General features: G+C 44.9%; 11 protein-coding genes, 2 long non-coding RNA genes and 2 pseudogenes across 19 annotated transcripts; 10 read left to right on the top strand and 5 right to left on the bottom strand.

Annotated features, from left to right (window-relative positions):
• Positions 1-3707: 3707 nt before the first annotated feature.
• LOC147967175 (uncharacterized protein At2g24330-like) lies at positions 3708-5113 on the bottom strand. Of its 2 annotated transcripts, none has more exons than XM_087527514.1 (4): positions 4794-5113; positions 4519-4672; positions 4306-4409; positions 3708-4076 (listed from the first exon to the last, which is right to left on the bottom strand). In XM_087527514.1, exons 1-4 carry the CDS (start codon positions 5016-5018, stop codon positions 3957-3959), a joined length of 603 nt encoding a protein of 200 aa, XP_087383640.1. In that variant the 5' UTR covers positions 5019-5113; the 3' UTR covers positions 3708-3956. The 2 variants fall into 2 exon arrangements, with proteins under 2 accessions (XP_087383640.1, XP_087383639.1); XM_087527513.1 differs by having other exon boundaries at positions 4297-4409; positions 4794-5097.
• Positions 5114-6753: 1640 nt separating this feature from the next.
• LOC125528793 (eukaryotic initiation factor 4A-III homolog B) lies at positions 6754-11522 on the bottom strand. The gene is made up of 8 exons (XM_048693230.2): positions 11127-11522; positions 10371-10611; positions 10205-10285; positions 8362-8469; positions 8167-8286; positions 7618-7785; positions 7418-7504; positions 6754-7142 (listed from the first exon to the last, which is right to left on the bottom strand). The coding sequence occupies exons 1-8, from the start codon at positions 11447-11449 to the stop codon at positions 7029-7031; spliced, it is 1242 nt and encodes a 413-aa protein (XP_048549187.1). The 5' UTR covers positions 11450-11522; the 3' UTR covers positions 6754-7028.
• Positions 11523-28152: 16630 nt separating this feature from the next.
• On the top strand, positions 28153-30655 carry LOC147967174 (eukaryotic initiation factor 4A-III homolog B-like; annotated as a pseudogene). Its single transcript, XR_015609324.1, has 6 exons — positions 28153-28494; positions 29036-29143; positions 29220-29339; positions 29671-29846; positions 29941-30027; positions 30349-30655. The product of XR_015609324.1 is annotated as a eukaryotic initiation factor 4A-III homolog B-like (transcript).
• Positions 30656-31080: 425 nt separating this feature from the next.
• On the top strand, positions 31081-31861 carry LOC147967173 (uncharacterized; annotated as a pseudogene).
• A 32245-nt stretch (positions 31862-64106) lies between these two features.
• Positions 64107-65285, top strand: LOC147967172 (putative F-box protein At1g47730). The gene has a single exon (XM_087531063.1). It carries the CDS (start codon positions 64107-64109, stop codon positions 65283-65285), a length of 1179 nt encoding a protein of 392 aa, XP_087387189.1.
• An 18944-nt stretch (positions 65286-84229) lies between these two features.
• Positions 84230-85881, bottom strand: LOC147967171 (uncharacterized). Its single transcript, XR_015607904.1, has 4 exons — positions 85812-85881; positions 85485-85573; positions 84927-85233; positions 84230-84620 (listed from the first exon to the last, which is right to left on the bottom strand). It is a non-coding gene; the product is annotated as an uncharacterized LOC147967171 (long non-coding RNA).
• A 29-nt stretch (positions 85882-85910) lies between these two features.
• LOC147967170 (uncharacterized) lies at positions 85911-88614 on the bottom strand. Its single transcript, XR_015607903.1, has 3 exons — positions 88186-88614; positions 87987-88080; positions 85911-87522 (listed from the first exon to the last, which is right to left on the bottom strand). It is a non-coding gene; the product is annotated as an uncharacterized LOC147967170 (long non-coding RNA).
• Positions 88615-91614: 3000 nt separating this feature from the next.
• On the top strand, positions 91615-92781 carry LOC147967169 (putative F-box protein At1g47790). Its single transcript, XM_087531062.1, has 3 exons — positions 91615-92158; positions 92270-92418; positions 92542-92781. The coding sequence occupies exons 1-3, from the start codon at positions 91615-91617 to the stop codon at positions 92779-92781; spliced, it is 933 nt and encodes a 310-aa protein (XP_087387188.1).
• Positions 92782-95699: 2918 nt separating this feature from the next.
• On the top strand, positions 95700-103984 carry LOC125515663 (uncharacterized). Of its 2 annotated transcripts, none has more exons than XM_087529312.1 (6): positions 95700-96032; positions 96571-96712; positions 96982-97163; positions 97286-102641; positions 103008-103090; positions 103223-103984. In XM_087529312.1, exons 1-6 carry the CDS (start codon positions 95817-95819, stop codon positions 103379-103381), a joined length of 6138 nt encoding a protein of 2045 aa, XP_087385438.1. In that variant the 5' UTR covers positions 95700-95816; the 3' UTR covers positions 103382-103984. The 2 variants fall into 2 exon arrangements, with proteins under 2 accessions (XP_087385438.1, XP_087385439.1); XM_087529313.1 differs by having other exon boundaries at positions 103008-103142.
• A 1221-nt stretch (positions 103985-105205) lies between these two features.
• LOC125515665 (two-component response regulator ORR3) lies at positions 105206-107214 on the top strand. Of its 3 annotated transcripts, none has more exons than XM_048681181.2 (3): positions 105206-105342; positions 106503-106643; positions 106737-107214. In XM_048681181.2, the coding sequence occupies exons 2-3, from the start codon at positions 106541-106543 to the stop codon at positions 107036-107038; spliced, it is 405 nt and encodes a 134-aa protein (XP_048537138.1). In that variant the 5' UTR covers positions 105206-105342; positions 106503-106540; the 3' UTR covers positions 107039-107214. The 3 variants fall into 3 exon arrangements, with proteins under 3 accessions (XP_048537138.1, XP_048537140.1, XP_087385440.1); XM_048681183.2 differs by lacking the exon at positions 105206-105342 and adding an exon at positions 106145-106317; XM_087529314.1 differs by lacking the exon at positions 105206-105342 and having other exon boundaries at positions 106364-106643.
• Positions 107215-108645: 1431 nt separating this feature from the next.
• Positions 108646-114143, top strand: LOC125515664 (putative cytosolic oligopeptidase A). The gene is made up of 17 exons (XM_048681180.2): positions 108646-109035; positions 109121-109288; positions 109649-109772; positions 109968-110044; positions 110410-110553; positions 110644-110874; positions 110960-111050; positions 111375-111496; positions 111730-111837; positions 111906-112151; positions 112298-112443; positions 112526-112643; positions 113125-113284; positions 113368-113399; positions 113493-113558; positions 113767-113838; positions 113936-114143. The coding sequence occupies exons 1-17, from the start codon at positions 108661-108663 to the stop codon at positions 114014-114016; spliced, it is 2361 nt and encodes a 786-aa protein (XP_048537137.2). The 5' UTR covers positions 108646-108660; the 3' UTR covers positions 114017-114143.
• Positions 114144-114844: 701 nt separating this feature from the next.
• LOC147967168 (putative F-box/kelch-repeat protein At1g13200) lies at positions 114845-115582 on the top strand. Its single transcript, XM_087531061.1, has one exon. The coding sequence runs from the start codon at positions 114845-114847 to the stop codon at positions 115580-115582; it is 738 nt and encodes a 245-aa protein (XP_087387187.1).
• An 807-nt stretch (positions 115583-116389) lies between these two features.
• Positions 116390-118300, top strand: LOC147967167 (DNA repair and recombination protein RAD54-like). Of its 2 annotated transcripts, XM_087527512.1 has the most exons (5): positions 116390-116700; positions 116803-116957; positions 117144-117194; positions 117359-117433; positions 117536-118300. In XM_087527512.1, the coding sequence occupies exons 1-5, from the start codon at positions 116523-116525 to the stop codon at positions 117623-117625; spliced, it is 549 nt and encodes a 182-aa protein (XP_087383638.1). In that variant the 5' UTR covers positions 116390-116522; the 3' UTR covers positions 117626-118300. The 2 variants fall into 2 exon arrangements, with proteins under 2 accessions (XP_087383638.1, XP_087383637.1); XM_087527511.1 differs by having other exon boundaries at positions 117359-118300.
• A 7897-nt stretch (positions 118301-126197) lies between these two features.
• LOC147967166 (uncharacterized) lies at positions 126198-128352 on the bottom strand. The gene is made up of 2 exons (XM_087531060.1): positions 126443-128352; positions 126198-126264 (listed from the first exon to the last, which is right to left on the bottom strand). Exons 1-2 carry the CDS (start codon positions 128350-128352, stop codon positions 126198-126200), a joined length of 1977 nt encoding a protein of 658 aa, XP_087387186.1.
• An 8584-nt stretch (positions 128353-136936) lies between these two features.
• Positions 136937-137906, top strand: LOC125513810 (uncharacterized). The gene has a single exon (XM_048679018.2). It carries the CDS (start codon positions 136946-136948, stop codon positions 137588-137590), a length of 645 nt encoding a protein of 214 aa, XP_048534975.2. The 5' UTR covers positions 136937-136945; the 3' UTR covers positions 137591-137906.
• Positions 137907-141680: the final 3774 nt, after the last annotated feature.

Raw genomic sequence — 141680 nt, 5'->3', positions numbered from 1 at the left:
ATCAGTAAACTACAATAGTGAATATCTCTGCACGAACCATCTGATGACACCACATGAACGAGAAAGTTCTTCAACAGCAACGCCTCTAAAAAGCATGCGATGCTCAACCGCCGCCATCACCGGATCCAATCACCTAAGGACAGAATCTAGGTTTCACCATGAAGAACCAATCTAAGCATATCCAAGTAATGCCTTCAACAAGATAGCGCCGTAAAAACATCGCCATTATCAGGTATAACCAACTTGGTTCACACCTAGGCTTTCACCCCGGAGCTCAAGACTGGGTGCTCAAGTAGCACTGCCATCGACGCCGGCCATGTGTTGTCGCCACCACTTTTTCTCGATCACAGCAGTTACATGCGATGCGATGTGTAATCGCAGCCGCTGCACAACCTCCTCTTTGCATCAAGCCGTCGTCCATATTTTGCATTTCATCGCCAAAGCCAACCTCCAGGTCTAGAGAGAGACACACTCACAAAAACCTTTCGGTGGCCCCTGCAATTCACAACGAGGTCACCAACGCGCTACATAGACCCACCAAAACCGCCGCCTCCTTTCGATGTGCGACCATGGTGATCGCCGTCAACGCGTCAGCCTGCCGCCACCCACCGCGAGGGCTTTGGTCAACGAACACAGGCAGCGACGAGGAGAGGATGCATGGAGGAGAGGGCGCTGGGGGCGTCGGCGTGCAGGCGTCGCTCGAGTCGCGAAGAGCAACACAGGGCCGAACCATTTTCTTCGGGTGTCACACAGTGCAAGGGGACGGCGAAGATTCTGCTAGCCCGATGCACTGAAGTGCAAAGCTAGCCTTCACGTCCGCACACTCCGCCATCACGGATCTGGAGCGCAGGCACCACACGTCCGGACAAGTAGCACTGCACAAGCCGAGGATCGCCACCGCCATCCTCTGCCGTGCAGGCCAGCGCAACTCACAGCAGACCTGAAGAACAACCGTCACACATGCTCGCAGCACCGCGCCCAAGCACCCATGACCATGCCGATAATGAAGCGGACAGCCGGAGCCGTCCATGTCAGATCTGATCACCAACGCCGTTGTGCCGCCGCTGCTGTCCACAAAAAAAAAGGTTTTGCAAGCTGTTTTAGCTTACAAAACGATCTTATATTATGAGACGGAGGAAGCAAAACATATCTCGTGTTTGTGTCAGGTTAATCGAATCTAAAACAGCATAGAAGATTTTGCCATGACATAAGACGAGGGCCAATTAAATCTCACCTCAAAGAAATATCCCGCGTGAATGAACTGAGCACCTATGCAAGAGTATCATTCTTATCGCGAACAACGTGGTACAACACAGGATATTGTTTTGGAGGTTGGCATTACATAGCCAGATGTCCTCACATAAACGAATTTCCGACCCGTCTTTAATAGCAAAAGATCCAGAGCGGAAAAAATGTTTCTTCGCCGCCATTAGACCAGACTAAAAATGTGAGTCACTAGGTTTCCAATAGGCCTGAGACACAGTCTTTTGGCCTACATACTTGTTGCACGGGAGGGTTTGCCAAATGTCATCCTCAATAAGTAGTTTGAACAACAATTTACTAAATACCAATGCCACCTTGGTCTTTTTGCTTACAAACCACACTCCATTTGACCAGTTTGTACCTTTTCTTTTGACTGTCTCCTTACCAAAAGAATCTGGATCTAAAATAATCCAGCCTTTGCAAGAGGGGGTTGGAAAAGGAAGCATATAGAGAACCATATTTGTGAGGACAGAATTGATCAAGACCAACCGTCGTCCAACAGAAAGCAACTTTCCTTTACAGCTGCTCAATCGTTCCTCTAAGTGCTCCTCACCATGTTTCCACTCCGCAATAGTGAGACGCTGATAATGTATCAGAATTCCCAAATATTTAATCAGGAATTGGCCTTGTGCACACCCAAAGAGGTCAGCATAATCAGCCGCCTTCTCATGGGCTTCTCCCAAGCAGAACAATTCACTTTTATGGAAGTTGATTTTAAGGCCCGACATTTGCTCAAGCGCTGAAAGCAAAAGTTTCAAGTTTCGAGCCTTATCCAGGTCATGTTCTATAAAAGGAATCATATCATCAGCATATTGCACAATAGAGTCCACCATCCACAAGGTATGACACTACACCTGCAATTTGCAATCTGGTTGTCCTACTTGGCGCGATCAATTAGGATAGCCACCATGTCAGCAACAATGTTAAATAACATTGAAGACATGGGGTTACCCTGACGTAGACCTTTTTTTGTCTGAAATAATGGCCTGCGGCAGAAGTTTTGGATCCACCAGCGCCATTTATCAGATAACCCTTTCATTCTCATAGCCTATTGAAGGAAAGACGAGTTGACCTTGTTATTGGCCTTTTCAAAGTCAATCTTAAAAATTACTCCACTCATGTTTTTCTGGTGCATCTCAGGAACAGTCTCATGTAGGATTACTACTCCGTCGGGTATATTTCTGCCTTGCACGAAAGTCCTTTGAGATGGTCGGACGACATGGTCAGCAACTGTGTTGAACCTATTAGTAGTCACTTTGGTGAAAATCTTGAAGCTGGCATTAAGGAGGCATATGGGTCTATATTGTTGGATCCGCTCAGCCTGCTTAATTTTCGGCAACAAAATGATCTCGCCAAAGTTAAGCCCGAATAGGTCAAGTTACCCGGCATGAAGACAATTGAACAATTCCAAAAGGTCAATCTTGATGACCTCCCAGAAATTCTAACAGAATTCTGTGGGGAAGCGATTCGGGCCTAGAGCTTTGTTATGTTTAATTTGGAACACCGCAAATCTCACCTCCTCTTCAGAGAAAGGTGCCTTGAGGATATTGTTCTCTTCTGTCGTGACTTGTGAAATGTCATCTATTTGGGCTTTGTCAATGTGAAACTACCTTCTTCCGATGCCGACCATTGGTGACGAGTTGGAAATAACGTGTATTATTGTCTCCCTTTAAGATGAAGTTGGCTTTAGATCTTTGGTAATATTTGATTTCCTCTTTTCACAAAAGACGTGCAACTTTCTCATTGGATTGATTTACTTTCCCATTGGATTGATTTTTCAACTCAATCTCTTATTGCGACAAGATGCGAGTCTCTGCGATTTTGTCGAGGTCGTCAATAATAGTGGATAGGCTTTGCTTTTTTTGTACATTTCATTGGTGTTTTTCGCCCATTCAGAGAGGTGTTGCCTTATGGCTCTTATTTTAAAGTTATATCTCTGAATAGGTGTACGACCTATAGTGGGCCTCTTCAAAGAAAGGTGTCATGAGGATATCGTTTGACTCTATGAGACCATACATTCTTGATTATGTCCTCAAAGTCTTCCCAGTGCAACGATCCCAGTTCAAATTTGAAAGGGCGGCCAGTAGTTGGGCTCGTGGAGTTAGAATCAAGAATAATAGGCACATGATACTATAATTCCTCGATACGCTCTAGGGCCGGTATGAGGGGAAACCCCTGTGAATCACCAGTCAGTTTTAGGAATCGACCTATGATGGCTAGGCTGCATAACCGCATGCCTAGCTAACCACTGAGATAAACCCTCTCTGGTTCATATTATATGCGTACATTTGTGCTGTGGTTGTGGTTATGATGGGCACGTTCTGGCATGCCAAGATCTCAGGACAGACATGCATCCAAGCTAGCAGCATGATGTGATGGTGTGCCATGCCAGCAATTGTACATATATGCCAGCCCACAAAGGCTGGCTCACAGCACAACCCGAATTGAATCGCAAAAAAGTGTCCCAATTCAAAAGCCCAAGGGTACAACCAAGCAACCAACCAATGTGTCTGCACGTACGTGTATAAATATGCCTGAAGCCACACTTTTTTTTTCACGTATTATGCTAGTAATCCGCAGGCCTTACTATGCTGGTAGTGCCACTAGGCTAGTGAAGACAAATGTTGCACGCATGATCGATGATGTCGTCGTCCCCGCCATGGATGATGCGGAGAAGGTGGATGGAGGTGGAGTCAGTCGTCTCCGATGTGGAAGCTCAGCCGCGAGTGGCTCCGCTTGATCCTCCCGGCGGCGGCGGCAGTGACCGGCTGGTCGGAAGTAGCAGCAGCAGCAGCAGCATCTGGATCGTACTTCTGCATCCATCCATGGCGATGAGCACAGCACGTTAATTGATCAGGCAGAAGAAAATCTAATAGCATCAGATGCAGTATTAAACTGCATCATGACTCATGATGATGGGCATCAGATCACAGCATGTGTGTACACTAGTAGTATATGGTGACTGATTTGGTGTATGTATGTATGTATATGAATGAGTGTGTGTATGCAGGAGAGGAGAGAAGCAGGACGTACAGTGGAGACCTCGATGAGCTTCTGCATGTTGTGGTGGCTGCCTCTGAACTGCCCGATCTTGGCCTTGCGCTCCGCCACCAGCGCCCTCAGCCGCTGCTCGTCCCGCGCCTCGACTGCCATATGCAGAATTTGATCAATCAAACAGAAATGATTGACCATCGATCTCGGAGATGCTTGATCTTAATTTCTTTCCGGTGCTTGATTGATACTGTATGAACTTACACATGTTGTGGAGCCTGGCGAACGCGGCCAAGACGACGGCGGCCGAGGCCGGCACGGCGAGCAGAGGAGGCGCAAGCAGGAGCAGCAGCTTCCTGCTCCAGCCGGCCACGCGCCGCCGCCTCGCCGTCCAGTAAGCATGCACCAACGCCACCACCTGACCAGCATGCCGAAATGGTGAATAAATGTACAGGGGGTGATCAGATCAGGTGAGATGACGGCTGATGGGAGCAACGACGGATGAAAGAGTTAGCGGACGATGAAGATAGGTGATGGACCTCGATGGCGAGGGAGGCGACGGCGATGCCGCGCCGGACGCCGCAGGCACCGGCGTGGCGCCTGCTAATGCGGGCACGGACGGCTGCCTCCTCGTCGGCGACGGCGCGCAGCCGACGCTCGACCGCGGCCGGGTCCCCGGCGGGATCGCCGAGCTTCCACCACACTCCCGAGAAGCTGCCCGCGCGGGCCAGCCGCTTCGCCGCCGGCGCCTCCGCATCCGCCATCGGTGGAGCTCGCCTCACGAGGGTCTGCTAATCAGGCGTCAACTAGTTCAACTGTTTTTCATACCTATAAATAACTGGAACGGAGTGGAGGAGTTGTGCGCCCATGTCAACAAAATCCACCGACCACTCTAGCAAAATAAATAAAACTCTCAACGTTGAAATGGCAGAATCGTATAATATCCTATTGTATTTTCAAGCAGAGAAACGCCAGCTAATTTAATTTTATTAGAATAGAATTTTCGAGCGGTGGATAAGATCGCCAGCCACAATCATTGATTGATCAACGAGCACGTCGCCAGCCAACTATGACCTGTTTTTTTCCTAACACGGTACCTAGGTTTTGAGTGCATGGTTAACAGTGCAGCTGGCTGTATGATGTTGTCATGTCATCTACAGGTAAATTTATTGTCGGCAAGTACAATAGTTAGATTAAAAAGGTGCTACTTTACTACTACATAGCCCATCATCTACACTCAGATAATGCCTAGGAGTATATGTTGCATTTGGCTCTTATTCAGTAGCCGGCTCCTCTTCTCTCCCTTTTTATGCCAGCAAAAAATAAATTATTTTAATTCTTATAGGATGCTTGCACAGGGGCGGAGCCAGGGGGACGAGCAGGGGCCTCCCCCCCCCCCCCCCCAACGATCAACAAATTTAGTAACAGCGACGAGTAATTGCCAACGAGATTAGATCAATATATGTACTAGCCCCCCCCCCCCCTCTCCCTCCCTATACTCGAATCCTGACTCCGCCACTGTGCTCTCATAACCTTATTGTGGTTGCTCTAAGTGTAAGAGCACCTCCAACGGAGCGACCCAAACGGACACGAATTTTGTCCACTTTTCGTCCGTTTGGGTCAGCCTAACTAACACTTTTTTCCACTTTTTGTTTTGCGTCGGCATGTTCTCCCAATGCAGGCATACCCATGTCGAGCGGACGTAGCATTTCTTTTAAACAATTGAAGCTGTCAGGGCTTCGCCAGTCGAGACGAAGGGCACCTGCACGCCTATGCCTGCGAGGACGAGCGTCGCCGCGGAGGAGCTCCTGCGCAGGTCCGTCCGCCGGTCGTCTAGGTGGTGGTGGGGCCGGCGACGGACGCGGCCGCCACGGCCGAGGTGCTGCGGGGCCGACACCCACCTCGGCACGAATCCAGCCCGCGGCCGGATGAGCGACCAGGGGCGGCGATGGCCGGGCGCGCCACCAGGGGCGGCGGCCGGGCACGCGACCAGGGTGGGCGGCGATGGGGAGCGGTTAGGCGTAGGGGGTAGCTGGAGAGAGAGATGGTGGGCCAGTAGATAAACTAAAAGAGAGGTGGGTGGGTGAGAGGTTGGCTAGGCCCGGACAAAGGCAAATGAGACGGGCACAGGAAACATCCGCAAATCTGGGATCGAAATGTGTCTGAGCGAATATAAAATGAGAATGGGTCTCTATGTTGGGCCGACGTTTTTGTTCGTTTTGGTCCAAACGAACACGAGCGGACGAATTGGGTCGGCGAACCATGTTCTGCACGTCGTTTGATTGGCTACATCAAGCAGAGTGTAAATTGCAAATTAGTCCGCCAGAGCCTGGTTTGCTTGATGCAGCCTACCAACCGCGTCACTAGTACTTGTTCTGAACATGATAATTTTTCAAGATTTTATTTAGAACAGAGGTGCAGATATAGATGGCAGCAAACACAGCAACATTCCCAACATCCAAATCAAATGGGATTTAGCAAGTCACACAAATCGAGGCATTAACCAAAACACTGAAACAAAATCTAATAATATCAAAATCGAAATGAACAGAGTGTTTGTCTGTCATGGCGGCGTCCAAATCAGAAGATAGTGGAACAACAAAAGAGTGTTTTACATGAGCTAGTCAATCCAAGAAAGAATATATACACTTCCCATGTTCCCAAAGCAACAAAAGAAATCTCAAGTTACAGCACCAGAAATACAGCCAAGCATCGCAACCAAATCCCCACACGCACCGAGACAAAGAGAGGGAGGGATCGATCCGGTCCAAAGCTCAGATAAGATCAGCGACGTTCATGGGCATCTCGTCGATCTGCGTGCTGTAGTACTGCTCGATGTCCCGAAGGATACGGATGTCGTCCTTGCGCACAAAGTTGATCGCCACACCCTGCAGTCATGGCACACGGAAAATTTTCATGCAAGTCAAGAGTAGGCAGCATTTGGGATGCAGAGAATAAACATTTTGTTACGATTAGTCAAGCCTTGCATATTCACTTCCGACAAGAGCTTTTAAACAAAAGTGTTGAATCACTGAATTTACTCCAATTGTTTTCTTTACTGAGACAGCATTATCTTTTAATTGTTTTTAGCAACACAGAAACTATAACCAAGATTCTCTAGTCTAAACTAACTTGAGTTATGAAGCAGGAGTGAGAACTTTACCTTGCGCCCGAAACGCCCAGAGCGACCAATACGATGGATGTAAAGCTCACGGTTGTTTGGGAGATCGTAATTAATGACAAGAGAGACCTGAAACAAATCCAAACAGATTCAAGTCAGTAATCAAAGATGAGCATCATCATGCAACAGCGTGCTTGAAGCTAACCAACAAGTGAAAGCTAAAACTGGCAAACAAGACTTGCCTGCTGGACATCCAGCCCTCGAGCCCAAACATCGGTCGTGATCAGAACACGGGTCATGCCTCCCCTGAACTCACTCATGATCGCATCCCTTTCCTTCTGAGGCATGTCACCGTGCATAGCTGACACCGTGAAGTTGTTGGTGCGCATCCTTTCAGTAAGCCAATCCACCTGGCCAAAAGACAACTATCGCTTTAGCAAGCTGTGAACCATCAATTATGGCAATTGGACATAATTGACAAAGCTGCACATGGTTTTATAATACTTCTCAAGTCAAAGCACATCACTACAATTTAATAGTGTAACCGATAGCAAACCCAAAACATAGTGATAGACTTAAATTCTAGCACTGATCAACACAGAACAGGAGAAAATGATCAACTTGTAGATTCAGCGACAAAGTGATATGCATATGCCATGTCCATAAGGATAAACAAGAAAATTGGTGTCGACAAATGCTAACTGGAGTAGAGCAGAGTACTTCAAATAACAGCAATTCACCAGGGGCAATCATATGAATAACAAGAATCATTCAACTGAGCTACGCATTACCTTTCTCTTAGTGTTGCAGAAAATGACAGCTTGGGTGATTGTAAGTGTATCATAAAGATCGCACAGTGTATCAAACTTCCATTCCTCTTTCTCAACAGCAACAAAGAATTGTTTGATGCCCTGCAAACATGACATGGAAAAGGTAAGTGCCAAATAAGATAACACACAGTAAACAAAACAAGTGGCAGTATTTACCTCTAGGGTCAACTCATCACGTTTTACAAGGATCCTGACTGGATCAGTCATGAACTTGCTAGTTATCTCCAAGATGTCATGGGGCAGAGTTGCAGAGATCAAAACAACCTGTGTGGTACAAGAATACACAATTTGAAAAGCATGAGATCTCTGTCATGGAGATCAACTATTTCTAGTCATCAGACTCGTGCTCATGTTAATATTAATTCGAAAAGGCTAATTTTCCCATTACATTTCACTGCTTGAGGAAATGTTCACCTGATGTAATACTGATGAATAATAGAAGGAAACGCAAAACAGAGGAGCACCCCAATCTGTCCCCATATATCTCTAACTCCTATAAAAAGCACATTTGATGATGTTTCATGTGGCTATTTCTAGAGCTCTCCTATCCATTACTGTTTGGCAAGGTTCTATTCTATTTATTTATATTGTCTATAGCTATATGCTGCATTGACATTGAGCACTAAACGGTTAGATAATCATGCAATTAAACAACCCAATGATAGATAATTAACCTTTATTTGACAAGCTTTAAACATGCATATAGTGTGATCTTTACATCTACTCAAAACATTATTCCAAAAGCCTAGGATGATCAAGTCACATAAAAAGGGCCTAGGCATAATTAACACTTCCTTTGGGCCAGCAGGTACCCTTTCACTTCTCTGTGTTTTCTCTAACTTGGTTTGCTTGCTCTGTTAAGTGCTGAATGTGTGCTTGGCTGCTTGCAGCTTGCACTGATCAGAGAGGAATGGCAGAAAGGGGGCAGCAACAGTGGATAGGCTAAGCCTAGGACTTGGAGTTTGTAAGTTGATACCATGGTATTAGATATCCTGCTGCTAGAATAGCTTATTAAAATGCTTTGGGCTGACCTACATGTCTATAGTTATATTAGTGGGCAACCATCATATCTGCAGAGTAATGTTGTTGGAAGTTATGGACATTTGTGTTGTTTGCCTGATGAGGTCCCAAGAGAGGAATTGTTGTATAGGTTTCAGATAAGGGAGAAACACAGACAACAGTGAAATCCCTGAATTAAGTAAATTAATTATCAGAGTTAGGGCTCTATTCTGTGCAGAAACAAACTTAACTAGTTCTTTCATTTCCTCGCGAGTTTCCGTATACTGTCTGCATGTAGTAACAGAAGTAACACCTTCAGTTGCCTCGTCAGCATGGATTAGTTTTTTGATTGTGATTGTGATTGAAGTGTATGCCTTGATCTTTACTGGATGATGCAGTTCCGTGCCCTTGGTCCATTATTGTCCTTATTATTTCACGGGCGAGCAACTGTTAGGTATATGGCAATAGCTCAATTAAAAGTAGAGGTCTACTGTTTTTGCAAAGAAGATTTCACCATAATATTGCCACCATGGTAGAGGGTAGAAGAGGAGTGTAAAAGACAGAGGTAAAAAAGATGCATGGAGGACGTAACTAGAGGCTAGAGATAAAAAAAGATGCATGGAGGACGTAACTAGAGGCTAGAGATAAAAAGGGGCATTTATAAGAATCCAACAGGTGCGTGGTTGATGACTCACAAAATATAATGAATTTTAATAACATGTTTCTATACATGTTTTATCTTCCTTAGCTTTCTTTTTAGGAAATTTTATCTTTCGTAGCAACGCACGGGCAGCTAACTAGTAACAATGACATGCATTGCTAGCTACAGCAAGATGATTACAGTCGAAAACGGTGCAAGATATTTGTGTTTCTCAATGAAAAAATCAAGACAGAAAGGTGATATATAGAGAGAAAAATTAAAGTCAGGTGACAACTTGAATTATGCAGTGAAAAGCCTGAAGACTGATAAATTACACAGATAAGTAGTTCAAAGACGGACCTGAAGTTCTGGGGGAAGATATCTGTAGACATCATATATCTGATCCTTGAAACCTCTGCTCAACATCTCATCGGCTTCGTCCTGTTATGAAATCAACCATGTTAGAATCGTTGAACTTGGCCAAATTTATTTTAAAAGAAATGCAGTATGACAAGAGCAAACTAACCAGGACTAGGAGCTTGATGGCTCTTGTGCGAAGGGTCCTTCTCTTGATCATGTCACATACTCTGCCCGGGGTGCCTGAAACAACATGCACTCCAGACTCGAGCTTCCTAATATCCTCGCCGATACTTTTGCCACCAACACAGGCATGCACAGAGACGCTCATGAAGTTACCAACAGCCTGCATCACCCTCTCTGTTTGCGTCGCAAGTTCCCTAGTTGGCGACAGTATCAGCGCCTGCACCCTACAGAATCGAATATCGACTTCAGCTTCACTCTTTCAGAGCAAGTGGCGTGTAAACAGTATCGTGACAGGCAGTAAAACTGACAAGGCACAAGGTCAACAGAGTGTAAATTGTATAGCCCATTCGCAGGGGGTGATACAATGCATTGGTTTTAGTAACAGGTTCCACAAATCTATTTTGGATCGAGTGCATATGCATCATGGAAAGCTGGTGCATAAAAGGGTTAAATGACAGTAAACAGGCAGTTGGACTCTAATGTTTGAACAGATTCCACAAACCTAGGCCGAAATCACACATCCCGCCGCAAAATCGAGAGCACGACACGAATGAATCCACGCGGGCGCTAATGAGACCAGCTCTATCAGCGGGGCATGGCAGTCCAAGACGAGCATCAGCTAAATACAAACCCTAAAATCTAGCGAGTCCTTGGCCGACCAATCGGCCAAGCAAGCAAGCAATCCGACAATCCGGCGACGGTGGCAGAGGGAGGGGAGGGGAGGGGATGGGCGACTTACTCGTGGACGTTGGTCTCGATGACCTGGCAGACGGAGAGGGAGATCATGGAGGTCTTGCCGGTGCCGGACTGGGCCTGCGCGATGACGTCGCGGCCGGTGATGATGGGGATGACGGCCCGCTGCTGGATGGCGGAGGGCTTCTCGAAGCCGTAGCCGTAGATGCCGCGGAGCAGGTCCTCGCGGATCCCCATGGCGTCGAAGCTGCCGACCACCTCCACCCCCGCCGAGGTCTCGAAGGTCAGGTTCTCGTCGTCCATCGGCCGGCCGCCGCCGCCCGGCCCGCGCCTCGTCGACGTCGTCGCGCCGCCCGCCGCCGCCGCCATCGGAGAAGCTGCGAAACCCTAGCTGGATGTGGGGGTTGGAGACGTGGGGAGCAGCAGCAGCAGACAGAGACGCGGACGGGGAGAGGAGACTCTTTTGCCTTTTGCGCGTGGCGTCGCGTGGCGTGGGTACCTGGCAGGCCGGCCCGCGATGCGAGGTCGGTGGATCGGGGGTGTTTTCTCGGCCGTGCGTGGGCCGCTCTCGGGCCTGATAGAGATACAGAAAGAAAAAAAAACGATTCATGAGGCGGGCGCCCCCTGTGTCTTGCTTTATTATAGCGAGACTTACCGCTCAAAAAAAATTATAGCTAGACTTTTTTTTTAGATTTGCCAGCGCTTTATTGATCAACGTGGATGTTTAAGGAAATACAACAAGGGTCATCCGGAGTAATAATCCACAAGTGGGCCAAGCAAAATTGAGTGTTTGGCAAGTAAATAAATGAGCTTCCGAATTCGAAGCTCTACCTTCAAGAGTAACTAAGCGGCGATCTAACTTACTAGCCCTAGTAGTGAATTCCTTAACGATGGCCTCATAAGTGTCTCCTCTTCCCTCCCAAGATGTCATTCGCCACTGTCTTGGAGTCACCTGCAATAACAATCTTTGAGATTGAGACATCTTTAGCTAGAGATAAAGCCTCATGGCAAGCTAGATTTTGCAACGTTGATGGGTCTGTGGTACAGGGCAGCAGAATAGGGCGATTCCTATATGACGCGCGCGAGTGTCAAGCTCTCGCCGCTTCGCTGAAGCAAAGAAACCGATCGACACGATATGGGCCGGCCCATTTGGAGCGAGGAACTGGTTTTGTGAAACTTCCAGAAGGTCCCCTGAACCGGGTTTTTTCTGTTTTGTTTTCTTTCACAGGGTTTTTCGGTTTTCTTCATTACTTTTAGTAAATGTTTTCTTTTTTCTTCTTTTTTAACCCCCTTTTTTTTCTTTTTTTCTACTTTTTGTGTTTCTTTTTTCTTCTTCTTTTTTGTTTTCCATAAATTCAAAATATCCAAAATATGTTCAGGTTTTTTGAAATTCGTTTGAATTTTCAGAAAATGTTTTTTGAAATTCCAAATTTTGGTCATGTTTTCGAATTTTGTTCATGTTTCAAAAATAGTTTTGAATTCCAAATTTTTGTTCACCGTATTGAAGAAAAGTGTTCACCATACATTGAAAAAATGTTCAGTGTGTATAAACAAATGTTCATCATATATAGAAATTTTGTTCAGCATGCATTCAAAAAAAGTTCAGCATATTTAAAAAAATGTTCAGTGTGTATTTGAATAATGTTCACCCTATACTAAGAAAATGTTAAATGTGTATGCTAAATTCGCTTTCTAAACATTGTTTGCAGTACAAAAAAAGTATTCAGATTTCAAAAGTTTGTTCAATTTTTGAAAAACATAGTTTATGTTTAAAAGAACAAGAATATTCGAAATTGGCGTGAGATTTTTGGACATTGTTCGCATATTTAAGATTTTCATTTTTTCCAAGAATTAATGGAAAATGTTGAAAAACCCCGGATCTACCAATTGGATTGGTACTTAAAAACAAACGCCGTTTTTAGGATGTACACAATTAGTATCCCAGCTGGCCAGCTTCGTTTGCAGGCAGGGCCGACCCATTCGTGCGTCAGCTTTAGCGAAACCACCTTGTTTTGACGCACACGAGCATCGAGCAGGGGCACCCACAGAATAGATGATGAACCCCAGTATCATCAGCTCGAGATGTCGTGAACCCTCGCGTGAAGCGGAGCGCCAGATAGACCGGCCCAGCCGCACGGGAGGTCATAGCCTCAGGCTTTTTTTTCTTATTTTATTTCACATTTTTCTATCAAAAATGTAAAAAGTGTATGGAAAAAAAGTAGACATAAAAAAATATAAGATTTCAAATAATTTTTAATCATGTATTTAAAAAAAGGTTTAACGTGTGTATAAAAATGTTTCTAATGTATATGAAAAATGTTGAATGTGCACTTAAAATCAAGAAAAAAGGAAAAAAAGGAAACAAAGAAATAAGAAGAAAAAAAGAAGATAATCGAGAAAGAAACAAAAAAATGAAGAAAAAAAGAAAGAAAACAAAAGTGAAAACCGAGACAAAGTTGGAAAAATTATAGCAAGTTTTATGTGACTGCTACGGGCTGAGCAAGAACCATTTTTACCTACGCATCAAAACAACAACGATATTTCGTCAAGTATGTGTTGTTTTAACCTTCTCAAGGACCGAGCGTAGCCACACTTGATTCAATTAAAGTTGGAGAAACTGACACCCGCCAGCTACCTGTGTGCGAAGCACGTCGGTAGAACCAGTCTCGCGTAAGTGTACGCGTAATGTCGGTCCGGGCCGCTTCATCCAACAATACCGCCGAATCAAAGTATGACTTGTATCGTCCACAACTCACTTGTGTTCTACTCGTGCATATAACATCTATGCATAAACCCGGCTCGGATGCCACAGTTGGGGAACGTAGTAATTTCAAAAAAAATTCCTACGCACACGCAAGATCATGATGATGCATAGCAACGAGAGGGGAGAGTGTTGTCCACATGCCCTCTTAGACCGAAAGCGGAAGCGTTATGACAACGCGGTTGATGTAGTCGTACGTCTTCACGATCCGACCGATTCAAGTACCGAATGCACGGCACCTCCGAGTTCAGCACACGTTCAGCTCAATGACGTCCCTCGAACTCACGATCCAGCAGAGCTTCGAGAGAGAGTTCCGTCAGCACGATGGCGTGATGACGGTGATGATGATGCTACAGGCGCAGGGCTTCGCCTAAGCACTGCTACGATATGACCGAGGTGAATTATGGTGGAGGGGGCACCGCACACGGCTAAAAAATCAACTGATCAACTTGTGTCTATGGGGTGCTCCCCTTCCCCGTATATAAAGGAGTGGAGGAGGGGGAGGGGCCGGCCCTCCTAGGCGCACCCCAAGGGGAGTCCTACTCCCACCGGGAGTAGGACTCCAACCCATCCAAGAGTAGGAGTAGGAGAGAGGGAAGGAGGAGAGAGGGGGAAGAAAAGGGGGGGCGCCGCCCCCCTCCTTGTCCAATTTGGACTAGAGGGGGAGGGGGCGCGCGGCCTGCCCTGGCCGCCCCTCCTCTTCTCCACTAAGGCCCAATAGGCCCATTAGACTCCCTGGGGGGTTACGGTAACCCCCCGGTACTCCGGTATTTGTCTGAACTTGTCCGGAACCCTTCCGAAGTCCAAACATAGTCATCCAATATATCGATCTTTATGTCTCGACCATTTCGAGACTCATCGTCATGTCCGTGATCATATTCGGGACTCCGAACTACCTTCGGTACATCAAAACACATAAACTCATATTACCGGTCGTCACCGAACGTTAAGCGTGCGAACCCTACGGGTTCGAGAACTATGTAGACATGACCGAGACTCGTCTCCGGTCAATAACCAATAGCGGAACATGGATGCTCATATTGGCTCCTACATGTTCTACGAAGATCTTTATCGGTCAAACTACATAACAACATACGTTGTTCCCTTTGTCATTGATATGTTACTTGCCCGAGATTAGATCATCGGTATCTCAATACCTAGTTCAATCTCATTACTGTCAAGTCTCTTTACTCGTTCCGTAATACATCATCCCGCAACTAACTCATTAGTTGCATTGCTTGCAAGGCTTATAATGATGTGCATTACCGAGAGGGCCCAAAGATACCTCTCCGACAATCGGAGTGACAAATCCTAATCTCGATCTATGCCAACTCAACAAGTACAATCGGAGACACCTGTAGAGCACCTTTATAATCACCCAATTACGTTGTGACATTTGGTAGCACACAAAGTGTTCCTTCGGTATTCGGGAGTTGCATAATCTTATAGTCATGAAGAAAGCAATAGCAATATACTAAACGATCGAATGCTAAGCTAACGGAATGAGTCAAGTCAATCACATCATTCTCTAATGATGTGATCCCGTGAATCAAATGACAACTCATGTCTATGGTTAGGAAACTTAACCATCTTTAATTCAACAAGCTAGTCAAGTAGAGGCATACTAGTGACACTCTGTTTGTCTACATATTCACACATATACTAAGTTTGTGGTTAATACAATTCTAGCATGAATAATAAAAATTTATCATGATATAAGGAAATATAAATAACAACTTTATTATTGCCTTTAGGGCATATTTCCTTCAGTGACTGTCCCATGATGAATATCATCCAACAAGTCACCGATCCAATGCCTACGAATTTATCTTATATTTTTCTTGCTAAGTTAGTACTGCTATTATCGCTGTTACACTTGCTACAAAATTATTGCTATCACTATTATCATTGCTGTTACTTGAATTGACAACTCAACTGCTAATACTTTCAAATATTCTTTGGCTCTCCTTATGTCGAATCTATAAATTTGGGTTGAATACTCTACCTTTGAAAACTGTTGTGATCTCCTATACTTGTGGGTTATCACGTGGGTATCTAACGGGCCGGGCCGCGATGCGAGGTCGATGGATCGGTTCTTTTTGTGGACTGTGCGTGGGCCGCTCTCTGTCCTGAGAGAGAGAAAGAAAAAAAACGATTCGTCTAGCAGGCGCCCCTAGCAGGAATCCGTATTTGGCGCTACAGACGCCCGTTACAGTGCAATCTGCAAACGGGCGCCTGCAGTAGTCCGAGCTGGGCCGGCCCATTCTACCTTTTTCTTTTCTGAAAAGGATAAAAAAAGCAGCGCGACCCAGATTCGAACTCAAGACTACTCAATAGAAAGCAAATCGAAGTAACCACTGCGACACCACCATGAGTCATGCAATCTCTCTTCTTTCCACCATTTTATTCCTTTCTATTCGCGAAGCTTTCCTTTTTTCTTTTCTTAAATGCGTGAGTATTTTTTTAAAGAAAGTTTCAAATTCGTCGGACGTTTTTTTTCTAATTCTATTTTTTCGCATTTAGTGAACTCTTTTTCAAATTCGATGAACTTTTTTTGAATTCGATGAAATTTTGTTCAAAGTCGATGAACTTTTTTCAAATTCGGTGAATTTGTTTCCAAACCCGGTGAACTTTTTTTCAAATCTGGTGAACTTTTTTCAAATCCGGTGAACTTTTTTAAATCCGGTGAACTTTTTTCAAAATTGATGAACTTTTGTTTCAAATTTGATGAACTTTTTTACGAAATCGATGAAAACATTTTTCAAAATCACAATGTTTTTTCCAATCGATTCAAAAAAAATTAAGTGGTACAATATATGAATAAAATAGCGCTGCAGCCTAGTTATTATGTTTTCGCCTCTGCTACTAAGAAACAACGACAAGTAGCTCGTATGGCTTGTGGCACCTGTATGACAAAACGATGTGATAAGTTTGACTTCGTCAGGAGCGCGAAGCGCCGTATAGGAGCTCCCGCCCCTAGCCGGAGTGGGAAAATATCTGGTTAAACCACTATTGCAATATTTGCTAAACCATTTGTTTTAGAGATGTCTAGCATAGATATGTATAAACAATATAATTTAAAAAAGTATCAAAAAATAAATTATTTATAAAGTAAAAATTGAATTCAGCCTAACACATGAGTATATTTCAATCATAAACATTACAAATATTTAATAAAATAAAAACACAAATTATATTTAACCTTTTTATGTGGTTAAGTATGCCAAATAAGTAATGAAAAATTATACTCTTAACTCTATAGTATGGTAAGTATAAAATATGCATAGATCAAGTGGAAATGGTGACTTAAAATAAAATAAAATCAGAGCTAAGCAGTCTAACTAATCATGTACTGCAATCAGTGTTTTGTTACCTCGATCAGATGCTTTACTTTAAGTCACCAATTAATCATCAGTAGAGACGTGGGGAGCAGCACACGAGCATTCTTCAGAGAAGTGGGGAGACGTGGGGAGAGAGACGGAGGGGGAGACTCTTTTGCTTGCGTGGGGGTTGCGTCGCGGGTCATGAGTGGGCTGCTCTCGTGACAGAAAAATAACAATTCGTGTGGGGTTTCGACCCCGGCGGTGGGAGGGAGGCGTGGACAAAGGCTGCAACTTATCCAAATCTGACGAATATATAAGAAAAACTAAACAAGATGCATGTGCGCTTCCATGATTGGGACCATCGGGTCCTTAAGAAGTCGAAGAAGCGGTTAAGGAAAGCTCACAGAGAGCTTGAAAGAGTTATGGTTGAGCCTATAAATGATGCTAATGATGAAAAGAGAAATAAATTGGTCGAGTTAATTGTGTATTTGTTAGAACTTGAAGAGACTAGTAAGCGTGCACGTGTAACACACGTATAATCAGAGGAAAATACGAGATACCATACAAATCACTATCTAACAATAGCACACATACAAAAAGTTGGACCATCTCAAGGTTTTCTTCTAGCTCTGCACCAATACTTTTTACTGAAAAAGAATCATACACGCCTACCTACGTATTGTATGACATAGCCATAAATCTGTCTTAAAATGATACCATGAATCTAGTGAATCCACAATGAATCTTTCAACTGAACTAAATCCACGACAAGAATTATGGGACGGAGGAAGTAATATTTTTACATGCTTTGGGATTGTGAAATGGAATAACGATAAGTTAATCTTAAGGCCCATAAAAATATAAGAACAAAAATTACCTACAATATATAGTAAGACAACAGTCAACTAAATTTTGATTGTAGAACTGTAGGATGTTGGTTTATTACCAATAAAATTCATTGTTGATTAGTAGGTCAAGTTCCCTCTGAAGGATAACAATAATGGCGGCATGATCTTGAGGAGCATCAACATGATTGCAGTGTACCTAATGCTCAACCCCTGAATCTTCCTTGAACTATTGCCAACGATTCAGTTTATCCACATGCACCGTGAAACTCAATCAACTGAACAAAAGCTATAATGTAAACAAATTAATGTAACATTTTCTAAGTATGTCCTCTTATTTAGCATACTAAATTTTCCTTTGTCTAAAAGAACAATTTCATACACAATATGTACACAAAAGGAAAAACCAAAAAACTCCAGTTCATGACAAGTATTTAGCATACTAAAATTTTCCTTTCTCTAAAAGAACAATTTCATACACAATATGTACACAAAAGGAAAACCAAAAATCTACATAAATGCGCCAACTTCACAGGAGCAGTGCAACGCGCCAGTGCGGCCAGCGTGAATCTGCGAAACCCTTCAGTTTAGTCGGCTGGCACCACGGTCTCGGTGGTCGCAACTAGACTGATAAATTTCCGTCAAGGCACAGCATGGTATTTCGCTGTCGAATGGAGATGCAGTAAGGTTTCTTTGTCGGCTGGCACCGTATTAGCAAACGGTTGCAATAAAGAACTTAAATACTTTAAGCCTATGGAATGGACTTTCTCTGTAGTCTCGTATCACTTATTTGGTGCATGTGCTCTTGTCTAGCATCATTTTCAATTTACGGCATGCATTCTGTGGCATGGACACTTGCTACAGATGGCCATTAACTATTTGTGGCATGGTTGCGCCGCAGTCCATATATTCTAGGAAACTTGTAGCATGGACTTTTGCCCAAGTTTCTCGTTCATTCACCGGTAGCATGGTTTCACAGCAATGCACCATAATTACTCCATTTGTGGCATGGTTTGGCTACAATATACCTTATCATGCTTGTGGCAAGGTTTCTCTATGGCACACCTTCATTTTTGTGGCATGGTTTCGCCACAATCAATATTTTATGGGTAACTTGTGGCGCGGACTTTCACCCAAGTTTCTCGTTCAGTCATCAGTAGCATGGTTTCGCTGCAGTTTTGTTTTTCTTGTGGCATGGTTTCGCTACGCCAGTATTACTTCATCTGTGGCATGGTTTTGTCGCAGGATACATATTTGCATTGTGGCATGGTTTCGCTGCACTACACCACTATTACCCCATCTTCGGCATGGACTTTCGCCGTAGTGATCCATTTCTTTTCGATTGGACCTTCAACACATTTTCCCTCTCCCCTTCTTTTTCCTATACACCTGCGAAGAGTATTCCTTGGTTAAAGGGAGGGCTGCAATTAATATTTGCGCCATGAATCAAAAACGAGATTAATTGCTAATGCATGATGATCATGACAATGATTAAGAAGTCTGAGGCGCCAGTTTAATAGGCGACCGGTTTAAAATTTCACCAAGTCGAGTACGCCCTGCTTTGCGTGCATACTCCACTTGGTGGGGGGCATTTGTTTGACGAGATTTTATCACTTATTTACCTGGCCCGCATGTCATATAGAAAATATAAATAATAATATGAAGCACTAGTTTATACGTTCAAGAGCACAAGTGAATGTGCCGTACGTGCATTTTCTTCTCTCTCTCAAATACATGTGCTAATTTCCTTGGCTTAATTAGGTGGGCTTGACATCATGATACAGCCCATGCCCTGATGGATGGATGCATGGCCGGAGGGACACTATTTATCAATCTTTTATATAGCATTACTAAAATAGATTGATGGTGCAACCAAAGGATCAACCCGTACGTACAGTACCTACCAAACGTACGCATGCATGGCCGAACGGCCTGATGGATATTTGCCTGTGAGTTAGTTAGCAGTGCATACTTATCTAGCAAATGGATTGGTATGTGCAGCTCACCATGCAAACCTGATAAGCAAGCCGCTGCGCATGAATCGGCCGCTCGCCAACAGCCTGCGGCGGCGCGCTCGGGATCTCCCTCGCTCATCCACTAACCTACACTAGTAGAAAAGGGGGCTTTGGTTCAGGCCGGGTCAGCCCATTAGTCTCGGTTCAGTCCAGAACCGGGACATTGGTCCCGGTTCGTGAGCCCAGGGGACTGGCCGGGTCACGTGGGCCATTGGTCCCGGTTCATCTAGACTTTTTGGTCCCGGTTGGTGGGATGAACCGGGACCAATTGGCCTCGCTCCTGGCCCACAACCATTGGTCCCGATTCGTGCCTCAAACCGGGACTAAAAATTAGACCTTTAGTCTCGGTTTAAGGCATGAACCGGGACTAATGGGGTTGAGACCTTTAGTCCCGGTTCGTGCCACAAACCGGTACTAAAGGTCCCATTTTCAAACTCTACCCCCCTGCATCGCCTTTTCAGTTTTAAAAAAATAAAAGAAAATGATGGAAATGTCAAAAAAATAAAAGAAAATAAGTTTCCCATGTGATATGTAGTCTAGTTGTTGGGAATAACTTTTGCATACTAACTCGGATGAAAAAGTTTTTTATATGAAAAATCATCTACTCGAAAAGTTACATCCGTTAAACATTTTCAAAATCCTCAAAAACCTAATAGAAAAAAAGTTACGGGGCTTTTAAGATCTAGAGTGAAAAAAATCGAAAAAGATTCAAACAGTGGGCAAACTGTGGTCAAACAATGGTCAAACTAATTATTCTAGAATATTAGTGTTACTAAATAATTATTTTAGTTATTTCAATTTTGGTCAAATCTGGTCAAACTGTGGTCAAACAATGGTCAAACTAATTATTCAAGAAATATTAGTGTTACTAAATAATTATTGTTTTTTAAAACAATAGTTTCAAAATAAAACTATGAAATGTGTCACTTCATGCTCAAGCAAAATTCCTGAAGGTTAATAGGATTGACATTTTAGTATTGTCAGGAAAACAACAAGTGCAGACTTGGAGCGAGGGAGAATAGAACCCGGAAGTTAAGCGTGCTCAGGCTGGGGGAGTGGAAGGATGGGTGACCGTTCAGGAAGTTAGATGATTTGGAATGATGAGGGGTGATTAGAGGATAAATTGAGAAGTGATGGGGGGTGGTGATTACAGACTAGAGGTTAAAATAATTCAGAAATTTGAAAATCAAAAAAAAAATTCAAAAACAATTTTCAAAAAAAAAATTCAAAAATAAAATCATAAAATTTCCTTTAGTCCCGGTTGGTATTACCAACCGGGACTAAAGGTGGAGCTCCATGTGGCCGCGCCCTTTAGTCCCGGTTCTGGATTGAACCGGGACTAGGTTCTGGATTGAACCGGGACTAAAGGAAGAGACATTAGTACCGACATTTTAGTCCCGGTTCCAGAACCGGGACTAAAGGCCCTAATGAACCGGGACTGAAGGCCCTTTTTCTATTAGTGCTAGCTCCTATCTATAAAAGGATATCATCCGAGTGATTAGAGGATAAATTGAGAAGTGATGAGGGGTGGTGATTACAGACTAGAGGTTAAAATAATTCAGAAATTTGAAAATCAAAAAAAAATTCAAAAACAATTTTCAAAAAAAAAAATCAAAAATAAAATCATAAAATTTCCTTTAGTCCCGGTTGGTGTTACCAACCGGGACTAAAGGTGGAGCTCCACGTGGCCGCGCCCTTTAGTCCCAGTTCTGGATTGAACCGGAACTAAAGGAAGAGACATTAGTACCGACATTTTAGTCCCGGTTCCAGAACCGGGACTAAAGGCCCTAATGAACCGGGACTGAAGGCCCTTTTTCTATTAGTGCTAGCTCCTATCTATAAAAGGATATCATCCGATCTCTCGCGAGGGGAGGCGCACACAGATGGGCTGGCCGCCAGGCCGCTCTCACGCACGTGGCTGCCGGCGGCGGGCTACACACCGAAGAGGGACACAGGCACACAGCCACACACGCGGCCGTCAGGCTGCTCACGCGCACACACGCATGCGTAGACGCCGCCGCCCTGCACATCCCCGCACGGCCAGAGAGGGGAGAACGACAACGCCACGCCGCAAGGCGGCTCAGGCGGACACGCGCACAGCCGGCCGCTCAAGCAGAGGCCGCCGTCAGGCTACACCCACTGAGGAAGACGGAGGCCATGCGGCCACGCCCAGCAGAATTTCATCCCTATAGCCCCATGCGTGCTGATCCTTTCTTCCAATACCTCCATACAAATATTTCCTTAAGATCTATGGAGGTCATTTCTACTACATGGTGCTCAAGGTGATATGGTAAGATTGGTAAGAATGAATATATTGTTGTTTATTTGATCTATACAGGTCTTTTCCCTCGCTACCGACGTACAGGTCATGGCGTCTTGTGAGTGGAGACGAACAGGTCTTGCAAGAGGATGTCATGAGATTATGAGCACAATGAGCAACCTCGGGTAATCAAGATGAGGTTTATGTTTGTTATATACAGGTACAAGGAGCAGGCAGAAGCCGCCGGGAAGCACGCATGGAGAGGCCGCCGAAAGTCTGGCCCTTGCCCGTGGTGAAGATTGAATCGCTGATCTGAAAATAAACAGGTACAAATCACACGGTGAACAGAGTCCATAGAAGACAAAAAGGCCAACAAGTGCCATCAAGGAAGGAAAGGTGAACAGGGATCCGATTTATTGTGAAGTCTCAATAGCACACTCATGATCATGTGGCGATCGAGTGATGCATGGAGAAGTAATTCCATGTTTTAGATGGATCCGATCTATGACGAGGTGCCGCATATATTGGAATGCCCAGGATCATAGGCGTATAGGTTTGGCACCACGTTCTCAAAGGAGACGGTATGGCGGAACCGGAGCTCGCTGATAACGCAGCCCGAGACTCACTTCACCCTTCGTGGTGTACAGATTTTCGTCTGAATCATAGTTTGCGACGATGCATTCAAAGACCGGTTCCATTCTTCGAGAGGCGCACCCACCATGGCGGACAGGTCCTTGGTGTATAGGTCTGTAGCGTCGCCGGCGTACATGTCACCCTTTGGCGTAGCACCGGCACAAGGCGACGTGGCCTCCACAACGCCACCTTTCCATGGCCTCGTGAGGCGCCCCCCCTTTGTCTGGGCAGACCGCCGAATACTCGGCGTCGAGCCAAGACGAGGTGCCAACCACCCCGGCCACGCCCATGTGAGCGCGCGTTAGTTTTTACACTGACGCCGGTCTCCTCAAACTATTGCTCCCGCAAGGCGCACCCACCATGGCGGACAGGTCCTTGGCGTATAGGCCCATGGCGTCGCCGGCGTACAGGTCGCCCTTTGGCGTAGCACCAGCCCAAGGAGACGTGGCCTCTACAACGCCACCTTTCCACGGCCTCGTGAGGCGGGCCCCCTTTGTCTTGGTAGACCGCTGAATACTCGGCGTCGAGCCAAGACGAGGTGCCAACCACCCCGGCCACGCCCATGTGAGCGCGCGTTAGTTTTTACACTGACGCCGGTATCCCCAAATCATTACACCCGCAAGGTGTACCCCCTTGCACACCCCGATGAAGTAACCGGCCGCCGAGAAGTCTAAGCCGAGCGCGACCCATGCCACCCCGACAACAAATACTCCAACGCTGCCAAGACCGACGAGGCACGACGGTCTGAGGTCTACATTGACGAGCTCGCATTGTCGTCATCTTCAAGCAACACCGCCACACGGCGACACCCGAATCTACTCCGACTTCTACATCAACATACTCCCCAAACCCCGTCCAAGCTCTGACGAGGCGAAGCCACTTCACCGACATGTCTTCTTCCGATGATGCTATCCATATCTTGCCGGGCACCGACGAGGCGAAGGCAAGACACACCGTGTCTGACACCGACGAGGCGGACACCACCAGGCCGGGCACCGACGAGGCGAAGGCCGACCATCTGTCTAAGCTGACGAGGCCAGACATCTTCATCATCGGACATTGACAAGCCAGATGGATGTGACTAAGCATCGCCGGAGCGACGGACGTACCGCTCCACTCTTCTATTCCACCACATCATCACCATCATCTACACCGAGCACTTGGAGAAGACGAGACTTGAAGACGACGGCCATTGCAGCAGCTTAATCAGAGGTGGTCCGTGGCTCCGGCTCGCGGACGTAATTAATCGGGAGCCTTCCGAGGCCCCGTGAATCAGAACCTCACAATAGCCGAAGTCATATTGGCCGAGCTAGCAGGCCATTGAGTGCTTATGTAAAGGGATCATGTGATTTGTTTTCCCCCATGAGAGATTAATAAAGTACAAGTTTCCCTATGTTTTCTTTGTGTACTCAGTACACTGGCACACCTGCATATTTATTTTCACTGGCGCGTAGAAAGATAATAACACTATAACCATCGATGTTTGTTATTATTTTCATGTCAAACAATAAGATTCAGCCCGGCCCGATTAGGTGTCTATATGGGCCGAGCCCAACAATTCAGCTCATTTAGTTTTTTCCATGTTAATTCTGGTCGGCTTCATGGGCCACGCCCTACAATTCGGACTTTTAATTTTCTGGGCCATGGCCCTTTTGCAAACCATTTCATTAGGCCTTTTTGTTCAGGTTTTCCAGAAATGCACAATGTTCCAGTCCACTATTATCTGGGTTGTAGCCTTTTTAGAGCCCATATATTATTTGGTCCAATAGAACATTTGGTCTTTTTATTCACTGATTTCCAGTTTACACATTTGAACAGCAAACACTCAATAATTCTCTCAATTAAATGATTAAATTCAGAAATCATTCATCCAAATACACACAACAGCACATACAAGTCTGCACGTCCAACATCAACTAAAACAAGCAAAAACAGATACACAAGCACATACAAGTGTGCTTACAAGCAAAAACAGATACACAAGCACCAAAACATGGTGCAACATCAACTAAAGTTGTGGTGCACATCTCCATGCCTCTTCTGATCTTCCATCATAGCAGCAGCAACCTGAACGACAATAGATCACCAAAAAGAAACATTATTAAATGTTTAGAAACAAGGCCATCAACATGAGGCGGTAATCCAACTTAACACTTTGTCAACATATTTTATATATGCAAATAACTAAGCTTATACTCTATAAGTTTATGATCCACATGCAATGTGAAATTGAATTGCCAAATATAGTGTTTGAGCAGTCACGGGCTCACAGAGAAGCTATAGCTACAGAAGTAGAATATGACCAGTTAATATATTGCAGAGAAGGTTTTTGTGCATCAGCACTGAATCAAATAACATATTCTCAACAATTTAGACATATCGTTTCAAGTTGTTGCAACATCAGCTTGAGGCTGCTTGTCTATCCTCATTCTGCTGGTTGATGATCATTTATAAATTTGTAGTGAACTGATCCTAGCCCTAAGACATACAAGATACATCCTTCACACACAAAAAAGATATACGAGATACAACATGTTCCTATTTGCAAAGCCTACCAAGAACAGATCCTAGGCCTACGACATACTAGTTCTTACATGTCTTTGCTCCTAACAGTAGCAACAAAATTCTTAGCAATTGAACGACAGTAAGCACCACATATTCACTTCATCAAGAGATAAGCACCAAAAATCATCCTCAACAAAGAACTAATTTGCTGAAAAACACATGTCTTACTTACTAAACATCTAGATGCACCACATCCACATGAGCCTCCAAATGTCCGGCTCGCTGGAGGGGAAGACGAGGTTGAAGGAAAGGGCGCCGCCGGCAAGCATGGAGGCGTATGCCTGGACCCCAAAGATTGTGTACAAATGGACCAAACTACAGTTTCAGTAAAACTATAAGAACACATAGTAAAACTACAAAAACTACAGTTTCAGTAAAACTATAAATTAGTTTAGATTGTGAGAGCATACATGGAAAGTCAGCACCATCAGCAGTAACCATTAGCAAAAGAAAATGAATTATGTCGATGCTGGAAAGAACATCACTGGAGTAGTTTTAATTGAAAAAATCTACAGAATACTCTAGTAATTAGAGTACACAGCCAAGATGCTTGAAAGAACATCACACACGCAGGACAAACTACTCATTCTCTGCACTACAGGTAGGAAAAACTACAGGAGTATACAGCTACTCCTACAGGAGTACTATGGGTAAGACAACTACAGGAGTAAGATGTTGATCATGCTGCAAAGAACATAACTACTCCAGGTACTACATGAGTACAGGAAAGAACACTACATGCACCAAAAAATACATCCATCTCGCTTACAGTATTACAGGAAAGAAAACTAAAGCGAGCTCACAAGCCTCACATACAGTAAGTCTTGCCTGTCACAACCAAATTACAGGAAAAATGCATCCATCTCACTTAAATCTCAGCATCAATGCAGCAACAATACAAAGAGCTAGTATCAAGAAGAGCACAAATGGTCTAGGAGCCGACCTTCCAAAGGAGCAGCATGCTGCTGCTTTGCTTCCCCATATAGGACGCTCTCCTAAGATAGCAACCCAAAAAACAAAAAAACATGATTAGGGAGCTGGTACATAAGAAAAGGAATTAATGCACGAATGACATATACAACTAAAAAACAGGATATGAAATATTATTAGAACTGCACATTAGATGGCTACAAGATAACTTTTGCTTCATATAAAGTAACTAGAATTAGCACCCATAAACTAGAATTTACTAATGTGTTTGTCACACTACCAAAATTCAAGACAAACCATGACAGGGAGACGAGTGAATTGCAGCAGAGGAGGCATCTAATTTGACTACCACAATCATTGAGTGAAAGCAAAGATCAAAGAATTCAGAAATTTCTGAAATGAATGCAAGCTAGTTTGCAGATGACACAGCAGGTCTGCAGTCCCTAATTAGATTAGATATTCCGACTCATGAGCCACATGCACAGACACTTACTAGAACCTGCTTATGCTTAAACTAGAAATAGAACAAAGGAAAACCGAACCTATCTATTCAACAGAGAGACATAGCATGAGAGGAGCACCTATGTCAAGGAAAACTGAACCCTGGGCATCATTTTAACTTACAAACTGCATCACCAAATAAAACTACCAGGTTAGTGACAACCTTAAAATGGAATCAGGCAGTCTTACGTTTTGAGCCACTTGTAAGATCAATTCCAGTTTTCTTTAACTCGGATGTGAAAGCAAAAAAACTTGCCAAAATTAGCAAGGATTCCTCTGCCTAACTAGATTTAGCACGAACAAAATGTTCCTCCGGTAAACGGGAGTTGCATAATCTCATAGTCATAGGAACATGTATAAGTCATGAAGAAAGCAATAGCAGAATACTAAACGATCGTGTGCTAAGCTAACGGAATGGGTCAAGTCAATCACATCATTCTCCTAATGATGTGATCTCATTAATCAAATGACAACACTTTGTCTATGGTTAGGAAACTTAACCATCTCTGATCAATGAGCTAGTCAAGTAGAGGCATACTAGTGACATACTGTTTGTCTATGTATTCACACATGTATTATGTTTCCTGTTAATACAATTCTAGCATGAATAATAAACATTTATCATGATATAAGGAAATAAATAATAACTTTATTATTACCTCTAGGGCATATTTCCTTCAACAAGTGCAACACATGTATATTTGTTCTCATCTACGTTGATGATACCATTGTTACAAGCTCCTCTGATGAAGCTATCACAGGACTTTTGAAGGATCTCAGTACAGAGTTTGCTCTTAAGGATCTTGGAGACTTGCACTATTTCCTAGGGATAGAAGTGAGGAAACATGAGGATGGACTTCACCTCTCTCAGGAAAAGTATGCTATGGATTTAGTAAAAAAGGTTGGCTTACAAGGGTGTAAACCCTCGCCTACTCCATTATCCAGCTCAGAAAAACTGTCTCTCACAGAAGGGCAAGCCTTGAGTCAAGAAGACAACACTAAATACAGGAGTCTTGTAGGTGCACTTCAATATCTTACACTTACAAGACCTGATATTTCCTTTGCTGTTAACAAAGTCTGTCAGTTTCTTCATGCACCCACCACTGTTCACTGGACAACTACTAAACGCATAGTCAGAACATCAAGAACACTCTTAGCATTGGTCTTAACTTCAGCAAGTCATCATCCACACTAGTCAGTGCCTTCTCAGATTCGGATTGGGCAGGTTGCCTAGATGACATGAGGTCTACTGGTGGCTTTGCAGTGTTCTTTGGTCCTAATCTGATTTCATGGTGTGCAAGGAAGCAGGCTACTGTTTCTCGATCCAGTACTGAGGCTGAGTATAAGGCATTGGCAAATGCTACTGCTGAGATCATATGGGTGCAATCTATTCTGAAGGAGCTAGGTATTAAAAGTGCTCAAGCTCCCTGCCTTTGGTGTGATAACTTGGGTGCCACTTATTTATCTGCTAATCCAGTTTTTCATGCCAGAACAAAACACATTGAAATTGATTTCCACTTTGTGAGAGAGCGAGTAGCTCAAAAGCTACTTCAGATTCGGTTTGTGCATTCCAGGGATCAGGTTGCAGATGGATTTACTAAGGCATTACCCACCAAAAGCTTTGAAGATTTCAAGCATAATCTCAACTTGATGAAGTTGTGATTAAGGGGGAGTGTTAAACCCAATATGTTGTGTAGCGTGACAGCCTAGGAGAGGATATAAACTTGTGCGGCATAGTTAGGTAGTTAGATGAGATAACTCAACTATGTAACCATATATTCTTATCTATATCTTTATTCTCCCTCAAGTTGTAATCTCCAACTGTATGCGCTATCCAGGAGGTGCGCCCCTGCCTATAAACATGCAATGCGTCCCCTCTCGTTGAGGTAAGACGCTTTCACCTAACGCACAACTCGCTCATCTGTTTTGTGTTTCCTTTATTATTCTTCAGCACTACATCAGTTGAACATTTGTAACATCCCTCAAGCAGAGAAATGTAATAGGAATATTAGCCCTTTTGCATTAATATTAACATGAGCTCCGAGTCTGATGACTAGAAATAGTTGGAACTCCGTGACAGAGATCTCATACTTTTCTATGTGTCTATTATTGTACCACGCAGGTTGTTTTGATCTCTGCAACTCTGCCCCATGACATCTTGGAGATAACTAGCAAGTTCATGACTGATCCAGTCAGGATCCTTGTAAAACATGATGAGTTGACCCTAGAGGTAAATACTGCCACTTGTTTTGCTTTATTGTATGTTATCTTATTTGGCACTTGCATTTTCCACGTCATGTTTGTAGGGCATCAAACAATTCTTTGTTGCTATTGAGAAAGAGGAATGGAAGTTTGATACACTATGTGATCTTTATGATACACTTACCATCACCCAAGCTGTCATTTTCTGCAACACTAAGAGAAATGTAATGTGTACCTCCGTTGAATGATTCTCGTTGTTCATATGATTACCCCTGGTGAATTGCTGTTATTTGAAGTACTCTGCTCTACTCCAATTAGCATTTGTCGACACCAATCTCTTGTTTGTCCTTATGGACATTGCATATGCATATCACTTTGTTGCTGAATCTGCGTGTTGTTCCTTCTATGCTGTTCCGTGCTGATCAGTGCTAAAATTGAAGTCTGTCTATGTTTTTTGTTTGCTATTAAATTATAGCGATGTGCTTCTTTGACTTGAGAAGTATTATAAAATTGATGGTTCACAGCTTGCTAAAGCGATAGTTCTATTTTGTCCAGGTGGATTGGCTTACTGAAAGGATGCGCACCAACAACTTCACGGTGTCAGCTATGCACGGTGACATGCCTCAGAAGGAAAGGGATGCGATCATGAGTGAGTTTAGGGTGGCACGACCCGTGTTCTGATCACAACCGATGTTTGGGCTCGAGGGCTGGATGTCCAGCAGACAAGTCTTGTTTGCTTTCACTTCTTGGTTACCTTTAAGCACGCCGTTGCATGATGATGCTCATCTTTGATTACTCACTTGAGTCTGTTTGGATTTGTTTCAGGTCTCTCTTGTCATTAATTACGATCTCGCGAACAACCGTGAGCTTTACATCCATCGTATTGGTCGCTCTGGGCGTTTTGGGCGCAAGGTAAAGTTCACACTCCTGCTTCATAGCTTAGTCATTCCTCTTTTGTGGCTGCCTCTCTTGTACCTACCAGTTGTTAGTTTAGGCTAGAGAATTTTGGTTATAGTTTCTGTGTTGCTAAAAACAATTAAAAATATAATGCTGTCTCAGTAAAGAAAACAATTGAAGTAATTTTGGTGATTCAACACTTTTTTGGTTTTAAAACTCTTGTGGAAAGTGAATATGCAAGGATTGACTAATCCCAACTAAATGTTTGTTCTTTGCATCCCAAATGCTGCCTACTCTTGATTTGCATGAATTTTTTTGTGTGTGCCGTGACGGCAGGGTGTGGCGATCAACTTTGTGCGCAAGGACGACATCCGTATCCTTCGGGACATCGAGCAGTACTATAGCACGCAGATCGACGAGATGCCCATGAACGTCGCCGATCTTATCTGAGCTCTGGACTGGATCGATACCTCCCTCTCTCTTTGTCTCGGTGCGTGTGGGGATTTGGTTGCGATGTTTGGCTGTATTTCTGGTGCTGTAACTTGAGATTTCTTTTGTTGCTTTGGGAACATGGGAAGTGTATATATTCTTTCACGGATTGACCAGCTCATGTAAAACACTCTTTTGTTGTTCGGCTATCTTCTGATTTGGACGCCATGACAGACAAAACACTCTGTTCATTTCGATTTTGATATTATTAGATTTTGTTTCAGTACTTGGTGAATGCCACGAATTCTTTGACTTGCTAAATCACGTTTGATTTGGATGTTTATAATGTTGCGGTGTTTGCTGCCATCTATATCTGCATCTCTTTTCTAAAGAAAATCTTGAAAAATTGTACTCGTTTGATTTGGATGTTTATAATGTTGGGGTGTATGCGTGTATATATGAGAGCGCTTGCGTAAAAGAAGTTGAGACATTTATTTATTTTGCTGCAGTGGTCGGTGGACTTTGTTGACATGGGCGCACAACTCCATTCCGTTCCAGTTATGAAGTAGGAGTATAAAAAACACCAGCTTGAACTAGTTGACGCCTGATCAACAGACCCTCGTGAGGCGAGCTGGACCGATGGCGGATGCGGAGGCTCCGACGGCGAAGCGGCTGGCCCGCGCGGGCAGCTTCTCGGGCGTGTGGTGGAAGCTCGGCGACCCCGCGGGGGACCCGGCCGCGGTGGAGCGCCGGCTGCGGGCCGTAGCCGACGAGGAGGCCGCCGTCCGTGCCCGCATTAGCAGGCGCCACGCGGGCGCCCGCGGCGTCCGGCGCGGCATCGCCCTAGCCTCCCTCGCCATCGAGGTCCGCGCGCCCGTCACCTTCTTCATCTGCTAACTTGTTCATCCATCCGTTGCTCCCATCAGCCGGCGATCGATCTCAATGGCCGATCGGCTCCTGTAAATAAATCCAGGCAGCAAGAAGAACATATATACTTAGCTAGCTTTGATGGATCCATTCTTCTGAGCATGATTGAGCAGGTTTAGGCAGTTGCATGCTGGCCTGACGCTGACGGTCTGCTGAACATTTGATAGGTGGTGGCGTTGGTGCACGCCTACTGGACGGCGAGGCGGCGGCGCGTGGCCGGGTGGAGCAAGAAGCTGCTGCTCCTGCTTGTGCCTCCTCTGCTCGCCGTGCCCGCCTCGGCCACCGGCGTCTTGGCCGCGTTCGCCAGGCTGCACAAAATGTGTAAGTACATACAGTATCAATCAAGCACCGTAAAGAAATTAAGATCACAAGCATGCTACTTCCGACCAGCCGGTCACTGCCGCCGCCGCCGGGAGGATCAAGCGGAGCCACTCGCGGCTGAGCTTCCACATCGGAGACGACTGACTCAACCTCCATCCACCTTCTCTGCATCATCCATCCATGGCGACGACAACGACATCACATCGTGCGTGGAACATTTGTCTTCACCGTCCGTCAGTACTGTAAATTTAATGGCACTACCATCATAGTAAGGCATGCTACGTGAAAAAAAAAGTGTGGCTTCAGGCATATTTATACACGTACGTGCAGACACATTGGTTGGTTGCTTGGTTGTACCCTTGGGCTTTTGAATTGGGACACTTTTTTGCGATTCAATTCGGGTTGTGCTGTGAGCCAGCCTTTGCGGGCTGGCATATACGTACATTGCTGGGCTGGCATGTCACACCATCATCATGTTACTAGCTTGGATGCATGTCTCTCTGAGATCTTGGCGTGCCAGAACGTGCCCATAACCACAGCAGAAATGTTGGCACATAATTAATACTTCCTCGGTTCCTAAATATAAGGTCTTTCTAAATATTTCAATATGAACTACATACAGATATATTGAAATATCTAAAAAGACTTATACTCGCTCCATTCCCTTATACAAGACCACTATGAAAAATACATTTTGCATCTATATAAGGCCACCAACAGTAATCAGAGGCCAAAATTAATGATGTTTCCTTGCACTACCAACCTGTTTAATACTTGCATGCATGTAGTCATAATAACACTCAGCTACTTCCTTCACACTTCTTCCTTGCATGCATGTGGCATATTAATGATCCCGGTTAACAAAAATAAAAGCTGGTTTGTAAAACAGTCAATAACTTTTACTTTGATACCTATAATATGAGTTTGTGGCCTTGTATAAGGGAATGGAGGGAGTATTTAGGAATGGAGGGAGTATTTAGGAACGGAGGGACTATGTGGCCTTGTATAAGGGAATGTAGGGAGTATTTAGGAACGGAGGGAGTATGAACCAGCCGGCTGATCAAGGCCGACTCGACTTGGTTTCCCCTGCCGGAAATTATTCCGGTAATCGCAATGAATGAAATGAAGAAGAACAAAAAAAATGGCACTCTTTATTCTTAGAAATGCTGGAGTGATAAAAACCATGCCCAAAATTATCTTCTCACGTCACCTTGCAACATCGCCTACTTAATTTTAATACTTTACAACTCCTGGAATCTTTGAATCTACATTCAACACTCAGCCAAATTTGGACAAAAAAAACTTTGGGAACACCCGTTCATCATGTACCTGCATTTTTTTACTGTCAAATCAATATCGAACGGCCACCAACCGATTCATCTTCTTCCTTCCAACGTCGCCCTCCAACCTAGCACTAATCACCGGCCTTCACCCCCGCGGTTGGTGGCACTCCCGCGACCTCTTCGCTGCCCCGCCATCCCCACCATGGAATTCCAGCAACGGCGACGAACCCCTCACCCGTAACCCGCACCGATCAACCTGCTCCTTTGCCTCCGTCTGTGATGCTACAACTCACTTGTTCTCCTCAGAGCACATGATTTTTTCCAGGAAGAATCGTATGGTTCCTTTTTTTACTTCTTTCAATAAGCATGCATATGCTTTTTATTTTTTAGAACTACATGATATTTCGCAAGTTCAGAACTTTTGAATTAAGCGTCTTCAAGCATACGGGATTCGTAAATTCGACGAAAAAGGAACTCACTGAGAGTGGGGATTTGGAGATCAAATTTTCTATTGGGGCATACATTTCCTATGCCACTTTAGCTATATGTAAGTCGCCTGAATTTTAAATTTGGGCCAGTCGATTTTTTGGTCGTTGATTCTTGTTCTGGGATGTGCGCTGCGTTTTTTTTGGGACTGTTTTGTGAGCTGGCTTGGGTTGTTTTTATTTTGACTGACCAAATATTTGGGCCAGTCTTTTTGCTACTGGGCTGAAGCCCATTACATGTAGTGCCCAACCCATCCCTCTTTAGCTTTGTTTGTTTCTTCTGTTTTTCTGTTTTATGCATTCTCCTTTTGTTATTTTTTTTCTTTATTAGTTGGTATTTTTCTTTTTTAGGTATTTCTAGGAGGTTGGATGACGGCAAATGTATACACACAAATACTATATAATATATGAGAAAACTACATTTTTATTTGATTGTTGTTTGCATACTACAGAAGTGGAATTTTAGTGCAAAGTTGTGTGCAGGTTTTTTTATTATCTTTATTATTATACAAATTGCACTAATACATTGTTCCGTATAAAAATTCAATATTTTGATTTTGATTCAATTGTTATTTTTCTTCTTTAAGGGTGATATCAATGCCATTAATTCATTTCTTCTTAGTACACTTTTTTTTGCAAAAAATTCACTATTATATGCTTACTCTTGCATATTTTTGAAAAGCGCCATTTTGCGTATATCTTGTGCAAATTTTCCCAAACATTTTTTTTACATATTGTCTTCATTTTCTTTCTTAATAAAGGGTAATACCAATGCTGCAAATTCACTTTTCCTTAGGAGACCTCATTATTTTTATTTTGTTTTATTTCATTTGGTTTCTTCTTAATGGGCAATACCAATACCATTAATTCATTTTTCCATATAAAACTTCATTATTTTAATTATGCTTTTGTTATTATTCTAGTTTTCTTTTTTAATGGTAATACCAGTGCCACTAATTTATTCCTTCTTATGAAATCTTTTTTTGTGAAAATTCCACTATCATATGCTTATTCTTGCATATTATTGAAAAGCGCAATTTCCGTGTCTATTATGTGCAAAAATTTCATGTTTGATTTTTTACAACTTATTTCTTATTAATGGGTAATACCAATGCTACTAGTTCATATTCTTTAGACAACTTCATTATTTTGTTTTTGTTTTTGTTTTATTTCTTTTTTTTCTTAGCCGATCCCTTCCTATGCATTCTATGGATGTTAGCAAAGTTTTGTGCTTGCACTATATTTACTGAGATGAAAAAGGTAGTGAGTGAGCGTGTGTGTGTGTGCGCGCGCTTAGCTATTTTTATGTGATAGGGATTCTTTTTTGTTTTAGTTTATCTTCTCTGGCCTAATATTTTCAGCTTTTACTAATTGCGGAGGTTTTAGTGGCACTATATAAACATATGACTGTACCTCGAATGAAAATAACTACTTCCAAATAGACTAAGAAATAGTCTCTCAGTAAATACAAATAAAGATATGCAGTGCCTTGATTTGAGAAGTAACGGTTTCGAAATTGGCTGAGAAATAGTCTCTGAATAAATATAATATATAAAGATATGACTAACTAAGAATAGTCTCTTAATAAATATAAAAATAAAGACATGATTGTGTCTTGATTGAGAAATAACTTTTTTGGATTGATTGAGAAATAGTGTAGATAATACTATATTCAAGGTACCATATGAGCAACACATCATGCCTCTATAGAAAACCAACGAACGAAAGGAGCTCTTAGCTGCAAAGTAGCACACCAGAACAACACAAGAAGGAAAGAAATACACAAATTACCGGCCTTTTCTCCTCATGGCACCCATCAACCTGAGGAACACGAGGAGGAGCATGTCCATTTTTTTCCTGGTCCTTATTATGATGTCTGCTTCTACATTGCCATCCTGCCATGCAAGAGGTAAGTATATACATGCATCAATCAGTATCCAAAATGGTTAACCTACTAGAAATATATTTTGATTGAATTCCTAATGCTACAATGGATTTGCATCTACAGTTGGGGAGCCAACATGCGAGGATCTGCAACAAGGATGCTCTGTACCTGATTGCATGGACTTATGCAACAAAAAGCACCTTGGTACCCATACCTTCTATTGCAACAACATTGGCTAGTGTTGCTGCAAACGTCTATAGTTTCACCATACACGATCATTTTGGTTAAGGCTCTGTGAAGTGAAGCAACTCTCAGTCGTGCTCCTACATGCAATCCTCATGAATAAGCTCCTTGCATGTATCGTGTCAATCTGATTTAACTCAAACCGAATAAAGTGTTCCCTAAAAAACACAAAGTGGCATCTGCCGCCTGTCTTTCTTGTATGCTTGATTTTTCATTCCCACCCTATGGTTTTAGAGTATGAATAACCACCACTACCGCTAGATTTCATTCAATGTGGCAAAACTGGTCAACTATATTGCGGCCAAGGTAGCCAATTAGGAGCGTTTTGCTACCTTTGGACCCCAAGAAATCCCATCATATCACTGAACTCCATAAAACATTTTGTCGGTCGGGATAAGCCAAATGAGATTTGAACATTAATCTGAAACATTTTCTAGTCAACAAGGGATTCAGAAGCTGAAATGATCACATATTGTTTTACCATTTACATGTGGGGTCCTACTCTATGGTAGTTGATTTGGGGAAAGAATAAGAGGGAGAGATACTCCATGTGGGGTCCCGCTCTATTCATAGTTTTTTTGCCGGGTCAATCTATTCGTAGAGGGAGAGATACTGCATGTGTGTTACTTTTATTCTTGGCAATTGCTAGGAACCACTGCTTTTGTTACTATCCTGCAATCACAACTTTGTTCACTTCATCGCTTTTGCTACTAATAAATTATGTCATGCAATAACTTATTTTAGCAGTGGTTGAATTGACAACTCAATGGCTAAAGATTATAAATATTCTTTGACTCCCCTTGTGTCAAAATCAATAAATTTGGGTTGTGATACTTTCCTCGAAGGCTGTTGCGATACCCTAGACTTGTGGGTTATCAAGACTATTTTCTAGCTCCGTTGCGGGGAAACATAACTCTATTTATAAGTTCACTTGTAGAGTTACTGTATGCCGCACTTATTATCCAGCATGGGGAAACAACATGACCCCATATCGAAGAGTGTTCCATCCACTACAAGGAGAGGTACGGACTTAGGGCCAGTTTAGTTTGCTTCCACATCTAGTGACCCCTGGCCTGACACGTCCCTGAAACTTGCCTGATAGTTGTTTGGATGGTGCCCTGAAAGAATGCATGGTAGCCTGCTGGCCTGGCCTTTTACTGGCCGCATGATTAGCCTGGCTCAAATAAAAAAGTCAAATAAAACAAAATACTTATCCAAGGCAGGTTGACCAGCCTGGCCCAGGCAACCCTTTTTGTGTGCCTGACTCTGCTTCCTGTACCAAATGAACTGATTAGCTGCACTATGTTAGGTACTGTCACATCTTAATCGTATAACAATTTCCTTAGGCCGGATACTGAAACCAAACACCATCTTTGCATATATGCCTGGCCAGGCAAAAACTAGCAGATTTCCAAGCTGCTCCCAAGCTCCAACTTTTCCCAGGCATGATACCCAGGGCATGAACCAAACTAGCCCTTATGCACTAAAGCTACTCTATATTCACCTATGGCCTTGAGTCAAGTGGTGACACCATTACCATAACCACCATCGCAGTCACATACTTCACACTCTAATATGTAACAAATAGTTGATTCTTCTTCTATTACCAATGAAATTTTGTATGCTTCTAGCATGCTTGATAGTTATGTTGCACTTGGATATTTTTTATGCTCATATTGCTAAGGCTAAATCAAAAAATGCTGAGAATCTTGAAACTTCACCTGTCACACCTACTAAAAGATTCAAATTTGTTCTACCCACTTCACTTGTCGAAATTGATGAAGAATTCACCAGGGAACTTATTTATTATGATGATGAAGGTGGATAGATGGTCTGGACTGGGATATTTAAGAACAAACAATCGAATATACCTTTATAATTGATACAAAGTTTGGTACTTCTCCTATATCATTACTGCAAGAATACCCAGCACTAGCGGCACTAAATGCCCATCAGTGACGGGTGAGGCTCTCATGAACGACTGCCACTGACCTTCCGCAACTGCTAATAGGTCAGTAGCGGTGGGCAGGGTGACCGCGCCACTACTAACTAGTTTTCCGATTGCGGGTAGCAAGTAGTGCTAGCCACTGACATGGTCATTCAGGTCAAAACAGAATTGGTGCCACGCGGCTCTTCCTGGCAGCATTTATACACGTGACTTCTAAAAAGTAAATTGACATAGTTATATAATTCTTAACATAAGTGAACTAGGCCTTATCCATTGAGAAATGAAATGACAAAGCTCCATATTTGTTCCACTTAACAAACAAAACATCAATGTATCACATCCATCTTACAAACTAATTTACTACCACTTCATCGACTTACATATTCATGTCTTCGACCTTATTTCCAAATGAGGTCAAAGAAAATCATCATCTGCAAGTCGTTGCGGCCATTGTTCCTTATCGTGGTTCGCACAAGTGTGTCAACCCATAGTCTCTTTCATGTCAATAACTCCTCACATCCGACCTCATAGAAGGATGCACTCGTCTCTTTTCATCTTGTACTGAACGGTTAGACATATCGCCATAGGATGCACTCATAGATAATTTGTAAGATCCCCATGATTAGAAGCAAAAAAGAGCAAACAATGTTAGACATCTCGCCATATAGTGTTATGAACCAAAAAGAGAGGAAATAATTCAAAACATACTATATTGTGTTTGACGATGTTGGTCTTAGTCAAACGATGCACAAAGGGCACCCCCCCCATGTAGTCCTGAGTGGGTGATAGGACCTTGAAGAGATTGTTGGTCTCATCCTTAGTAAGCCTCTTCACACTTTAAGAGAAAATTGCAGAATCGAATGGATAGTCATCCTCATCTTGGCTGCAAAACTAGACAGTCCTTAACCTGGGGACCTCTCCTTTCAAGTAAAAGCCTATATACCCTCCCCCAATGAGCCTATTCTTTAAATGAATGTCTTCCATCCATCATTGCATAGGAGGGTCCTATCTTGTTCTTTACACACTTCACCTTGGAATGATCGCTCTTATCGTCCTCAATGATCATAGTGTCACATGTTGCATCGTTGAAGTCCACCCTCACATTGCATAGGATACACTATGCAACAATCAAGAAAAATGTAGTAAATAAATAATGGTAAAGACAGTAAAAGTACACAAATGGTTAAAGTTGAACGGTAAAGTAAAAGATTTTTACCACTGGTTGTTTGAATCCCTCTGAGGGAGTCCTGGATTAGGGGGTGTTCGGGTAGCCGGACTATACCTTCAGCCGGACTCCAGGACTATGAAGATACAAGATTGAAGACTATGTCCCATGTCCGGATGGGACTTTCCTTGGCGTGGAAGGCAAGCTTGGCGATGCGGATATTCAAGATCTCCTACCATTGTAACTGACTCTATGTAACCCTAACCCTATCCGGTGTCTATAAACCGGAGGGTTGTAGTCCGTAGGCAATCAACTCCATATACAACAATCATACCATAGGCTAGCTTCTAGGGTTTAGCCTCCTTGATCTCGTGGTAGATCTACTCTTGTACTACCCATATCATCAATATTAATCAAGCAGGACGTAGGGTTTTACCTCCATCGAGAGGGCCCGAACCTGGGTAAAACATCGTGTTCCCTGTCTCCTGTTACCATCCGGCCTAGACGCACAGTTCGGGACCCCCTACCCGAGATCCGCCGATTTTGACACCGGCATTGGTGCTTTCATTGAGAGTTCCTTTGTGTCGTCGCCTTTAGACCCGATGGCTCCTTTGATCATCAACAACGATGAGGTCCAGGGTGAGACTTTTCTCCCCGGACAGATCTTCGTCTTTGGCGGCTTCGCTCTGCGGGCCAATTCGCTCGGCCATCTGGAGCAGATCGAAAGCTACGCCCCTGGCCATCAAGTCAGGTTTGGAAGCCTAAACTACATGGCTGACATCCGCGGAGACTTGATCTTCGACGGGTTCGAGCCACGGCCAAGCGCGCCACACTATCTCGAGGGGCATGATCTAGCTCTGCCTCCGGACAGTGTCCTGGAGGCCGCACACGCATCAGTTCCGACTCCTAACTCGGAGCCTATTGCGCCAATCGAGGATGAGCGGTTGGACATCACCACGGGGGCTTCGATCTCAAAGGCGATCGAGCCGAACGCAAGCCCCGCACTCTGCATGGTCCGTGACTCCGAGGATGCGGACTCCTCTCCAGACTCCGAACCCCCCGCGCCCCTGCCAATCGAATCCGATTGGGCATCGATAATGGAGTTCACCGCCGCAGACATCTTTCAGCACTCGCCTTTTGGCATCATCCTGAATTCTCTTAAGTCTTTCTCTTTATCAGGAGAGCCCTGGCCGGATTACGGTCAGCGAGGATGGGATACGGACGATGAAGAAATTCAAAGCCCACCCACCACCCACTTTGTAGCCACTGTCGATGATTTAACCGACATGCTTGACTTTGGCTCCGAAGACATCGACGGTATGGACGACGATGTAGGAGACGAACAGGAATCAGCACCTGTAGGGCATTGGAAGGCCACCTCTGTTGGGGAACGTAGCAATAATTCAAAATTTTCCTACGTGTCACCAAGATCAATCTGTGGAGTCAACTAGCAATGAGGGAGGAGTGGATCTACATACCCTTGTAGATCGCGCGCGGAAGCATTCAAGAGAACGGGGTTGATGGAGTCGTACTCGTCGTGATCCAAATCACCGATGATCCTAGCGCCGAACGGACGGCACCTCCGCGTTCAACACACGTACGGAGCAGCGACGTCTCCTCCTTCTTGATCCAGCAAGGGGGAAGGAGAGGTTGATGGAGATCCAGTAGCACGACGGCGTGGTGGTGGAAGTAGCGGGATTCCAACAGGGCTTCGCCAAGCGCTGCGGGAGGAGAGAAGTACTTGGGAGAGGGGAGAGGGCTGCACCAGGACATTGGTATGGCGGCCCTCCCACCCCCACATATATATAGGGGCAAGGGAGAGGGGGGGGGGGGAGGCGCAGCCTTGGCCCTTCCTCCAAGGAAGGGTGCGGCTAGGAGGAGTCCCTCCTCCCCAAGGCACCTCGGAGGTGCCTTCCCCTTTTAGGACTCTTCCTTTCCTTATGCCTTGGCGCATGGGCCTCTTGGGGATGGTGCCCTTGGCCCATATAGGCCAAGGTGCACACCCCTACAGCCCATGTTCCCCCCCCCGGGGCAGGTGGCCCCACCCGGTGGACCCCCGGGACCCTTCCGGTGGTCCCGGTACAATACCGGTGACCCCGAAACTTGTCCGGCGACCAAAACAGGACTTCCCATATATAAATCTTTACCTCCGGACCATTCCGGAACTCCTCGTGACGTCCGGGATCTCATCCGGGACTCCGAACAACATTCGGTAACCACATACCAGCTTCCTTTATAACCCTAGCGTCATCGAACCTTAAGTGTGTAGACCCTACGGGTTCGGGAGACATGCAGACATGATCGAGACATTCTCCGGTCAATAACCAACAGCGGGATCTGGATACCCATTTTGGCTCCCACATGTTCCACGATGATCTCATCGGATGAACCACGATGTCAAGGACTTAATCAATCCCGTATACAATTCCCTTTGTCTATCGATACGATACTTGCCCGAGATTCGATCGTCGGTATCCCGATACCTTGTTCAATCTCGTTACCGGCAAGTCTCTTTACTCGTTCCGTAACACATCATCCCGTGATCAACTCCTTGGTCACATTGTGCACATTATGATGATGTCCTACCGAGTGGGCCCAGAGATACCTCTCCGCTTACACGGAGTGACAAATCCCAGTCTCGATTCGTGCCAACCCAACAGACACTTTCGGAGATACCCGTAGTGTACCTTTATAGCCACCCAGTTACGTTGTGACGTTTGGCACACCCAAAGCACTCCTACGGTATCCGGGAGTTGCACAATCTCATGGTCTAAGGAAAAGATACTTGACATTAGAAAAGCTTTAGCATACGAACTACACGATCTAGTGCTATGCTTAGAATTGGGTCTTGTCCATCACATCATTCTCCTAATGATGTGATCCCGTTATCAACAACATCCAATGTCCATGGTCAGGAAACCGTAACCATTTATTGATCAACGAGCTAGTCAACTAGAGGCTTACTAGGGACATGGTGTTGTCTATGTATCCACACATGTATCTGAGTTTCCTATCAATACAATTCTAGCATGGATAATAAACGATTATCATGAACAAGGAAATATAATAATAATCAATTTATTATTGCCTCTAGGGCATATTTCCAACAGTCTCCCACTTGCACTAGAGTCAATAATCTAGTTCACATCGATATGTGATTAACACTCAAGGTCACATCCCCATGTGACTAACACCCAAAGAGTTTACTAGAGTCAATAATCTAGTTCACATTTACCATGTGATTAAGACTCGATGAGTTCTGGGTTTGATCATGTTATGCTTGTGAGAGAGGTTATAGTCAACGGGTCTGAACCTTTCAGATCCGTGTGTGCTTTACAAATCTCTATGTCATCTCCTAGATGCAGCTACCACGTTCTATTTGGAGCTATTCCAAATAACTGTTGTACTATACGAATCCAGTTTACTACTCAGAATAATCTGGATTAGTGTCAAAGTTTGCATCGGCGCAACCCTTTACGACGAACTCTTTTACCACCTCCATAATCGAGAAAATTCCTTAGTCCACTAGTTACTAAGGATAACTTTGACCGCTGTCCTGTGATCCATTCTTGGATCACTCTTGTACCCCTTGACCGACCCATGGCAAGGCACACTTCAGGTGCGGTACACAGCATAGCATACTGTAGAGCCTACGTCTTAAGCATAGGGGACGACCTTCGTCCTTTCTCTCTATTCTGCCATGGTCGAGCTTTAAGTCTCAACTTCATACCTTACAACTCAGGCAAGAACTCCTTCTTTGACTGATCCATCTTGAACACCTTCAAGATCATGTCAAGGTATGTGCTCATTTGAAAGTTCCATTAAGCGTTTTGATCTATCCTTATAGATCTTGATGCTCAATGCTCAAGCAGCTTAATCCAAGCTTTCCATTGAAAACACTTTCCAAATAACCCTATATGCTTTCCAGAAATTCTACGTCATTTCTGATCAACAATATGTCAACAACATATACTCATCAGAAATTCTATAGTGCTCCCACTCACTTCTTCGGAAATACAAGTTTCTCATAAACTTTGTATACACCCAAAATCTTTGATCATCTCATCAAAGCATACATTCCAACTCCGAGATGCTTACTCCAATCCTCAGAAGGATAGCTGGAGCTTTGCATACTTATTAGCATCTTTCAGGATTGACAAAACCTTCCGGTTGTATCACATACAACCTTTCCTCAAGAAAAATCGTCGAGGAAACAATGTTTTGACATCCTATCTGCAAGATTTCATAAATAACGCAGTAATCACTAATATAATTCCAACAGACTCTTAGCATCGCTACGAGTGAGAAAGTCTCACCGTAGTCAACTCCTTGAACTTGTCGGAAAACATCTTAACGACAAGTCGAGCTTTCTTAATGGTGATACTTACCATCATTGTCCGTCTTCCTTTTAAAATCCATCTGTACTCAACAGCCTTACGACCATCGAGCTGTTCCGCCAAAGTCTACACTTTGTTTTCATACATGGATCCTCTCTCGGATTTTATGGCCTCAAGCCATTTATCGGAATCCGGGCCCACCATCGCTTCTCCATGGCTCGTAGGTTCATTGTTGTCTAGCAACATGACTTCCAAGACAGGATTACGTACCACTCTGAAGTAGTACGCATCCTTGTCATCCTACGAGGTTTGGGAGTGACTTGATCCGAAGTCTCATGATCAATATCATAAGCTTCCACTTCAATTGGTGTAGGTGCCACATGAACAACTCTTTGTGCCCTGCTATACACTATTTGAAGTGACGGTTCAATAACCTCATCAAGTCTCCACCATCCTCCCACTCAATTCCTTCGAGAGAAGCTTTTTCTCGAGAAAGGACCCGATTCTAGAAACAATCCCTTATTGCTTTCGGATCTGAGACAGGAGGTATACCCAACTGTTTTGGGTGTCCTATGAAGATGCATTTATCCGCTTTGGGTTCGAGCTTATCAGCCTGAAACTTTTTCACATAAGCGTCGCAGCCCCACACTTTTAAGAAATGACAGCTTAGGTTTCTCTAAACCATAGTTCATACGGTGTCATCTCATCGGAATTACGTGGTGCCCTATTTAAAGTGAATGTGGTTGTCTCTAATGCCTAACCCATGAACTATCGTGGTAATTCGATAAGAGACATCATGGTATGCATCATATCCAATAGGGTGCAGTTATGATGTACGGACACACCATCACACTATGGTGTTCCAGGCTGTATTAGTTGTGAAATGATTTCCACAATGTCTTAATTCTGTGCCAAACTCGTAATTCAGATATTCATCTCTATGATCATATCATAGATATTTTATCCTCTTGTCACGACGATCTTTCAACTTCACCCTGAAATTACTTGAACCTTTCAATAATTCAGACTCGTGATTCATCAAGTAAATATACTCAACATCTACTCAAATCATCTGTGAAGAACATAATGATATCCATTATACGCCTCAGCACTCATTGGACTGCACACATCAAAATGTGTTACTTCCAACGAGTTGCTATCTTGTTCCGTCTTACTAAAACGAGGCTTTCAGTCATCTTGCCCATGTGGTATGATTTGCATGTCTCAAGTGATTCAAGATCAAGTGAGTCCAAACGGTCCATTTGCATGGAGTTTCTTCATGCATATACACCAATAGACATGGTTCGCATGTCTCAAACTTTTCAAAACGAGTGAGCCCAAAGATCCATCAATATGGAGCTTCTTCATGCGTTTTATACCGATATGACTTAAGTGGCAGTGCCACAAGTAGGTGGTACTATCATTACTATCTTTTGGCATGAACATGTGTATCACTACGATCGAGATTCAATAAACTATTTATTTTAGGTGCTAGACCATTGAAGGTATTATTCAAATACACAGAGTAACTATTATTCTCCTTAAATGAATAACCGTATTGCGATAGACATAATCCAATCACATCTATGCTCAACGCAAACACCAAATAACAATTATTTAGGTTTAACACCAGTCTCGATGGTAGAGGGAGCGTGCGATGCTTGATCATATCAACATTGGAAACACTTCCAACACATATCGTCAGCTCACCTTTAGCTAGTCTCCGTTTATTCCATAGCTTTTATTTAGAGTTACTAACACTTAGCAACCAAACCGGTATCTAATACCCTGGTGCTACTAGGAGTACTAGTAAAGTACACATCAACACAATGTATATCCAATATACTTCTATCGACCTTGCCAGCCTTCTTATCTACCAAGTATCTAGGGTAATTCTGCTCCAGTGGTTGTTCCCCTTATTACAGAAGCACTTAGTCTCGGGTTTGGGTTCAACCTTGGGTTTCTTCACTAGAGCAGCAGCTGAATTGCCGTTTCATGAAGTATCCCTTCTTGCCCTTGCCCTTCTTGAAACTAGTGGTTTCACCAACCATCAACAATTGATGCTCCTTCTTGATTTCTACTTTGGTGTCAAACATCGCGAATATCTCAAGGATCATCATATATGTCCCTGATATATTATAGTTCATCACGAAGCTCTAGCAGCTTGGTGGTAATGACTTCGGAGAAACATCACTATCTTATCTGGAAGATCAACTCCCACTCGATTCAAATGATTGTTGTACTCAGACAATCTGAGCACAAGCTCAACAATTGAGCTTTTCTCCCTTAGTTTGCAGGCTAAGAAAATCGTCGGAGGTCTTATACCTCTTGACGTGGGCACGAGCCTGAAATCCCAATTTCAGCCCTCGAAGCATCTCATATGTTTCGCGACGTTTCAAAACGTCTTCGGTGCCTCAACTCTAAACCGTTTAGCATTACGCACTGAACTATCATGTAGTCATCAAAACGTGTATGTCAGATGTTCGCAACATCCACAGACGACGTTCGAGGTTCAGCACACTGAGCGGTGCATTAAGGACACAAGCCTTCTATGAAGCAATGAGGACAATCCTCAGTTTATGGACCTAGTCCGCTTAATTGCTACTATTAACTTTCAACTAATTTTTCTCTAGGAACATATCTAAACAGTAGAACAGAAGCGCGAGCTACAACATAATTTGCAAAGACCTTTTGACTATGTTCAGGATAATTAAGTTCATCTTATGAACTCCCACTCAGATAGACATCCCTCTAGTTATCTAAGTGATTACATGATCCGAGTCAACTGGGCCGTGTCCGATCATCACGTGAGATGGACTAGTCAACATCGGTGAACATCTTCATGTTGATCGTATCTACCATACGACTCATGCTCGACCTTTTGGTCTTCTGTGTTCCGAGGCCATGTCTGTACATGCTAGGCTCGTCAAGTCAACCTAAGTGTTTGCATGTGTAAATCTGTCTTACACCCGTTGTATGTGAACGTTGGAATCTATCACACCCGATCATCACGTGGTGCTTAGAAACGAACGAACTGTCGCAACGGTGCACAGTTAGGGGGAACACTTTCTTGAAATTTTAATGAGGGATCATCTTATTTACTACCGTCGTTCTAAGCAAATAAGATGTATAAACATGATAAACATCACATGCAATCAAATAGTGACATGATATGGCCAATATCATATTGCTCCTTTTGATCTCCATCTTGGGGCTCCATGATCATCATCGTCACCGGCATGACACCATGATCTCCATCATCGTGTCTCCATGAAGTTGCCTCGCCAACTATTACTTCTACTACTACAGCTAACGGTTAGCAATAAAGTAAAGTAATTACATGACGTTTATGTTGACACGCAGGTCATAAATAAATTAAGACAACTCCTATGGCTCCTGCCGGTTGTCATACTCATCGACATGCAAGTCGTGATTCCTATTACAAGAACATGATCAATCTCATACATCACATATATCATTCATCACATCCTTTTGGCCATATCACATCACATAGCATACCCTGCAAAAACAAGTTAGACGTCCTCTAATTGTTGTTTGCATGTTTTACGTGGCTGCTATGGGTTTCTAGCAAGAACGTTTCTTACCTACGCAAAGACCACAACATGATATGCCAATTGCTATTTACCATTCATAAGGACCCTTTTCATCGAATCCGATCCGACTAAAGTGGGAGAGACAGACACCCGCCAGCCACCTTATGCAACTAGTGCATGTTTGTCGGTGGAACCGGTCTCACGTAAGCGTACGTGTAAGGTTGGTCCGGGCCGCTTCATCCCACAATGCCGCCGAATCAAGATAAGACTAGTAACGGCAAGCATATTGAACAAAATCAACGCCCACAACTACTTTGTGTTCTACTCGTGCATAGAATCTACGCAATAGACCTAGCTCATGATGCCATTGTTGGGGAACGTGGCAATAATTCAAAATTTTCCTACGTGTCACCAAGACCAATCTATGGAGTCAACTAGCAACGAGGGAGTAGTGGATCTACATACCCTTGTAGATCGTGCGCGGAAGCATTCAAGAGAACGGGGTTGATGGAGTCGTACTCGTCGTGATCCAAATCACCGATGATCCTAGCGCCGAACGGACGGCACCTCCGCGTTCAACACACGTACGGAGCAGCGACGTCTCCTCCTTCTTGATCCAGCAAGGGGGAAGGAGAGGTTGATGGAGATCCAGCAGCACGACGGCGTGGTGGTGGAAGTAGCGGGATTCCAACAGGGCTTCGCCAAGCGCTGCGGGAGGAGAGAAGTACTTGGGAGAGGGGAGAGGGCTGCACCAGAACATTGGTATGGCTGCCCTCCCACCCCCCACATATATATAGGGGCAAGGGAGAGGGGGGAGGCGCAGCCTTGGCCCTTCCTCCAAGGAAGGGTGCGGCTAGGAGGAGTCCCTCCTCCCCAAGGCACCTCGGAGGTGCCTTCCCCTTTTAGGACTCTTCCTTTCCTTATGCCTTGGCGCATGGGCCTCTTGGGGCTGGTGCCGTTGGCCCATATAGGCCAAGGTGCACACCCCTACAGCCCATGTGGCCCCCCGGGGCAGGTGGCCCCACCCGGTGGACCCCTGGGACCCTTCCGGTGGTCCCGGTACAATACCGGTGACCCCGAAACTTGTCCGATGACCAAAACAGGACTTCCCATATATAAAGCTTTACCTCCGGACCATTCCGGAACTCCTCGTGACGTCCGGGATCTCATCCGGGACTCCGAACAACATTCGGTAACCACATACAAGCTTCCTTTATAACCCTAGCGTCATCGAACCTTAAGTGTGTAGACCCTACGGGTTCGGGAGACATGCAGACATGATCGAGACATTCTCCGGTCAATAACCAACAACGGGATCTGGATACCCATGTTGGCTCCCACATGTTCCACGATGATCTCATCGGATGAACCACGATGTCAAGGACTTAATCAATCCCGTATACAATTCCCTTTGTCTATCGATACGATACTTGCCCGAGATTCGATCGTCGGTATCCCGATACCTTGTTCAATCTCGTTACCGGCAAGTCTCTTTACTCGTTCCGTAACACATCATCCCGTGATCAACTCCTTGGTCACATTGTGCACATTATGATGATGTCCTACCGAGTGGGCCCAGAGATACCTCTCCGCTTACACGGAGTGACAAATCCCAGTCTCGATTCGTGCCAACCCAACAGACACTTTCGGAGATACCCGTAGTGTACCTTTATAGCCACCCAGTTACGTTGTGACATTTGGCACACCCAAAGCACTCCTACGGTATCCGGGAGTTGCACAATCTCATGGTCTAAGGAAAAGATACTTGACATTAGAAAAGCTTTAGCATACGAACTACACGATCTAGTGCTATGCTTAGGATTGGGTCTTGTCCATCACATCATTCTCCTAATGATGTGATCCCGTTATCAATGACATCCAATGTCCATGGTCAGGAAAACGTAACCATCTATTGATCAACGAGCTAGTCAACTAGAGGCTTACTAGGGACATGGTGTTGTCTATGTATCCACACATGTATCTGAATTTCCTATCAATACAATTCTAGCATGGATAATAAACGATTATCATGAATAAGGAAATATAATAATAATCAATTTATTATTGCCTCTAGGGCATATTTCCAACAACCTCGTCATATGACATACATATGGTGGATACTCCAAAAGATGGAGATGGCGATGGAACAGTGGGGGATGACACCCCCAAGAAACAGCCAAAGCGCCGACGTCAGCGGTGCCGCTCTAAATCCCACCAAAGCAAAAACGGTGATTCCGGCACGGGAGATAATACTACCCCGGATAGCGCCGAAGAACACCCACCTCAGCAAGATTCGGCACTGGAAGATGGAGAAGCCAGCCCTCATGAGAGAGCGGCAGACCAAGAGGTCGAGGATGATAACTATATGCCTCCCTCTGAAGACGAGGCAAGCCTCGATGACGACGAATTCGTCATACCATCAGACCCCGATGAACAAGAGTGTTTTAAACGCAGGCTTTTAGCCACGGCAAGCAGCCTCAAGAAAAAGCAGCAGCAGCTTAGAGCTGCCCAAGATTTGCTAGCTGACAGATGGACTGAAGTCCTTGCGGTCGAAGAGTATGAACTCGAACGCCCCCCAAGAGTTACCCAAAGCGCAGGCCGCTACCCCGATCAGAGGAGGAAGCACCTACATCACCAGCGCATGACATGGCAGACCGGCCACCTCGCGGCCGCGGCAGAGAGGCCTCTCGGCCCTCCACCCAAGCCATGCCCCGACGCCGCTCAACTAAGGCACGGGAAAATGCGCCAGACCTGCGAGACGTACTGGAGGATAAGGCAAGACAAACAAGATCAATCTACGAATCGCGCAGGCGCCCTACGGCACGTGACGATGATCTTCACTCCGGATACAACAAATCCGGCCGGGCCGAACACAATAGACATAGCTCTTCCGAGCTGCGTCGTGATATAGCCCAGTACAGAGGCGCCGCACACCCGCTATGCTTCACGAATGAAGTAATGGATCATAAAATCCCAGAGGGTTTCAAACCCGTAAACATCAAATCATACGATGGCACAACAGACCCGGCGGTATGGATCGAGGATTATCTCCTTCACATCCACATGGCACGCGGCGATGATCTACACGCCATCAAATACCTCCCGCTCAAACTTAAAGGACCGGCCCGGCATTGGCTTAACAGCTTGCCAGCAGACTCAATCGGTTCTTGGGAGGACCTGGAAGCCGCATTCCTCGACAATTTCCAGGGCACTTACGTGCGACCACCGGATGCCGACGACTTAAGCCACATAATTCAGCAGCCAGAGGAATCGGCCAGACAATTCTGGACACGGTTCCTAACAAAGAAAAACCAGATAGTCGACTGTCCGGACGCAGAGGCCCTAGCAGCCTTCAAGCATAACATCCGGGACGAGTGGCTTGCCCAGCACCTAGGACAGGAAAAGCCAAAATCTATGCCAGCCCTCACGACACTCATGACCCGCTTTTGCACGGGAGAAGACAGCTGGCTAGCTCGCAGTAACAACTTATGAAAGAACCCTGGTAATTCGGATACCAAGGACAAAAGTGGCAGGACACGTCGGAATAAGCAAAAACGCCGCTTTGGCAGCGATAGCAATGAAGACACGGCAGTCAATGCCGGATTCAAAGGCTATAAATCCGGTCAGCGGAAAAAGCCATTCAAAAAGAATACTCAGGGCCCGTCCAGTTTGGACCGAATACTCGATCGCTTGTGCCATATACATGGCACCCCCGAAAAGCCAGCCAATCACACTAACAGGGATTGTTGGGTGTTCAAGCAGGCAGGAAAGTTAAGGGCCGAAAACAGAGACAAGGGGCTGCACAGCGACGACGAGGAGGAGCCCAAGCCGCCGAACAACAATGGACAGAAGGGCTTTCCCCCACAAGTGTGGATGGTGAACATGATATACGCAACCCACATTCCCAAGCGGGAGCGAAAGCGTGCGCTACGGGACGTATATGCGATGGAGCCAGTCGCCCCAAAGTTCAACCCATGGTCCTCCTGCCCGATCACTTTTGATCGAAGGGACCATCCCACTAGCATCCGTCATGGCGGCTTCGCCGCATTGGTTCTCGACCCAATCATCGACGGATTTCATCTCACAAGAGTCCTCATGGACGGCGGCAGTAGCCTGAACCTGCTTTATCAGGATATAGTGCGGAAAATGGGCATAGATCCCTCAAGGATTAAGCCCACAAAAACGACCTTTAAAGGCATTATACCAGGTGTAGAAGCCAACTGTACAGGCTCAGTAACACTTGACGTGGTCTTCGGATCCCGGACAATTTCCGAAGCAAAGAGTTAATCTTCGATATAATCCCGTTTCGCAGTGGCCATCACGCCCTGCTCGGACGAACCGCATTCGCGAAGTTCAATGCGGTGCCGCACTACGCATATCTCAAGCTCAAGATGCCAGGCCCTCGAGGAGTCATTACGGTCAACGGAAACACCGAACGCTCCCTCCGTACGGAGGAGCACACGGCGGCTCTCGCAGCGGAAGTACAAAGTAGCCTTCTTAGGCAATTCTCCAGTCCGGCCGTTAAAAAGCCAGACACTGCCAAGCGCGCCCGGAGTAACCGACAGCAGGACCGCCTGGCACACTTTGAACAAGCGTAGCAATACGGCCCCAACCCCAGCTCTCGCGACATAGCGAAACCAGTACCTCGCGTACATAACTACGCCCTTGAAATACCATGGGCACAGGGGAAGGGGCACAATAACGGCATGCCCAAAATATGGCTTAAAACGTACTAGGGGCTGCCGGATTCTTTTTTTTTTAGTTTTTTCTTACTTTCAGGACTCCATACTTCGGACAACCTATGCGGCAATTCGACTGCCGCACAAACGATGCAAGCTCCAGGGAGGCAGACAAGCCATGCCGCATTATGGAACTCCCAGGTGGTCTCTGTTACGAGCAGTATACCTGTTTTAAATACAATTCCGCGGCCTGCCCCTGGTCAGGACATACTAAATAGTCCAATATCTTTTGCTTACCGCACTATTTGTATCGTTCGGCTTTGATAAATAGCCTCTCTATAAACAATGCATAGCTCTCTGTCTATTTTTTGCATTATCATCTTTTCATATATATGTTTATGACATGTTGCACCCGTACACTGTGGTACGGCAAAATACGCCAGGGGCTTTAGTACCCATAAATATGGCGTGAGAAGTCCGTACACTTTTACAAGTGCGGCACCCCGAACTTATAGCACTATATGCATCGGCTCCGAATCATGATTTGGGTCAATAGTTGGGTTTGCCCGGCTCCTATGTTTTGGTGCCTTACGTTCCGCTATATCGGCTAAGGTAGCACTAGGAGAACCACTGCGATTGTGCCCCGGTTGAGCTGGGTTAAGCACCTCAGTGGAGAAAGCTAAAACTGACTGTCATGATGTGGCGAGAGACCGGTCGCTGTTTGAGAGATTTTTCGAGTCCCTAAAGGCTTATGCCGCTTCGAGCGAGGAGCTGGCTTTGTCCGGCCAAGGCGTGGATAGCGCCCCGAACTCGGTCTTCCGAACTAGGGGCTTCGCCGAAATTTAAAATTATAGAGTTCTATGGCTAAGTGAGAGTGTTCAAGCATTATAGTCCGATTGCCTGGTTCGTTGTGCTGAGCGCCTCCCTCGAAGGACCCAACTATGGAAAAATAGCGCTCATGTTTATCCCGAACACCCCGGCACTAGTGGCAAGGGGGCAGAAGCCGACGACTGGCCATCTCTCAATTTTTTGATAAACGGCCGCACAGAAAGTAATATTTTAAATTCAACAAGCATTGCTTGGCGCATATGAACAAGTTTTCAACGCATAGGATAAACACGAGCGAGTTCATTCAAAAATTACATCCTTGGTACATTCATCCGCCACAAGGCGGGCACCCGCAAGAACATCCTTATAGTAGTTCTCGGGCTTGCGATGCTCCTTCCCCGGCGGCGGCCCGTCCCTCACAAGCTTCTCACCGTCCAGCTTACCCCAGTGCACCTTTCCACGGGCAAGGGCCCTACGGGCACCTTCGATGCAGACGGAGCGCTTGATGACCTCGAGCCTTGGACATGCCTCCACCAGTCGCAGCACAAGCCCGAAGTAGCTCCCAGGCAGGGCCTCTCCGGGCCACAGCCGAACTATGAAGCCCTTCATGGCCTGTTCGGCCGCCTTGTGGAGCTCGACCAGCTGTTTTAGCTGGTCGCTCAAGGGCACAGGGTGTCCGGCCTCAGCATACTGAGACCAGAACACCTTCTCCGTCGAGCTGCCCTCTTCGGCTCGGTAGAATGCGGCGGCGTCGGATACGCTGCGGGGAAGATCTGCGAATGCCCCTGGAGAGCTTCGGATTCGGGTAAGTAACAAGTACTTTACTTTTATACTTCTGCTTTGCATAAAGAATGCCTTACCCGCCGCTATCTTTTTCATCTCCTCCAACTCTTGGAGGGCCTTTTGGGCTTCGGCCTTGGCAGACTTGGCAGTCTCAAGGGCCGCCGCGAGCTCGGACGCTTGCGTCTTGGACTCAAGCTCCAAACTCTCATGTTTTTTCATGAGAGCCTGAAGCTCCTGCTGCACCTCGCCGACCTGGGCCTCAAGTTTCTCTCGCTCGGTGAACTCCGCGGTCGTTTTCTTTTCGGCCTCGGACAGCGCCTGCTTGAGGGTCGCCACCTCAGTCCTGGCCCCTACAATAAGCAGTACAATCCTATTATTTTTTGCAATCACGTCTTTATATAGGCACTTTTTCTGTAAGGTATTTCTTACCTTCTTTCTCCTCGAGATGCCGTTTGGCAAGGCCGAGCTCTTGCTCGGTCCGCTCGAGGCCCTGTTTCAGGGCACCCACCTCCGCAGTCAGTGCGGCGGTGGCTAGCAGCGAAGCCTGCATACGCATATTGACTCTTTGTTGTTAGACTCCTGCGAAATTTAATAGATCCTCTATTCGGCTTTTCTTTCCGAATGCCAAACAGAGCATCAGGGGCTACTGTCTATGCGGTTATATTTTTACATATTTTTTACTTACCTCGAAGCCTGTTAGAAGGCTAGCGCAAGCTTCACTCAGTCCGCTCTTGGCGGACTAAACCTTCTGGATCACCGTACTCATAATAGTACGGTGCTCCTCGTCGATGGAGGCGCCGTCAAGCACCTCCAGCAGATTGTCCGGCACCTCCGGTTGGACGGAGGCTGCCGGCTCAGAAGGCTTACTCCTCTTGGAAGGAGTTCACCTACCGCGATCTGGAATTGTTGTAGATTTCGGTGCGGTGTCCGGCTCAAAGCCGGACTTGGAGCCCTGGGGGGTCTTGTCCCCTTTACTCATGGGGTCCGGGAGGTCACCTTGTGGCCCCTCCAGGACCACCTCCTCCTGTCCCGGAGCTCGTCGCGACGCCACTTCGGCGTCGTCTGCAGTGCGGGGGGAGACAGCGGGCGGAACTGAGTTCACGTCCGATGAATTCAGGGAACCGCTCGACGACTCGTCGAGTCCGGCCCGGGGCGGACTGCATAATTACATTCGACATTAGGGAAAGTTGTGCAACAAAGGAACATCATGAGTTACTCTGATATCCGAACTTACGATTTCGTCGGACGCTTGGCCCTGTCTGGCCACTCCTCTTCGCCCTCTTCGGTGTCGGGGGCGTAGTCCGGCGGAGGGGTCTTCCTTTTCCTAGACCCCTCGGCCTCCCCCGTTGGGGCGGCCATCCTCTTCTCTCCTCCCTCCGCTGGGGGGGGGAGAGTTTTCTTCTTCCTCCTCCTCATTTTCATGGGAGGAGGGCGTCTCGGACTCATCAGATGACGAGTCCGACACTACCACGTTGCGGGCACTCTTTCGAGTCCCTGTGGTCTTCTTGTTCTTGGCCTTCTTCTCCGGCACCACATAAGGCGCCGGAGCCAACAGCTTCACTAGTAAAGCTGGAGCTGGGTCTTCGGGCAGCGGAGCCAGACAGTTAATCAGTCCGGACATCGCCCGCCAAGCCTGTCAAAGGTAAGGGAGTTTAGATCCCGCATAGAGTCAAACTATGAAAAAAGCTTAACATCCTGTAAAAGGTGTAGATGGCTTACCTCGCTAGCGTGACGCTGCGAGCTGTATCCGCGGTCCTCGGAAGCGGATGTGGGAGCCTCGGCGCCCTTGAATAGCATCTTCCAGGCATCTTCGTATGTCGTGTCGAAGAGCCTGCTGAGGGTTTGATGCTGCGCCGGGTCGAACTCCCACAGATTAAAATCCCGTTGTTGGCACGGGAGGATCCGGCGGACGAGCATAACCTGGATTACATTAACAAGCCGGATTGGCTTGTTCACCAGGGGCTGGATGCATGTTTGCAATCCGGTCACCTCTTTTTCGTCACCCCACGACAGGCCCGTCTCTTTCCAGGACACAAGCCGCGTGGGGGGTCCGGATCGGAACTCGGGGGCTGCGGTCCATTTCGGATCGCGGATCGGTGATGTAAAACCACCCGGATTGCCATCCCTTTAGGGTCTCCACAAAAGAGCCATCGAACCATAGGACGTTGGCCATCTTGCCCGCCATGGCGCCTCCGCACTCCGCCTGGCTGCCGCGCACCACCTTGGGCTTAACGTTGAAGGTCTTGAGCCAGAGGCCGAAATGGGGGCGGACGCGGAGAAAAGCCTCACACACGACGATAAACGCCGAGATGTTGAGGATGAAGTTCGGGGCCAGATCATGGAAATCCAGGCCGTAGTAGAACATGAGCCCCCGGACAAATGGGTGAAGTGGAAAACCCAGTCCGCGGAGGAAGTGGGGGAGAAACACTACCCTCTCATGGGGCCTTGGGGTGGGGAGAAGCTGCCCCTTTTCGGGAAACCGGTGTGAGATGTCCTTGGACAGGTATCCGGCCTTCCTTAGCTTTTTGACTTGGCCCTCCGTGGTGGAGGAGACCATCCACTTGCCTCCCGCTCTGGACATTGCTGGAGAAGGTTGAGGTGGGAATTGCGGGCTTGGGCGCTGGAGCTCGAGTCCGCAGGAGATGGATAGGCAAAGGATGAAGAAGGCGTAGGTAAAAAGGTGGATCCTTATCCCCTTATATGGGCGGATGCGATTGTGCGTCCCCACCAGCCTAGTAAAACTCGCTTGCCTTCCAAGCGCCGTGATAAGTGGCACGATTGGGTTACCCATGTCTGTATTGATGAGAATCCCAAAAAAGGGGGGTACACGATCTCTGCTTTGTCAGCAAATTTGATTTGTGTTAATATTATTCTCTCTATGGTAATATGTGGAAGCTTATTTTGCAGAGCCGGACACTATTTTTGGTGTTTACAATCTTCTGTGAAGGACTTGGAGGAGGAACCCGCCTTGCAATGCCGAAGACAATTTGCGCGCCGGACTCGTCGTCATTGAAGCCTGGTTCAGGGGCTACTGAGGGAGTCCTGGATTAGGGGGTGTTCGGGTAGCCGGACTATACCTTCAGCCGGACTCCAGGACTATGAAGATACAAGATTGAAGACTACGTCCCGTGTCCGGATGGGACTTTCCTTGGCGTGGAAGGCAAGCTTGGCGATGCGGATATTCAAGATTTCCTACCATTGTAACCGACTCTATGTAACCCTAACCCTATCCGGTGTCTATATAAACCGGAGGGTTGTAGTCTGTAGGCAATCAACTCCATATACAACAATCATACCATAGGCTAGCTTCTAGGGTTTAGCCTCCTTGATCTCGTGGTAGATCTACTCTTGTACTACCCATATCATCAATATTAATCAAGCAGGACGTGAGGTTTTACCTCCATCGAGAGGGCCCGAACCTGGGTAAAACATCGTGTTCCCTCTCTCCTGTTACCATCCGGCCTAGACGCAGAGTTCGGGACCCCCTACCTGAGATCCGCCGGTTTTGACACCGACACCCTCCTTCAAGAAGAGCACAAATTGCACTGCAGATAGCTTGATTTGGACGTTTTCCTCCTCGGCCCGTGTGGCATCGACGCGACAAGAGGTGGAGGTTCGACATGACAAGACGTTTTGGCGGTTCAATTGGATGATTAAATACCGGCGATGTCGGGGACGTGTGGCTCAATGAATTGGCCGTTGCAGACGACCACAACGTCAAACACCTCCTCTACCTCATTGCCAACACCGGCGAGCTTCCTCGAGCAGTATGAGACACTGCATCCAGCCGTGCCCATGTCATAGCCGTGCCCGTGTCATCGATGCTGCGGCGAATGCTGACCACCTCCGTTTGGAGCTGGACCAGTTTCTCCACCAGATAATGACTAACCTTCGACGAAATCAAAACAAAAAAATGCACAATTCCTACGCTATGCCTTCAAGAAGGAATCGCCGTACATGTCGTCTATAGTACTAATCCTGCTAGTACCTTCTTATTGTTACTAATTATGATTGTCAGTACTAACCGATTACGCGTTGCATTTTAGGTTTTGTTCTTAGCGAAGCATCTCACTTTTTTAAACCTTTAGATCTCAAAGCATTTTTTTGAAATGACGTATTTTATTTTTTGAAATAATGCATCTTAATTACGTGGAGCACAAACAGTGGCAGGAACCCCTATATCTCGCGTTCAGCGTGAGGACAGGAACCCTCACAGAACGGGAGACCGAGATGGCCTAGCCCAGGAGCGCAGGAAGCCACAACCTCCTTTTTTTCTGTTTTTTTTACATTTTCTGTTTTTGTGTTTTGCTTTATTTTTTACTTATTTATAACTAAAATAATTCTAAGTACATATATATTACAAAAAAATCTATAAAACATTTGAAAAATGTTGACCAATCATTTAAAAATGTTAAATGTGTATAGAGAAAAATGTATTAAAATTGTTTATAAATATTTGATCATGTATTTAATAATGTAAATCAAGCATTTGGAAACAATGTTGAACAAGTATTTGAAGAATTTAAATGTGTATAGCAATTTTTTTTTGACCAAATATGAAAAAACGGTGAATTTTTTTATCATGTATATACAAATGTTAATCAAGCATTTGAAAAAAAGGTTGAACAAGTATTTGGAAAATGTGGATCAACCATTTGAAAAATGTTAAATGTGTATAGAAAAATGTTGATCATGTATTAAAAAGATGATATTTTTTTATCATATATATTAAACTATTAATCAAGCACTTGAAGAAAAAGTTGAACAAGCATTTGGAAAATGTTGATCAAGCATTGAACAATGTTAAATGTGTATATAAAAGAATTGACCTGGTAATAGAAAATGGTGAGATTTTTTGATTATTTATATAAAAAATGTTAATCAAGCATTTGATAAATGTTAGTCAGCATTTGGAACGTTAAAAATGTATAGAAAAATGTTGACTATCTGTTGAAAAAAAAGTTAATATTGCATTTATGAAATGTTAATCAAGCATTTGAAAAAAAAATGTTGACCATGTATTAGAAAATTTTAATCTTGTATTTTAAAAATGATAATCAAGCATTTGGAAAAGTTTAAAAGTGTGTATGGAAACAATGTTGACCATGCATTCAAAAAATGTTAATCAGTCATTTTAAAATGTTAATAATGTCAATATAAAAAATGGTGTCCTTGTTTTGTTAAAAAATGTATTACAAAAAGATTAAACGTGTATTAAAAATGTCGTTGACATATACAAAAAATGTGGAATGAAAACCAAAAGAAGCAAAGAAAATCCAAAATATGAAAACCGAAAAAGAAGCAAAATAAACCAAAGAAAGTAGAAAAGAAAAATAAAATCGAAGAAACAAATGCAGGAATAATGAAAAGAGAACGAAAACAAAACAAAAAACCTGAGAAGAAAAAAGAAGACAAAACAAAAATAAGCATTGAAAACCAATAAAGAAGCAAAAATACAAAGAATAAAACAAGGAAAATGAGTAAGGAAAAAAAGCCCGATAAAAAAATGAACGAAGCAAAAGAAAAAGATTGATTAGAAATAAGAAAAGCAAACAAAAAAATATGGAAAAGAAAAAAAACCCTGGAGAAAACCGAATAAAAAGAAGAAGAGAAAAGTGTAAAAACAGGAGATAGAAATGAACCGGTGTGAAGCTGGCTCTTTTTTCTTCTAGTAAGTCACGCACTACCTATTTTATACCAACTCGATGTTGGCACAGTGGCTAGGAGTGCCTCAAAGAAACGGGCCGACATGATACTGTAGTCCCTTGTTGCGAGAGATTCATCTGTATCGCTTAATGTGAGACATAGCTCTCACGCAAACACCGATTTTACACACTACTCGATTAAGTTGTTTCTACTTTTCTTTTTCTTATTAATATTGCGTATGACTAATGTCATAGGCTGGGAAATAAAAATGCACACTCACCCCTTAAAAAACCATACATGTGTAAAATCAGTGTGATTTATATTTGATCAATGTAACATCGGCCGTAACATTTTTCAGGTTGTCCTTTACCAAAAAATATGCGCTAACGGGCCGACATGATACTGTAGTCCCTAACTGCAAGAGATTCATCCATATCGCTTAATGCGAGACATAGCTCTCGCACAAACACCGAACCAGTCTACTCGATTAAGTTGTTTCTAGTTTTCTTTTTCTTAATAATATTGCGGATGACTAATGTCATGGGCTGGGAAATAAAAATGCACTCACCCCTTAAAAAACCATACATGTATAAAATCAGTGTGATTTATATTTGATCAATGTAGCATTGGCTGTAACGTTTTTCAGGTTGTCCTTTACCCAAAAATATGCGCTAATGGGCCGACATGATACTGTAGTCCCTCCTGCAAAGATTCATCCATATCGCTTAATGCGAGACATAGCTCTCGCGCAAACACCGAACCAGTCTACTCGATTAAGTTGTTTCTAGTTTTCCTTTTCTTAATAATATTGCGGATGACTAATGTCATAGGCTGGGAAATAAAAATGCACACCCACGCCTTAAAAAACCATGCATGTGTAAAATCAGTGTGATTTATATTTGATCAATGTAACATTGGCCGTAGCGTTTTTCGAGGTTGTCCTTTACCCAAAAAATATGCGCTAACGGGCCGACATGATACTGTAGTCCCTCGCTGCGAGAGATTCATCCGTATCGCTTAATGCGAGACATAGCTCTCGCGCAAACAATGAACCAGTCTACTCGATTAAGTTGTTTCTAGTTTTCTTTTTCTTAATAATATCGCGGATGACTAATGTCATAGGCTAGGAAATAAAAATGCACACTCACCCCTTAAAAAACTATACATGTGTAAAATCAGTGTGATTTATATTTGATCAATGTAACATCGGCCGTAACATTTTTCGAGGTTGTCCTTTACCATAGACAAGATTAATAACACATGAGGTGTATGATATAAAAATTGTATAATTAGAAAATCCTCAGTTAAGGCAACATCATAGACATATTAGACCCTATTATATTTATAGGAGGGAGTAGATAATAGCTAGGTTGACTAAACCTACAAACACATAAATAACTACATAATGGGGACTAGAACGAGGTCCCTATACCCCTAAATTCTTGTTGAAGCTACATCAAACTTGTTGTTGTTTCCCCACCATAGGTCTTGTGGGCAATGGCCAATCTTCTATATCTAAATAGCTAGCCCCCACTAACATATTTCTCTTAACATGCAAGCATGCCACATCATCAAGCAACATGCATGGCAAAAGGCCCACCACAACATGCATTCATGCACATGAAAATGTCCACCTCAACATGCAAACATATATTAGATATTTTACAATACATTAATCAAACACAATAAAGCATAGGATTTGCAATTTTAGTTTTTGTAGTATCACTATTCATGTTCCATAGAAATCACATATCATCGAAATGTATTGCAAATATTCCCGCAACAACGTGCGGGGTATCATCTAGTATTGAGAAATTCATCCACCAAAATACATCCAAAAAATCTGTAGAGGTTTAAGACCACATGGTATGTGTGGTAAGCAACTTCATATTTAAAGTGATGAAATTGAGCTATGACGCTTTGCGTGGTGAATTAGATAATACATGTAACAGAAATATATGAAGAAAAAAAAAGGCTTGTCGAATGGCTACAATAGTAGATTGCTGGTTGGCTACCCTGCCAAGCTTATCGGGGGTGGGACCAGATTGGCCTACGCAAGCATCGATCAGTCTCACGTTGTTGTTGTACTACCTCCGAGGCCTCCACACAAGAGATGGAGAATGTACGATGACCAATCCATCTCATAAAGCACACGGTGGTTGAACATGCACCATTGGCAACTGTCGAATTCTGGACACCCGCACCTAATGCAGAGCTCTCCCGGGTACCAATCCATGATACCCTCTCTTCCGCTGATCTGCTCTAGCTCCTGGCTCTCGAGGTCAAGAGAGAACAAGCCGTCACGACGATAGATGAGAAGTGCACCTCTGCTCTCTGCGAAGCCGAAGACCCTGCATGGTTCATGTGCGGTAAGCTTGCGGCTCATCCAGCAATCAAGGCCATGATCGTCGCCTTGCTTGGTCCAAAGCTCCAGCGTGCTGCCGTAGTCTATTTTGTTAACGAACGAGAGTTTTCCCCCGCCGGCGATGCATAGGAACGGCGGTTGCTCTAGCTGCCAAGGAGAGTTGACTGGTACTGCTATGGGTATCTTGGTGAGGGACACACGCGTCGCGTCGGCACTCACGTCGAGGGTGTAGAAGCTTGTCTGGTCCCTGTATAGCCAGTGCACGGTGCCATGGCTGTCCACGACGCCGGTTGGTGGCCCTGATGCGGTGAGCCCTCCCACGACTTCTGGACACTCCATGGGCGCGCTCCAGGCCCCAATAGCGGAGGAGTAGGAGTAGGCATACGCGAGCCAACCGTTAGAGCAGACGGTGGTGAAAAGCACACGAAAAATCGGCACCGGTCCCGCGAGAAGCGCGTACCCTCTCACATCTCTCCCCAGGCGGTCGTGTGCCAGGCCGGCGGCAGGCGGCGGGAGGAGGTGTACGTTGCCGGTGAGAGGTTGGCACACCGCCAAGTCAAGCGGCCTGTGCAAGAGGCGTGCGAGGAGGAGCCCGCGGTGTGACGCGAGGGGCTTGGCGTAGTTGAAGAGCCCATCAACGTTGGGGATGAAGGAGGAGGTACAACCCGGCCTAAGACGCCGCGATGACGCGTGAAGCCTCCCAAACTGCGGCGGGCAGTCAGATTTCTTCTCTCGGGCCTCCGACGCACACACGAGAGAGACATTCTGGTAAAAAGCCCCGAGGACGAAGGTGGCATGTCGCGCGTTCTCCTTCTTCGGCAGGAGTTCGGCTCGTCGGAGGATGGCCCGATCGTTGCCGAGAACACGGAGCCAACGTGTGCAGGTGGCGGCGCAGCGGAGGAGGTCCACGGGGTCCGGCAGGCGCGTGAAGATGTCGAGGAGGAGCTCGTCCGGGATTGCCTCTGCGGTAGGGCACGCGTTGGCGTTGGCCATCGATGTAGGGCTTGTTGAATTTCCCCAAGGATCGATCACATTAAAGTAGGCAAACACACGCGCTTATAAATACTTATAGCCAAGGGTGTCTCGTGTACCCTCTAATTCTTCTCTTTATTTCCTTTCAATTTTCTCGATGGTACAATGTGGCACAACGTATTAGACATGGCACAAGCAGCCGACCCAAGCCGAACTCCTAGGCATACACGGACATGACTTTAAATTCAAGCCGGACTCTGTTACTTCTTTTCTAACCTATAATCACGTCCGATCTCAAAAAAAAAAAACTATAATCACGGCCAAATCGATCGCTACTTAGGGCATGTACAATGGTTGATAAGACAGTCTTATCTTAAATCTTGCATGTAATTTAGAGATGGCAAAAATGTATGTCTACAATGGGTTATATCTTAGCCTTATCTTCAATAAATAGAAATTCTTTAAAACATGGTGAGACAAATTGTGCTAAGAGATCATCTCTTGTCTTATCTTAAATAAGAGAAGATAAAACTTTTCTTATGAATTCTCTCTCCTCCACCTCATCATTTATCCTATATGGCACTCCTAAGATAGCACCATTGTACATGCCCTAAGCCCAATATATGGCTCAAAAATGTTACACTTACGTAATATCCTATGTACTGTTATGTAACTTCACTAACTACTGCTATGTAACTTCACTAATTTCAGCTGGGTGGGGCCCTCCCCTAATTTCCTCCAATAGAAAAAAGCCACCTAAGCTATTAGGTTAGTTTACGTATGATAGTGCGCGACCAAGCCATGTATTACGTGCATGCTAGCCTAATAAACCTAGCGTAATTAGACTTAGAACTCAACCAACTAGCTAAACTATCATGGACACCTACTTATAAGCTACTAAAGAATCAAGATTATACTCCCTCCGTCCCATAATATAATAGCATTTTTGACATTAGTATAGTGTCAAAAGCGCTCTTATATTATGGAACAGAGGGAGTACCTAAAAGGGCTCGATGGGTCTCTCGTGGTTTGCCAAGGCGGTTCATTATGACCAACACATATCACATATGAAAGGATAGCGCGATCGCCCTGTTTGCTACTACAAAGTTGCGAGTTGTGACTAGTGGTGGAGCTAGACGAAACTTGCCTGGAGGTGAACTCTGCCCTGGTCCTGAGATGTTAGTGGTACCATCCCACGAAAATTCCACAAGTCTAGTTTAAGTAGTTATGAAATAAACTAAGACGCCACTTTTTCTCTCATGGTATGGTTTCTCCTTCCCTCTCCATGACAGCGGCATTGCGCCTTCTTCCCCAAATTCCCCCCCCCCCCCCCTCCCCCTCCTCATGACGTTATTGTTAGGGCTGACTTTTAGGGACGATCTGGCATCATTTCTCGGCCTTGTTGACCTCAACAGGTAATAGGGTTATGGGAAAAAGTGTCTGGTCGTCTCAGGCTAGGTTTTTTAAAATGGCACATGAGGGATGTTGTTTGAAGGCACCAAGGAAGGACTATCAGCGAAGACTAAGGACCTGGGCCTCACAGAGGACGATCTGGACGATGTAGTCTATGAAAGCACCTCCACCAGCCAAGGTAACACGACAGATGGCCATATAAAGGGTTAGTATTGATCGAGAGTATAGCTAGTTCTGGTTCTTAAAGAATATCCGTATAGGTAAATATATTTTTATAGAAACATTGAATTTTCTATCGATTTAGGCTACAAACTAAATGTAAGTGTGGCAAGCAAGTTTCTTCGATTGTCTGCTCATTGCTCACAGTCATTCGTCAATGCAGCAAATTAGGCAGACCATTGTTAAGTCTGGCCAGTAGGTCAGTTGTTGACTTGGGTTTGGTCCGATATTCGATAGTAATTCGGAATGTTAGAGAGGTGTTTGGGAAAACTTTGCGCTCAAACACCTTTTATGTATTCAAGTTATTTGTTTTTAAATTAGTTCTTTCATTTCAATTTTTTTCCAAAAATAACTAAAATTTCCATTGTTTGAAAGAACAAAAATTCCAGACGCTGGATATTGGTGTCCTAGTCTAGACGCTGGTTCAATCGGAAGCTTTATCCGAGTATGTTTAGACGTGGTTGTTTCGAGTAGGTTTCGGTTGGTCCAACCTGGTCATATATACACCAGAAGAAAACTACGTACGTACATACCGATTCTGCTTGCCTTCCCTCCATAAAAGGTGACATCACCAACGTCGATCGTGACTAACTCAGCGAGAGGCAGCAAGTAATGGCGGTTTTGCCCGACGATATCCTCACCGAGGTCTTCTCCTACCTGCCGGCCAAGTCGGTCCGCTGCTTTCGGAGCCTGTCGCGTTCTTGGCGCGCCACCCTCTCGTCGGCGTCCTTCCTCGATCTCCATCGCCGGCGAGCCAACAGGCCGGGTCAGCTCAAGGTCTTCTTCAGCCCTACCGACAAGATGTGGGACCAAGATGGACCATCGTCGTACTTCTACACCTCGCAACCCGGTGGCGTACCTGCGACCAAGCTCACGCCCCACAGGTTCCGCTGGCCGGCTCCGCTCACCAGGCCCCTCCATGGCCTCGTCCTTGTCCGCTGCGCCATCACCGGCTACCACGTCTACAACCCTTCTACGGGTGAAGCCCTGGCTCTCCCGGACACCGCTCCGCCATTGAAGATGGGTAACTATGTACCATTCTACGTCAAGGACATCGCGTACGGCCTTGGTTACTGCTCGGTGACCGGCAAGTACAAGGTAGTACGCATATTCAGCGGCCCTCGCGCCCCGACCCGCTGCGAGGTTCTTGTCCTCGGCGGTCGGCCGTACTGGAATTGTCTTGCCCAATTGCGGGCCGGGTGGATCGTGGATGAGAAGAATCCGGGCGTCTTCCTCAACGGGCGTTTGCACTTCCTTTGCCATGATGGTCGCATCCTCTCTTTTGATGTTAGCAGCGAGACCTTTGGCGCACTCGAGCCACCACCACCGAATCCGAATCCGAATCCGAATCCGCCGGTGCATGCTTCGGCCAGAATGACCGAACTAGACGGATGCCTGTGCGTCTCCTACGCAAATATCCATCAAGGCCTATACCATATATGGGTGCTAAGGGATTACGCGAAACCACAACGGCGGTGGGAGCAGCTTTGTCGCATTGATCCGATGGCTTGGACAGAATCTAACCGGAAGCAGCTGCAGTCCTCCTGGATGGCTCCACTTGGCACGTACGATGGAGAGAATGGGCAGAGGAGGATCATGTTGGATGCGGGTGCTTGCAAGGTGTTTGCTGTGAACATACCTAACGGTGATGCACTGGAGATCCTATTCAGCCCGGTCGAGGAAGAGGCAATTGCTGGCAGCTTTGTTAACTACGGTGAGCCTAGGTTGGGACTACTCGAGGAGAGCCTCGTGCCTCCTTTTCCTTTTGAACAATGGCTGTGCACAATTTAGGATACGGTTACCCAAGTGAATTAATTCCCCCGATCATCCTTTTCCTTTTTTGCTTGTTGTGCCTCTTGTATCTTTTGTAAATACAGACAGTTTCTTTTCCCTTGGCAATTTTAGTTGAGTTTAATTACCCCGGGTGATGTCATCTACCTTTTCATTGAAAGTGACATCGTCGACTTTCTTTTGATGGTGTGGTAAAATCTATTCCTGAGATATATATTGCAATACAACTTATCACTTATTTATCAATTTATATGAGACATACTAGCAAAAGGGGCCGTGTGTTGCAACGGGATAAAATTGCATTGGGCACTCATAATCCAATCACTGCGAATTCTCAAAAAACAATAAGTGTGGCCTAAAACATAATGATGATTTGATTTATGACCCATGTCAAATATCTATAACATGAAAAAGAATTTTTCTTTGAAGTTCTTTGTAAAAAGTCTTAACGTAAGCGTGATTTCAACAAAAGAAAAGTCTTAACATATGCGTTGTTGGACTTGTGGGGCATGCGGCGTGGCTCTCTCCTCCTTTGAGGATTGGGGCTTTCATTGCAATTTCTTGATTTTACAAATGTTGCGCTTTTAAGGCCGCTTTTTGTAAGCATCTTTTAGGTCTCCACTCTTTTTTCATTCATCGATCGAGGGTATTTCATTATACCTATAGCCGACCATCTCTTTCCATATGCCACTTTTGCATGTCTTCTTCATGTGTGTGCGTCTTTCTTCATCATATGTACTGCAGGAAATTTCTGCATCATGTTAATTAGCCGACCATATATACATCTCTTCCTCCGCGTTATCCCTCTCTTGCCGGGCCAGAGCCTTCCTCTTTCCTTATTATCTCGTTAATTATCCAACCATATATAGGTTTGTCCTTCCACCAATTCCTCTTTAATTCCTCTTTATTTGGATATAAACCGGACCAACGGCTCACTTTTCTTTATCTATTCCTGAGATGCCTCATTGAAACCCTGGAGCCTCAAAGACATATATAAATAAGGGGGGCTGCTACGCGTCGGCCTCGCGGTCGTTGGATGTGGCACAATCTAGTGGCTTAAAGTCTTCCTCTGCTTCACAATAGAGATCTTGTTGCAAAAATATTTGCAACAGAAGTTATGTTGTGGAATTCTTTTACAACATATGTTGTGTTGCGGTTTTTTGTTGTTGCAAAATAGGTTCTGTTGTGGGATTTTTCTACAACAGTGTTCTTGTTACAGTTTTTTTTGCAACACAGGTTCTGTTGTAGAGTTTTTTTTGCAATAGAGCTGGTGTTGCAAAAGCTTGTCTAAATTATAGCCGTTGTTCACTAATGTAGTTTGCAACACAGCTGTTGTGGCAAGAGAGGGTAAAGGGGCACGTGGTAGGCAAGGGAAATAATGAACATGCGACCGTGCCTGAGGACATGTGGATCAAGGGCCATCCAACGGCTGCGCGGGCGGGGGGACTTTCCGCGTGATCAGTCGGCGGAGCATTAGCATTTTCCATAAATAAGACAGATTTAATGTAAGTTTTCGAGGTGGTATTATTTAATGATTTAATCAATCTTCTATGTAAATAAGAGGACTTTTGTAGCTCAGTTGGCTGTGTCCTCGAGACAGAGAGGGTGTTTGTTTCCAGGGACTTATTGATCTAGGGACTTAAATAAGTCCCTATAAGTCCCATCTAAACCAAACAGGAGGGACTTACAGGGACTTAAAGTAGGCATTTGGGACTTATGAAATAAGACTCTCAAGGAGGGACTTATAGGGACTTATAGTTGTAATATGGTCTTATAGAGACTTATAAGTCCCAGGAACCAAACAGGTAGAGACTTTTTTAGGGATTTGGGACTTATAAGTTAGGACTAAAAAAATCTTAGGACTTATGAACCAAACAGGGCTGGAGTGTCTGATCCTTAGCTCGAACCCTCGCATCGCATGTCTACTTTTTTAACTAAAAAGTTAGGACCAGACCCGGCCCATATGGTGATTGACGGTTCGGCCCAGTGTACCGAGGGAGGAAGCTCTCTAGTCTAGAAAATTACATGAATAGTATCACCTCGGATATAGAAAATAATATGGGCGAAGTGAAGAACGATGGAGGGACGAAAAACGAACGAAATTATGGTGATAAGAAACAATAGCCGCTTTATTTTTAGATATAGATATTGATATATATTTAACCAGTGTATTTGTGAGACTTGGTTAGCAGACGCAAGGATTTATAGGGAAACTAACAGTAATACATAATATGAGAGTTACCGATTGGAATCTCGATAAGGTGGCTTCAGGATATACAGGACAATCTAAGGGATCCGAACTCTAGACAGACATACATTGAAAGGCACCCATATTCTACCAATGAGCACTAATACTTTAGAAAAAAAACGTCTACTTCTGGGAAATGTTTAGAAACGGCCGCCGCTGCTACAGGTCATGCCCGTGCGGGAGTTGCCGGTGTGCTGCCTGCCATCTGATCTTGTTGGAGTAAATTGCAGAAAACCACTAGTTTGAAGGTTAGGTTTGCGAAAAACACTATAATATTTTTTTTGCAGAAAACACTACGTCTTTAGTAATCTTTTTGCAAAAATCACTGATCGACGGATCTGGCTCTATTAAGCGTGTTTATGATAGATGGGGCCCGCTTTCTGCTTACGTGGCGTAACTTTTTGTGCCAGGTGGGTTTTAATCTAAAATTACAAACTAGACCCTCAAATTTTACACAGCCACCCCCAAATAAAAAAATAAAAAACGCAATTGACCTCCAACTAAGATCGGCCGGTCATCTGTGTCCATCCCATCGAACCTCCCAATCGATGTGGGGCATAGTTCATCTTCATCTGCTCTGGCCACCTCGGCGACACCTCTGAGCACGGTTCCCTGCCTCCATCTGGACCATCTCCCACCTTCCCTTCTCCTTCCCAAGAAGGCCACGGTGATGGGCGACCACTTAGCGCTGCTTTCGCGCAGGTGTGGTCAGGGTGGTTGAGGGAGTCCTGGATTAGGGGGTGTTCGGATACCGGATTATACCTTCAGCCGGACTCCTGGACTATGAAGATACAAGATTAAAGACTTCGTCCCGTGTCCGGAAGGGACTTTCCTTGGTGTGGAAGGCAAGCTTGGCGATACGGATATGCAGATCTCCTACCATTGTAACCGACTTTGTGTAACTCTAACCCTCTCCGGTGTCTATATAAACCGGAGGGTTTTAGTCCGTAGGACAACATACACAACAACAATCATACCATAGGCTAGCTTCTAGGGTTTAGCCTCTCTGATCTCGTGGTAGATCTACTCTTGTACTACCCATATCATCAATATTAATCAAGCAGGACGTAGGGTTTTACCTCCATCGAGAGGGCCCGAACCTGGGTAAAACTTCGTGTCCCTTGCCTTCTGTTACCATCCGGCCTAGACGCACAGTTCGGGACCACCTACCCGAGATCCGCCGGTTTTGACACCGACATTGGTGCTTTCATTGAGAGTTCCTCTGTGTCATCGCCGTCAGGCTCGATGGCTCCTACGATCATCAATAGCGATGCAGTCCAGGGTGAGACCTTTCTCCCCGGACAGATCTTCGTCTTCGGCGGCTTCGCACTACGGGCCAATTCACTTGGCCATCTGGAGCAGATCGAAAGCTACACCCCTGACCGTTAGGTCAGATTTGGAAGTTTAAACTACATAGCTGACATCCGCGGGGACTTGATCTTCGACGGATTCGAGCCACTACCGAGCGCGCCGCACTGTCACGACGAGCATGATCTAGCTCTGCCGCCGAACAGTGCCCTGGAGGCCGCACCCGCATCGGCTTCGACCTTTAATTCGGAGCCAACTGCGCCGATCGAGGATGGGTGGTTGGACGCCGCCTCGGGGGCTGCGATCCCAACGACGATCGAGCCGAACACCAGCCCCGCACTCCGCGAGACTCATGACTCCAAGGAGCCGTACTCCTCTCCGGACTCCGAACCCTCCGCGCCCTTGCCGATCGAATCCGATTGGGCGCCGATTATGGAGTTTACTGCTGCGGACATCTTTCAGCACTCGCCTTTCGGTGATATTCTGAAGACACTGAAGTCTCTCTCTTTATTAATAGAGCCCTGGCCGGACTACGGTCGGCAAGGTTGGGGTACGGATGATGAAGAAATTCAAAACCCACCCACCACCCACTTTGTAGCCACTGTCGACGATTTAACCGACATGCTCGACTTCGACTCCGAAGACATCGACGGCATGGACGCCGATGAAGGAGACAATGAAGAACCAGCGCCCATTGGGCCCCGGAGCGCCACCTTGTCATATGACGTATACATGGTGGACGCACCAAAAGATGACGACAAGGAGCGGAAGGACGCACCGAAGGCCTGTTCTCTCGAAAAGCAGTCAAAGCGGCGACGCAAGCGCCTCCTCAAATCCCGCCTCGACAGAAATAGCGATCACACAGACCCGGCGCTGGAGCAGGGCGAACCGCTGCCGAACAACGGCAATCCGGATAACCAAACCGAACAAACAAATCCTATCAAGGATAATGGTCCGGACGACATAACGCCGGACAGGCACCCGGAGCAGCAGAATGCCCGTAAAAGGCTTGTTGCCACCGCAAGGAGTCTGAAAAAGCAGAAGCAAAGACTCAAGGCTGCACAAGACACACTCCAAATCAGATGGAGTAAAATACTCAACACAACAGCGATGTACGGCGACAATCGCCCCTCCAAGAGCTACGCAAAGCGGAAGCTGCTATCTGAATTCGATGAGGAGGCTTCAGACCCCCCACAACCAAATATCAAAATAGCCACCTGGTCGGATAGACGACCCCTCTATCAACACAGAGCAGCATACAACGCCACTCACAATACAACACGCGACCCATGCGAGGGCTCGCACCCAAAGGACGGCGCAACAAGATCCATCTATGGACCACGCAAGCGCCCCCCAGCATACAATGCAACACAACAAACATCCGAACAACGTGATACACCCAGCTACAGGGGTGCCGCACACCCCCTATGTTTCACCGATGAGGTGCTGGACCATGAATTTTCAGAGGGATTCAAACCCGTAAACATAGAGACATACGACGGAACAACATACCCAGGGGTCTGGATTGAGGACTACATCCTTCACATCCATATGGCTCGAGGAGATGATCTCCATGCCATCAAGTACTTGAAGGAAATATGCCCTAGAGGCAATAATAAAGTTATTATTTATTTCCTTATATCATGATAAAAGTTTATTATTCATGCTAGAATTGTATTAACCGGAAACAAAGTACATGTGTGAATACATAGACAAACAGAGTGTCACTAGTATGCCTCTACTTGACTAGCTCGTTAATCAAAGATGGTTATGTTTCCTAACCATGGACAAATAGTTGTCATTTGATTAACGGGATCACATCATTAGTTGAATGATCTGATTGACATGACCCATTCCATTAGCTTAGCACCCGATCGTTTAGTATGTTGCTATTGCTTTCTTCATGACTTATACATGTTCCTATAACTATGAGATTATGCAACTCCCGTTTGCCGGAGGAACACTTTGTGTGCTACCAAACATCACAACGTAACTGGGTGATTATAAAGGAGCTCTACAGGTGTCTCCAAAGGTACATGTTGGGTTGGCGTATTTCAAGATTAGGATTTGTCACTCCGATTGTCGGAGAGGTATCTCTGGGCCCTCTCGGTAATGCACATCACTGAAGTCTTGCAAGCATTGCAATTAATGAGTTAGTTGCGGGATGATGTATTATGGAACGAGTAAAGAGACTTGCCGGTAACGAGATTGAACTAGGTATTGGATACCGACGATCGAATCTCGGGCAAGTAACATACCGATGACAAAGGGAACAACGTATATTGTTATGCGGTCTGACCGATAAAGATGTTCGTAGAATATGTAGGAGCCAATATGGGCATCTAGGTCCCGCTATTGGTTATTGACCGGAGACATGTCTCGGTCATGTCCACATTGTTCTCGAACCCGTAGGGTCCGCACGCTTAAGGTTTCGATGACAGTTATATTATGAGTTTATGAGTTTTGATGTACCGAAGGAGTTCGGAGTCCCGGATGAGATCGGGGACATGACGAGGAGTCTCGAAATGTTTGAGACGTAAAGATCGATATATTGGACGACTATATTCGGACATCGGAAAGATTCCGAGTGATTCGGGTATTTTTCGGAGTACCGGGGAGTTACGAGAATACGGGGAAGAGTATTGGGCCTTAATGGGCTTTAGTGGGAAGGAGCCAGGAGGTGGCGCGCGCCCCTCCCAAGCCCAGTCCGAATTGGACAAGGGGTTTGGGGCGCGGCCCCCCTCTCCCTTCCTTCTCCACTTCCCTCCTTTCCCCCCTTCTCCTAGTTGGACTAGGAAAGAAGGAGTCCTACTCCCGGTGGGAGTAGGACTCCCCTTGGCGCGCCCTTCTCCTAGGGCCAGCCTCCCCCTCCCTTGCTCCTTTATATACGGGGGCAGGGGGGCACCCTAGAGACACAAGTTGATCCACGTGATCATATTCATAGCCGTGTGCGGTGCCCCCTTCCACCATAGTCCTCGATAATATTGTAGCAGTGCTTAGACGAAGCCTTGTGACGGTAGTACATCAAGATCGTCACCACGCCGTCGTGCTGACGGAACTCTTCCCCGACACTTTGCTGGATCGGAGTCCGGGGATCGTCATCGAGCTGAACGTGTGCTAGAACTCGAAGGTGCCGTAGTTTCGGTGTTTGATCGGTCGGGCTGTGGAGACGTACGACTACATTAACCAAGTTAACGCTTCCGTTGTCGATCTACAAGGGTACGTAGATCACACTCTCCCCCTCTCGTTGCTATGCATCACCATGATCTTGCGTGTGCGTAGGAAATTTTTAAAATTACTACGAAACCCTACAGTGGTATCAGAGCCTAGGTTTTATGTGTTGATGTTATATGCACGAGTAGAACACAAGTGAGTTGTGGGCGATATAAGTCATACTGCTTACCAGCATGTCATACTTTGGTTCGACGGTATTGTTGGACGAAGCGGCCCGGACCAACATTACGCCTACGCTTACGCGAGACCGGTTCTCCCGACGTGCTTTGCACAAAGGTGGCTAGCGGGTGACAGTTTCTCCAACTTTAGTTGAACCGAGTGTGGCTACGTCCGGTCCTTGCGAAGGTTAAAACAGCACCAACTTGACAAACTATCGTTGTGGTTTTGATGCGTAGGTAAGATTGGTTCTTGCTTAAGCCCGTAGCAACCACGTAAAACTTGCAACAACAAAGTAGAGGACGTCTAACTTGTTTTTGCAGGGCATGTTGTGATGTGATATGGTCAAGACATGATGCTAAATTTTATTGTATGAGATGATCATGTTTTGTAACCGAGTTATCGGCAACTGGCAGGAGCCATATGGTTGTCGCTTTATTGTATGCAATGCAATCGCGCTGTAATGCTTTACTTTATCACTAAGCGGTAGCGATAGTCGTGGAAGCATAAGATTGGCGAGACAACAACGATGCTACGATGGAGATCAAGGTGTCGTGCCGGTGACGATGGTGATCACGACGGTGCTTCGGAGATGGAGATCACAAGCACACGATGATGATGGCCATATCATATCACTTATATTGATTGCATGTGATGTTTATCTTTTATGCATCTTATCTTGCTTTGATTGACGGTAGCATTATAAGATGATCTCTCACTAATTATCAAGAAGTGATTTCCTGAGTATGCACCGTTGCGAAAGTTCTTCGTGCTGAGACACCACGTGATGATCGGGTGTGATAGGCTCTACTTTCAAATACAACGGGTGCAAAACAGTTGCACACACGGAATACTCAGGTTATACTTGACGAGCCAAGCATATACAGATATGGCCTCGGAACACGGAGACCGAAAGGTCGAGCGTGAATCATATAGTAGATATGATCAACATAGCGATGTTCACCAATGAAACTACTCCATCTCACGTGATGATCGGACATGGTTTAGTTGATTTGGATCACGTAATCACTTAGAGGATTAGAGGGATGTCTATCTAAGTGGGAGTGCTTAAGTAATATGATTAAATTGAACTTAAATTTATCATGAACTTAGTCCTGGTAGTATTTTGCAAATTATGTTATAGATCAATAGCTCGCGTTGTTGCTTCCCTGTGTTTATTTTGATATGTTCCTAGAGAAAATTGTGTTGAAAGATGTTAGTAGCAATGATGCGGATTGGATCCGTGATCTGAGGTTTATCCTCATTGCTGCACAGAAGAATTATGTCTTTGATGCACCGCTAGGTGACAGACCTATTGCAGGAACAGATGCAGATGTTATGAACGTTTGGCTAGCTCAATATGATGACTACTTGATAGTTTAGTGCACCATACTTAAATGGCTTAGAATCGGGACTTCAAAGACGTTTTGAACATCATGGACCATATGAGATGTTCCAGGAGTTGAAGTTAATATTTCAAGCAAATACCCGAGTTGAGAGATATGAAGTCTCCAACAAGTTCTATAGCTAAAAGATGGAGGAGAATCGCTCAACTAGTGAGCATGTGCCCAGATTGTCTGAGTACTACAATCGCTTGAATCAAGTGGGAGTTAATCTTCTAGATAAGATAGTGATTGACAGAATTCTCTAGTCACCATCACCAAGTTAGTAGAACTTCGTGATGAACTATGATATGCAAGGGATAACGGAAACGATTCCCAAGCTCTTCGTAATGCGGAAATTGACGAAGGTAGAAATCAAGAAAAACATCAAATATTGATGGTAGACAAGACCACTAGTTTCAAGAAAAGGGCAGAAGGAAGAAGGGGAACTTCAAGAAGAACAGCAAGCAAGTTGCTGCTCAAGTGAAGAAGCCCAAGTCTGGTCCTAAGCCTGAGACTAAGTGTTTCTACTGCAAAGGGACTGGTCACTGGAAGCGGAACTACCCCAAGTGATTGGCAGATAAGAAGGATGGCAAAGTGAACATAAGTATATTTGATATACATGTTATTGATGTGTACTTTACTAGTGTTTATAGCAACCCCTCAGTATTTGATACTAGTTCAGTTGCTAAGATTAGTAACTCGAAACGGGAGTTGTAGAATAAACAGAGACTAGTTAAGGGTGAAGTGACGATGTGTGTTGGAAGTGGTTCCAAGATTGATATGATCATCATCGCACACTCCCTATACTTTCGAGATTAGTGTTGAACCTGAATAAGTGTTATTTGGTGTTTACGTTGAGCATGAATATGATATGATCATGTTTATTGCAATACGGATATTCATTTAAGTAAGAGAATAAATTGTTGTTCTGTTTACATGAATAAAACCCTATATGATTACACACCCAATGAAAATAGTTCGTTGGATCTCGATCGTAGTGATACACATAATCATAATATTGAAACCAAAAGATGCAAAGTTAATAATGATAGTGCAACTTAGTTGTATCACTGCCGTTTAGGTCATATTGGTGTAAAGCGCAAGAAGAAACTCCATGCTGATGGGATTTTGGAATCACTTGATTATGAATCACTTGATGCTTGCGAACCATGCCTCATGGGCAAGATGACTAAGACTCCGTTCTCCGGAGCGAGCAACTGACTTATTGGAAATAATACATACTGATGTATGCGGTCCGATGAGTGTTAAGGCTCACAGCAAGTATCGTTATTTTCTGAACTTCACAGATGATTTGAGCAAATATGGGTATATCTACTTGATAAAACATAAGTCTGAAACATTTGAAAAGTTCAAAGAATTTCAGAGTGAAGTGAAAAATCATCGTGACAAGAAAATAAAGTTTCTACGATCTGATCGCGGAGACAAATATTTGAGTGACGAGTTTGGTCTTCAATTAAAACAATGTGGAATAGTTTCACAAACTCATGCCACATGGAACACCATAGCATAATGGTGTGTCCGAACGTCATAACCGTACTTTATTGGATATAGTGCAATCTATGATGTCTCTTACCGATCTACCACTATCGTTTTGGGGTTATGCATTAGAGACAGCTGCATTCACGTTAAAAGGGCACCATCTAAATCTGTTGAGACGACACCGTATGAACTGTGGTTTGGCAAGAAACCAAAGTTGTCATTTCTCAAAGTTTGGGGTTGCAATGCTTATGTGAAAAAGTTTCATCCTGATAAGCTCAAACCCAAATCGGAAAAGTGTGTCTTCATAGGATACCCAAAAAGTTACTGTTGGGTACACCTTCTATCACAGATCCAAAGGCAAGACATTCGTTGCTAAGAATGGATCCTTTCTAGAGAAGGAGGTTCTCTCTAAAGAAGTGAGTGGGAGGAAAGTAGAACTTGATAAGGTAATTGTACCTTCTCCCTTATTGGAAAGTAGTTCATCATAGAAATCTGTTCTTGTGACTACTACACCAATTAGTGAGGAAGCTAATGATGATGATCATGTAACTTCAGATCAAGTTACTACCGAATCTCGTAGGTAAACCAGAGTGAGATCCGCACCAGAGTGGTACGGTAATCCTGTTCTGGAGGTCATGCTACTTGACCATGACGAACCTATGAACTATGAAGAAGCGATGGTGAGCCCAGATTCCGCAAAATGGCTTGAGGCCATGAAATCTGAGATGGGATCCATGTATGAGAACAAAGTATGGACTTTGGTTGACTTGCCCGATGATCGGCAAGCAACTGAGAATAAATGGATCTTCAAGAGGAAGACGGACGCTGATAGTAGTGTTACCATCTACAAAGCTAGAATTGTCGCAAAAGGTTTTCGACAAGTTCAAGGTGTTGACTACGATGAGAGTTTCTCACTCGTATCTATGCTTAAGTCTGTCCGAATCATGTTAGCAATTGCCGCATTTTATGAAATCTGGCAAATGGATAAACAAAACTGCATTCCTTAATAGATTTATTAAAGAAGAGTTGTATATGATACAACTAGAAGGTTTTGTCAATCCTAAAGGTGCTAACAAAATATGCAAGCTCCAGCGATCCATCTATGGACTGGTGCAAACATCTCGGAGTTGGAATATACGCTTTGATAAGTTGATCAAAGCATATAGTTTTATACAGACTTGCGATGAAGCCTGTATTTACAAGAAAGTGAGTGGGAGCAGTACAACATTTCTGATAAGTATATGTGAATGACATATTGTTGATCGGAAATAATGTAGAATTATTCTGCAAAGCATAAAGGAGTGTTTGAAAGGAATTTTCCAAAGAAAGACCTCGGTGAAGCTGCTGACATATTGAACATCAAGATCTATAGAGATAGATCAAGACGCTTGATAAGTTTTTTTCAATGAGTACATATCTTGACAAGATTTTGAAGTAGTTCAAAATAGAACAGTCAAAGAAAGAGTTCTTGTCTGTGTTACAAGGTGTGAAATTGAGTAAGACTCAAAACCCGACCACGACAGAAGATAGAAAGAGAATGAAAGTCATTCCCTATGCCTCGGCCATAGGTTCTATAAAGTATGCCATGCTATGTATCAGATTTATTGTATACCCTACACTGATTTTGGCAAGGTAGTACAATAGTGATCTAGGAGTAGATCACTGGACAGCGGTCAAAATTATCCTTAGTGGAATAAGGATATGTTTCTCGATTATGGAGGTGACAAAAAGGTTCGTCGTAAAGGGTTACGTCGATGCAAGTTTTGAAACTAATCCAGATGACTCTAAGTCTCAATCTGGATACATATTGAAAGTGGGAGCAATTAGCTAGAGTAGCTCTGTGTAGAGCATTGTTGACATAGAAATTTGCAAAATACATACGGATCTGAATGTGGCAGACCCGTTGACTAAACTTCTCTCACAAGCAAAACATGATCACACCTTAGTACTCTTTGGGTGTTAATCGCATAGCGATGTGAACTAGATTACTGAATCTAGTAAACCCTTTGGGTGTTGGTCACATGAAGATGTGAACTAATCACATAAAGATGTGAACTATTAGTGTTAAATCACATGGTGATGTAAACTAGATTATTGACTCTAGTGCAAGTGGGAGACTGAAGGAAATATGCCCTAGAGGCAATAATAAAGTTATTATTTATTTCCTTATATCATGATAAAAGTTTATTATTCATGCTAGAATTGTATTAACCGGAAACATAGTACATGTGTGAATACATAGACAAACAGAGTGTCACTAGTATGCCTCTACTTGACTAGCTCGTTAATCAAAGATGGTTATGTTTCCTAACCATGGACAAAGAGTTGTCATTTGATTAACGGGATCACATCATTAGTTGAATGATCTGATTGACATGACCCATTCCATTAGCTTAGCACCCGATCGTTTAGTATGTTGCTATTGCTTTCTTCATGACTTATACATGTTCCTATAACTATGAGATTATGCAACTCCCGTTTGCCGGAGGAACACTTTGTGTGCTACCAAACATCACAACGTAACTGGGTGATTATAAAGGAGCTCTACAGGTGTCTCCAAAGGTACATGTTGGGTTGGCGTATTTCGAGATTAGGATTTGTCACTCCGATTGTCGGAGAGGTATCTCTGGGCCCTCTCGGTAATGCACATCACTGAAGTCTTGCAAGCATTGCAACTAATGAGTTAGTTGCGGGATGATGTATTATGGAACGAGTAAAGAGACTTGCCGGTAACGAGATTGAACTAGGTATTGGATACCGACGATCGAATCTCGGGCAAGTAACATACCGATGACAAAGGGAACAACGTATATTGTTATGCGGTCTGACCGATAAAGATGTTCGTAGAATATGTAGGAGCCAATATGGGCATCTAGGTCCCGCTATTGGTTATTGACCGGAGACATGTCTCGGTCATGTCCACATTGTTCTCGAACCCGTAGGGTCCGCACGCTTAAGGTTTCGATGACAGTTATATTATGAGTTTATGAGTTTTGATGTACCGAAGGAGTTCGGAGTCCCGGATGAGATCGGGGACATGACGAGGAGTCTCGAAATGTTCGAGACGTAAAGATCGATATATTGGACGACTATATTCGGACATCGGAAAGGTTCCGAGTGATTCGGGTATTTTTCGGAGTACCGGGGAGTTACGGGAATACGGGGAAGAGTATTGGGCCTTAATGGGCTTTAGTGGGAAGGAGCCAGGAGGTGGCGCGCGCCCCTCCCAAGCCCAGTCCGAATTGGACAAGGGGTTTGGGGCGCGGCCCCCCTCTCCCTTCCTTCTCCACTTCCCTCCTTTCCCCCCTTCTCCTAGTTGGACTAGGAAAGAAGGAGTCCTACTCCCGGTGGGAGTAGGACTCCCCTTGGCGCGCCCTTCTCCTAGGACCGGCCTCCTCCTCCCTTGCTCCTTTATATACGGGGGCAGGGGGCACCCTAGAGACACAAGTTGATCCACGTGATCATATTCATAGCCGTGTGCGGTGCCCCCTTCCACCATAGTCCTCGATAATATTGTAGCAGTGCTTAGACGAAGCCTTGCGACGGTAGTACATCACGATCGTCACCACGCCGTCGTGCTGACGGAACTCTTCCCCGACACTTTGCTGGATCGGAGTCCGGAGATCGTCATCGAGCTGAACGTGTGCTAGAACTCGGAGGTGCCGTAGTTTCGGTGCTTGATCGGTCGGGCCGTGGAGACGTACGACTACATCAACCAAGTTAACGCTTCCGTTGTCGATCTACAAGGGTACGTAGATCACACTCTCCCCCTCTCGTTGCTATGCATCACCATGATCTTGCGTGTGGGTAGGAATTTTTTTGAAATTACTACGAAACCCTACAGTACTTACCCCTCAAGCTCAAAGGGTCAGCTCGTCACTGGCTTAAAGACCTCCCCTAAAGCTTCATTGGAAGTTGGGAAGAGCTCGAAGACGCCTTTCGGGCAAATTTTCAAGGGACTTATGTCCGACCTCCGGATGCGGACGATTTGAGTCATATAACTCAACAGCCCGGAGAGTCAGCCTGAAAGCTTTGGAACAGGTTTCTTACTAAAAAGAACCAGATTGTCGAATGTCCGGACGCCGAAGCCTTGGCAGCTTTCAAGCATAGCGTCCGTGACGAATGACTCGCCAGACACCTCAGCCAAAATAAGCCGAGAACGATGGCCGCATTAACAAACCTTATGACCCGCTTTTGCACGGGTGAGGACAGCTGGCTAGCCAGATGCAGCACCAGCGACCCCAGTACAGCTGAAGTTAGAGATGGAAACGGGAAATCACGTCGCAACAGCAATAACAAACGCCGGAATAAAGAAGACAGCACGAAGGGCATGGCAGTAAATGCCGGATTCAAAAGCTCTCGGCCAGGTCAAAAATCGCCCACTAAAGGCACCAGGGATGAACTGTCCAGCCTCAACAAAATTCTGGACCAAGTATGTCAGATCCATAATACCCCTAGTAAACCTGCTAATCATACCCACAGAGAATGTTGGGTCTTCAAGCAGTCCGGCAAGCTCAACGCCGTACACAAGGGGGAGGATACACCAAGTGAAGACGAGGACGAGCCTCCCAAGCAAGACACGGGTGAACAAAAGAAATTTCCACCAGAAGTCAAAACAGTAAACGTGTTACACGTGATCAAGGGAAAAACAATGCGGCACTCCCAGGAAAATATACCCAAGTGCCTGTCATCGCGAAGTCCTGCCACTGGTCGTCTCAACCGATCACTTTCAACCATCACGATTACTCAGCAAGTATCCGACACGCAGGATGGGCTGCCCTGGTATTAGACCCAGTAATTGGCGGATATCACTTCACGCGAGTCTTGATGGACGGCGGCAGCAGCCTAAACCTAATATATCAGGATACAATCCGCGGGATGGGGTTAGACCCAACACAAATTCACCATAGCAATACTACCTTTAAAGGAGTAACGCCAGGCCCGGGGGCTCATTGTACGGGTTCCCTCCTACTACAAGTTATATTCGGCTCCCCCGATAACTTCCATCGCGAGCATTTAACCTTCCACATCGCTCCATTTCAAAGTGGCTATCAAGCACTGTTCGGACGCGAAGCTTTCGCTCGCTTTAATGCAATACCACGCTATGCCTCCCTCACACTCAAGATGCCCGGTCACGTGGCATCATTTCAGTGCACGGAAATATCAAGCGATCTCTGCGCGCTGAAGAGTGTGAGGCTGCCTTGGCAGCCGCACACTAAAGGCGCCCGAACTAGCGAAAGCATCCAATAGGTCGTCAAGACCTCAGACACAACTAATCGAGTCCGGCGCCGCTACTTATACCGAATAAATGGTCACACCCCTATTTGTCAATACAAGGGGCTCAACGCGCGCAGGCAAGTGGCAATTTCTTGTCCTCTTGAATTATACATGGTTTCTTTAAAAAACTATCTTTTTGCACGACAAACTTTTCACCTAAATTCCTCTCTTTTACAGACGATCATCGTGCGACACCTGTCTAGGATACGGCACAACGGAGACACAGGCACAGACGTGCAGCAGGGACCCGCTCCAAGGATTCTTTTTAGATTAAGACCCTGCGTAAACCTTTTTTACTGTCTCTTGTTGATACACATCCACCATTGAGAAGGATGCTGACGTCTTGGCATGTGGCCACGCCAGAACAATGCACGTACCTGGACACAAGGGGCTTCTTACAAAGGCCATTACTTAGGCCCGGTTTATACCACAAAGACCGAATACCTTAGGGAGTGTTCGGCGTCGCGAGTTTGGCCCTATATGCATCAGCTCCGAATCATTGTCTTTGGTCAAATGTTGGGTTTGCCCGGCTCCTGTGTTTTGGTGCCTTACGTTCCGCTTTACCTGCTAAGGTAGCACCAGGAGAACTACTATGATTGTGCCCTGCTTCATCCGGATGAGCACCTCAGTAGAGAAAGCCGAAAACTGACTGTCATGATATAGCGTGAGACTGGTCAACCACTCGATGACTTGTTGGAATGTTAGAATTCCTCCGCCTTAACGAAGGGCCGTTTTCCGGCCAGGCATGTACGCACCCCTGGATCGGGAGAGTGCGGAGCCACCAGGGGCTATCTAGTAGCCCCACTATCAAACTTCTATGGCTAAGTGAACATGCTAAAGCATTATAATCCGGTTGCCTCGCTCGCTCCGCTATCACCTCCTTAATAGGACCAAGACGTTGGGTTAAGTGTGAACGCATGTTTTTACAAGCACCTCCGCATTATATGCGTGGGGGTTGAAGCCGACGACTGCAATCTTTCAGGTTATACACATGTATACATAAACGGGTGCCCAGGAGGCATCACATTACTTTCAGCCAAAAGTATAAAAATAGCCTTATAAAAATCTATAAAAGCATTTCGCTTACAATGAGATTACATATCACTCAAACATAATATTTTTTGAGCACTGGGTCTCTATCAAACGAGCACCCTCAAGAACTTCTTCAAAGTAGTGCTCAGCAGCCCTTCGACCTATGGCTGAATCCCGCGCTGCAACAGTGGTAGCATCCATCTCCGCCCAACATGCTTTAACACGGGCAAAGGCCATCCGTGCGCCCTCAATGCACGCCGATCTTTTCATCGCATTAATGCGCGGCACCACGTCAAGGAACTGCTGCACCAAGCTGAAATAGCTGTTCAGTTTTGACCTTTCCGGCCATAGCTGACCCACAACATACCTCATGGAGAGTCCGGACAACCTATTTAGTTCGGCCCATTCGGCTAATTGGTCAGACAATGAAATCGGACGCTCGGGAGAATGGAATTGTCTCCAAAACAGCTGGTCTACTTCACAGTCCGTCTGACCCTGGAAGTACTTGGCAGCATCGGCAGCGCTCGCTACCAAATCCATATACACATCCTCCGAACTCCACAGCCGATCCAGAGGGGTATACCGTGGATCTCCGAACTTCCTCCGCAACATAAAGGATTTCCCAGCTACAATATCCCCGGCTTCCCGTAGCTCGTCCTTCTTTGCCCTCATAACAGAGCGGAGGTCTTTTCCTGTCGCAGCAGCCTTTTCAAGGTCCGATGCCTTTGCTTGGTTTTCCTTTTCAAGAACCCGGCAACGGTCGGTGGCGGCTTTTAATTCTATGGCCATCTTGGCCATCTTATCACGGCTCTCGCCATGCGCGGGCTTCTCGGCTTGCCACTCTTCAGCCGCCTTCAAAGCAGCCGCATTACCCAACCTCGCTTGTTCCTTGGCTCAGGCAAGTTCTGCCCGCAAGGCTTCAACAGTGGCAGCTCCATCTGCAGTCACAACATATTAAAGATACTGGCATCATGCTGCTCTTCCTATGTGGCGTTTACCAGATAATGACACTTACCCTGTGCCTCGTCAAGCCTTTTGTTAACAAGCTCAATGTCGGCGTCTGCCGCATCCAACTGCCGCTCTAAATGGGCAAACTCGCGAGTCCGGCTAGCCACCGGATCTTCCATCACCTGCCCATAGAGGCAGTATGGTTATTACCTGAGAATATGATCCTCTGTTCGTCGTCGTTTCCGACGACGACCAGAGTCTCAGGGGCTACTATCTACACAGGGCACACCTAGCATGTGCAGGACTATCATACATCGTCTTACGTACCTCAAAGCCTGTCAGTAGACTCATAAAAGCTTTATGCAATCTGCTTTCGGCGGACGAGATTCACTCCATCACCGTTTTCATCAGCACACGGTGTTCATCTGAGATGGCCGCTCGCCCCACCAACTCCCTCAGAACATCCGATCGCACACTAGACGGTGCCGGACTCTTTTGTCTGCTCTCTTTGGGAGCCGGACACTGGGAGCTTCGGGAGTCGACGGGATTATCTTCTGGCCTCGCCGGACTCGGAGAGGCCCTCCGCGACGACATTTCAGTGGTGCTAGTGCGACTTTGGCGAGCAGCTGCTTACCCACTTCCGTGCAGGTCTCAGTGCGGGACTCCGCCAATGCCATTGAAGGCCAAGGTGGGAGGTTGGCGTCGTTGCCTTGTCAGGAGGGGCGCCGTTGCGCAGGAGGTCGCGACGGTACAGACCGGCGGGGAGTGACGGGATGTGTGGCCCGGCGGGAGGGTCGTTATTGAGGCACTCCAGGGAGGGGTGCCGGCACGGACGATGGGGATGGCGATAGATGTTGTAGCGTGGCCTCGCGCCTCCTCGAAGCGACCAGCCAAAAATAACACGTTGCCCTTCCTTCCTCGTCGGCCTGCCTTGTCAGCGAATCGATGGGCTAAATTGGTTCCTAATGGCAACCGTCGGAGCATGATGACTCTCTCGATCGAGTTGAGTCGACGTGACTTTTTTTGAGAAATCGCCTCGACGTGACTTGTACCCGGATGAATTAAACTGTGGGATCACCCTCGCTTGCGTACGATTCGGCTGCTCCTCCGCTCCACGGATCCACCCCTCGCCACCTCTTCTCTCTCTCACGAGCCAATACTTATGGGAGACGACAGAAAATTGCGGCAACCGATAGACCATGTTGTAAGGAATCACGAGAAAAAAAAACAACTGGATGGGTAGATTAGTTTTCAAGAAATCCGGGGAAGCAGTGTGAAGGTTCGCGTGTGTGTGTGTACGAAACAGACACGAACATTTATGTCTTCGATGGGTTGAGGCAGAACACGATTGAACCGGTCAACTAAAATCTAGCCAAAAATAAATGACCGATCCAGATCAAACGTGCCTCTGTCTTTTAATATTTAGGTAAAGATAAAGATAGACAGGTAAAATAGTACCACCTCGGATGTAGAAAATAATATAGGTGGAAAAAACTAAAAGCGTAAATTTACGGGAAGAAGCGTATTATGACGGTGAACCCGACAAAGTCAATCTGTGCTTTATTATTATACTAGTACAAATGCCCGTGCGTTGCAACGGCAAAAAAAAAAGCAAAGCCTTTCTTATAGCAGTTATGATAAACATCGGTAATAAGATTACACTCTTATTGTTGTTCGGAGCATAAAGTGTGGATGTGAAGAAGCTAGCCTAACTTCCTTCGTCTATGGAATGGTATAGTGGTGCATGAAATAGTTTGTCTATCATTTTTTATGTTTTGTTATTAGAGTTGAAACATGTTTTGAAGCCCAACATTTTATGAACACATGATTTTTTTAGTGATTTTGTAATATTACGGGGTGACCAGACACAAAAGATAAATAAAACCGCGCAAGAAATATTCTATCTATATATACAGCCCAATGCTAGCTAGTAGTTCAAGCACTTGTCACCTGTATGTACACATTTTGATGCATTCACTTGATTAATTGTTTGTTTGTTCTTGGGCATACGTTCATGGCGGATGGCTGAGCCTGATCGTCTTCATGACCATCGCCATCATCTGCATCTACACCGGGCTTCTAGAACCTTGTTGCTGCTTTGTTTGCTTCTTCACATGATGCAATATATTTGTCCTGCTAGCCTTCCCACGGTGGCTATATATACACTAAAAGAGAACAATCAGACTTGGCAGTTTTCAGCTTTCCAGTGACATGAATAGCAGCAGCGATGCATAGGACCTCTCCAGCCTGAAGATTTTCACAGGAAAATAATTTCATTATGACCAGATTATAGAAGGCAAAAACTGGTCTATTACAAAAGTAGAAAATGTTAGCACAACACTGAAATTTGAAAGTGCTTAACGTAAGTAAAATTTTGTAACATAACACAGAAATTTTCAATCACTTAGTCTGTAGGTCAAAAATTGTTTGCCGCAGTGCATAACACTAACCACATTGGTTTGAACGCCAAAGATTTTTTGATTGCAGTATACAACACTAAATTTATTTGTTTGCAGACCTAACATTATATTCCATGCCAACGATTTCAATTACCTCTAGTGGCTATAGCTTTGCATCAGAAACGTTGGAAGATCCGAGGCGGCAGCGTATGTGCTTCTGCCTTCCCCCACAACGGTGCGGCTCTCCAAACTCTCCTCCATGGCAGTCTCTCTCCCTCTCGGCAGCGCCGCTCATCCATTAGACCCTCGCCTCCGTCGCATGGTGCGAGAGAACTCAATCCCGCCTCGCTTCCTCTCTTTTCCTTCCTGAATCCCGCCTTGTTCATATGTATATGCGGTTCCGGCGTCCATTTGCCTTGTCCCTCGTTCATATATATGCCCTCGATGGAGGTAATTCATTCCTGATGATATTTGTAATTAAACAGGACCCACTACACTTTGTTTATTGAACCTCAAGGTGGTTTATTGATTTCAAGTCAAAGACATACTCCCTCTGGCAAATGAATGTATCTAGAACTAAAGTATGTCTAGATACATCCATTTCTCCGACAAGATTTCCGGACGGAGGGAGTATATAAATTGATCAGTTAGGGTTTTAGAAAGCAGAGGGGACTATTTAATAGACAGACGAATCAGAACTTAGGAACACAACCTGATGCTAGCTCGGTGGTAGTTGTTGCTCGTAACAGAGCCCGGGTTAGGAGTTCGATCCCCTTGTCCCACACCTGACGGACGAAGGCACTTTTGACATACGAAAGAAAGGAAGACGAATGTACAAAAAATTAGGAGGAAGAAGTGTTATTCTCTTTAATAGTAGGTATAGACATGAGAAAGAAAGAAAGGAAGACTGCACAGTGTTATTTCAGAATCTTGCTTGCAACTGTTTGAATTGAAGAGAAGAATTGCTTCTTTCGAGAACAAGCCTCTAGATTATTTTTACATGAAGATATAGTGTGTGCACAATAGAAGACGAAATTACCTGTAGTAGATCGAACAGATCATGCCAATTTTTTCCTTCTTTCTCGAGCCAGAGAGGTTTTTTTTTTGGGGGGGGGGGGGGGGGGGGGGGGCTGGTTTTAAGATTTCCAATACTCCTTTTATCTCCTCTTTGTCCTATACACACATGAATCAAGAAATCAAAATCAATTGAAATTGGAGGAAGCAATGATATTGGTATGTAAAATAATGACAGTAAAGTTTCACGTGCCTTAGATTGAAAAACAACATAAAGCCTTGAGTAGCCCATATGTTCGAATATTATGAAAAAAGAGGCACCCTCATTCTTCCATTACCTCATAGTGTTGTTTTTATACTCATTCATAAAGATGGCTGCAATAACTGTCCAAAAAATCCAAATTTCTCGTGAAACATAATAGAAACGTTGCTGGCACCCTGATCTTTACTGGAATTTTTTCCTAAAACATCATTTTAAAAAGGGTCACCTCCATCATTTCCTAATGGATATATGGGCAGCTCATCCGCTTAAAATGTATAGGAATTCTAGAGAACAAAGCAAGTATCTATAACTGAAGGTGTGTATGAATCTAAGAAATTCTTCAAGTTCGTGTACTTGGAGACGGTTGTTGGTATGGTAGACTGTTAGGACATCCAAGTTCATCAACTTCAGAACCCCCTTTTGAGTCACATCTGCAAGTGTTGGATGCCATGATAAAAGCAGTGACATTCCATGGAACACGGCAGCGGAAAATCGTGTTGGACGGTGCTCGTCTAAGATGACGACGAAGCAGCCGCGCCGCCGACCCTTGATCATCTTCTTGCGGAGTCGCGAACAACCATGGTTGCCCCTGATGAATAATTGTTTTTTGACGAGCAGTCAACAATGAAAAGTTGGGAGTGCAGGAACCATGCTGAATCTATTTTCAAGTGTTTTACTTCTATAATATACATGCACCAATTTAGTTGCAAAGTTCTCAAATAGATATTTACAAGAAACATGGTAATAATATTATTAATATATCAAGCTGAAATCAAAACTTCATATGGAACAGAAAGTTTCTAGAAAATACTGATCCATTGACCATTTGTTGAACGTGCACTAAATCATAATGCATATTCAAGTGTCGATAAAATACTAATATTCAAGTGTCGATAACATCAGTACATATTTTGATTTAATGAGAGCTTAAGGCAAGTGGCATTCTTTTAAAAATAAAAATACTAATACCATGCCATTTTGGATGCAGTAGTTTTATGCATCAGTACCAACACTCCAGAACAAACGAAAACACAATATGTTTTACAAACAAAACTCCAGAACACCCCGGGTAGTAAAATAAGTTGGCTAAGTAAATGATAAATAAAAAGAGAGCAATTTTCGACATACCTGACATTAACAGTGCTACGAAATATCACATAACTGTCAGCATTGTCTATTCTCTTACTGGAACCGTCGAGCTTGGAGCACAGACGGATGGCGACATCGACCGGGGAGACTCATGGCGGCCGTTGGGACCGTGCTGGCGGCGGCGGCGCATCCCGTAACTGTAGAGAGGGACGGGGTATTGAGAGCAAGCGAAATGAGATTTTGGAATTAGGCATCGACGGGATTAATAGATGGCTTCTAAATATCATGTCAGAGACGGAGATAGAGATAATTGAGAGAGAGGCGTCCCCAGCAGCTAGCTCAACCGATGTCGAACCCTGTCGTTGCTTGTCGATGCCTCAAACACCTGCAACATGTAGCAGAAAAATCAGAGAAGGAAGTGCAGCAGCAGCTCCTCCAATGCAAGCGTTGGCTGCCGTCACCGAAGGGGAGGGTGGGATGCAACATAGCATGGATCAATTAACACATAAACCGTACCAAAAAATTGGGCACAAACAGTAGCAAGTTGATGAGCACGGGAGGCACAGGGACCTCAAAGAAGTGCCATTTTGTTTTCATCTTTCAGTAGCAGCTCCCTAAATTGAAGATTGAACAATTCAACTAACAACTGCAGTTGAGTCAGGCATCAATTCAACTAACAAATTCATGGTTAACCTTGCTGTTCAATTCAAGGAACAATCCACACTTAACAGTATCAACAAAATTGATCTCAAACAGTAGACAATTGAGCCCAAACAGTGGTAAATCCTAACCAAGAGCAATGCCTCAATGGCCACGTACAAGAGCAGAGAGAGGAGGAGGTGAACTCACCTGAAGATAGAAAGGAGGAAGCTCCATGGGTGGTCGCCCCGAGCTGCAGCAAGGCAAGGTCGACCCCTCCTACCTCAAGCATCCAATCCTTGCCCTGCACATCTACCATGGAGGATCAAACCAGATACATGTACCATGGAGGATCAATCCAGATATTAGAGAGAGAAAGGGGGAGAGATATGGGAGGGGATGAACTCACCCCATGGCCACCAGGCGGAGGAGCAGCATCCTAGAGATGGAGCTGCGTGTGAGGGCGCGGTGGGCGTCGGAGAGGAGTCGCTGGAGGCGTGGGAGCCACGCCAGTGTGGAGGCGCCCGAAACCCTAGCCATGGTGAGGGCTTAAGGTCATCGCTGGTGGCCGATAGCGGCGAATCCCGCTGGGGGAAAAGACCCAGCGGAGCGAGGCGAGCTCGGACCGGTGCTGCGCGGTGGAGGAAGTCGCGGGAGAACGCCGGAATCGGCCGGCATCTATGGCGGCGGAGATGTGTCCAGGAGAGAGAGGTGGATGGGTGGGGGGTCCACTTGTTGTGGGAGGGAAGCGAAGGGGAGGGGCATAGGCCGCCGGCAATGAGGGGGACGATGCGATGGGCGGCGGAGGCGGCGCTTGGTGGTCGTGCGACTCGTGCTGTTTGGGGGGACGGGGGGCGCTGATTTTCTTTCCTTTTCCCTCAGCCGTACCGGTTCATGTTAATTGTGAGGACTGCGCGTTGAATACCCAAAACGGAGTTCTGGCGTTTCCAAATTAGTACCACCTCGTTTATATTACGATTTTGTTCATATAAATTGTAAAAGCGTATTATGACATGAAAAGAAAGCGTATTGTGACGGTGAACCCACGGAGTCAATCCGTGCTTTATTATTAAGGAGAGATTAGAAAAAGATATATGACTCCTACACAAACTTTCGTGCACGACCAAGCCATGTATTGCGTGCATGCTTGCCTAATAAACCTAGCGTAATTAGACTCAGAACTCAACCAACTAACTAAACTAGCATGGACACCTACTTATAAGCTACTAAAGAATTAAGATTATACTCCTTCTGTCCCATAATATAATGGTGTTTTTGACATTAGTATAGTGTCAAAAGCACTCTTATATTATGGAACAGAGGGAGTATCTAAAGGGCTCGATGGGTCTCTCGTGGTTTGCCAAGGTGGTTTGTTATGACCAACGCATATCACATATGAAAGGATAGCTCGACCGCCCTGTTTCTGTTTGCTACTATAAAGTTGCGAGTTGTGACCATTGGTGGAGCTAGACGAAACTTGCCGGGAGGTGAAAGACTCTGCCCCTGGTCCTAAGATGTTAGTGGTACCATCCAATGAAAATTCCACAAGTCTAGTTTAAGTAGTTATGAAATAAACTAACACACCACTTTTTCTGTCATTAGGGTTTCTCCTTCCCTCGCCCTGACAGCGGCGTTGCGCCTCCTTCCCCAAATCCCCCTCCCCCCTCCTCACGAAGTTCTTGTTAGGGCTGACTTAGGGATGATCTGGCATCATTTCCGGGCCTTGGTGACATCAGCGGGTATTAGGGTTAAGGGAAAAAGTGTATGGTCGTCTCAGGCTAGATTTTCTAAAATGGCACCCAAGGGATTTTGTTCGAAGGCACCAAGGACGGACTATCAGCAATGATGAAGGACATGGGCCTCACGGAGGACGATCTGGATGATGTAGTCTATGAAAGCACCTCCGCTAGCCAAGGCAACATGATAGATGGCAATATAAAGGGAGTGCGGCGCTTCGGTGCCCAGACTCGTCTGCATCCAGTCAAAAAAAAATCAAAACAAATACTAGAAAAAATAAAAAAAAAATTGTGGTAGATAATTTGATGTGCGAGGTTCGCTTTAATTTTTAGATCATTTGGACATCTGAGATACTCTCAGCAAAAAAGACAAATCGGGTCAGAACAGTGCGTGAACAGTTAACATTTTTACATACCCCGAATTTGTCTCTTTTGCCGAGAGCTGCTCAGATGTTTAAATGATTTGAAAATTGGAGCGAACCTCACACATCAAATTATCTAACACCCAAAAAACATTTGGAATTTTTTGAATTTTTCTAGTATTTGTTTTGACATTTTTCATCGGGGTGGGTGCAGCTGAGACTGGGCTCAGAAGTGGATTACCGATATAAAGGGTGTTAGTATTGATCGAGAGTATATAGCCAGTTACCACGTGAAACATGTGGTAAGCAATCCAAACAATTGAAAAAAGAGAGTATATTGTCAGTTCGGTTCTCAAAGAATATGCGTATATGCAAATAATTTTTTTTGGAAACACTGTTTTTTCTATCTATTTAGGCTACAAACTAAATGTAAGTGTGGCAGGCAAGTTCCTTCGATTGTCTGCTCATTGCTCACAGTCATTCATCAATGCAACAAATTAGGAAGACCAATGTTCAGTCTGGCTAGTAGGTCAATTGTTGACATGGTTTAGCCCGATATTTGATATTAATTCAGAATGTTAGAGATATGTTTGTGAAAACTTTACGCTCAAACACCTTTTATGTATTCGAGTTATTTTTTCAACATTATTTTTTAATTTCAATTTTTTCCTTATAGCAACAAAAATCCCTATTTTTATAGGTGTTTTTTCCTTCTAAAATTTCCATGTACATTTTAATTATATTTTCGTGGCAATTTCCATGGTTTTTAATACCCACATGGCAATTTTTAATAGGAGCATTACATTTTAATAATTACTAACATGCCATTTTTATTAGTAAGAAGATGGCAATTTTATTATGAATAGCATTGCATTTTTATTATTAGTAGCATGACATTTTTTTGTCAAGAGGATGGCATTTTTATGATTAAGAGCATGACATTTTTATTATTAATAACATGACATTTTATTATCAGCGGGACAACAGTTTTAATTATTAACAGGTGGCAGTTTTATTTTTGAGAGCACACCATTTTTATTATTGTTGACATGAAATTTTTATTATAAAGAGGATGCCATTTTTATTGTCGACAGAATGTCATTTTTAATGTTGAGAGGATGGCATTTTTTTAATTGCATGGCAGTTTTTTTGGGCTTTTTAGATAAAATATTTTATCTAGAGGATGGTTTTTACAAAGTAGCATGGCAATTTTCGAAAAGAAAAAAGAAAATCAGAGCATGGCATTTTTATAAATTTGTGCGTATTTTTTTGTTCGTAGCATTTTTGTATATAGATGATGGTAGTTTTAAAGTTTAGCATGGCAAAAACAAATCGAAAATTCTATATCAACGGACCTTTACGGACTATTACGGGGCTACTCTTCCTTAACTAATCTCCACCCCCCTGATTTGGGTATGGGTTCCCCATCTTGATTTCTTCCAATTAAATGATTCCAGCTCAGCTTTCCCGTAATAGTCCGTTGCCATGCCCCCGTGCGTGTAGCAAAGCTCAAAACAAATTCCAGACGCTGGATATTGGTGTCCTAGTAATTTAGACGTGGTTGTTTCGAGTAGGTTTCGGTTGGTCCAACCTGGTCATATATACACCAGAAGATAACTACGTACGTACATACCGGTTCTGCTTGCCTTCCCTCCTAAAAGGCGACGAGGGTGCACACAGGAATCGACCATAGACATCACCAACGTCAATCGTAACTAACTCAGCGAGAGACAGCAATCAATGGCGGCTTTGCCCGACGATATCCTCACCGAGATCTTCTCCTACCTGCCGGCCAAGTCGGTCCGCTGCTTTCGGAGCCTGTCGCGTTCGTGGCGCGCCGCCCTCTCGTCGGCGTCCTTCCTCGGTCTCCATCGCCAGCGAGCCAACAGGCCGGACCAGCTCAAGGTCTTCTTCAGCCCTTCCGACAAGATGTTGCATGAAGATGGACCGTCGTCCTACTTCTACGCCTCGCAACCCGGTGGCGCACCTACGACCAAGCTCACGCCCCACAGGTTCCGCTTGCCGGCTCCGCTCACCAGACCCCTCCATGGCCTCGTTCTTGTCCGTTGTGACATCACTGGCTACCACGTCTGCAACCCTTCTACGGGGGAAGCTGTGGCTCTCCCCGACACCGCACTGCCGTTGAAGATGGCTATATATGTACCATTCTACGTCGAGAACATCGCGTACGGCCTTGGTTACTGCTCGGTGACCGACAAGTACAAGGTAGTACGCATATTCAGCGGCCCTCGCGCCCCGACCCGCTGCGAGGTCCTTGTCCTTGGCGGTCGGCCGTACTGGAGGAGTTTTGGCGAATGGTGGACTGTTGGCAACTCTCCTCCCACGTGCACCGTGGATGAGAAGAACCCGGGCGTCTTCCTTGACGGGCGTCTGCACTTCCTTTGCCATGGTGGTCGCATTGTCTCCTTCGATGTTAGCAGCGAGACCTTTGGCGCGCTCGAGCCACCACCACTGAATCCAAATCCGGCGGTGCGTGCTTCGGCCAGAATGACCGAACTAGATGGGTGCCTATGCGTCTCCTACGTAAATATCCGTCAAGGCCTATACCATATGTGGGTGCTAAGGGATTACGCGAAACCACGACGGCGATGGGCGCAGCTTTGTCGCATCGATCTGACGTCTTGGACAAAATCTTACGGGATGCAGTTGTGGTCTCCCTGGATGGCTCCACTTGGCATGTACGATGGAGAGAATGGGCAGAGGAGGATCATGTTGGCTGCGGGTGCTAGCAAGGTGTTTGCTGTCAATGTACCTAACGGTGATGCACTAGAGATCCTATTCTGCCCGGTCGAGGACGCGGCAATTGCTGGCAGCTTTGATGGCCACGGTGAGCCTAGGTTGGGGCTACTCGAGGAGAGCCTCACGCCTCTGTTTCCTTTCGAATGAGGTGATGCGCAATTTAGGATACCGCTGTTACCCAAGTGACTTAATTCTCCCCATCATCTTTTTCCCTTTTTGCTTAGGTGCATAATTAATGGTTGTGCCTCTTGTATCTTTTGCAAAAGCACACAGCTTCTTTTCCCTTGGCGATTTTAGTTGAGTTTAATTACCTTTTTTGTAAAGTGATCTCATCAACTTTCTTTTGACGATGTGGTAAAATCTATACCTGAGGTATATATTGCAATACAACTTATATATAGTGAGCCAGTCGACGTCTGGACACTTGATGGGCGGAGGAATAAGAGTAGGCGTACACAAGCCGGTTTGTGAGCGGAAGGCGGTGAAAAAGCACACGAAAAGCCGGCGCCGGTTCCATGAGAAGCACGTACCCGTCACATCTCTCCCGGTAGGCAGTGAGAGGAGGTGCACGTCACCGATAAGAGATTGGCACACCGCCAGCGCCAGGTGGAGCTCCCGGAGGTCGAGCGGCCTAGGCAAGAGGGGCGCGTGAGGAGAATCCCGCGGTGCGACGCAAGGGGCTTGGCATGGTTGAAGAGATGATCAATGTTGGGGACAAAGGAGGAGGTGAAACCCTGCCTGAGATGCCACGACGGCGCGTGGAGCCTCCCGAACTGCGGCGGGCAGTCGATCGGCCGCCTCTACATCCTGTCGCGTTCATGGTGCACCACGCTCTCGTCGGCGTCCTTCCGATATCTCCACCGCCGCCGAGCCAACAGGCCAGGCCAGCTCAAGGTGTTCTTCAGCCCTAACGACGAGACATTAGAAGAAGATGGATCGACGTACTTGTACACCTGGCAGCCTGGTGGTGCACCGCCGACAAAGATCATGCCCCATGCACAAGTTCCACCGGCCGACTCCTCTCACTAGGCCCCTCGATGGCCTCGTCCTCATCAGCTGCCCCGACACAGGTTACCATGTCTGCAACCCTTCTACCGGTTTAGCCCTAGCTCTCCCCAACAGTCTACCATTCTTCACCCGGTGTGTGACATATGGCCTCGGTTTCTGCTCGGTCTTCGTCCTCGGCGCCGCACCGTACTGGAGGCCTACCGCCCGAAGGCCTCCTGCGTGCATCGTGGATGAGAAGAACCCAGGTGTCTTCCTTCGTCGTGGTCGTCGCATCATCTCTTTCGATCTTAGCAGCGAGACCTATGGCACAATGGAGCCACCGCCCAATACGAGGCATGTTTCGGTCAGAATGACTGAGCTGGACGGGTGCTTATGCGTCTACCATAAAAATATTGGTCACCGTCGTCATGGCTCGTGCCATATATGGGTGCTGAGGGATTACAGGAAACGACAACAGCGTTGGGAGCAACTTTGTCAAATTGATCCAACGACTTGGACAAAATCTATTCGGAAGCAGTTGCAGTCCTCCTGTATTGCTCCACTTGGCATGTGCGATTGGAACAACGGACATAGGAGAATCATGTTCGATACAGGTACTTGCAAGGTGTTTGCTCTAGACATACCTAATGGCAATGAACCGGAGATCCTATTCAGCCCGGACGAGGATGAGTCGATTGTCGGCAGCTTTCATGACTACAATAAGCCTAGGTTAGGATTATTTGAGGAGAGCCTCGCGCTAATGGAATGAAGCGATGCGCAATTGAGGAGATAGTTGTTCCCCAATCGATCTTTTTGTTCTCTTTTTCTATGCCATTTGTATCTTTTGCAGAAATACTATGCAGTTACTTCTCCCTGCCAGTTCTAGTTGGGTTTGATTAATGTTGTGTCATTTCATCCACCATTTTGTGCGAAATATCTCATCCACCTTTTAAGTGCCATCGTTTATTTCTACACCAGAGCTGCATAATTAAGCACCCGCAATCCACCAATAAGCACTACTGCTAAGAAAAACTTGTTTCTGGACACGATACAAACTCAGATGCTCATATACATGCACATACGCTTACATCTATGAACACGCATGCACACACATTCAACCCAACGAGCACATCCAAGATACTGAGCCACTAATTGAATACATTCAACGGTACACGGCCTTATTAGCAAGTTAGATTCATCTGTTTTCTTTTCATGGGCTGAAAGGTTGCCGTTGGCACTAGCCAATTAGTTTTACTTTTGTATATATGCTGGCATGCGTGCGTAGTGGCATGCATGGCTGTGTGTCTGGAATCTTGTCATGTTAGGACGTGATCATAACACTTTTTCCTTGCATCAAATGTTCAGATTGACTGCCAAGTGCAGACCTGACTTGATTCCCCTTGCATCTAATCATTTGCAACATTTTCTTTGCGAGAGAAATCATTTGCAACTTTTTATAGCACTAGTTTGTATATTTCATCCTAGGAAAGAAGATAAGTGGAGGACTGCCATGGACGATCGAGAAAATGTGTCCCTCTTTGTTAGTCACGTACAAATTTAAGAAAATATTGTGTCACCGAACCGGTTCCTTCAAAAGGAAAAAAAATTATCGTGTCACATACCTGCAACATCTTTCGGTATCACTCTGCAATGCAAGAGGAGGATGACGATGACGACAACACTGCCAAACATGGTATATTTCACCAGTCATAAAAAAAATGCACACATCTCGGTGAATAGATGATGCGCCAACCATAGCCGGGTGAAATACCGGGTAAATAAAAACAGGAAAAAAAATCAAGTAACAGAGAAACAAAAACAAAAGCTAAAATCAAGTAAATTATTCAAGTAGTAGAATCCAGTGCTCCAGTGCTGGTAGTCGTCGCTAGGTGGTTTATGGACCTGGATGTAAATTTTTCTTTTAGTGTACTCTGTACTACCTTAACAGTTGATGAATAGATAGGAGGTTTTCTCGAAAAAAATAAAATAACTAGTAGAATCAAGCTAGCTGTTCACCTTGTGTTTCAGCTAATAATTTTGCCAGCTAAAAGAAGAAAAGCAAAAGAAAAGAAAAGGGCAGAAAAGAAAGAGGAGGGTGGCGTAGTGCAGCAGAGGTGGTGGGCGACGACGTCTCTGATTGGTCACAAGCCAAAATTCCACTCCAGATTCCCACCCTCGGCCCGCCGACCAACCCCATGGCCGCCGCCGGCGACGACGCGCCCGCGGGGCTCTTCTCCGGCGTCTGGTCCCGCCTCCACGCCGCGGCCTCCGTCTGGCGTCGCCGGGGCCAGGCCTCCCGCGACGGTGAGGGGGAGGAGGAGGAGTCCACCGTGCGGTCGCGCCTGGCGAGGCGGGCGGCGGCGGCGCGGCGGGTCGGCCGGAAGCTCGCCTTCGTCTCCTTCAACCTCGAGGTGAGCTGGCTCTTGCTCTGGCTCTCTCCCAAGAGAGCTTGGTTCAGGTGGGAGTGGTTGCTTGTATGCGCAAGCCAAGTCAAGCAGTCAGCCGGCTCGCCGTCGCTAGTACTACCCACGATCATGGATGAGTTCTTCCTTTGCCTGGAAGAATTCAGTACTTCCTGCTGAAATTTACTCAAGCAATTAGCATGCAATTCTTTCGGCAAATTGAATTAGAATCCAGAGTTATTCAGTGATCATTAATTCAGTATTCACCGGCTCTTCATGTAGATGTAGCGACGATGCACGCACGACTGGACTGCACAATCTGTTCTCTTCTTGCTTGTTTAATTTCAAACTACTAACTACTCCTGTTCAGAAACAATTTACGCCCTTCAACTAGAATGGACAATCTGCTCTGCTTTTGTTATTTCAGAAACAATTCATGCATGTTTGCCTGCTTGTGGCAGTGATAGTAGGCTGCAGTATTTTACCTGTTCGCTGTTTCGGCGCAGGGATTCGTACGGATTGTTCATTTGTCTTTTGCGTTGATCAGGTGCTGGTGTTCATCTACGCGTTCTGGAGGGCGAGGAGACGGAGTCTGACCTGGCGGCAGCCCATCCAGGTGCTGCCCGTGCTCGCAGTCCCTGCTCTCGCTACGCTCATCTACGCTGCCTACGTCCGCTTCACCAGAATGCGTAATAATTTTCACTTCCCATTTAATGTCTGGATTTCGACATTCATTCGTGCACACACCCAAAACATATGAATGATGCCGCTAGTTCTAAAGCAGTTGTCCTCTCCTCCCTGGTCACAACTCACCCAATGTGGAGTTATAAACTTGTTTTTTTTTTAAGTCCGAGTAGCAAAATCTTCCCAAACCGCTAAAATTGAGTGCCTTGTATGTTCTGATAATGCGTTGGTGACAAGTATCTCCTGAGTGACCCCAGCTAATCTTGCTCTGCAGTTGACCTAAAGGACAAAAGAACACTTGAAAGACTTCAAGAGGACAAGCCGCAAACTGAGTGTGAACCAAGGGATTCAGTTGACCTCAAGGACAAGGAAACGCTTGAAAGACTTCAAGAGGACAAGCAGCGAACTGAGTGTGAACCAGGGGAGTTTGACCGGGACAACCAAAACAATGTCCAGGTCTGTCTGTTTGTTTCAACCTAATGTTCTGCAGATAGTTTTAATCCACCACTGCCTTTTAGTCCTGTTCTTCTGACATCGTCCTTCTAGTTAACATAATTGGTGTTTGTTTGCTGGTGCAGAACTGTGATGATGTGGACGATGCTAGTAATTCTCCGGTTGGAACTGATTCAGCAGCACAAACTGCTAAGCTTATGAAACATCGCCAGTCAAGCATTAAGCATAGAGATGATGATGGAGCAGATATGGCTTGGGGTCATAGCAAGGATTTCCAATCAGCACCCTCAGGTGGACTAAGGATGAGAAGATTGTCAAGTGCAAAAACATACATGACCAGCAGCAGTTTTATAGAAAGAAGTGTGGAAAAGACACAGGAAATGCCATCTGTCTCTGCACATTTAGATCAGCATGTCCATGTCCCTATTTCCACTGAAGATACTATTTCGTATCATTTTGATGATTGCCGCAGCATGCATGCTCAACCTGCAGATACCCCTCAAGAATTGTCTGAAGGAGATGGTGACAAAGAAGGGTTTGATGGATTATGGGACATTGTGGAAACTCGTTCCAATTCCAGCAAGGAGAATCCCATATCTCCAGTTGGTTCTCATAATAATTTTTATGACGGAGACGATTCACGCTCCCCTGCATCTTCATCAGACGACTTTGTTGCTCATAATAGCTTAAATGACTTCAGCCCTGACCTGTCTGGTCTGGTACTACCTGCATCAGAAACCTTGAAAATGTTGCATCCCGAAGGTGTCAGGGAGGAAGCATTGCTTGATCCACACAAGTCAGAAGTGTTGCATATGTATTCTTTGACTCCAAAGGAGAGCCCTACTCCCTATGCAGTCAATGACAAGGAACTGCCAATCACTCCTGACATGGGGACCTATTCAGAGTTGCTTGGCGAGGGAGTCGAGGAGACAGAATCGTCCATATTCCATACACCAGAGGACAGTACGCCATCCTTCATCTCAGAGGAGGTTTTACTGTGTCCACCTGCAGTCAGTAATATCGAACATTGCTTGGGGACTCCAGAGTTCTCTTTGTGCGGTCAAGAGACTGAAAAAATTGAAGTTGTTGGAAGTGTCAGCTTTACTAATGACAGTCCTGAGTTAAGCTTCTTATCCTCTCAAGAATTAGTTGTGGAGAGTGCTGAGGATGCCATTGAGAAAGAATTATGTGAGTTAAACTCAAAGGAGGAGAATACTATGCTCATCAGTATGGAGGAGGAACCTTTGCAAGGTCCACTTATAGTCAGTACTGGTACTAGTGAACAATGCCTGGAAACTTCAGATGCCTCTTTATGCATTCAAGATACCAAGGCGGGGGAAGTTTCTGGAATTATAAACTTTGTTACAGCCACTCCTGAATTAATGTATACAGCGTCTCCGGAGTTACTTGCAGAAGGTGATGAGGACTTGAAGGAGGATAAAACGTCTGATTTGCATTTACCGGAGCAGAATGGCCTACCTTTAAACATTGAGAAAGAACCTATTCTGGATTCACTTGTAGCTGATACTGCTGAGGATGTCGAGAGAACAGAAGTTCATGATGTTGTCCAGGAAGGTTCTTTTGAATCAGAAGACGAGGAAACATTTAATAATCCAAATCTTGTTGTCACTTCTTCAATTGATGATAGTAAAAATCAAAATTTGATAAGTGACTCAATGCTTGTTCAATTTATTCCAAACACCGACATAAATGAAGCTCTTGAAGGTGGCTGGGAAGCAGTTTCTGAACCGCTACATCAAGGCCCTCGCCATTCTGAAGGAATGTTCTTATCTCCCGGGGAGATCAATAATGACGAAGTCTATTCTTTGACTCCAATGGAGAGCCCTACATTGTATGCAGTCAATGACAAGGAGCTGCCAATCACTCCTGACATGGAGAGCTATCCAGAGTTCTTTGGCGAGGGAATTGAAGAGATAGTATCGTCCAAGTTCCATATGCCAGAGGAGAGTACGACGCCCTTCAATTTGGAGGAGGTTTTACCGTGCTCGCTTGCAGTCAGTAATATAGAAAATTGCCCCGGGGCTCCAGAGTTCTCTGTATGTGGTGAAGAAGAGACTGATAAAATGGAAGTTGCTGGAAGTGTCAGCTTTATCAATGTCAGTCCTGAGTTGAGCTTCTTATCTTCTCCAGAGTTGGTTGTGGAGAGTGCTGAGGATGCCACCGAGAAAGAATTATGTGAATTAGATACAAAGGAGGACAATGCTATACTCATCAACATGGAGGAGGAAGCTTTACAAGATCCGCTTATGGTCAGTACCAGTACTGTTGAACAATGCTTGGAAACTTCAGATGTCTCTTTACGCATTCAAGATGCCAATCCTAAATCGATGTACCCACCATCTCTAGAGGTACTTGGAGAATATAATGAAGAATTCAAGGAGGATCAAACGTCTGACTCGCACATACTGGAGGAGAATGGCCTACCTTTTAATTTTGAAAAGGAACCTATTCTGGATTCACCTGTAGCTGATACTGCTGAGGGCGTCGAGATAACAGGGGTTCATTATGTTGTCAAGGAAGGTTTTTCTGAGTCAGAAGGCGAGGAAGCATTTAACTATCAAAAGCTTGCTGTCACAGATTCGGAGGATGATAGTGACACTCAAAATTTGATTATTGATTCAATGCCAGTGAAATTCATTCGAAACAGCGACCTAAATGAAGTTCTTGAAGGTGGCCAGGAAGCATTTTCTCAGCCACTATGCCAAAGCACTCGCCATTCTGAAGGAATGTTCTTATCTTCAGCGGAGATCAATAATGATGAAGTCTATTCAAGCAACTCAAATTCATATGCCAATGTGGTGGAAGATGCTGCACCCTCTGAAGGACTTTCTAAGTTTGAAGATGAAATGTCTATTGCTTCTTTAGATACTCCCATCTGCCTGGATGAGGTTAAAAGTGCAGCTATTGTTGACATTGATATAGTCAGTCCTAAACTGAGCCTTCAACCAGAGCTGCATGATGTGGGAGTTGAGGAGAATGAATTTTCCAAGTTCCATGTACCAGAGGAAATCAGAACACCCTTCAATTTGGAGGAGCAAGTTTTGCTATCCCCAGTTGCGGTCAATAATACTGAATACTGCAGGGAGACTCAGGAGTTCTCTTTGTACAATCAAGAGAATGAGGAAAGGGAAGTTGTTGAAAGTGTCAGCTATATTAAGGTCAGTCCTGAGTCGAGCCTCTTATCCTCTCCAGAGTTTGTTGGGGAGGGTGGTGAGGATGCTAGGGAGAAAGAAGCACGCGAATTAAACACAAATGAGGAGAATGAGACACTCATCAATTTGGAGGAGGAACCTTTACAAGCTGCGCCTGTGGTCAGTACTACTGATCAGTGCTTGGAAACATCAGAGTTTTCTTTATCTAGTCAAGTTGCCAAGACAATGGATGTTCCAGAGATTGTTAGCTTTGTTACAGTCAGTCCTGAATTAAACTACTCTGCATCTTCAGAGTTACTATCAGAGGGGGACGGGGACTTACACGAGGATGAAACGTCTGACTTGCACTTAAAGGAGCAGAAGGCCCTACCTTTTAATTTGGAGGAGCCTTTTCTGGATCCACTTGTAGTTGATACTGCTGAAGATGCGTTGGCTACATCAGAACTTTTGATATGCAGTGAAGAGGTCAAGATGACCGAAGTTCATGGAGTCGTCGAGGAAGTTTTCTCTGAATCAGAAGACGAGGCAGCATGTGACCATCCAAACCTTGTTCTCGCCTCTCCAGATGATGATAGTACCGCTCAAAATTTGACAAGTAATTCAATATCTGCTCAGGTCATTCCGGACACCAGTGTAAAGGAAGCTTCTCAAGCTGGTCAGGAAGCATTGCCTGAGCCACCACATGAAAGCATTTGCCATTCTGAAGGAACATTCCTATCTTCAGGTGAGGTCAATCATGATAAAGTGACAGTTGAAGCACCATTTGCTGGTGAGGGAGGACTTTCTATGCCTGAAGATGAAATAGCTTTGACTTCTCTAGAGACTTCCATCTTGCTTGATGAGGTTAGAACTGCAGAAAATTTGGCAGCCAACTCTGAACCTTCTCAGTCCATCCCAGACATCAACGGATTCCAATCTCTTCACGACCAGGAACAAGCTCCATCTGAAACACTGCAGGACACTAATTTTCTTCTCGAGGGAAGCCACACATCTTCAGATGAGGGTATAAACTCTGAAATATTTTCGCTGTATTCCAGGTCATCTTCATGTGTTTCAGAGATCAACATGCTGGAATCTCTCAGAAGTGGAACATCTTCTGAACCGGACAATGATCGTGGTTTAAGCTTTGATGAGAGGAACCGTGTGATATTTCATAACATGGACAGTACAGAAAATAACACAAACAACCCAGTGACTGATGAATCTATCCTGGAGACCAACATGATTGAAACTCTTAATATTGCTGATGAAACAACTGCTGATTCACCGCATGAAGTTTCTTCAAACTTTGTGGACTCTTTTGTAGCTCCAGATGTAATCAATGGCATGGCACAATCAGATCAACACTTGGACTTATCATCCTCTTCATTTGCTCCGGTGGTTGATGCATTTGAAACATTGCAAAGTGGTCAGTTTTTTTCTGAGCCTCAACTCGAAAATGATGTTACGTTTGAGCAGACCCAAATGTCCCCTAAGGAGGCTGATGATGCTGAAAACTATTTCACCAATACAATTGACGATCCTCAAGATAGTGAGAGAACATCAACTGTAGCTTTGGAAGATGAAGATGATTTAACTCTTCATAAGGCTTACATGTCTCCTGAAGATATCAGTGAAGTCAAAAATTCTTTGGCTGATGATTATGCTTCAGATCTTCCTCACATGCCGGAGAACCATTGCTTCAGCGAAAAAGTATCACCTGAATCTCAGGACCCCTTAAGTTCTGAGGAGATTTTGGTTTGTCCAGAGGGTTTGAAAACTGAAAATGATTTAGACGGTGTAAAGTCATCCTTGTATTCTACAGAGGCCAACTTGGCAGAACCTTGTGGCATTGCTCACGAAGGAACTCAGCAACAAGATGAAACCATGTTGGGTTTTGAGGAAGCCAGTTCTGAATATCACTATGACAATTCAGGGTCCCTAGATATTCCAGATGTCACTGTGGCGGAGAGTCTTCAAGCCGCAGAGAGATCATCATCTGAGATACTTTACGATGGCATGTTCAGTTTCGAGGGGACATTAATATCTCTAGATGGCGATGACAATGCTGAGGATTTTCCTAACAATTCAGGTTCTGTTATGCATACTGCACAGACCGACACAACAAGTCTCCCTAGTCTTCAAGAAGGGTCTTTCAAGCCAGAAGATGAAAATCCAGTTAATTCTATCTCCCCATATGAGGTTGATACTGAAGAATCAAGTAGCTCAAATCATGGTAATTCCAGCTCCGCTTCATCTCGTCATGACATCAGCTTCATGGAGGCTCCTCGGCCCCAGGAACTGCCTATAGACGCTGGAAGGGAAAAAGGTGAATGCCTGTGAAATAGATCCTTGTTATTGCTGTTATTTGCTATGCTGCCTTGCTTAGAAATATCTGGATCTGAAATGAGTGGTTTTACATAGAACAATCTGCACTCACTCATAGTGCACTTGGCTAAGATAGTGTCCTATATGTTTTACATAAGTCTAGAACTAGAAATAGGAAAGAGTGGTATGAAAATAGTGACAGTGCTATTCAAAGTGAAAAATAAAAAGGAACCAGTTCAATAACCTTTCTTTATCGATTATTAGACATTACAGCTATATATATGTGTGTGTTCATCGAATCTGTACTGTCACTTCATTGGAGAAAATGAAACTGGATCTTTATTAGCTGACGCCTCTTATTCTTCAGTTCTGCTCAAGGATAAGGAACCAAAAGACAGTAAATCTGAGGTCATGAAAGAGACTGTCGAAGATTTGGATGACGACCATGAGGTGAGTAGCACTCCCTCAGATGCTGCTTTGAACTTGTATCTTCTTTATTGAGGTGAGTTGTATGATTTTTTTTTAATCATGATTGAACAAGGTAACTGAACTCTGCTTACTGGTTTGATATAATTTCTGCAGAGGAAACCAGTAGTCACAATCAGTCATAGCACTGGGAGCAGTATTGTATCTGAACTAGCTGACTTGCAGTACACCCAGTCAGTTGATGATGATACTGAAACTCTTAGTGCTCCTCTACCTTCATCTGTTGCTACAGATATTTTGAAGCAGACCAAATGATAAGGCTGCATGTGTTTCAGTAGAATGGTCAACTACTGAGTAACCTCACAAGAGCATCTAAAAGCTTGTGACTGGAGCTGGTTCTTTGTTCTTTTGTGTAAAGCTTCTAATACTGGAGATTGGAGATTGTTCTTTATTAGTTTCGTGTGCTCAGAGGACGAGGGAAAGAAGTCCAATACATGGAGTTTTTGTACAAAGTAATACGGGAGTTCTCAAAATCATCATCTTGAGGTGAAAAACTGGAATCGCCTCTGGATTGAGTTGCTTGCGCTTGGAGTGGAAATGTCCTAATTCTTGCCTTTTGCCGTCAAGAATCGAGGATTTGATGAAAGATAAGGCTCTTTCATAGTTTTCTCTCTCTTTGTTTTTTAGTTTGGGTTGAAGTTGTATAGCTCTGTATATCTGGGTAAATATACTGCCATCAGTAGCCCATGTATAATATGTCATAGTGTGATATTCTTTAGGCAGTGGTACTTTGCATGAGTGCCTCATTTGGTGCCTTTTTTTGTATGAGTTGAAGGGTATTAAAGCATTGCAATTTTACAACAGAAGTTTCTGTTTTGATTTTGATAATGAGTAAAAGCGAGAGATTCTGCTAGTGCACTTCAAGTTGGTACATCATATATCTTGTCAAATATTTTCCTAGTTTTGTCATATACTCATATGCATTCTAATTTATTTTTCTTCAATAATTGTTGCTATTTTTTGTGGCTTGTGAATTACCGAGGCTTTCATTATAAATTTGTCCTGCAGCTATTGTACATAACTATTGTGTTGCAGTTCTTTATCAGTCAAACAATGGCTCTCTGTGAAGACCATCCCATCCATGTCCTGAGACAACCCCATCGGAGAGATACTACATTTGGTAACTCAAAATTGTTGCATCTCATGTTACAAGATGTGTGATGCTATTTTGATTCTGATAAGGTCCAGTACTAGTAAACTATAGTTCGGTTCAAACTAGTTTGTCTACTTGTCATATATATGAAATTTGGGTGTATTTCTGTGATTTGTGTGATTGATAGGATATCCTGAGAACTGTCAGTCTATCACCACTCACCCTAGATGAACCATGTTTAATGTCTGGTTTGTCAGTACTTATCTGATACAATGCACTTTGATTGATTAACTCTCAGTTGTGCATCATTGCGTTCATGCCACCAGCTGTCAATGAACTGTTACAATCTCGTGGTTTTTGGTCGGCGGATCATGGTAGATGCTTCAGATCACAGTGACATGGTTGACTTGCATGGAGTATCGATCCCAAACTTCATTTTTTTTGTCAATCTCACGTAGTGCTGTGGTTAACTGTATGTCAACCCATTAAATCTTTTGGATGGTAATGCTTGATGTGAACAGCCTGAAATCAGGGACCTCATGTGCTCCATGATGCCATCTGTCTGATGAAAGATGTGTCTTGTCATGCAGGCAGTGTAGTCTGAGTTTGTATATTTTTCTAATGCAAACCCACAATAGGTGCCCTCGGAGTTGAAGGACTCTGATAGTAAGCAATGTGCCACAAACTCGGTATATTGCATCAGTTTTCCTGTAGATTATATTTTTCAGGTCCTAAATTTGTACCATCTTCATTTGAGTGCATGTACCACATCACATGGTTGACATTTAGCCTTGTAGTTCTTATGTTTACCAGAAGCAACAGCTGAATTGCGTTTCTCTTGAGTTGACCTTATTGCTTCTGTTCTTTTGATGTTTACGCAGGAGCAGCGGCTCGTGCATGGACAGCTAACACCTGTACGCTTCTGAATATGAGTCAGTAAAATATCCAGAAGGAAATAAAAGGTGTACAGCTCCCAAGATCGATGAGCAGTACCAATCCCCCTTCCGCGACCAGCCATGTTGCCCTCACACGCCATCTGCTGGAGCATGGATGCGGGCACTCTGAATGGCAGTCCAGATGCAGAGGAACTGACTCCATGAGTTTAAAAAAGGGGCTTCTTCAGGTCAGACATCATGTTTCAGAATCTCTGGGCTCTTATATCTTTGGTTGCCCCGCGAATTATTGCACGCTTCTGCCAGTTCAATATTGGAGCAGGGTCGGGGTGGGGGCAGTAGTTGCCGCGCACAAAAACTAATGATCCGAAAGATGCTCTATTTCTTAATTATATGCTGAATGTGCACAGTTCGTGCGTGATCACAAACATTATTCTGTGGTGCTCCAGAATTAGTTACTCTTCGCGACGTGGATGGTTTAGTACACCTGCTGTTGGGTGGGCAACATAGGCTGTGGCCGGGGTAGATATATGATGCACAAACCTTGTCTTAAAGGTTCTTTTGAACTCTGTCTCCGATTTCAGCGCCTTACATTGCTTACCTTAACCCTTCCTTGCTCGGCCTGAAACGGTCGACAGGACAGGTTCAGTGTTTGGGCCATAGTTTTTGTTGGCCGAAACAAGAGACAGTGCCCACCCAACAGCGAAGCAAAGTTGCCCGGCTCTTTGAGATGTATCCGAATTAGGCAACCAACTAGCAGGATATGGAATCATGAGAGTGAAGCAAGCATGCATGCCCATTGTCTAGAGATCAGCCTACCGAATCAGTATACTAGTCAGGATCTGGATCTTGTTTAGGTTTGAGCATAACAAAACCAAGCGATAACCGGTGAGTCATCAGGAACGGAGCGGATGAGATCGAGCGAGGTTGTTTAGTTAGCGCCCTAATCCTCCTAATCACTCACACCTGCGTTTGACTTGCTTGGTGGTGGCATTTTCTTTAGGTGAGGGTGCTCATCATCATCATCATCTGCCCTGGCCCTGGGGTCACAGTGCTCGGCTCAATTGCGGCATGTGCAACATGTACTAGTATAATCTGGGGACCCGGGAATCGAATTACAAAACTTGGGGGTTATTGATTGGTTTGGATAGTATTCTGTTCTGCTTCGCGTAGGCCAGCGCTGCGCCACCGGCTCTCCAGATTTGGTTAGATCTCATCCCTTTGTTTTTCTTGCTGTACTTTGTACTTTGCATTGCCTCCTTTTCTTGGGGTTCTATTCTACTCCGTGGGACGGCCCCTCGCTAACCACCCCTGTATATATAAAACCGCTGCTTCCTGTTGCCACCTTGCCCAGCTAAGCCACTTACTTGTCAATCTCCCAAATCAACAGGCATCAGCTTCTTCATCCCCTTCTGCCGCCTCTGCCCGATGTCGACGACGGTGCAGGAGCCGCCGCACGTCCTGGCCGTGGACGACAGCCTCGTCGACCGCGTCGTCATCTCCAGGCTCCTCCGCAGCTCCAAGTACAGAGGTACCACCTCATCCCATTCCATGACTGAATCTGAACTGAGAAGAAATGAGCCTTGAATGAACTGAACTGAAAAAGACTCTTTGTTTTGTGCAGTGACGACGGTGGACAGCGGGAAGAAGGCGCTGGAGGTGCTGAGCCTGGGCCACGAGAGCGTGCAGCTGATCATCACGGACTACTGCATGCCGGAGATGACCGGCTACGACCTGCTCAAGCGGGTCAAGGAGTCGGCGGAGCTGCGCGGCATCCCGGTGGTGATCATGTCGTCGGAGAACTCCCCCACCAGGATCCGCCGGTGCCTCGACGAGGGCGCGGAGGAGTTCCTCATCAAGCCCGTGCGCCCCTCCGACGTCTCCCGCCTCTGCAACCGGGCCATCGCCGCCATGCCCATGCGGTAGCAACGGTCGGTCACGGCGCCGGCGTGTGCCGTGCTGCTGATCGGTGCCAGTCTGCTAGCTTGCTAATCCAGTCCTCCTCCCCCCTCTGTTGAGTTCTCACTGACGAGATAATCCCATGTACATGCGTGATGCGTGTGCTGGTTGCATGGTGAAATCAAAACTGAATGAATTCCATGCATGGCAACCCACGGAATGTATGTATTCCAACTTACCAAGGTATGAAATCCACAACTAATGGTGAAACAATAAAGCGTTAGGCCAACAAATGGAAAAGGCCCCAGTATTATTATTATTATCTAACAAAAACCATTCAAAAATAAATAAATCTGGTTGAGCAATTGACGAAACTGGGTTTATGAAACTTTAATCTTGTTTCAAGTAAAAAAGAAATCACACATAGCATTTCGATATTATATTATCCTCTGCAACAACCTTGTGTTGTGTGGGCATCGGAAATCCGTTGGTGCTCCTGGGAGCGCGCGCTCATGCACGCGATTTTTTTTCAAAGTGTGAAAAAATTCCAAACAAAAATTTGGCGCATACATCTCGACATTATATGTCTGCATGTCAAGTTTCAGAGAAAACCGACATTTTTTGTGGCTTGTGTAAAAAAGACAAGGATGTCTTGTGAAAAGCATTTTTAAACACCAGATTTTGTCTTCTTCACAGGTGAGACGCGACACATAAGTTGTCGGTTTTTCACGAAACGACTTTTGTGTGCATGTACAATATCGAGATGTACGCGCCAAGTTTTTGTTTGAATTTTTTTGACATTTCAAAACATGTTTAAAACACATTTAAAAACCAGGAGCTCGCGCTCCCATGTGTCAACACACCACTCTCGAAAACTAGTTGTATTCAATCGGGGAACTAAGTAAAGGTTGATAGTTAGGAGCAATATATGACTGTATCCCAAGCCTAACCCAACAAGGGATCAAGCCCTAGTAGGTTCGATACCCCGCCTATGTCGACAGCGAGGCCTGTGGTGACTTTGTCAATCCTGAGGGTTTGTGCCTCCAGAGTTCCATGTGTATGCATGTAATTGTCTATGCCGCACTTGGATTTCTCGAAATGTAAATCAAACTATGCGGTCCAGTTGCTTGTTGTTGGAAATGCTAAATAAATCAAATTGGGTCCCGGAAGAACCAACATGTGTCTAGGGGACATTGTGGTATGCTGTGTACCCAGACAAAATTCCAAAGATAACTATCTCCGAGGAAATCGACATATCGTTAGAGTAGGCCGATGCCAATGAGGATGGTTCAGCTGTTTCTAATGTAGACGATAAAAAAGCCTATTTCTACCTGTAAAAAAGAGTCTATTCCCGTGCCGCCGCTAATTAATAACCATACGATCTGAGTAGAAGGTATGTGTAAGTGTAGAAAGTTTGGACCCGCCGAGTGGAAAACAAGTGTGTTTGGAAGCCTTCGAGTGCAAACTGTAATTACAAGTGGATTGAGGTGTGATGAATATTTAGTACAGTTTCCCTTCTCTGATAAATATATAGATTTTTTTTTGACAAAGGACGGCGTGGCGTGGCGTGCGCCGTCCAAAAACCCCGAGGGGATAATCTCTCTCCCCGCGGCGGCCCACCCAAAGCCCACACGTGGTGTGACCGAGCGATGGGCCCGGCACGTCAGCGCAGCACCCTCGTGCTCCTCGTCCTCCTCCTGGCGGCGGCCATGACTCCCACGCTGCTCACTTGCGCCTCCCACCTCCTCTCCCACTCCGCCCGCCGCCTCGCCCGGAACCCTACCAGCCCCCTCCCCGCCCTCCGCCTCCTCTCCCTCCTCCCCGCCTCCTCCCCGCTCCGCGCCTTCTGCCCCCGCGCCTCCCGCGCCGCCGTCTGCTCCGCATACTCCTCCTCCGCCATGGCGGACGTCGCCGACGCCGACAGCAGCAACAACCCGCTGCTAGCCGACTTCGACTTCCCGCCCTTCGACCGCGTCGAGCCCGCCCACGTCCGCCCCGGGATCCGCGCGCTCCTCGCCCGCCTCGTAAGCCCCCCGTTCCTCTGCTAACCGTTCGTTCGTTCGTTCGTCGCCCGTATGGATCTGACCGCCGGTTTGTGTGTGGCTGCAGGAGGGCGAGCTGGAGGAGCTGGAGAAGGGCGTGGAGCCGGCGTGGGAGAAGCTCGTCCACCCGCTCGAGCGCATCGTCGACAGGCTCGACGTCGTCTGGAACGTCGTCGACCACCTCAAGGCCGTCAAGGACTCCGCCGACCTCCGCGCCGCCGTAGAGGACGTCCAGGCACGTACCCCTCTCACCTTCTTCCGTCGCGCCGCAGCCCGTGATCTGGACGGACGGAGCCGTCGTGGATTAGTTAGCGCATCATCAGATCCTGTCTCTGTATTTTGTCTTGCTCCACGAGTTATTATCCGGCAATACTAGTACACAGCAGAAAATTATCATAGATCCTGGCTGTAACCTGTTTTAGTGCTTATTACGACTTTGGTCCGCATGTTTTTTGTGGGGATATGGTACCACACTAGAGGGTAGAGGCTGACGATCTCTTGCTGTTTCAATCAAGTGCTTGATACATAGCTACCACATATGCTACGCCCCGTGTTGCTTCAACTGATTAACTCGATCGATCTTGAATTTAAACAGCCCGAGAAAGTGAAGTTCTACCTGAGGCTGGGGCAGAGCAAGCCAATCTACGAGGCCTTCAACGCCATCAGGAATTCTTCAGACTGGGACAGCCTCAGCGACGCCCGCAAGCGTGTTGTCGAAGGTAATATTCTCTATACCCATAGTGACACACTGAGTTAATTGTATTGCTGCCAATAAGAAGCAAGCGACGTCGCTGTCTCTCTATACTTACTAAGAGAAGACTCGTGTCAGTTTCGTTGCTTTTATTTCCTGCTTCACTGCACATGTTGCATATGCATTTGCCGTTCCTAATTGTGTTTTTTCTCTTCCTCGCCAGGCCAAATAAAGGATGCTGTTCTTGGTGGAGTTGCGCTTGAGGATGAGCAGAGGGAGAAATTCAATCAAATCCAGCAAGTAGGCTATTTGTTCTTATCAGATGTTGACAGATTATATTTATTGTACATATGCCAAGTGTACCAACCTGACTGGAAACGTTACTGTACATATATTGATGGTCTAGCAAGCGAGCCATTCCCTGTCGTATATGAGTCTCTGCATCTTAAAATAATTACATCTATGTCTTTATCTTTGAACCGTTGTGGTGGTGACTGCCCATGCATACCTTTGTTGTCACTTATTACGGTGTGCGTAGTTTGTTTTTAGTCTTGTTGCTGATCGCATGTTGTTAGGTGCTTCCAATGCCTGACGTAGTACTGTGTTACCTTTCATATTTCTGCTTCTTGTTGATGTATGTTAGTTAATGGATTGTTTTTTTTCAGGAACTTGAAAAGCTGTCAGAGAAGTTCAGTGAAAATGTGCTGGATGCAACAAAGAAATTTGAGAAATTGATTACTGATAAGAAAGAAATCGATGGTTTACCTGCCTCAGCTCTTGGCTTAGCAGCACAGACTGCTGTTTCAAAGGTGAGCATTATGAAGTGTAAACAAAAATATGGTAGCTTAGGAGTTTGATCCCCCTGCATGATTTTCTATGCTGACAAATTATTTTGTTAGGGTCATGAAAATGCTTCAGCTGAAAATGGACCTTGGATGATCACACTAGACGCACCAAGCTTCATGGCTGTCATGCAACATGCCAAGAACAGGGCTCTCCGTGAAGAAGTATATCGCGCTTATCTAACCCGTGCATCAAGCGGCGATCTTGATAACACCGATATCATAAGTCAGATTCTGAAGTTGAGGCTAGAGAAGGCTAAACTACTTGGCTACAAGAACTTTGCTGAGGTGCGCAAGCTTACCATTGCCCTGTCCACATTTAAAACAGTGCCCAGTACTATCGTAGTTTAGCTAACTGATGACAATCATGAAGGTAAGCATGGCTCGGAAAATGGCAACTGTTGACCGGGTGCAAGAGCTTCTTGAGAAAATCCATGCTGCTTCCTGGGATCATGCTGTCCAAGGTAAAACCAGCCAAGTTCCTTTTTTCTAGCCAGAGTTCCAGATTCCTTTTGCCTATTTTATTAAGATATTCTGGAGTTGTAGTAGCAGAAGATACATTTTGGAGTTTGGACTTCTCTTTTATCATTTATGTTTGATGTGGTGCTTCTTGTTTTTGTATTGCCACCTTGACTCTCTTGAGATCCCGAACAAAAGTAGGAGCAACTATCCGTCACCATCATTATATCTCTCCATTAGCAAATATTTTTCTCATGTATCTTTCTATGAAGGCCAAGGACTAGGCTGAAATACCACAAATATCTTAACTGCTGCTTTTCTTAATGCAGATATGGAAGACCTAAAAGCCTTTGTGAAAGATTCTGGTTCTGCAGAAGCCAATGATCTAGCACACTGGGATCTTAACTTCTGGAGTGAACGGCTGCGGGAATCTAAATATGACATCGATGAGGTTCTTTCTTTACAGAAGTATATTTCAATGTTTTTTTTTTTGCTGCGATTTGATAGGTTTCTCATTAGTCTGCTTTCGGAACTGTTTCGACTACATTTCCTTGCATTTCTGTTGCTAAGACTTATCCAATATATATTTGCTGAACAAAATTGCTCTGCTTGAAACAAAGTGCTGACATACTGCACATCATAATGATATGTGCCACTGAGCTGACTTGAGCGTTGCCATTGCAGGAAGGGCTGCGTCCTTACTTTGCACTGCCCAAGGTTATGGATGGCCTCTTCAGTCTTGCGAATAAGCTCTTTGGAATAACCGTTGAAGCTGCAGATGGATTGGCTCCTGTAAGTATCCATTCACTTTTAACATAAGTAAATATTCTGCAAATGTTGACCAGTGATCACTCCTTCAGGTTTGGAACAGTGACGTCAAATTTTATTGTGTCAAAGATTCTTCCAATAGCCCCGTTGCTTATTTTTACTTCGACCCATATTCAAGACCATCTGAAAAGCGTGGTGGGGCTTGGATGAATGTCGTCTTTTCTCGTAGTAGTGTGCTAGCTCGCCATGGGTGTTCTGTAAGGCTGCCTGTTGCCCATATGGTGTGTAATCAGATGCCACCAGTTGGCGATAAGCCCAGTCTTATGACCTTCCGTGAGGTAAGCAGTGTACTTGTTATGGTATATTATTCTGTGTATTCTTATACATATAAAAAAAGTTATGATTACGTATGCATGCTGTAAGTATATAGAAAGATCATCTATCCATATTATGGTTTGTAAGAATTTGCACATGGCTTCTGTAGGTTGAAACCGTGTTCCATGAATTTGGTCACGCGCTGCAGCATATGCTTACCAGACAAGATGAAGCCTTTGTTGCTGGTATCAGTGGAATAGAATGGGATGCCGTAGAGTTACCCTCTCAGTTCATGGAAAACTGGTGCTATCACAAGTACGATGGCTCTATTTTGTTCGGTTTGGCTTGGGTCTTGCCTGATTCTGCTAATTAATGACTTGTTGCATTGGTGTAACAGGAATACTCTTTTGAGCATTGCAAAGCATTATGAAACCGGTGAACCTCTTCCAGAGGAAATCTATGCTAAGCTTGTGGCTGCAAAGAATTTCCGTGCTGGCACCTTCAGTCTCCGTCAGGTATGTTGGCTTGGGCTCTCATGCTTTCCTTGTTGTTACCATTATTTGGTATTGTTTTGTAATGGTTACATTGCATATCGCAAATTTCACCGTACGTCCTTAAACTTGCGTGCTTGGGTCAAAGGTCGATGAACTTGATGACTAGACATATATGCAATCAGACCGTTATAACTGATTTAAATTTTAGAAACAGTTACTTGAAATAGAATGTTTATGGCTTGAAAACTGTTGTTTGTAAGATAGGTGGGATGTTATATGCACATGTTTTTGAAACTATTTACTTTAATTCACCCGTCTGCAATTGTTTCCAGGTGACATTCACCACTTTGACATATTTTTAACCACTTCTACATGTTTGAGGAACCTGACACATGATTGAGTGAACGCTGCGATCTTATGTGTTTTTTCTGACTATTTGCTGTTATTGATCTGTGTTGTTTTCATCGTCTTTTTATTTAAATAATTAAATGTTTGTCTGCAGATACGTTTTGCAAGTGTGGATATGGAACTGCATACAACTTATGATCCAAGTGGACCAGTGTCCGTGTATGATGTTGACCGAAGGGTTGCAGAAAAAACCCAGGTTCTTGCTCCTCTGCCTGAGGACAGATTCCTGTGTGGATTCAGCCACATTTTTGCAGGTTTGCCACGCTTTGACTAACATGTAAATTCATCCGATTCATCATGGATTTCGCTTCTCATTTACATCATGAGCTATGTGCAGGTGGCTATGCAGCTGGATACTACAGTTACAAGGTAGATTGTCATAGCACATCTGAATTTCTGTTTGTCCTGACCCCTGATGGTGAACATGACTAAAGTTTGTATCTTTTCGTGTCCTCTTTGCAGTGGGCTGAAGTACTATCAGCTGATGCATTCTCAGCATTTGAAGATGTTGGTCTGGATAATGAGAAGGTATGTTGTCCGCTCGCTCAGAGGAAACTGAGACTATTAGCCTGAGACTGAATCTTGTCTTTTTTTTGTCACTTGTTCGCTCAACTTCATTTGATTATCTTGCCAAATGTATGTATTTCCATACTGAATCCACCCTTGCATGATTGAAAAATAAAAAACACGATGATTTTTCAATCTTGCTGATGAATACCCTGTTCATTGTTTGCAGGCAATTGAGGAGACCGGCAGACGATTCAGAGAAACGGTTCTTGCACTTGGAGGTGGAAAATCTCCTCTCGAGGTTAGTCGTCGAGCTACTTTTGAAGTATATCTTCTCCATGTGTTAGAGTTGTTGGAAGACCGCTACCGACGCCGGAATTAAATTTTTTTTTTTGCAGGTTTTCGTTGCTTTCAGAGGACGGGAGCCGTCGCCGGAGCCACTGCTCAGGCACAACGGCCTGCTACCTGTCGCCGCATAGGGTGTCGATCGCTCCTTTTTTTCTTTTTCATTCGCCGCACCAACTTTTAGGAGTTTTTATTTCCATGTGAAGTCTGAAACAATACTGTTGTTGTAATTAAATTAAAAGTAGTTATTTTCAATCACCATTAGTTTGCGTAATTAAATTAAAAGATCTCTGCGAGGTCTTTGTGCAACAAAAGTGTGAACAACTTTGTCGCGTTGATCCATTGCAGCTGAAGTCATGCTACATCGCTCCACTTGGCATATATAACAGCGACAATGGACAGAGGAAGGTTATGTTTGGTACAGGCACTTCCAACGTGTTTTTTTTTTCAAGAACATGCAGGAGCGATGCATGTCTTTTCAATTAAGAAGAGGAGGAAACGGCATGAAATTACCCTAGACGTCCCTAACCCCGGGGCACCGGAGATCCTATTTTGCCCCGAGGAGGCAATTGGCTGCAGCTTTGACGACTACTCTGAGCCAGTGCTAGGTCTGTATGAGGAGAGCGTCGTGTCGTGCGGGTGGGGCGCACGATTGAGGAGATGGTCTGGTCGTCACCGACGACCAAAGCATGGTTTGACATCCTCAAGTGGATGCCGACGCAATGGTCGAGTGCGATCGTTTTATTCGCTCACATGCCGTCCATGCAAACTTGAATAAAAGCCCTCGTGTCATGATCATCACGGATTACTACGATGGACGATGTACGTATTTGAAGGACTTCACTGGTAGAGGCTTAATATATACGTGTGCATGTTCCTGGTCTGGTATGTTCCCAGCCTTGTCGAGGACTCAATGTGGGGAGCTGCCATTCTCGGAGTTTTGTGTGCAACCCTGCCATGCCATGGGATACATTGAGAGAATGGAGTTTCAAAATCTCAACGATGACACTTTCTATGCGGGTCGCATCGCGTTGGGCTACGACTGCGAGAATGATGAGCATGTTCTAGTGCGTATGACCTACAAAGAGAAGAACTTGAACTTCGCGACGCGAGAATACCAACTTGAATGCAGCTTGCGGTATGTGGAAGAACAAGAATGGCATTCATTAGATGCTCCTCCTAGACCAGTAGCTAACATCCAACCCACCTGCATCGATGGCAAGATTTTCTGGATGGTGGAGCCTAACCTCGGGCCAGTTTCTCTACATTGTGAAATCATCACATTCGATGTCGAGAAGGAGGAATTTGAGGTTCTTCCAGGTCCTCCATGCGGCAGCCATCGCAACGGGCATCTTTTCATCCTCGAGCTCCAACGTGCGCTTTGCGTGGCTTGTTCGGACAAGACCATGAATGTGATCTCCATATGGGTGATGAAGGGCGTTGGCTTCTGGTTAAAGGAATATCATATAGATTTGGAGGAGTTCTCGCCTGAGTATTCGTCTGAGTGGACTACACCTTTGGCCATTGATCTAAAAGATGGACGGATTTTGCTCAACACGGGCTGGTCATTGGGATACTATGACCCCAAGACGGCGTCGATGGAGACCATCTGCAGAGTGGGCATGCCTGGGGATTACTTCAAGTTTTGTCCTGTTATCTACCATGAAAGTTTAGTCAATAGGTTCGGGTCACAACCCTAGATTATGTATTTCTTATATTTTGTCCTTGAGTGGATTTAATTTTCCAAGACCCTTTTTCCGGTCATTCTATCTGGCTCGTATGGTGCAAAAAGTGGGCGCTGCACATCTCCTTCATTTGGGGTTATTCCATTGTTGAGTAGTACATTACTTCCGCCACACTTGTGCGATATCTCCCCTTCACGGACATATCATTTCAATTTAGAGGTGAAGGCACGATGGCTTGCTCACTGTTGTTACGTAGCTCCTCGGTCAATGATTTGTTAATTTTCATTTGTCGCACCCCATGTTCCTAGGAGTTTTATGCGATGTCAATGAAACACTAAAACTTTTCCAACTACTTATTTTTTGTAGTTTCCAACCAACTAGCCAAGTGGCCTTGCAAATCCGAGGGCATTGTTTAAATGTGTTAAAGGTGTATGGAAATCAACTTACAATTTAATAATATTCATATTACACGGTCAGTAATAATGTGATTCCATAGCCATTGAGAATATTATGATAAAATAAAATGCCACGTGTAATTGAACTATATTTGTTCAGCTTTAATTTTTGTACGCATAATTATGACATTCCATTTCCAAAAAGAACAACATATCTACAGCCGTGTGTGTATGTACGTGACCATGTGTGCTGTTATTTTTTGCGGGCTTGGTGAGCTGATGCCCCCAGTATCTCTACTTTTAATGGAGCAGTTGGTAGTCTCCGCCGGTCAATTTCCGTCCCATCAAAGACGGGTTTTTTTCGCTGATTTTTTTCGTCATCTCCCCACCCCACCTCACCCCACCCCACGCACGCACCCCCAAGAAAACCACCCCACAGGAGGAACGCCGTTCCTCTCCATCCCCTCCCGCCGCCGCCGTCGTCCTCTCGATCCCCTCCCGTCGCCGCCACCGTCCTCTTGATCCCCTCGAGTAAGCGGCGCCGCCGCCGTGGTCTCTCGATGCCCTCGAGATCGCTGCGCCGCCATCGTCTCTCCATCCCCTCGAGATCCCAGATCCCACACCGCCACCGCCGGCGCCTCCTCCGCTGGCGACGCGGCGAACGGGAGACAAGGGGAACGATGGTCTCCACCGTGGCGGAGGAGGGCGAGGACCCGCGCTGGAGGAGGAACAGCATGGGTGCGTATTTTTCTTGTCTGCAGCAGCAGCCTCACTAAGGTGACATACCACGCAAACCCCTTCCTCGCTGAGTTTTTGTGACTCCTTGCCGGTGAATGGCAGTTGGATGCCTCCACGCAGCAACCCATTGTGACTCCTCGCTGAGTTTTTGTGACTCCTTGCCGGTGAATGGCAGTGGAAGAGAACCCATAGCAACTGCAGAAGAAAAGAAGTTGGAATCCGAGAGATCTGGAGAGCTTAGTGCAAAAGTAAATCAGGCAAGCCCTTTTCCTCTGAAGAAGGTTGTCTGCACTCTGCACTACATAATTTTTTACAACTTTATTGTCCACATTTATGTTATGATAATCTCCTCTAGAATTGTTTGGATGCATTTTCTTCCAATTTTATGGGCTCTAGCTTAATTACCTTCTGAATTCTTCTGATGGCTTCTCAATGATATTCAGTTTATATTGAGACGAACGAATGCCCTGCTGTCCAATCACTTGCCACCAAAGGTATGTCCTGTCCGGTGTATATTTGGCCAGATATGTTCATCGCACTATCAGAAAACACAAAAAGAATTGTGTACCTGCTATCCATTTTGTCTTTTATAGTGATTCTTCTTTTTACATTATATAATTGTGCCTCATCTACTTTACTTAACCCTGCTTATGTATAGATTGTTGAAGTAGTGTGCTGCAAGCTGACTTCCTTACAGATGACACTGTACAACCACTTCACACACTCCAAAAATGTAAGGAAATTCTGTACCGTTCTGAGTTTCAAGCAATATTCAGTAGGCACATGTAAGGTAGTCAGAGTTATATTTACAGGAGTCTGTGGTTAACCCTGTCAGGTTAAGCGCTTGATATCTGAAGAAGCAAAGAGTACTAAAGTTTTGGCATATATTACTGCTCTTAAGAAATTGTGCAACCATCGAAGATAATTAATTCCAGTTTAATGTTTCGCCCCACGATATATCTCTTTCAGTGGAAGTAGTTTCGACAGTAGGATCAGAGTTTATTACAATCTTTTTTTAATTAGTTAATGTACGCACCTTGCTAAACCCCAACACATTGAGCTGTCTCGTCTGGCTCCGCCGCTGCACTTGGTCGATGTCCTCACCTGGCATCATGATGAGGTGGTGGCCGGTGGGTGGCGTGAGGAGCGGCAACAGACTCGTTTATCTTGTTTACCAGTGTCTACATATTCTGTTAGGAAAAACATCATCTAAGATGCAACTTTTGATGAAAGGAGCTGTATTTTTTTCTTTTATATTTTTGCTGGAAAGAAGGAGCTCTAACTTAAAGAGCATGTCAACATAGCTACTTCCAAATACTTTGAATGCATGCTTCAGCGAAGTAATCTCATAGATGAAGCAGCCTGAAAATTGCAGAATTTTAGCCAAGAGAACAAGCGAGCAAGACATGCAACTGAATGTTAGATAGGAATGCTTGCCTAGCAAAAATATGTCAGACTTGGAGCCATACGGAATATCAGCAATAAGTTCAGGGCACATGTAACTGGGAGTTCCTACAACCTTCAGAAGAGACACGATTTATCAAATCATAAGCAAATTAGAAAGAGAAACACCTACCTAGGGGTTGAGCAAGAATAACTTACTGACTGTAACACCCTCGATGCGGCTATAGCTCCCACGTGTCAAGACACGACTTAGAGGCATAACCGCATTGAAAGCAATGCCGCAAGTTAGAAAATCTTCACAACATCCCATGTAATATAGATAATAAAAGGGGAGATACATAGTTGGCTTACACTCGCCACGTCAATCAAAGTACATAAATAGCATTACAACATTCAAACACTCATGGTCCGACTACGGCGCCAAAATGAAAGATAAACCCAACATGCGACACGGTCCCGATCACCCCAACTGGGCACCACTACTGATCATCAGGGAAAGACACATAGTAACGGCGTGAGTCCTCGTCGAACTCCCACTTGAGCTCAAGCGCGTCATCTGGAACGGAATCATCAGGCCCTGCATCTGGTTTGGAAGTAATCTGTGAGCCACAGAGACTCAGCAATCTCGCACACTCACGATCAAGACTATTTAAGCTTATAGGTAAGGCAAGGTAAAATATGTGGAGCTGCAGCAAGTGTCTAGCATATATGGTGGCTAACCTGTTCGCAAAAGAGAGCGAGAAGAGAAGGCAAAGCGCGAACGGATAACTAGAGGGCAACCTGCGGCAATCATTACTCCAACACCGTGTTCACTTCCCGGACTCCGCCGAGAAGAGACCATCACGGTAACTCACTCAGTTGATTCATTTTAATTAAGTTAAGGTTCAAGTTATCTACAACCGGACATTAACAAATTCCCATCTGCCCATAACCGCGGGCACGGCTTTCGAAAATTCAAATCCCTGCAGGGGAGTCCCAACTTAGCCCATGAAAAGCTCTCACGGTCAACGAAGGAATAGATCTCCTCCTGAGACATTCCGATCAGACTCGGTATCCCGGTTCTACAAGACACTTCGACAAGTTAAAACAAATCCAGCAACACCGCCCGAATGTGCCGACAAATCCCGATAGGAGCTGCACATATCTCGTTCTCAGGGCACACTCAGATGAGCCAGATGTCAGGTAGGCCAGCCCAGAGTTGCCCCTGGTAGCCCCGGACATCGCTCGGTTGGACCAACACTCAGAGGAGCACTGGCCAGGGGGGGGGGGGGTTAAATAAGATGACCCTCGGGCTCCGGAAACCCAAGGGAAAAAGAGGCTAGGTGGCAAATGGTAAAACCAAGGTTGGGCATTGCTGGAAAAGTTTTAATCAAGGCGAACTATCAAGGGGTTCCCATTATCACCCAACCGCGTAAGGAACGCAAAAATCCGGGAACATAACACCGATATGACGGAAACTAGGGCGGCAAGAGTGGAACAAAACACTAGGCGAGAGGCCGAGCCTTCCACCCTTTACCAAGTATATAGATGCATTAAGATAACAAGATAATATAATGATATCCCAACAAGTAAATAATGTTCCAACAAGGAACGGTCTCCAATCTTCACCTGCAACTAGCAACGCTATAAGAGGGGCTGAGCAAAGCGGTAACATAGCCAATCAACGGTTTGCTAGGACATGGTGGGTTAGAGGTTGAACATGGCAATTTGGGGGGCATGATAAGCAAGTGGTAGGCATCGTAGCATAGGCATAACAAAAGAGCGAGCATCTAGCGAAGCAAAGATAGTACTGATTTCGAGGGTATGATCATCTTGCCTGCAAAGTTGTCAGACTTGACTGGATCCTCGAAAGCAAACTCAACGGGCTCCTCGTTAGCGAACTCGTCTCCCGGCTCTACCCAAACAAGACAAACAAGCAACAAGGACACAATCAACCACGTGCAAACTCAAACAACATGATGCGAAGATGGTATGCTATGCGGGATGCAATATGTGATGCATATGCAAGATTTGACAAGGAATGCATGAACCTGGCCTCAACTTGGAAATCTAAGTGTGCCACTGTAAAGATGAGATGAAATCGCTTGAAAAATATATAAAGAACGCCGGAATCGGAGTTACGCTTTGGAAATGGCAAGCAATTCAAATATGACCACGTTCTGCGATTTACAGCAAGTAGCCATCTAAATGTAACAAGATGAACATGCTACAGCACCCAAACATGGCATCAAAATACATGGCAGGGATCCATTCATGATGCTTAACAAAAGATGAACACTGAGCTACGGCCAATTCATCCATTAACAGGTTCAAACAAGCATGACAAAAATGCATTTGACAAACAGATTTTAGACTTAGTGAAATTAACACTTGCCTGGAATTTCAGATCAGGTAGCACACTTCGGAGCATGAAAACTATATGCTATAGGACCTGAACATGGCAAAGTAAAGCATGTCATGGGGCTACTCAAAGAGCTTAACAAAAGTCCCTTAGTGACCTTGAGCCAAAAGGGATCAGAAAATACATTTGCAAGCATGTGAACATGGCAAAAACATAATCAGTTCTCAGACTTAGTGAAAACTGGAACGTGCAAAATCAGATATCAAGTATGCATGTTTACGAGCTCGATGCACTCACTACAGAGCAAGTCATGACAATCTAAGCATACAACCATCAAGAATATACATTATACAAGCTATACATGGCAAGAACAATAGTATAGCATGCACGGATCAATTACAACATCCTCGTCAAAATCGCTAACAAGTAGATAATCTGCCCAGATTCATGAAATGACAAAAGTAGAGCTCGATTGACTCAAGCTAGGGTGCTCCATAATTGCAAACAAAGACATGGATGGATAGAGCACTACAAGATTAACAAAAAACTTACCGATCATCCTCAAAAGAGGCACGGATCACTAGGAAACAACATGAACATATGACATATTGAGATAAACAGGCCAAGGACTTAGTGGAAATGCTAAGTCCCTGAAATCAGCATTAACGAATGCTCCACTTTGTAAGCTTGTGCTAGTCACCACACACATAACAAAAATACATGGGTTGCACCTCAGATAGATGGCAAAACATGTAGCAAAACTCATGAATAGCTCAGGGGCATATCATGCACACAATAATCATGGCAAAAATGACAAATATCTAATTGGAGCAGCAGATCTGACAATTATCTCAAATAGCATTCTTATAACAGCATTTCGGGAATCAAGATGAACTCAAATGAAAATGATGCAATGGGATGAAATGATGTACTCTCTGAGACGAACATTTTGATATGCTATATGCCCAAAATGGAGCTACGGATGTGGAGTTACGATGCTGTGAATAATGCAAAAAATAGGAGAGAGAGAGGGAGAAGTCAACCGAGTGCATAGGATCCAGATCTAGGGTTCGGTGTGCACGCGAACCGAGGCGGCGGCGCACGCACTCCGGCGAGGCAGGTGGTGGCCGGGGTCGTCGAGGGATGGCCGGATCGGGCCGGTCCCTGCCCGGATCCGGTTGGAGGGGAGGCAAGGAGGCGCGGGGAGGCGGCTCCGGCGAGCTCCCGTGGCGGCGGCGAGGTTCGGTGGCAGCGGCCGGCGATGGTGCATGGCGGCCGCCGGCGATGGGACGGCGAGGCGGCGAAGCGTCGTCGGACGGCGGCGGAGGTAGAAGACGAGGCGCGGGGCGGCGCTTGCGGCTGGGCCCGGGAGGGCCTCCCGCGGGCCGGCCGGGCCACGGCGGTGTGGCGGCGATGTGGGCGTGCACCCACCACGTGGCGGTCGCTGGTAGGCGGCGGCGGGATGTCCGGTGCGGTCCGGACGTTGTCCAGCCGTGCGGATGGAGCGGGGCTAGGGTTTGGAAGAGGGGATCCGGGATTTTCGAGGAGGGGTCTTTATATAGGCATAGAGGGAGCTAGGAGAGTCCAAATGAGGTGCGGTTTTCGGCCACGCGATCATGATCGAATGCTATAGATGATGGAGAGGGTTTTGGTGGGTTTTGGGCCAACTTGGAGGGGTGTTGGGCTGCAACACACACGAGGCCTTTTCGGTCCCTCGGTTAACCGTTGGAGCATCAAACGAAGTCTAAATGGTACGAAACTTGACAGGCGGTCTACCGGTAGTAAACCAAGGCTGCTTGGCAAGTCTCGGTCCAATTCGGAAATGTTTAAACCCCACACATGAAAGAAAGGTAGAAATGACCACCGGAGGAGAACGAAGCGCCGGAATGCAAAACGGACAACGGGGAAAATGCTTGAATGCATGAGATGAACACGTATGCAAATGCAATGCACATGATGATATGATATGAGATGCATGACAACGATAACAACACACGGAGACAAAAACCCGAACCCGAGAAAATAAAATAACTTAGCGCCGGAAACGGCAAGAGTTGGAGTACATATTGGGTAAATCATATCCGGGGTGTTACACTGACACAACTAAATCATGAGAAGTCAATACTTTAGGTCTTTATCCAACCCAAAAAGTCCACATTTTAAGCTATTTCTCCCCAAACTCAAGCAAGCCTCTAAATTAGAATGGAGAAATTGCATAGGCAACAAACTTTTAGATACGTTGCATCCTTTAGGTAATCAATCTGCATGTTTAATTTTTCTGTGCTTTTCTTTTGCTTCACCTTTTCTTACTATCTTACCTTTTAAGTGATTAGGTAGAAGTGACTTCACTAGGAATTAGATGTGGATTATATATATGTGGAACTTCTTGCTACTACTGCTGGGCTTGCTAAAAGAAACAAATTCAGTATTGTTGTTCTCATGGAACATGCAAAGAGCTCTGTTGGCATGTATATTTTTTGATCTATCCGTTTAATTTGTTTCCGGAACTTATTATGCCCACGACCACTGCCACGGACTTTGTGGCCGGCCTGCTTATCCTTGATGTGGCTACAATGCGCGAACCAATGTCCGACTTTGAACGCCGACATGGACGGCGGCCTCAAGTGCTACACCATCTTCTTGGTATGCAGACCAGCACCGCTGGGGGCTTAGCCAAGTTGTTTTTTTACCTATTTAACAACTAAGCGCTAGATATTGTCAACGGTTAAATTTGGATGGGTAGGATTTTACTAATGTTTGTTGATGATGCTTTGTTTCAGGATATGTGGAGAGGCTTTTTGCACTGCAGTTCAAGACATACTGTAGATTACATGGCTAAAGAAAATTATTTACGATTAATAAATCATGTTCTTGCTAAATTATTAAGTGTTCAAGCATGCCTACTATTATACCGTGCTTCCTCTTTGTGTATGGCTTGCTATGAAAACACTAAACATAACATGTGCTTGATTAATTCAGTATACTGCTTCTCTTAAGAAGGTTAGGGTCAACAAGGAAGCACATAACAATGTTTGATGCATTCTTCAGGTTGAGGGTCTGATAATGGACTTAACACAACTGCTGGAGAGAGATTAAAATATTGAATATGGTAGCAGAGGAGGAAGCTGAATTTGGTAGATTAATAGAGCGAGAGTTCCAGACCCAGGTAAGTTTATAATTGAGTTGTTTGTGTTGAATCGGGAGATGGGTACCTTCAGACAGCAGCCTCGCTTCCTGTCTTGTTTCCTGTGTGAGTATGTGTCTAAGATGTGGTGGCTCACACGGGAGAAGGGAAGAGGGGCTCTTCTTCTAGGTCAGCACCTCTCATGGGCTTGGGCCCAAGAGACAGATCTTGATGGGCTAGGGCCCATACCGGTTCAACCCTCCCCCTCAAGATGGGTGGTAGATATCTATCATCCCCATCTTGTCACACGCCAAGTTACAGTCCTTTGTTCCCAGTCCCTTTGTCAAGCAATCTGCAAACTGCTGCCCAGAGCTGACATGAGTAAGGCTGATGATCCCAGCATCTAGTTTCTCTTTAATGAAGAAGCGATCAATTTCCACATGCTTCGTCCTATCATGTTGAACTGGGTTATTAGCAATGGCTATAGCTGACTGATTGTCACACCACACTCTTAAGGGTCCCTTCCTCAAAAGTTTCAACTCGCATAGTAGGTGCTTCACCCAGAGCATATCACACAACCCTTGAGATAATGCTCTATATTCAGCTTCTGCTGTTGATCTAGACACAAGAGTCTATTTCTTGCTTCTCCATGACACCAAATTTCCTCCCACAAACACATAGTAGCCTGAAGTTGATCGTCTATCATCTTGACAGCTAGCCCAATCAGAGTCACTATAGCCATCCACCTCAAGATGTCCACTCTTTGCAAACCACAACCCTTTACCCGGAGTCCCCTTCAAGTATCTCAGGATTCTGTGAACAATATTAAGATGCCCACTCCTTGGTTCATGCATGTATCTTCTCACCACCCCCACGGCATACGTAATGTCAGGCCTGGCATGACACAAGTACAATAACCTTCCAACCAGCTTCTGATAATCTTCCTTATTCACTAGCTCACCTGATTGTGCTCTTATTTGATGATTTTGTTCAATCGGAGTAGGGGCTGCATGACATCCCATCATGCCCATGTCACTCAAAAGATCCAAGGTGTATTTTCGTTGGCACAAAGATATTCCCTTCTTTGTCCGAGCCACTTCTATGCCAAGGAAGTACTTTAGATTTCCCAAGTCTTTTACCTCAAACTCCTTGCTCAGACACCCCTTCACTCTCTTTATTTCCTCCTCATCATCTCCGGTGATGATGATATCATCAACATACACTGCAACAATGGTGATCTTCTTATCAATGTGTCTATAAAACACCGTGTGATCACCATTACATTGGCCATACCCCATATTCCAAACAGCTCGTCTGAACCTATCAAACCATGCCCTCGGCGATTGCTTCAGACCATACAAGGATTTCTTCAGCTTGCATACCTTCCCCGTAGTCTGTTCTGTGCCAAAACTGGGCGGTATCTCCATGTATACCTCTTCTTTCAAGTCACCATGTAAGAAGGCATTCTTGACATCTAACTGGTGCAATCTCCACCCAAAGTTTGCAGCACACGAGACCAATACCCGTACTGTGTTCATCTTTGCAACTGGAGCAAATGTCTCATCATAGTCAATTCCATAAGTTTGACTATATCCTCTGACGACCAATCTAGCCTTATACCGTTCCACCTTGCCCTCAGGATTCTGCTTCACAGTAAAAATCCACTTGCAACTCACTGCTTTCTTTCCTGCCGGCAATGTGGTTAGCACCCATGTCTTGTTTTTTTTCAATGCTTCTAACTCCTCTATCATCGATTCACGCCACTTCGGATCTTGCTTTGCAGCCTTCCAATCCTTAGGGATAGACACAGTTTGCAGAGAGGCAACAAACGCCTTATATGAAGGTGACAAAGCCTTGTAAGACACAAAATTGCCAATATCAAGGTCATCACAAGCATCATCCTTTGGCAGAGCCTTCCTTGCTACCTCACCCTTCCTTGCGGCTTCATGTGTAGGTTTTCGCAACGCAATGGGCAGCTCCACTGTGTCAGATGAGCTTGCCTCACTGCCTTGCTGCTCCCCCTGCACTCTTGCCTCACTGCCTTGCTGCTCCCCCTGCACTCTTGCCTCCCTGCCTTGCTGCTCCCCCTGCACTTGTGGTTGCCGTCGAGAGTACACCAGGGTATTCGTCTGCCATCGATCCCGAACAGGAACCTGGAGAGCACCAATCTTAAGTGTATCGACAGTTGGCTCGACATGAGCCTGCACATCATCATCAGTGATGGTACTAATCGGAATTGTACCCACTATTGGTTGAACTTGAGCCTGCACATCATTATCAGCGTTAATGTCCACAGAATCCCCGTGAGTATGAGACACATCCTTCTCCCCCTCTTGACCATCATGCACAGGGTGTAGGTGGTCAAGCTCTGCAAACAGCAGACTGAGATCAGTCGGCTCACCATAGAATGGCTCAGACTCCCTGAACGTAACGTCCATACTTACAAACCTGCGTTTTTCAGAGGGACACCAACATTTATACCCCTGCTGACTAGACGAGTATCCCAAAAAGACACACTTCACTGCCCGAGGATCAAGCTTGCCAACAGATGGTCGGTGATCACGAAAAAAGCAGGTACTGCCAAACAACTTTGGCGGAACAACAAACTTATTATCTCCAATGAGCAACTCAGATGGAGATTTCATGCCAAGTATCCTGGAAGGTGTCCGGTTGATCAAGTATGTGGCTGTCATAACTGCATCATCCCATAAGAACTTAGGCACATTCATGGTAAACATCAACGACCGAGCAACCTCAAGAACATGATGATTCTTTCGTTCGGCCACTCCATTCTGAGGGGGGTGTCCGGACATGAAGTTTGATGAAGAATCCCATGGTCAGCCATGAAAGCCCCAAAAATGTTGTTCACATACTCTGTTCCATTGTCCGTCCTGAGCACCTTGACCTGTACCTGAAACTGGTTCTTTACAAGAGCATGGAAGTTCTGAAAACAGCTAAACACCTCATCCTTGTGACGCATCAAGTAAATCAAAGTCTTGCGAGAATAGCAGTCAATAAAGGCAGCAAAATACTTCTTCCCATTCATTGACACCACTGGGCTAGTCCATACATCCGAATGAATAAGCATAAAAGGAGATATGCTCCTGAGCCCCTTACTCATATATGAGGCCCGTGTGTGTTTTGCATATTCACAAGCATCTGTCATCTTGCCTTTTCCTATTCCACACATAACATCCGGAAATATTCTACTCATCTTATCAAAAGATACATGCCCCATCCTACAGTGATGGATCATCGCCTGCTTCTCCTTATCCTCCATGGTCGCAGCACACACCAAGTCCGACTGCACCTCCTGGTCCATGTACCAAAGCCCCCTACGCCTGGTGCCAGTCCCAACCGTCTGGCTCGTCTGTCGCACCTGAATCAAGCAACCAAACTTGTCAAGGATCACACGATAGTCCATTTGATCAATGAGTGCACTGAAAGAGACCAAATTGACAGGAAAGGCTGGCACATGTAAAACTGACGATAGGGAAATGGTCGGAGTACACTTGACTGTACCAACCCCTATGACTGGTTGTTTTGTGCCATCAGCCGTTTGTATAGTGCCCGTGTGAGAGGGAGGATGCTTAGTGTAAGACTCGAACACACAGGAGTTACTAGCAACATGCTTAGATGCTCCAGAGTCAAGAACCCACTCTGGAGCACTCTCATTAGTAGCAAGAGATGCTCTTTCCGGATTACCTTCATCAGTGGAGGCCCAGTGAGCAAAGTCTCCATAGACAACATCATCTACAACTTTGCCTTTGGACGTCCCAGTGTCTCCTGCAACGGCCATGTGAGCCCTCTGACCCCCTGAGTGTCCTGAGTAGCCACCTCTGCCTCTAGAAGCCTGGCCCCATGAGGTCTCTGAGTATCCACCTCTGCCTCTAGCACGTCTACCTCTGCCTGTCCCCCCTCTGTTATATCCCCTGCCTCTGCCACGAGTTGGACATTCTCTCTTCCAGTGACCTACCTCCCCACAGATATGACATTTGGTGGGATCTCCCCACTCCATGCGCTCAGTGACTGCAAATGTCGAAGCTGGCACAACCTTCACGTCTGCATGCTCAAGGGATAGGCGCACCTCCTCTTGAGTCATCGCTGCAATAGCCTCGGGAATGGTAGGCAGACTAGGTTGGTGCAACAAGGAAGCCTTCCTGCCATCAAAGCAACCTTTGAGGCCAGCCAAAAATTTCAGCACACGCCTGCGTGCCATCCACTTATGCCCTGACTCGATTGAAGCCGCGTCATAGAGTTCCAGGGGATCATAGTTATCCTGGTCAGCCCACAAAGCCTGCAGTTCTGCCACGTATGTCATCACTGACATGCCATCATCTTGGCGCAGCAACCTAATCTTGTCCTCAATCTGAGCAATGAGCATGCCCTTGCCAGAGTATTGAGTGGACAGAATCTTCCATATCTCAGCAGGTGAGGATAGCCCCTCCACAGAGCGTCCAATGGAGGGCATCACAGAGTTCAACAACCACACCATAAGTACAGAGTGGATGACCTTCCACCTCTTGCCCTCTGCACTACGCTTGTCCCCTGGTTCTACAATGGTGCCCAACAAATATCCATCAAGCTCCTTCTGCTCCACAGCCCACAAAGCCCTCCTGGACCAGCTCAAATAATTTGTTGCCCCCTCTAGCTTCATGTCCAGGGGCGACATTTCAAGCTTTTGAGCCACTTCCTGTCGAGGAACGATGGCCCCAGAGTTGGACTCCGCGAGGATCTTAGCGAGCTTCTCCAAAGCCTCGGCAAGACCAGTTGGTTCAGCCATCGTTTGACGGGATAAGCAGCAACATCAAAATTCAGCCTTAGAGAGTCTTCTTTCCCAAGCAGCACCGCCACCACCACCACAACACCAAGCTCACAACAGCAAGTCCACAGAGAAAAAAAACTCTGTAAAGCACACAAGCGGTCCAGCCCAGCCTCTTCCTGTTCCAGAACGAGCAGTCCAGCAGGCTGCACTTCTTTCTTCCTCTGCCACAGCACCAAGAACCAGCCGCACAAGCACCAGCAGCTCAGCAAGCTTCCAGGAACAACACAAGGCAGCAGCAGCTGCTACAGTTCCTCTTCTGTTCAGCAGCACCAACAGCAGCAGCTCCCCGCCGCAGCCTGACTCGCACACAGCCCAAATCCACCGCTGCCTTCTTCCTCCTCCTCTTCTTGCCGCAGCCACCTGCACAGCCCGCAGCAGCCCTCCTCGGCCGCCCCCTTTGCAGCTAGCCACCCCAGGGACGCGAAGCAGGACAAGAGGAAGCAGCACCTTCCCGGCCGCGTTGCAGCTCCTCGAGCCTAGCCGCGCCGCCGCCGCACGCACCACAGCAGACCCGCCGCCTCGCGCACGCACGCAGCCTCCTTTCTTGCCTGACCCCGCTGGGCCCCACCGCCGCCTCTTCGGCGAGGGACTACGGCCGTCACCGTCGTCGCCTGGCTCTGATACCATGTTGAATCGGGAGATGGGTACCTTCAGACAGCAGCCTCGCTTCCTATCTTGTTTCCTGCGTGAGTATGTGTTTAAGATGTGGCGGCTCACACGGGAGAAGGGAAGAGGGGCTCCTCTTCTAGGTCAGCACCTCTCATGGGCTTGGGCCCAAGAGACAAATCTTGATGGGCTAGGGCCCATACCGGTTCAACAGTTTGTAAGACCAGTGCTACATGGTTCCACTTTGCATCTCTGTAGTTATTTAGCTGAAGGTGTGCATGAGAATTAGCTATTTATTATTGTGTACTTTTAACTTTACAAACATTGAAGTTGTCCTTTTTTATCAATAACTTCATGTGGAAAAGTATTCTTTTCAAGGGAATCATGGTTAAGAATTTGTATTAGAGGTTGGCAGTGATAATATAGTAAGTTTGCATTTTATACCAGCTAGCAGGACTTCATAGAAATTTGTTAGAGGAATTGCAACAACCTTGACCAAATATTATTTTTCTTATTCCTTTCTGATTTTAGACAAAAACAATAGAAAATCTCAATACTTCTACTATCGCAGTACTTGAAGTAGAGCAACCGCTGCCTCAAACTTCCAAGAAGATGGGCATGAATGGCTGTTTTGGTTGCAGGTTACTCCAAGAACAAGTGCATTATATTTCTGTGTATCCAGTAGCTTATGCAGCCCATAATTACTTTACCAACAGATTCATGATTGGGAGAAGTAGCTAAAGGTTAGAATTGCAGCATCTGAGTGTGTCCATTATCCAGCAGACTATAAAAGGTCATAAGTTTTGATTGTGTGCCCATTTGTGTGCACATGGGTAAAAGATCCTTGGACATTTTTATTGGGAAAAATTTGTTTTTGCCACTCTAGATTTTGCCAATTTTTCTTATGCCACTCTAGATTTTGACATTTCACTTTTTCCACTCTTAGATTTTGACAATTATCACAATTGCCATTCTGTGGCAAAAGGAAAATAATTTTATTTCATTTTTGCCACTCTTAGCTTTTGACAACTATCACAATTGCCACTCTCAACTTTTTGCTTTTGCCACGAGAATGGCAATTGTGATAATTGTCAAAAACTAAGAATGGCAAAAGTGAAATGTCAAAATCTAGAGTGGCATAAGGAAAATTGGCAAAATCTAGAGTGGCAAAAACAAAAATTTCCCTTTATTTTTTTAGATCTCTGGAGCACCTTGAGGTAGCAATCCAGACTACAATGTCACATTTTGTATGACCACTGCTCAAGAGAATTATTTTTTGAATATTTTACTAACATTCTCGTGAACCTGCACCTGAAAGTTTTAATTTTTGCAGCAAGCGATGCAGAGAAACAGGACAAATAACTACAAAGTAGTAGATCATAGAAAGGACCGGTGTCGATTGATCAGTCATAGTCAAAGAATGATATGGAAATTAAACTAAGCACGACATGTCGGAATAATAGGAGAACCAGAGCAAGAGAAAAAAAAGTTGATTAGCAGGTCGACAGTGACGCCTGCTAAGAGAGAATCCACACGTCCATCCTTTTGCCACTGCTGAAGCCCCACATCCTCGATCTCAACACGCTTGCCTGCCATCCTGGCCAACGTCCTCGCTATGGCCCCCAAGCCACGCAACCACCTCGCCAGCTGTTGCTAGAGCCGAGCGCGTTGGCAGACTCTGCACCTAAGGTAATACTTTCAGTCACGCTTACGAACAAGTTTTTTTTCTATGAAAACATAGGTTTCATTTCTGGGCAGCATGTTCCTCCCCAGGCATCAACAATGTGCAACAGTTGAGCCAAAGGGTGGGGTTGCTAGCTCCCTTGCGGCTGTTTCATTCGATTTTCGTGAGACATTACATATGTACATAATTGTAACCCGGCCTAAGCTTCCTAGAAATACATGTCTCTCTAGGAAGTTTGGATATGTTCTAACTCTTCTCAGTTAGGATTAACTGGATATGTTCTAACTCTTCACAACGGGTGTATATATTCATCTTGGAAATTTGTCAGTGATGTAACGTTTTGTGTACAAGCTGATTCTGATGTAACATTTGGTCAGGTTTTTAGTTGATGAAGGACGAAGTCCGCACCAAGAAGACCATTCTGATGGCTTCAAGAGAATCAAAAGTGCAGAATCAAGTTACAATAAATATGTCGATTACAAATATGCCTACAGATACACAAGTGGTTTTTAGATATCTTTGCTTGATTTGGATCTGCTCAGAGATAAAGGATGGCCACATTTATATGGTAGTTACTTCCATGTCACAAAGGTGCTCTTCAGTAGGTACTACATAATCACATTGAAGTTCATCACAACATTCACATTCTTAGTGTTGTTATCATATCATATATCATATATCTCTTCAGTGTTTGATCACAATTTAGACAATTGATCTGATGTTGCTCATCTTTCAGTAGACGTATTTTAAAATTTATGTTTAGTACTAGAATTATGTTTTCAATTCAGTTTCACATCATCGTGTCACTAGAAATTTCAACATGGTATGCTTGTTCGTTTAGACTAGACAACTTTATGAAAATGCAGTATCGGCATCAGTATGCTGCCACTGATCGTATTGCCAAGATTTTTTGTACATCATCTGACACAACATCATATAGTCAATATGATGCCCTATGCACACTGCCCATTAACTGGATTACTAGAATGTTCATTGTTTTCTTTCATGTGTATCCCTTGGGGTGTGGTTCTTATGAACACTTATTTGCAGGTTTATGGATTCCTTCTAGAGTTTGAGAAATTTTAATGAGAATTTGTTTGACAGAAATAGGAGGAGGGGCCATTAGGAAATTTTTTACGTAGAAGAGATCTCGGGCAGACTGGAACCTATGGACCAAAACTGGGGCAAGAGTTCAGTAGCTTTGATGTTGTTGTTCTGGAACTCTTTATGTCGTGAAATGGCTAGGAAAATTGCATTGGTGCACTTTGTATAATTTGGGGTCCTCAGATCGAGACAATATTGTAAGAAAACGCGCCTTAAGGTTTGCATCGTTTGTATTAAGGCTTCCTTATTTCAAACGAACATGCTTTAGAGGTGTTTTTACAGATGTGCTCCTGCTTCTATCTACAGATCAAATGACTTTTTGTTTCATTATTTTCTGCCAATATATTATTCAGGAGTAATGAGTGATAAGAATAAGATAAGCCAGTCGTGAGTGTGAAGTAGCAAGATAGTTTGTAAATTCAGAATCTTCATTGCAAGTACACGAACTGATGTTTTTTGCCCACGCATTGCTCAATGATAATTTATACCATGTCTTTAATTTACTAGATGAACTGCACACCTGAACGCAGCACTAATGGAAAGATTCAGCATCTTGGTCGGCTGCTCGCGGCTTGTGGCTGGTGGTTGCGGCAGTGGCAGAGCAGTGTCCGAGAGCGCGGCGCAAGCAGTGGCCCCTGCTATGTGGGCTGATGGGAGCACACCGTCCAAGCATCACTTCCAAGTATGACAATGTCCGTTCTACACCAAGGTACATGGGCACTCGTGCAAAGATCTAACATCTTCACCAACTAGGACTAAGGTATGTGTTTTCTTCTGCCCGTGTGATGTGGTGATAATTTGTTATGCATATGTTTGTAGATGTTAGTCAGTATTTGGGAGATATGAGGTAGTTTGCTAGATAAGAAATAGAACAAGAACAAGAAGGAGCTTTAGTTGGGCCATGTCATTGTGAACTTGCAGCACATAATTTGATAGGAGGTGGTTGTCGTAAAACTAGGTGCTTAAGATCTGTGGAACTATAACATTTTTTTAGTCTAAGTTTTCTGTGTTATCTTTATTGTAGTAATAGTTTGAACATTCAAATGAAATCTGGGATATTACAACGATGATAATACAACTTTGGTAAAGATAGCCTCTATTGATTATAAAATGCATGATGAGTGTTTTTCCTAATAACCATGGTATGTGAGGTCGATTTAATATTCACATATATGCTGAAATTTTGACACTGAAGAACTAGCAATCGAGTTATATGAAATTTCTTGCAAGAGCTACCATTCTTTTTAGTATTGACTAATCCCATGGGTACCAATGGTGAAATATTCAGGTCTAAATACTGGATGAGATTTTCATTGCTGGCATTCTTCATGAACCTATCAAGGAGAACATTTCAATACTAATTGCTACAAAGGTGTTCTCACCACCGGCTAGCAAGAAGAGAGTATGATTTTTCAGTGCTCACTGTTATAAGCTTAATTCACAAGGAGCTTCTCAATGTTGTACATGTAGTCTGTGAGTAACAGAAATAAAACCTATTTCTTCATTCTTGTCTTGTACCTCCGTTTCAACTCCCCAAAACCAGTAGAGTTCAGTTACGTGCTTCAATATTAGGAAGTCATCATCTTCTAAAACAAATTTTGTTACCTACTCAAACATATTTTGTTACCGTGTTTCTAATAAATTTTGTATAAAAACATGTGTACAATAGAACCTGTACAACCTGCATTGGACCATGCTCATTTGCTCTGTCCATTTCTTCTAAAGAGTCCAGATTCCTACGCGTTCATAAATACGATTTAGTGTGCTCTATTACATTACCGGAATCAGATGATATATTTTCTGTGCGAATTCGTTGACACAGTTCCTTACCAAAGTTGTATCTTCGAAAAGGACAAACAACTCTATGTAATTCTATCATCCATTCTGATTTTGAACCAAGTATACCCGTTATCTTTTTCCTTCTAGCAAGGTACAATAGACATGTTATGAAATTCTCCTTTGCCTTCTAGGTGAACCAAATAGGCATCTTTTTAACAAATGGATGGAATTCGTTTGTCAATAAAAATAAATTTTTCACAGGAGATGTTGTCTTATTTCTTCAAGTATAAGCAAATGAACATTGTGATGAAGTTAAAAATTTTCTATCCGTATTCCTCTTATTCATTGTGTGTTATCCCAATTTATGCATGTAACAAGGATGAATGATGATGAACTTAGACTTAGTGTAAGGAGAGCCAGTCTGTTTCGTTGAACAAAACAACTCTCTATCCTTATTTCTCCTAAAAGCTTTCAGACGATACTCACACCATATGATTCCTTGAAACATAGAAGTGTTTTTCACATCTATTACAATCCAAGGTTTTTTTAGTTAATATTATTCTTTATATTTGTAAGTAGTATAAAGTTGCCCCAAAATTGGTAATATGATTTTGGATGATATATTATGATGCCGACAAGGAGGTTATTGGTGCTGAATAAAATAGCAGTATGAAATACCCTTTCATATATTTGTTGGCTTTTAGTTTGAGCCTTTCAACTCAACTGAAATTTTTATTTGTATAGTCTTTTACCTCTGGTTTTGCAGGTTATCTGAAATGGTGGTAGGTATTAATGAAGTAGTCCATGTTGGACTGGCTTAAAGTGGAGAAACATGATTGTATTATTAAGCATTTAAGCTCCTAGCAATTTAGAACCTCGATATCTTGGGGCTGCCTTGCATTATTTCATAGATCTGTATTTTTTCCGGACATTTTATATTGCCACACAATGAGAGTTGAAAGTTCTGGTCTGGCATGATGTGCTGTCAGGACACGTCCCCACTTATGTTCTAGGTTTGGGGGTTTGCAGATTTGTTTAAATGGCACACAGTACTCCATGTGTTTGTCTTTAATTAATGGATAATAACAATACACATGCTTTCGTGAGATGATCGAACCTTAAGCAGAAATAATAAAGGCATTCAAGTGTTATTATCAGTTGTAATGAAGTGCAATGTTTCAATTTTATTATCAAAATATACTGCAAGTGAAGTGGATTTTAATTATTATTTTTTGTTATTGGCTTTTTTTCAATCCATGTTAAAGTTGACATGCCTGTGGCAACGCACGAGCAGTCTACTAGTGGACTATAGTTTTTCTCTTTTAGTACTTTGGTTTTTGTTGTGGGCCTTCCATTCTCGGATCTGGTTGTGGCTTATTTATAAAGCGTGGCCAGAAGTCTTTGTCGGTTATGTATGTGACCATGGATTAGTAACCAGATCGTGCGCTCGAGGCAGTTTCTTATCTCATGCTAAATTCATTTATGAAGTGCAAATTTAGATTGTCAGTTTTTTGTAATAACAATGAGGGTAAATTTTAGATTGCTGTTTGTATCTGATGTTAAATTGATACATACAAGACAAAAAAAAAACATCCAAAAAACATTAAGAATTTCTTTGGAACAAGACAAACTTTGCCAAAACAAGAAAACCTGGCACAAATCTTGGAGTAATGATGATACATGCACCGATGCACGCCATATATCTTGCAGCCAGTTCTCATTGTTTTTGTTGGAGTTTTGTTCCATACATGTTTACAGTTGATCATTAAGGAAAATGAATTAAAATAGAAGGCAAAAGCTCATAGTGCTTGATTAGCCAGCTAGCATGATGCAAGTCCAAATTGTGCGAATACCCTAATTAAACTTTTCTAATGGGTTGTCATGTGTTTGTTGTACAAGCGAGAGCCTTCCTTGATCGACTGCATCAATTTGAAGGTTCGACAGTCATGTAGTACTACCGATCACTTTTACTCCCTCCGTCATAAATTAATTGACTTAGATTCGTCTAGATATAGATGCATTTAGCACTAAAATGTGTCGTATCTATACAAATCCGAGTCAACTAATTTGGGGTAGAGGTCCTTCATGCACGTACACACATCATGCCCTTCAGGGCTCATGCAAATACGTTCATTAAGGCTTTCCTCTTGAAATAACTTAAAGACGTTTGATGTCATATATTTGCCATGCTCATGGATGTGTATTAGAATAATGGTGTTTTCCTCTTCAATTCACCGTAAATATCCAAGAAAATGCAGTTATTCGTATTGTGCATATGTACGTATGTGAAAGGTATTCTTTGAAAAGAGGTGAGAAAAAAACAAATCAATTTCATTCTGTCTCTCTAACCAAATACTGAAATGTAACTATTCCATTCCTCCTATTGTCTTCACAAGATTCCATTCCACTTTGTTCCTCAGCCAAACACACCATAATTATTTTCACCGTGTCCTTGCCTGAGATCGTTAATTTTGTTTCAATCCGAATTAGTTTTCATCGTAAACAAGTGAGATGTAAAGTACAACTGCATGTTATTTTTTATTTTTTTTGCGGGGTTAAAAGGGATTTCATTACTCAACGCATGATGAGTTCGTTCCTACAAAGCAGAGGAACATCTGCAGGCCCAGAGCGCAACCATACTGCAGTCCGGCCCTCCGAGCGTCCGAAGCCAGCAAGGGTATGACTGACAACGTTCTGGTTCCTACTTACATGAGCAATAGAGTTATCCCTTTCACCAAAGAGCCTTTTAATTTCCTGAACTAACATCATATGAGGTGATCTGTCAAGAGTGGGCGACTTGATCAACCTGACTGCATCCATGCAATCCATCTCGATGTCCACTGGGAGAGTAGACCACTGAAGAGCAAGGTTTAAACCCTCATGGCATGCCAAAAGCTCAGCTTGAAGAGGTCCGGAGCAGTGTCGTATGGAGCGGCAAGCGGAGAAGACGATGTTGCCGTCGCTGTCGCGAAGGATCAAACTGCATGTTATTAGAACAACTCTTTAGTGCTTCGTTTTTAAAAAGGCATTCTTTAGTTAGTGCCTAACGTGATTGCATCCTAACTAATTGTGGCCTATGTTATTGGAACCACTCGTTAGTGCCTGCCACGTGCTAGCTAGCTCGACATTTGACCACCGTTGGTTTACGGTTTGTGGCATGCATGCATCTCATCTGTGTGGCTCGATCGGCGGCCTCACCATTCGATTGACCATGGCCACCGCCTCTCTTACCCCTATTTTCCTTATGATCTCAGGAAAAACTTAGCTCACACATATTCCTCCTCCACCTCCGGCGATCCGTTGGTTGGTCGTCCCCTACCCTGCGGTTGGCATGTCTATCTATATATAGCACCACCCCCCACATTTGGCTATATATGGATGGAGATGGGTCTAGGCCTCCAACGTACGATTGGACAGTTTGTGCATCGGCTGGCCATGGCGAGGCTCTTCAACACCGTCTCCTCCTTCGTCTTCTTCGTCGTCGTCCTCCTCCTCCTCAGTGAAGTCTCACTCGCCGCCGCCGCCGCGGACGCCGACGGAGACGGAGACGACGACAACCCCGTGGTCAAGAAGTTGTGCACAGACACGCCCTTCCCGGAGCTCTGCGACTCCATGATCACGCGCTACGACCAGAGCAAAGGCGCGAACGAGGAAGGCCTTGTGGGGATGGCGGCCCTCACCTCCGCCAAGCTCCTTCTTAATGCGACGGCCACCGCGAGCCCGGCTGTCCAGAGGGACAGCCACCCGGGCCTGAGCAAGGCCGACGAGATCTGCTTTGAAACCTGCTTCAAGGAGCTGACCAACGCCGCCCAAACACTCGACAAGCTGTGCATAAGCAAGGTTCAGCTCCCCCAAATCGACAACTTCATCAAGTTCAACAAGGAGTCGCATGTCGAGTGGAATTGCGAGAGGTGTCGCCAAGGGGAAGCCAAGAACATAGCCGACGATGTCTCCAAGGACAACGAGGCCGGGAAGGCCATGGCTGTCCTGGAGGTGCTCGTCAACAAAGTACTAACCAAATAAAAGAAAAGAATAACTCATTGAGTACTAGCTGTTACTACGTTTTTTGGTTAGTTTCCTTTTTTATCTTGTGGGCATCTTATTAGTTTCCTTGGTTATGTAATAGTAAATTCATACGTGCAATGCACACTGCTATTAGGGCGCAAATTAATTGCACGTAGATGTTATGTAAGATATAAATTACGTCTTAATTATGTGAGTAGCACAAACATTTATTTGTTTTCTTAAAAGAAATAGACTTTGATATCTGTTATAATATTAATTGCACACTAAACTTCTTGAGCGCTCAGCATTGGAGTAATATAGGTCATTGGATTGACATGATTTGATGGTTAAGATTAATTGAATTTGCCCCCTTTGGGTCTTTTTGTATTGGTATAGATATAGATGTATGATATGGTTTTGTTTTCTTCGTCGGCTATTGAAATAAAACGAACTAATTATATGTTTATATTTTTTTTCATAAAGGACATTTTAACTCAGTCCTACATTAAGTGAATATCCAGATTCAACATAACAAGATGCATAGCTAACACGTTTAAAAATGAAAAATAGAAAGCATTGACTTACAGGGAAAAAAAACTAAGATGGAGGAGATTCTATCCAAAGAGTTGAAGACTACTCCGCCATCCATGGTTGGAGAAAATTTCCCTAGCCGTAAGCTCGTGGTTGAAGCATTAGCACATGATAGACCAAGCATACATACATGAATACCCAGCACATCAGTTGAAACACACTTTTTTGTTGAAAGCAACGTCACAGTCACTCCTACAAAGCCACATGGCCCAACATAGGATTGCCGCCAACGCGAGAATATGTGAATGGAAATATTTATCAAGACACCTCAACCAGTTGCCAAACATATTACGAACGCTTCAGGGTAGGTAGAAGCTTCAAGCTATCTGGACTATATAAGGATGACTTACAGTGTCATTAGAATATATAATAACGAACAAGCAAAAGGAAGTCTCAATGCCATCTCTTAAATTTATAACCTTACACCATTGATAATTTCTCTGAAGGAGAGGGTAGAACATCTTGCAGCCACTGTACCATACTATAACTTTTCAAAATCACGATATAACCTAAGGATGAAAAGATAAAAGAGAATAAAGAACGATTTAAAAGATAATGCGGTTCCTCCCCCAAGCTTGGAACAAGCCCGGGAGGGTGCCTTTACCCATCTAATTATGCTTGGTCTTTACCCATATAATTATAAATAGTTTTTTAGCTTAAAATATAATTATAAATAGTTGACGAAGGAAGCGAGAATATCTTGACAGAGACGAGTAGGTGTAGCATGCACAAGGTTAGAACATCTACAACCAGACACGGCTCCGGCTGCACACCCGCCCGCAGCACGCGGGCTCCGGCTATGCACGCCCGCATCCGCGTCCAGTGCGCACGGCGGCCAGCACGGCCACACGCCTGCACGCGCGCTCAGTGCGCATGCCGGCGAGCGCGCCCGCGACTCCCGTGAGGCTACGACCAGCACGCCGGCGAGCCACACGGCTGCTGCTGCGGCAAGCTAGTGACGCACGGGGTAGCCGACCTCCTCCGCCCACGCCGGTGCATTCTTCCCGCGATGCAGAGATGAGGAAGAAAGAGGCTGCAGGTGGGGCCGCTGTGACCTGGAGTGGGGTGCCCGGGCGTGTGTGGACGCCCTCATACTGTCCTCAGATTTGAGATGGATTTGAGATGTGTCGGTCAGTTCAGACGTTTAGGGAGGAAATGAAGGGTAGTTGGATCACCATTTTCTGGTTGGACACTGACCAGGCAGACGTTCAGGCGTTCGAGGAGGATATAGGGGTCCAGGTGTAGATGCTCTTAGGATTAGGAGGTTGTACAGTTATCGATCCCACAAGTATAGGATGCTTGTCCGAAGGTTTCAACATGTAAATATTTAGGTTGGGGAAGTGGAACTTCTTCATCTTGTTCTTCGTCTGCTACTGCTTCCACATGTTCTCTCGGGTTGGCGGTGATCTCGTCATCTGTCGTTCACCCGTGGGCTTCATGATAAAGGTTACCCTCATCATCCGACACAGTGATCCTACTATGTACTCTGAAATGATCTGTGATGAAGTTCCTCCATAACTCTCCATACTTCTCCTTGAGATAAGTTTGCCATGTTTGACATGCTTGTCGTGCAACATAATTCATGTTACATGATCCATGAAATGAAGACATGCTCTAGAAACTAGAAATTCGTGGCAGAAACAACTCAAAATGAAAACAAGACGAAAAGTATCAAACACAGATCAGAAAAATCCGTGAAATTTATATATATGTATAAAAAATCATGCAGGAGAAGACACCGGGTGTAAGGCGGAGCCGAGGCGGCATCCGAGGTTGTCTTCTAGGAGGGCGGCTGCATAGGACACCCACGTGGGGTCCACTGGAAAATCCTCGGTTGCCTGATATTTTTTATTTGACTAAACTTCCGAATACGATTTTTATGAATTTTCCAGAGATCGTTTCCATACCTGATCACATACTTATTATTTTTCAGGGTTCTGGAGCCTTCTAGAACTTATTTCAATGAAGTCTTCTAGAGTAATTACCTGTATAACATCACTACATCAGTTTCTGCCTCGAGAGGGTAACCGACAGTATAATGCCTAAGTATTTTCCCATTCACTACTATCGGCTTGCCCCCTTGGCATTGTTGTCCTTAATTTCCCAAAACCAATAAACTTCCTCGATGGTGAATGATCCTTCTCATTTGAAGACAAGATTACCTGAAAAATATCTAAAACAAGACTTGTACAAGAGAACTTCATCGCTTATTTTAAATTTATATTTCTCTATTCTCCTATCATATGCCACATTTTAATTTTTTGCTTTATCGTATTCGCATTTTCATAAGCTTCATTCCTCCACTCAAACACTTATATCCACCATAAACCATCTTACATAGTGATATTCTCATAGTATTTTTATTAGCACCTCTATAAGCCCATAGTGCATCATTCAGTTTTTAGACCAATATGTCCTCGATCTATTGATAGTATTTTGAAAATTAATTTGATCTCTCTATTAGTTAATTGAACCCGTCCATTGGACTGATTATGATATGGTAACGCTATTGTGTGATCTACGTCATACCCAGAATAAAATCTGAACAACAATCAGTCATGAGATATCTAGGGACCCCAAACCTTGGAAAGATAACTTCTTTAAGATTTAAATAGATATCTTATGATCAACACTTTCAGTTGAAATAATTTCTATCTATTTAGTGACATAATCAACAATAACTAAAATAGAAATGTTACCATGTGAAGTTGGAAAATATCCGTATAGTCAAAACCTCATGTCCAAACAAGAGAATAATTCATAGATATTTCTTGGTGTGTACTAATATTACCAATTTTTGACATTCATCACCAGACAATATAAACTTACGTCATCCTTGGAAAGAGTAGACCACTAAAACTAAGTTGTAATACCTTATGTGCAGTTCTGTCTCTAGCATGGTGTCATCCGTGTGGACTGGAGTGACACTTCCCCAAGATACGATACTCCATATCCGATGATATGTTTCAGTGACGTATGTGTCATGCAAGCTCTTGCCTATGCCGGTTAACATGATGAAAACATCCCACATATATCATGTTAAAAAATATAATACCCATATCTCCTTGTCCTAAACTATATCACATGGTAACTTGAAAATAATAATGTCTTTATGACCTTTTCAACAGACACACAAATCACCTACTATAGGTAGCTCTAGAGGACTAGTATGGTCAAGCATCCTTAAAGATACTAAGCTCCCTGGAATTAAAGCGTTCTCTTGCGTCGGGGTTGTAGTGGGCGCATGGACCCCGCTGATCAGTAGTAAGAGGTCATGAACACGTCGTGGAGTACTATTGTGGCTTTACATGTAGTGTAGTAATCAATACAATGTCAGCACATGAAACCAACCAGCTAGAGACGTGACCGACTACAGTATTGTGTGCGTCTGCTTTACCTTTAAAAGAAATTGAATGAGATCGGGCATAATTTGTTAGGGCATTGTCAAGGGGCGTTCCTATATCCACGTCATATGTCCCTTTCGATATCAGATCACATTTAAGAAAAACACAACGCG

This window comes from Triticum urartu, chromosome 6A, assembly GCF_056163025.1.
Source record: "Triticum urartu cultivar PI428250 chromosome 6A, HENAU_Tu73, whole genome shotgun sequence".
NCBI lineage: Eukaryota > Viridiplantae > Streptophyta > Magnoliopsida > Poales > Poaceae > Triticum > Triticum urartu.
This window is presented reverse-complemented; position numbering and strand designations above follow the sequence as displayed.

What these genes read in the sequence shown, in the direction of transcription:
- LOC147967175 (XM_087527513.1), bottom strand. Translation starts at nt 5,018, where the DNA reads ATGGCGGATGCGGAGGCGCCGGCGGCGAAGCGGCTGGCCCGCGCGGGC. An exon ending in TCGCCTCCCTCGCCATCGAG is followed by an intron (nt 4,673 to 4,793) that starts GTCCATCACCTA and finishes CATGCTGGTCAG; the next exon opens with GTGGTGGCGTTGGTGCATGC. An exon ending in AGCTCATCGAGGTCTCCACT is followed by an intron (nt 4,077 to 4,296) that starts GTACGTCCTGCT and finishes GGATGGATGCAG; the next exon opens with AAGTACGATCCAGATGCTGC.
- LOC147967169 (XM_087531062.1), top strand. Translation starts at nt 91,615, where the DNA reads ATGGCGGCTTTGCCCGACGATATCCTCACCGAGATCTTCTCCTACCTG. An exon ending in CTGCGAGGTCCTTGTCCTTG is followed by an intron (nt 92,159 to 92,269) that starts GCGGTCGGCCGT and finishes ACGGGCGTCTGC; the next exon opens with ACTTCCTTTGCCATGGTGGT. An exon ending in GGTGCCTATGCGTCTCCTAC is followed by an intron (nt 92,419 to 92,541) that starts GTAAATATCCGT and finishes TACGGGATGCAG; the next exon opens with TTGTGGTCTCCCTGGATGGC.
- LOC147967168 (XM_087531061.1), top strand. Translation starts at nt 114,845, where the DNA reads ATGGGATACATTGAGAGAATGGAGTTTCAAAATCTCAACGATGACACT.
- LOC147967172 (XM_087531063.1), top strand. Translation starts at nt 64,107, where the DNA reads ATGGCGGTTTTGCCCGACGATATCCTCACCGAGGTCTTCTCCTACCTG.
- LOC125528793 (XM_048693230.2), bottom strand. Translation starts at nt 11,449, where the DNA reads ATGGCGGCGGCGGCGGGCGGCGCGACGACGTCGACGAGGCGCGGGCCG. An exon ending in CCATCAAGCTCCTAGTCCTG is followed by an intron (nt 10,286 to 10,370) that starts GTTAGTTTGCTC and finishes ATTTCATAACAG; the next exon opens with GACGAAGCCGATGAGATGTT. An exon ending in GAGGGCTGGATGTCCAGCAG is followed by an intron (nt 7,505 to 7,617) that starts GCAAGTCTTGTT and finishes GATTTGTTTCAG; the next exon opens with GTCTCTCTTGTCATTAATTA.
- LOC125515665 (XM_048681181.2), top strand. Translation starts at nt 106,541, where the DNA reads ATGTCGACGACGGTGCAGGAGCCGCCGCACGTCCTGGCCGTGGACGAC. An exon ending in CCGCAGCTCCAAGTACAGAG is followed by an intron (nt 106,644 to 106,736) that starts GTACCACCTCAT and finishes TGTTTTGTGCAG; the next exon opens with TGACGACGGTGGACAGCGGG.
- LOC125515664 (XM_048681180.2), top strand. Translation starts at nt 108,661, where the DNA reads ATGGGCCCGGCACGTCAGCGCAGCACCCTCGTGCTCCTCGTCCTCCTC. An exon ending in GCGCGCTCCTCGCCCGCCTC is followed by an intron (nt 109,036 to 109,120) that starts GTAAGCCCCCCG and finishes GTGTGGCTGCAG; the next exon opens with GAGGGCGAGCTGGAGGAGCT. An exon ending in CCGCAAGCGTGTTGTCGAAG is followed by an intron (nt 109,773 to 109,967) that starts GTAATATTCTCT and finishes CTTCCTCGCCAG; the next exon opens with GCCAAATAAAGGATGCTGTT.
- LOC125513810 (XM_048679018.2), top strand. Translation starts at nt 136,946, where the DNA reads ATGGAGATGGGTCTAGGCCTCCAACGTACGATTGGACAGTTTGTGCAT.
- LOC147967166 (XM_087531060.1), bottom strand. Translation starts at nt 128,352, where the DNA reads ATGGCTGAACCAACTGGTCTTGCCGAGGCTTTGGAGAAGCTCGCTAAG. An exon ending in AGGACGGACAATGGAACAGA is followed by an intron (nt 126,265 to 126,442) that starts GTATGTGAACAA and finishes GGGATGATGCAG; the next exon opens with TTATGACAGCCACATACTTG.
- LOC125515663 (XM_087529312.1), top strand. Translation starts at nt 95,817, where the DNA reads ATGGCCGCCGCCGGCGACGACGCGCCCGCGGGGCTCTTCTCCGGCGTC. An exon ending in AGACGCTGGAAGGGAAAAAG is followed by an intron (nt 102,642 to 103,007) that starts GTGAATGCCTGT and finishes CTTATTCTTCAG; the next exon opens with TTCTGCTCAAGGATAAGGAA. An exon ending in ATTTGGATGACGACCATGAG is followed by an intron (nt 103,091 to 103,222) that starts GTGAGTAGCACT and finishes TAATTTCTGCAG; the next exon opens with AGGAAACCAGTAGTCACAAT.
- LOC147967167 (XM_087527511.1), top strand. Translation starts at nt 116,523, where the DNA reads ATGCCCTCGAGATCGCTGCGCCGCCATCGTCTCTCCATCCCCTCGAGA. An exon ending in TTAGTGCAAAAGTAAATCAG is followed by an intron (nt 116,958 to 117,143) that starts GCAAGCCCTTTT and finishes AATGATATTCAG; the next exon opens with TTTATATTGAGACGAACGAA. An exon ending in CCAATCACTTGCCACCAAAG is followed by an intron (nt 117,195 to 117,358) that starts GTATGTCCTGTC and finishes GCTTATGTATAG; the next exon opens with ATTGTTGAAGTAGTGTGCTG.